At 39.8% G+C, this 132,943-nt stretch overlaps 3 protein-coding genes and 2 long non-coding RNA genes across 5 annotated transcripts; 2 read left to right on the forward strand and 3 right to left on the reverse strand.

Moving 5' to 3' along the window:
• Positions 1-8,627: 8,627 nt before the first annotated feature.
• LOC124881021 lies at positions 8,628-10,035 on the reverse strand. The gene is made up of 4 exons (XM_047386505.1): positions 9,711-10,035; positions 9,366-9,594; positions 9,082-9,262; positions 8,628-8,798 (listed from the first exon to the last, which is right to left on the reverse strand). The coding sequence occupies exons 1-4, from the start codon at positions 9,913-9,915 to the stop codon at positions 8,628-8,630; spliced, it is 786 nt and encodes a 261-aa protein (XP_047242461.1). The 5' UTR covers positions 9,916-10,035.
• Positions 10,036-22,209: 12,174 nt separating this feature from the next.
• On the forward strand, positions 22,210-30,205 carry LOC124880653. The gene is made up of 3 exons (XR_007041413.1): positions 22,210-22,443; positions 24,075-24,077; positions 30,196-30,205. It is a non-coding gene; the product is annotated as an uncharacterized LOC124880653 (long non-coding RNA).
• Positions 30,206-40,442: 10,237 nt separating this feature from the next.
• On the reverse strand, positions 40,443-76,677 carry LOC124881022 (gastrula zinc finger protein XlCGF57.1-like; the record flags this gene model as incomplete). Its single annotated transcript, XM_047386507.1, has 4 exons — positions 40,443-40,469; positions 42,850-43,010; positions 43,946-44,134; positions 75,492-76,677. Coding segments are annotated over 4 exons (1,563 nt in total), but the record flags the coding sequence as incomplete, so codon positions are not given.
• Positions 76,678-87,311: 10,634 nt separating this feature from the next.
• LOC124880649 lies at positions 87,312-111,288 on the forward strand. The gene is made up of 3 exons (XR_007041409.1): positions 87,312-87,517; positions 110,776-111,001; positions 111,074-111,288. It is a non-coding gene; the product is annotated as an uncharacterized LOC124880649 (long non-coding RNA).
• Positions 111,289-113,890: 2,602 nt separating this feature from the next.
• Positions 113,891-115,131, reverse strand: LOC124880628 (gastrula zinc finger protein XlCGF57.1-like; the record flags this gene model as incomplete). The annotated part of the gene is made up of 1 exon (XM_047385907.1): positions 113,891-115,131. A coding segment is annotated over one exon (792 nt), but the record flags the coding sequence as incomplete, so codon positions are not given.
• Positions 115,132-132,943: the final 17,812 nt, after the last annotated feature.

Below are 132,943 nucleotides of genomic sequence, written 5' to 3' on the forward strand. Positions count from 1 at the left end.
TGGTATCACTGTGCTCAATTGGCCTGCTAACTCTCCTGACCTGAACCCCATAGAGAATCTGTGGGATATTGTGAAGAGAACGTTGAGAGACTCAAGACCCAACACTCTGGATGAGCTAAAGGCCGCTATCGAAGCATCCTGGGCCTCCATAAGACCTCAGCAGTGCCACAGGCTGATTGCCTCCATGCCACGCTGCATTGAAGCAGTCATTTCTGCAAAAGGATTCCTGACCAAGTATTGAGTGCATAACTGTACATGATTATTTGAAGGTTGACGTTTTTTGTATTAAAAACACTTTTCTTTTATTGGTCGGATGAAATATGCTAATTTTGTGAGATAGGAATTTTGGGTTTTCATGAGCTGTATGCCAAAATCATCCGTATTAAGACAATAAAAGACCTGAAATATTTCAGTTAGTGTGCAATGAATCTAAAATATATGAATGTTACATTTTCATCATGACATTATGGAAAATAATGAACTTTATCACAATATGCTAATATTTTGAGAAGGACCTGTACATACCGCTTCATACACTAAATTCTATTATACAACTAACACTGTTTTAAAACATAAAATATAGCCTGATATCCTCTGTGTTCTGAATCTTTTGCAATAAATCAACAATGTCTAATTTCATTTTCATATTACTAAGATTGCTAACCAACTTATTCCTCTGGACCTGATATTTCCTACAATGTAAAATAATATGTTCTATTGTCTTATCTTCCTCGCACTCACATTTCCCTGTTTGATCTTTTCCTTTTATAAAAAGGTTCTATTCTAAGACGTGATATAATTGTCTCTTCTCTCCTGTTTCATTCTGTTTTTCTTATTTCTCTCTTTGAGCGGCTGGTGTTGAAGCACCTGAAAGACATCACAGGCCCTCTGCTGGACCCCCTGCAATTTGCTTACCGAGCAAACAGGTCGGCAGATGATGCTGTTAACTTAGGTCTACACTTCATCCTGCAACACCTCAACCACCCAGGGACGTGTGCCAGGATCCTGTTTGTAGACTTCAGCTCGGCCTTCAACACCATCATACCAGACATCCTCCACCAGAAGCTCACACAGCTCAACATCCCAGCCTCCAACTGTCAGTGGATCAACAGCTTCCTGACGGACTGACAGCAGCAGGTGAGACTGGGGAGCATCTTCTCCTGATCCAGATCAATAAGTACTGGTGCCCCCCAGGGGTGTGTTCTATCCCCACTCCTCTTCTCTCTGTACACAAATGACTGCACCTCATCGGACTCGTCCGTGAAACTCCTTAAGTTTGCAGATGACACCACTGTCATTGGACTGATCCAGGACGGTGATGAGTCTGCTACAGACAGCAGGTGGATCGGCTGGTACACTGGTGCGGTCAGAACTACCTTGAACTGAACCCACTCAAGACTGTGGAAATGGTGGTGGACTTTCGGAGAACACCACCCCTATACACCCCCCTCACCATCCTCAACAACACTGTATCGGCCGTGGACCACTTCGGGTTCTTAGGAACCACCATCTCTGAGGACCTGAGATGGTCTTCACACATAGACACTGTTCGAAAGAAGGCCCAGCAGAGACTGTACTTCCTGAGGCAACTCAAGAAGTTCAACCTTCCACAGGAGCTGCTGGTCATCTTCTACACTGCCATCATTCACCATCTCAATGTGGTTTGGCTCATCCACAAAACAGGACAGGTCCAGACTGCAACGAATAATCAGGACTGCAGAGAGAATAATTAGAGCTGACCTTCCCTCCATCCAGGACTTATACAGGTCTAGGGTCAAGAAAAGAGCTGCCAAAATCTCTGCAGACCCCACACACCCTGCACATAAACTGTTTAGAGCTTTACCTTCAGGCCGCCGCTACAGAGCACTGTTTAATAAAACCAGCCGCCACAGAGACAGTTTCTTCCCCCAGGCTGTTTCTCTGATGAACATTCAATAGAGTACAGAACAACAGCATACAGATGCTGCAAATGCACCTTTTTTATTAGATATGTGTATATTGTACATTGTAAATATGTATATTCTGTAATGCAAAAACAGAACAAAAGAGCAAAGTGTACCGGAGTCAAATTCCTTGTTTGTATGTACGAACGTGGCAATAAAGCTGATTCTGATTTCATTCCCCATAACCCCGTGACATGCTGGAAGCCATATTAAATAATCTATAAGCCCCATCATAATGATTCTATAAAGTGTTTGTTGTATTTCAATTAATATATCTGGTCAACTATCTGATTGACTATGTTGCAAACTGGTCAATGATGAACTAGACTCTGAGCAAATGATTGATTTTAATAGTCTAACCTCTTCAACCCACTGAACTGCTAGAAGTAATCTAAATGAATTTCATCAGCTTTAGAATTTATTATCCATCCAAAGCTTTTAATTTTTTCCTTTTCCCAACTTGTTGTAAGCACTTTTAATGTTGGATGGTCATTCCTTTGTCCTTGTAAATTTGCCCAATAATTCAATGATAACTGGTCCCTTCTAAATTTAAGAAGCATTTCTCCCATTTCAACTTGTAATGCTGCTATTGAAGTTGTTTTAAAAGCACCTGTACATATTCTTAAAGCTTGATATTCAATATAATTTAGCTTTTGGAGATTTGGATCTGCTGCTGAATTATAAACTATGCACCCATAATCCAAGACTGACCTAATTAATCCAGTATAAATGGCTTTCAATGCCTTTCTATCAGCTCCCCCACTCGGCTACAACACCTCATTATATTTAACACCTTCCTACATTTATCTAATATTTTCTTAATGTGTACACCCCATGTCATTCTTTCATCAACCCACAACCCAAGAAACTTAAATTGTTTAACTCTTTCCAACGCCTGATCATATAATTTCAACTTGATTTTTTCATCAACTCTTTTCCGTGTAAAAAACATTATTTCAGTTTTTTCCACAGAAAACTTAAAATCCCATTTATATGACCATTTTTCTACAACTGAAATTTCCCCCTGCAGCTTCTGTACAATACATTTTAAATTCCTTCCCCTTTTCCACATTGCTCCATCATCAGCAAAAATGAAAATCCCATTCCACCCCTACTTCCTCAAACACATTAATTATAACAGAAGAAAATAACGGGCTTACTATGCTTCCCTGTGGTGTCCCATTTTCTATATTCAATCTCTCAGAATACTCCTTTCCTATCCTCACTTGTATTTGTCTTCCTTCTAAAAAATTCTCAAGCCATCTAAACATACGACCATTTATACCCATTCTCCTAATTTTCATTAATAACCCTTCCCTCCACACCATATCATATGCTCTTTCAATATCAAAAAATACCACCTCAACACTCTCTTTATTCACTATTCACTTGAGCCTTTCTAATCTTGTTATGGGAAAATACTTTTAATGCTCTGACCCTCTGTGTTTGGTTACTTAAGAGCAGATGGGCTCTAAATTCATTATCAGGAATTTTATGGTTAACAGTCCCTGAAGTGTTGTATCCCAAGGGATGGTAGATGGGTGCCCTCATAAATAACTTTGTTACCTCTGACCCGGGGAGGGCATAGGGGCTATATTTCCAAACTCTTTTTAAGTTGAGGTAACACCCATCATACTGGTATAAATACTGTCTGTAAATTCTGTTCGGGGCTCTGCTTCACTGACTAAGCTCAGTGACAGGGTCTTCAAATGCTGAATGCCTTTCAATAAACTTATAAAGACAAAGTCCGGTCCTTCTCTTGTTAATGAGTTGACGTCTCTCCCACTTTGATAAGAAAAATCCACAACAATTTTGGCATCACCAACAGGATCTAACGTGCCAGAGGAATCCGCAGGAGGGGATAAGGACGCTTGGCCAGCCTGAAGACTAAGTTGTCCTCAGTCCACCTCCATTTAACAGAGGGGAGTCCTGGTGCCTGCCTGCGGCTTCTGGCCGATCGGATCCGGACCATAGATCTGCAAATATATCTGGTTGAGAAGTTGCTGTGTATGATATAATATATATATATTTTTTATTACACATTAACCATGTCGAGGTAGGAAAACTTTACTGGCTGTCCGTTAACTCTTACATTACTCCTCACTTCTCATCGACTCTTTTTATTTGGCACCCCAAAGGACAATCCTCAGTCAGAGATCAGTTGTACGTTTCCACAACTTTATTAAAACCAATCTGAATTCAGAGAGGAGACACCACACTTACACGGGTACCTGGAAACGTCTGTGTGTTGTCTCCTTTGGAGGTGCGCCACAATACCTTTATATACCCCTCACTGCTATGCAGTACTCATACACCATCATTCTGTCTGTGGATGTCTCCTCGCAACAATATAACAGTTCCTTATGTCCAAATAAGGAGTGTTTCTGGTTATTCTCTTCTAGCTTGTCCTCCCCTATCTTTTTCACCCCCATCTGGTAATCCCTTGTCATCCACCATTTTATGACCTTGGACTTTCTATGCTTCACTCCCTAAGCTTGACTCCCCTATATCTGCACACAGGTTACACACATAGATAGTTTATATTCTACATTGCACACATAGATAGTTTATATTCTACAATCCCCCTTTTGAACTCTTATAAAAGAGTTCACAATCTAAAACGTCCTTCTAAGAATAAGTACAAATAAGTAAAAATATTACTGTACCACCTGTAACACAAGAAAATCATTAAGAAAACATGCATCCATCTTATCATGCGTCCATGAATTCACACTCCGAGTCCTCATCCTGGTTAAGGTCAATTTGCAACAGTGGCATTGTTATCTTTGGATCCCTCTGCTCAATTGCAGAGGTGATGAGTCACACCATCAGAGAACGAATGCATAGTACACAACAACATCCACAGGTCACCATTATCGCTACAAATACTGCAACAGAAATCATCATAGACATTATCAAACCCTTCCAGTGTCCAAACATGCCTGTCATCCACACAAAGTTAAATCATAACCTGAAAAAGATACAGAAACATCAAAATGTAATATAAAATGATGTCAAACGGTGTCTTCTGGGGTGGGAGGGAAGCTCCACCACTCCCAGTGAGAGAGAAACTCAATCACTTCCACCTCTTCTTCTGCTGTTCTTCTTCTGTCTTCAGCTCTCAGGGCAGACTGACCCTGAGCTAATTTCTCTCACCCGGGGATTATTCTGCCCCTTCTTGGGTGAGAGAAGTGAGATTATCTTTTCCTGTGTTTTCGCTCAGATCTTCCTGAACCTGAGAAAGGGATCGTTGAGGTGGTTCTGCTCCTGCACACTGGCTCCAGTGATACCAAGTATCACCTTTGCCCTTCAGCCTGACTGCATGGGTTGTCCTCTCTGTGACCTGAAATGGACCGGTCCACCTTGGCTCTGACCACTTTCTTTTGATGACTTTCAGGAGGACCCACTCGGCTTCCGATGTGGTGGTTCCGACCCTGGTCTCTGGTTCTGCTGGGATCTGTTTGGAGAAAGCTGTAACAAGACTGTGGAGAGATCTGTAATAATCACGATGAGACATAGATTGTTCACACTCAGTGAGAAACGGTAACCTTGTTTGGGGGCCTGGAAATGGCCTACCTGTTTGCAGCTCGCGGAGTCCAACCATGTTTCTGATTTATAGAACTCCGTATAGACATCAGAGCTAATGGTAAGGCAGTAACCCAATTCATTTTGGTCTGTGCACAGATTTTAGCCAATTTGGTTTTAAGGGTTTGATTCATTCTTTCAACCTTCCCCTGTGACTGTGGATGGTACACAGAGCCAAATGAGTGTTTCAGTCCCAGAAATGTTTCCACTTCCTTGAGTTCTTCATTTTTGAAATGTATTCTGTTGTCAGACCTTATTTTAGCTGGGAAACCATGTCTAGGGATATAATGATTTACCACCGATTTACTGTCTTCCTTTTTTGTAGGCCATGCCTCCGGCCATCCAGTAAATGCATCCATACACACCAACAGATATCTGAACCCATTTACTCTCTCAGTCATGTCTGTATAATCCATGACAACCTCTTTTCCTGCTATTGGGTCTACTGGGAACTTTCCAGGTGCTGGCTTCAAGGTTGGTCTAACATTGAACTGCCTGCACATCTCACATGAATTAATCCAATGCACTGCCATTGGTTTAAAAAAAAAGGGTGCCACCAGTGTTCAAGATTTTTCAACATTTGAATTGTTCCCACATGTCCTACTCCGTGTGCTTCTTCTAGGGCTACTTTAGTAAGACCTGGTGGCAAGATGGGACGTCCGTCTGGGCTTCTCCAGACACCACTTTGGTCCTCTGACCCCCCTCGGGCCTTCCAAACTGATTTTTCCTTAGGACCGGCCCCCTTTTGTAATTTCATTATTTCTTCCAGGGTGGGTTCTGGTGTCCACCCTGCTTCTGAACACAGCATTATGTGCTTGGGCTGATATCCTGCACCCTGTTTAGCAGCCTGGTCAGCTGCCTGATTACCTTGTGCTACTCTGATGTTACTGCTGTCATGTCCTTCTGCATCATGCCTAAAACAACAACCATCTGTGAACAGTTGTCTCACCTGAGGTCCCTCAAGGGGGTTGGCTTCTAAATCTCGTCTTATCTTTTCTGTCCTGCTAACCAGCTCTTCACATTGATGTGGTTCCTCCTGTGTTATTCCATCCGCCATGTTGATTCCCTCGTGAGTGTAGGTTATGTTGGTGCCTCCAAGATTTTGCTGAGCCTGTGTTGTCTCAGAGCTGTCATGGTGAAACTTTGAGAGTTCACATATGCCACCACACTGTGAGTTGTTAAAACATTCAGAGGGTGTCCCATCCATACCTGTCAAGTTTTGGATTTGAAAATAAGGGAAATGTTCTGGGGCCCGCTGCTAGCCATCCCACTAACCCGACCAAGCTCCAGTATCCCTTGCATTTTAGCACAGGTGTACAAGATATCTAAAATTACCACTTGTCAACCACTAACAGACTACAATAAGCCTACCTTTGTTGACACTGAAATGTTGTGGACATTTCTATGTTATAACAGAGCCTAAATGAAACACAAAAGGGGTTCAAGCACATTTATTTATTTAACACATTTTCAGTTTATATGTACATTGCTTGTCTTTAGGTTAAACATTTACATTTTGTTTTCATTACACATTTTATTTTAATTTCTCATGTTCACTCAGGTGGCTCTCTGGCATTCACTAAAGACTTATACAGATTTGGCCTGGGCCAGAGTGGTTGATTTTACATGACAGTAAAGCACAAACCGTGCTGTTGTCTAATGACATCCTATTCTCTGTAACAATCTTTCTTACCATACTGAACACTCTTTCATAACTGGCATTGCTGTGGGAAATGCATAGTAAAGCCTTCATTAATCTTGGCAGCTCACTGAACCTCACATCCTTCCCTACCAGACCCCAGAATCTGTCAGTTTTGTCTTCTTGTGGGAGGTCCTTGCTATCTGTCACCTGGTAGTCAATGAGTTCCTCTCTCAGCCTATCCTCACTCAAGCTCAACTGAGGGAAAAGGGCCCCTAGCCTTGCCACTGTAATGTAAAACAAGTGTTTGACTGAACATTGCAGATCTAAACCATGCAATATTTATTTATTCATTTAATCAATGAGGAACTGACTCTAACATCTACCTGTCCCTGGAGTAATGTCAAGGTGAGCAGCAGGGTTCAGCACTTTCATGTCCTTCAGGAGTGGATGGTCAAGAGGAAAGGAGGAGAACATCTTCTGAAGCACTGCTTCATAGAATCTTCTCACAGATCTACTACAGCATAAGAGTAAAAACAACATAAGAGTAAACAAAAAACACTACAGCCTATAATCTCATACTGTGAAAAGATGATATAATTATATAACTGCTGGGTAATATACTCACTGAAAGATTTTCTTCTCCGCTGACACAGGGAGCTCTTTCCTTGCCATGAATGCCTTTGTTTCTGCTCCTATAAAGAGCTCTTCATCAGCCAACTGATGTCCTTCTCCATACTCCACCTCCTTGAGAGGTACACCCACGTTGGCCCTGGCTGGTGTGGAGATATATAATGTGTGTGCATTATTATTATTATGTTCATAACCAGTGTGGGAAATAAAATGTATAATCTGTGTTTGTGGCCTGCAGAATTGTTGTTGCACAAACTTGGCCTTGAGTGTGGTGAAGCAGAAAAATACTGAAGAGCTGTAGGGGTGGGAGAAGGATGTGAGAAGATTAACAGGCCAAGTACTCCCTTCTCATATCAGCAGAAAAGCAGAGTGCAGGTGCAGGATAATAGCTTTCTTAATATGGTAAGCCGGAACAGTTTGTACGTAACTATATGTGTGAAAAAACTGTAAAACAGGGCGCTGCCCATTTTTATGTGTGTTTTAATAAAAGCAATGACCCCAGCGAGAAGCTCCGAAGTCGTCTCAGTGTGTGTTGTGATCACATGACAGAGAGCTTCCCCTGGGCCAGGTACTTGAGTAACATACAGCTGTCTCCGTGTGATTTATTCTAATGTCTTGTGAATTCTTTCAGCTTACGGTGAATAAACGAACACGCAGAAGACCCCTTAGGGGGGTGCTTCAACACTGGTATGAGGAACCCCAGGATCCTCTTGATCAGCCTGCACATCTCCTCTTCAAGTCTGTGAATCTGCACGCCCTCTGACTGAAGAAAATATAATTGGTCACACTGTAATAAAAAGGCTACAATAAGTACAACCATATTTAATTCATCCAATATGATTGACACCCACTTGGAAGACAATATTAAATTCAGATAAAGGCTTAAGGGCAACACTCAGGAACATGAAGTAAGCCTTCACGATTGGATCACGCAGATGGCTTGCTAGATCGCGCACTTTGGCACCCCTCTCCACCTCCTCATGACTGTTAAAGTAGGCCTACAGTACATATGGACACAGGATGGCAATTCATGGTTAAAATGGAAATCTAGCATAGTTAACTGTGTATATAACTGCTGGAGTTACCATCCTTACCTGTAGTGCATCCCACTGGTTCAACACTCTCTGGATGCAGGTTAGCACACACAGCCATCTGGTGCTGCAGTACCTGAGGAGCTTCAGGTGGTCTGAATCAGTGAAATCTACAAACCCTTTGTACAGTTCACATCGTTTTGCACTGAAAGATAAAAAAATGTTAATAAGTGATGTCTTCCACCAGTACCTGGGCTGCTCTGATGCCACAGCCAGTGGCCAGTTGTGCTAGGTGGCAGATGCAGCCAAGGTCCTGGACGTGGGGCTGGCTCTGTTTCAATCTGCTGATAACAGAGTTGTATCTGCCTTTCATGACACTCGCATTATCAGAGTTAAAGGCTATCAGGTTCTCCCATGGGATGCCTCTTTTTCTATTGATAACAGAAAAAAATGCCATAAAACGTATTAGATAAAACGTATGGTTATAATTACATGCAAACTATTACACACGTCAACACAGTGCAGTTCCCTTACCTTAGTGCTTCACTCAGTTTTTCATACAGATTTTCTGCATTTCCCACGTTGCATACAGGCATCTCCATGAATCTTGTAACGACCTGCAGAGTGGCCTCATCGTAGAGTATAGTTAGGATGACGAATTCTTTATTTGCTTTTCTGTTGTTCGATTCGTCGCACATCACAGAAAATGGCTGAGATCGGCATGTTTTGGCCAACTTGTCATCTAGCTCTGCTGCTATGGCACCTGTTGAGAGAGCCCAGTAATTAAAATTAGCTAACTCACCCTACAATATGCATACGGGACATTGTTAAATAGGCATATGCATAAACAATACTCACACTTAATTTGACTCAGCTTACCTTTGATGAGTTGGGTAGCCTTGGTTTTGCCCGCTGAGAATTTTCGTGCGATAGCAGAGTCCGGGAACATTTCAGCTACACACTTATTGAAGTCATCACAGAAGTTGAAAGCAACATTGTTTTTGGCACACAGCATTGCCATTTTAACCTCCGCATTTATGACCTGGTCTGCCTCGGTGGTATTTCTAGTCACAAATGTTGACATCGCCTGGGCATGTTTCTGTGCCTCTAGCCAGTGCTTGTGCTTGGTCGATATTTCATGCTGACTGATGTCGTTCCTTCCCCTGTGGGAGACACTAAAATCGCAGTTACAAATCTTACAGAACTCCTGATCATATCATTTCAACTTGATTTTTTCATCAAATCTTTTCCGTGTAAAAAACATTATTTTAGTTTTTTCCACAGAAAACTTAAAACCCCATTTATATGACCATTTTTCTACAACTGAAATTGCCCCCTGCAGCTTCTTTACAATAAATTTTAAATCCTTACCCTTTTCCACATTGCTCCATCATCAGCAGTGAAAATCCCATTCCACCCCCTACTTCTTTAAACACATCATTAATTATAACAGAAAATAATAACGGGCTTACTATGCTTCCCTGTGGTGTCCCATTTTCTATATTCAATCTCTCAGAATACTTCTTCCCTATCCTCACTTGTATTTGTCTTCCTTCTATAAAATTTTCAAGCCATCTAAACATACAACCATTTATACCCATTCTTCTAATTTTCATTAATAACCCTTCCCTTCACATCATATCATATGCTCTTTCAATATTAAAAAATACCGCCTCAACACTCTCTTTATTCACTTGAGCATTTCTAATCTTGTTATGGGAAAATTATTTTAATTCTCTGACCTTCTTTTTACCTCTCTCACCTCTGACCTCTGTCTTTGGTTACTTAAGAGCAGATGGGCTCTAAATTCATTATCAGGGGTTTTATGGTTAACACTCCCTGAAGTGTTGTATCTCAAGGGATGGTAGATGGGTGCCCTCATAAATAACTTTGTTACCTCTGACCCGGGGAGGGTCTAAGGGCTATATTTCCAAACTCTTTTTAAGTTGAGGTAACACCCACATATTGGTATAAATACTGTCTGTAAATTCTGTTCGGGGCTCTGCTTCACTGACTGAGCTCAGTGACAGGGTCTTCAAATGCTGAATGCCTTTGAATAAACTTATAAAGACAAAGTCCGGTCTTCCTCTTGTTAATGAGTTGACGTCTCTCCCACTTTGATAAGAAAAATCCACAACAATTTTGGCGTCACGAACAGGATCTAATGTGCCAGAGGAATCCGCAGGAGGGGATAAGGACGCCTGGCCAGCCAGGAGACTAAGTTGTCCTCAGTCCACTTCTATTTAACAGAGGGGAGTCCTGGTGCCTGCCTGCGGCTTCTGGCCGATCGGATCCGGACCATAAATCTGCAAATATATGTGGGTGAAAAGTTGCTCTGTATGATATAATATATATATTTTTTTATTACACATTAACCATCATCTCCTAAGTAATTGATTAGGTTCTGGAGTTGGGAGAAGGAGGACATCGGCTGAGGGCCAGGTTACCCTGTAAGGAATACAGGGAGGTTCTTATTGGTAACAATAAGATAAAGCAAAACAAAGGGTTTTGCAGGTGTTTTTTTTTTTGCAAATTTCTACACCTTATAAAGGAGAAAAGCCAGACGGCAGACGTGCCGCTGAACAGGTAAAAAACATGTTTCCGGAACCTCAAAGGCATCAGCGGTGGGTCCTTCTCCAGACTCTGCGATTTATAAAATAATGAAAGGAAAAGGTGGAGATGATTGTGTTAAATGTGCTTTAATTTGGGAAGATAAGTTTGGTTTTCCACAGGGTGGAAGTTTGAGTGTAAATCAGTTAAATAAAGTAAAACAGTTGATAGATGGAGATTGGGAGAAAAATAAAAATAAGAACAAGATTAAAAAGGACAGAGTGCATCAATTAAGGGGTTAAAGAGTTAAAACTTTCCTGCAGGAAATTTCGTTTGTCTTAAATACAGCAATCAGTCAAAAAAGAAGGTAAAAGTGAAAAGGGACATTAGAGATGCGTAAAGAAAAATGTTTTAGAAAGGAGTATAGTGCATGTTGTGGAAGGAAGTAACAGGCAGGTGGACAACTGACTGACTGACTGATAATATTTCTGTGTGCAAAATCTGAACCTATACTAAACGTTTTCTTCTGTCTCTCTCTCTCACACACGCACACACACACACACATATATATGGGATATGAGTGCATCATCCTTGTTTTTGAGTCTAGATTTAGAAACCTGCCCTTCCCATGGTTACTCCACCAGAGACGCTTCTTCATCATGGCCTGAAAGAGAGAGGGTCTGCCTGCCTGCTGCAAATGACAGTGTGAGTTTCCACCAGAATGAAACTCAGAAGAAGTCTGGCCCCAAACCCACTGAAATGGACAACGATCCATGCTGTTTGCCAGAGCCAGAAGAGCGATACACTGGATTTATATTGAAAGCACATCTTATGCAGGCAGAAGAGAAACAGGCCGGAGCAAAGTTCTTTCTCCCTCCTGGAGAAGATAAAGTGGACAAGGAAGGAGTGAATGTCCCACCAACACACCTGGGAAGGTCCTGGGTTTTTTTGAACTGATAGAGGACTGTGTGCCATGACAGTCTGACTCTGTAGCGATTTAGAAACTGATGGAGGTAACGTACAAACACACACACACATTTTCATAAATCTTTTCCTATTTTCTGCAGCGCAGAACGCTTATTAACCGCTGCTCATGTGACATGCTTGCTTGACGTTGACAGATATAGCGGGTTAAAATATGATTTTAGGGTTAGAAAAGTATCTTCAAGAAGGTGATAACGTAGCTCATTTGATACTTTCCAGTTAATTCTTTTAGAGAAACAAGTTCTCTTTCGTCATGGGATATTCAGGGTCAATTATTCTAGTTATTAAAAGTTATTAAAAAGCAGAGGAAGTTACAACATCTCCAACACTCAGCAGTAACCATGTGTTTCTATGTTATTCTCAGGACAGATCTCATGAAGGAGCATTTTTAAAACCCAGCGTAGGCGTAACATCTGATGGGCTTCTCCTTCAGGCATTATTTTCTGTTGTCAGAGTTTGTATCCCATAAATCTAATGGGTAGAGACCTCATTAAAACAGGCTTAGTTCTACTGCAGATGGTCTTCATACAGTCTCTGACACAGTACTTACAGCGGGGTGCAGTTTTTGTCCACAAGTGCTAACTTACGCTTATGGAAAGTACAAATTCATTGTTTTTCACAGCAGCTGCTGGGAAGAGGTTATATTAGTGTTTTTTCTTCCCTCTTCTGATGTTGATTTTCACTGTACCTTATATCAGGTCCTGACAAAAAGAATGAAAGGCTTGATTCTGCAGGTTCTTTTTGTTTTCCTGTGGGGAAGGAAAGGAAACCTAATCAGTTCTTTGTTGCATAAGAATTATTTAAACACTTGTTGTTTTCTAAGATATCACCAGCTAAAACTTTTAAAACTTTTGAGAGTAATTGGTTTTGTTAAACACATTTTCCTTGGCAAAACAAACCTTTAATGAGAAAAATTTGATTATTTTTGAAGGTAAGTAAGAATCTGATTGGACAGTGGTACCACACAAAAATTAAACTAATCTCATGTTTCCTAAAAGACTCTGCATGAAAAGGCCTTCAGAACCGTGGAGTTATTTTCCACCACAGTACCAAATTTTTTAAACATGGTTTTTCTTTATTTTAAAACAGATCTGTGTTTTTGTTTTGTTCTTGGTTTTTTTAGCATAATGTTTGTCTGAAGCTTCTTATGAACTGGGTTAGGAGCAAATATGATCTGAGGTAAATTAGGAGCTGTGAACTAATAATTTTAAATCTGATTATTGTTCAAGCAGAAATAATACACTAACAGGTCTGGGGATATTTAGCCAATCCTTCAATCTCTGCAGACAGCTAACATCGTTGTTCAATGCAGCAGTCTTCAACCTGTGGTTCCTGGACTCCTGAAGCCCGTGAGCCATAGATTTTGGGTCCATAAAATTATAATACTTAATCAAAGGTAGACCGATTACCTATTAAAACAGATCTAAGCCAATGATGAGTTCCAGTCATTTTGGTGGCTTTGAAATGCAATAATACTCAAAATTTCTACTCTGGGGAACACAGATTGGGGCTGAAGAGTTTTGTTTTGTAGCCAAGGCTAGGATTCTTTATAATGGAATAAAGACTAGTAAAATCCTTTATTTTAGGAAAATAAAATAAATGAAGGTCCTCTCAACACTAAAGAGGATGGTCGGCTCAAACTCCAGTCTCCTTGTTTGATTTCTTAGGTTTTAAAGATTAAAAGAAAACGTAGGAGTACAAAGGTACACAAGGTGATTTCAGATTACTAAGAAATAAAATATTGGAACATTAATCAGCATTTAGATAAATTAAAGAGGGGTTCTAGTAATAATTTTCTCCCCAACTGTCAAAATTTAAATAGCCAAATTACAGAAAATGATGTTTGTTCTCCTTTTGAAACACTATGTGGGAACAAAGTTCAGTTTGGAGTCAAGCTTCTTAGCTTAATTTCTGGTTAAGTTTAGCACTGTATAAAAATGTCAATGACAACTTAAAATACTTCTTTGCATTTAACCTGAGCAGAGAAATTCTGGAATACAGCTGGGGTCAAATTGAGCCAAACAAAAAGAGAATTATAACAATAACTCTCAGGATTGTAGTTATTATTATTACAGAGTTACAGTACAAAGAATTGGCAAAGGGTTTCACCATCAGTAAATTTGGATTTCATGTTTCTAAATAGTTTGAGATCTCTTTGGACTATGTGCACTCATTTTAAAGGGATCCTGAAGATTGTCATAACAAAATTGGTCAATTATAGCATTAAAAGATATGGCTGAGAAAACCTATTTTGAAAAGATATTGTTAAAAATTTATTTGAATTCTTGAAGCTTCAAATTTGGCCATTTGTCTGTCTTTGATGTTTTGTGTTTGTTTTGTTGGAATAAATGTTTGTTTATATGTTGCATGAAACAATAATCCATGTTTAGAATAATGTTTCTAAATCCCAGATTGATTAAAACTTTGAGTTTTCAGGAGAGTTAAGAAGCAGCTTGTTTCTGAGGTAGGTGCATGTTAACAGCTTTGCAGTTCAAGGTTCACTAAGATGGGTTGGAATGAAGAAACTGTGGGTCCGCCCATAGGCTGCCAATCAGAGGTTAGTTCTGCCCGACTCCACCCACCTACCAGGTTGGTTCATGCCTTTGCTGTCATGGTAACGCTCAGCAGAATCAGAATCAGAATCAGAAAAGCTTTATTGCCAAGTACGTTTTTGGACATACAAGGAATTTGTTTTGGCGTAGTCGGTGCAATACAGTACAAATTAAACAGTATAAACATATCTACAATATAATATAAATATATGTGCACAGTTTTAAGTGAGTGAGAGTAAATATAGAGCAGTATAAGATGCAAGAGCAATACAACAGTGCAGGTGATCATTGTGCAAGTAAAGCAGTGCAAGTAAAGCAGGAGTCCAAGCTGAGCGTTAATGTAACACCTCCCTTCCTGAGTTTTAACACTGTTTAAGAGACAATAGAATCAAAAGGCTTGTAGTGATTGTTGCCTTAAAAACATGTTTTTTTTGTATAATAATTAAGGATGAAGCATGACTTTTAGATTTATGTGTTTTACTATTAAAAGGTTAATGAAATAGTTTAAACTACTTTGAAGAATTAGTTTTGCATGCAGAATTATTGGTGATTTATTGGATTGAAAGTTTTCCCTGGTGCCATTAAGCTAGCTGACAGTTCAAGATATGCCAAAAGTAAGGAATATATTTTTGATAAAGAATCTGAGTTTTCATACTTGGTGGGAATTATTTATTAGATTCAATTTGTAGAGTATATGCATCAAAATTATATTAGATGTCCATTAATCTAATACTTATCTTCATACAAGACAAATCAGGATGATATGTGACTTATTTCTAAGTGAGACATTGATGAACTGAATAACAACTAAAGTTTGCGTTTTGTTGTTAATGGAACTGAATTGTAGTTAAAAAACATCTGGATTTTATTTATGCTGCTTTTGGTAATTTCATAGTGACACAGTTATGTCAGAATTCATTTCTGTGGTTTTATGTAATGTGATCCTGGTTACTAGAAGTTTTTTTTAACTTTTTGCTGGATTGTCGCATGGGCTGGACCCTGCGCCAGAAGAGGGGAATGTCAGAATAAAGAATAAAGTAACATGGAATTACAAAAGTTTTAGCACTCATGGGAAAAAGGGTAGCTCATACCTCCAGTGAGGACTTGGTGACAATGCGAGAGAGACGTTGTACTTTGTTTATATAAATGGTGCATAGCTCCCTAAGACCACATTCTGAAAACCTCTCTGAAAGTATGCTGTTGATTCTTTTGTGAAATTTTAGATCTCCACCGATTAGACCATTTTTGACATTTTCTTTGGGTATTCTGAATTTTGAAACCTCACACCCCCCAATGATCTTGCTACATTGAGTTGTATGACATTGAAACAAGAATTACTGTGTAAATGACTTTAGTTTTTCTTGTGACTTCTTGGTACATTTTAAACATCAAATTTAGCATCTTTGATTTGTTCTTTAATTTTAGGTATTTATGCATGTTTGTGGGTTTATTTTTATCATTCAAAAGAATCACCAGGTTTACTGATACCAAAACACCAAAGTCTAATGTGGAAAAACATTAGACTTTTGGTAAAAAGTTTGTAAATATATTTGGGTGGTAAAATTATAAAAGAAATAAAAGGACTAGGAAAAAATACAACAAGAAATTCACATGTATTAAATAAACAAAGGAAAAATATATATGACTTGAAAATAGGTGTTTTAGATCAAAAAGAAATAGTGGTTTGAAATAGAAATATATATATTCATATCTGATTAAATGATCAATTATTGAATAAATCTTTTCTTTTTATTATTTTGTTGCATTTAATGGTGCACTAATTTATATTTCTAGCTACTTTTTGGCTCAGTAATTATTTTATTGAGTGATTTATTTCTGTATTTATTCACAATTATGGTGGAACTGGTCTTCCACAGTTTTGTACATATTCAAAACACTGTGGATAAATGCAAGAGAGTTTTGAATCTCATGATATGTTTAGTTAGACGTGAAAGTGGAGCAGATGAAACTGCTTTGAAGGCTTTATACACAGCATTAATCCACTTGGTGGATTATGGTTATGTGTTGTATTAGTAAGCAGCAAGCACATCTCTTGTTGAGAGTGTATTCAAGCACAGGCTTTAAGAGAGGCTTTTAAGGTTAATCACAGGATAAAAATCAGGAGGAAACAATTATTGTTGAATTACTGGGTTGGTTTTATGGGGTCATGGTCAAGAGCATCTAACACAAGAAACATTGCAACCTTGTTGGGAAAGGGAGAAGAGAGAGAAAGGAAGCTTTGGTTGGAAAGTGCAACAAAAAGCAACAAAGCTTAAATTAGATCAAATTAAGTTTAGTCCAACAGTGTCGTTACCAGCAATCCCTCCCTGGATACTTCCTGATGTCAAACTAGATTTTACATGTGTCATAATCCTGGTGTGTAAGTGTGTGTTTATGTATGTTTGAGTGTTGTTTCTAATAGAGGACCTCTGATGGAGGCTGATGGAGGCATGGCTGGTCTGCAGCAGTTAGCACACCTGTCCATATTTCCGTCATTTGCCTGCTGGGGACGAGCTGCAGGACCACCATACTTTGCCTGATGATCAACCCATGTGGGAGAGCCAAGCCTCCTTCGTTACATTCTAGTGTTTCCTCTAATCTCCAGGAAAACAGATCTAATTGTTACTAAACCTCTGCTCAGCTTTCAGGTTTCAGTCACCACTGGGGTCCACACCAACACAAGAACCATCCTTCAAACCTCTTCATGACAGAAATCCTTCAGAACCTAATCCTTGCCATGGTCGCCCGCTGCAGCTCCATCCTCTCCAGCATTCATCTGCCTGCCTTATCAAGCAGATAAGATTAAGTAAAACAGAACTTAAATTTGTTCTTCGCAATGCTCTCCATCAGCACAGCATGTCCACGGTCAATAAAAAGAATTGTAAACAACTTAACACCATTTCTCCACTAGCCAAGCATACTTCAGGCACAGGAAGAGACAAAACTAGCTGGTTAGGAGGACCAGCTCTGTCCTGGGCTGCCCACTTGACTTTGTGGAGGTGGTGGGTGAGAGGAGGATGTTAGCCAAGGTCACATCCATCATGGACATAACTTCTGACCCACTGCACCAGACGGTAGAGGAGCTGAGCAGCTCCTTCAGTGGCCGACTGAGACACCCTCAGTGAAGGAAGGAGCTCCTTCATCCCCACCGCTGTTCGACTGTCCAATTCTACCATATAATAACTAATCACAGTCAATAACTACCACAAATCACCTCCACCATTAACTCTACATAAGTTATTGTTATTTTATTTCATTCTTTTATTACTACTTGTTTTTACACATTAACCTTGTTTCTAATTTGATTGCAAATTTTTTCATAACTATCTGCACCCCACCTGTGTGTTGCTAAGAGCTGCTGTAACAAGTTCATTTCTCCATTAAAGTCAAACTTATCTTACCTCATTTTATCTTATATATATATTTTTTCGTTGTCCGATGAGCTAACCCCTCCCTCCTACTTCTCTATGTCTAAAGGAATTGCTCAATCCAGCTCTCCATCTAACGGGTCCGGACTTCCCTAAACCTGAAAGATCTTACTAAGCAGGTTTACTGAAAGTTCTGTTTAAGCTGGTGTCGGGAAATGACTCGCCTAGCCTCTGACAGCCTTCATACAAAAGTCTCGCCCTTCTTCAACTGGAGGTCTGGACGACTGAGTAGCCTATCGCAGTCATCCACTCCTCAACAGTCACTTTTGTTCACGGCTGCTCATTCCCTAATTTACAACTGGCTCTTGGTATGTGGGCTAGGTTAATTTTAGTGGCTCAGCACGAGCCCCAAGGGCGCTGTTTTAACAAACTTGACTAAGGCAACATATAAAAACCTCCTAAAATATCTTAGAACCAGGCAACAAGACTTTTTACCACCAATGAAAAACCAACAATACGGTGACTTAAATAATTGAATGTCCACAATTTAACTAGAATTTTATATGCTTTCTTTAATTAGTAACGTTTTAGCAGAAGTCAGTAACAGCTTAAATTTGGCAACACAAAATAATTTCAATAATAGAAATGAATCAATCAACTCAACCTGTCTTTCCCTGATGCTGAAACTAGTGAGTTTGGAGAGGCTTTGAAGACGGAGGCTCATCCATGCACCTGATGGAGATGTTTCTTCTGATAACGAGTGGTTTCTTGAAGGGAATACAACTTAATCTTCAGTTTTCTTCCTTTAAGTGGCAGGCACTGATGCTACAGACTTTGATGGTTAAACAGGATCTTTGTTGTTATATGTCTCTGAAGACAGTAGTTTCCAGAGGCTGAAGAGTTGAAGGAAACCCAGAGACATAAATGAGGTTGATTCAGGACTTCCAGAAATCTGAAACTTAGAGCAATCAGCTGTTCACCGATCAAGTTCACTTCTGTTGTCTGGATAAAAAGGCTTTAGATGAAATCAGATTCTTAATCTTGAGGCACAGTCCTTTCTGGGTCCACGGGTTGATCCTCTATTTAATGCAGTCGATCAGTGGGGCTGTGTCTCTGTTCCTTTTCCATCCAAGCTTATTTTCTCCGTCCGATCTTGTTCGCTGGTCTTCTGTGAGGAAACAACCCCGTTTCTTATCATTGTTTTAATAGCGCTTGATGCCTTCACCGGTCAGGCCCTTATTAGGCTTCTTAGTTATTGCGCAACCTATTCAGCTCAGCTTCTTGATTATTGCTGAATACTTTAGTCATGGTCATTGTGACCTACTGATTCTGCTTCTCAGCCTTGGAGATGCCAATAATAGCCACACTGGTCTGTAGTCGCATCATCCCGTCACTGTCAGCATGCAGCATTCTCCCTCCCCCCCCCCCTTTTTTTTTGCTGACAGGACACCTGTAACCTGTAACTCTATGAGTTACATTAACGCTCAGCTTGGACTCCTGCTTTACTTGCACAATGATCACCTGCACTGTTGTATTGCTCTCGCATCCTATACTGCTCTACATTTACTCTAACTCACTTAAAACTGTGCACATATATTAATATTATATTGTAGATGTTAATACTGTTTAATTTGTATTGTATTGCACTGACTACGCCAAAACAAATTCCTTGTATGTCCAAAAACGTACTTGGCAATAAAGCTTTTCTGATTCTGATGCAGCTGGCTCTCGTCACTCCTAGTCATCCTACAGTTCTCTCCCTAATCTGCTCAGTTTTAAACTTTACACTGTATTACACATTTCATTCTTCAGCTTCCAGCATTTACTTTAAACACAGTTGCAAAACCATCACTTCATTCTCTTTATTCATGCTTTAATGTTATATTTCTTTCATATATAGCTGATTGAGAATGTCAAACATTAATGTTTTTCCTCTAATTCTCAGTTCTTAACCACATTTCACTCATACATCTTTTAACTTGTTAATCAAAGACTACTAATTTTATTCAATACATGTGAAAGAATATAAAATCATCATACATTTCTTTGGATATACTTGTTTATATTTTTTGCAAAAGATAAGACAGATAACATGTGTCAGATAATATGTGGCTCCACACAGGCCTCTCCAGTCTCTCAGCTCCAGAATATGAGAACAAGCTTGTTTCACTTCTCACTGCTTCAATTGTGTGTTTTAATAATTATTGCATGGATTACACAAAAGGATATTTATTGTAATTTGTATGGATTTAACTGTAACAGTTAATGAATGTTGCCTGGATTATATTATATATATTTATATATATAAAAAACTTTTTAAGCAACAAATTGGAATTGAGCATCCAGACCTGTGATGTGAACGCAGCCTAAAAGAGCCAGAAAGAGCTAAACTAATAAAAACAGAATAATCTATAATTCAAAAGGAAAAAGCCTAACACTAACCTAAGAGAATAAACCAAAATACAAAGAGAACAGAACACATGAAAGAAGTAGAAATATCAATGAACTGTATGGCAAGACCGTAACCAAAAACAATAAAATATCCAGGAAAGAACTAAAAAATCAACTTTTCTCCCCTAGTTCTGACCTTCTTGCTGAGCTGTTCAACAGATCAAGGTTGGTCAAATTCACATTAAAATAAATTCTAATATTTAAAGATTCAATTCAATTCAATTTTATTTATATAGCGCCAATTCACAACACATGTTGTCTCAAGGCTCTTCACAACAGTCAGGTTCATACATTCCAATTAATCGTAACCACTGAACAGTTCAGTCAGATTCAGTTATTTATTCAAATTGGATAAAAAGTATTTCTGTCTAAGGAAACCCAGCAGATTGCATCCAGTCAGTGACTTGCAGCATTCACTCCTCCTGGATGAGCATGTAGAGACAGTGGACAGTCACTGGCGTTGACTTTGCAGCAATCCCTCATACTGAGCATGCATGTAGCGACAGTGGAGAGGAAAAACTCCCTTTTAACAGGAAGAAACCTCCAGCAGAACCAGAACCAGGCACAGTGTGAGCGGCCATCTGCCACGACCGACTGGGGGTTTGAGAGAACAGAGCAGAGACACAAAAAGAACACAGAAGCACTGATCCAGGAGTACTTTCTATGGGAAGGAAAAGTAAATGTTAATGGATGTAGCTCCTTTAGTCGTTTCACCTAGAAAGAAAGAACAGATAAACTCTGAGCCAGTTTTCAAGGTTAGAGTCTGAAAGAGAGCACATAGAGTTAGTTACAGTAGAAGCTCAGTCAATCGCCATGTCTAGGAGAGAGAAAGGGTTAAACACTAAAAGACAGGGCTATGTGGATCATCTGTAGAAGGTGAGCATTAAGTTGTTGCCAGCAGAAGCTCGGACGATTCCCCTCTCCAGAAAGGTGTCACAGGTAGACACAGAGTCAGGCCAGGTGTAGCTTCTAGGAAGAGAACAGAGAGAACAAAGTTAAAAGCTGAAATAACAGCAAATATCCAAAGATAACCTTTGGATTCAAGCTTATGTCTGAGAATTTAATGAAAAATACTGATTTGGATAATTAATGAACATGATGTGTTTCAGTTTTATTATTAACAACTGAAATCATGATTAATTCCAGTCCTCCCAGCTGGTCTGACTGTGAGTCCCAGCAGATCTCAGTTCTTTAAAGGAGACTCTGTGTCTCTGAGCTGTGAGGAGAAACACAACCAGACGACCGTCTGAGTGTAAAGATGTATGGGGAGAACCAGATGGTCTGACCTGTAAGATGACCTACATGGAAACAAGGGACACTGGTACTGTACTGGTGTGAGCCCAGAGAGGGAGCAGCCAGCAGCAGCATCCAGCTCACTGTCTCTGGTAAGATCAGACTGTGGAGTTAGTGTTGATGAAGCTGTGTGGAAATGGATGAAATGCTGTAGTTTGTCTCTGTGTTGAGGTGGATCAGTGATTCTGCAGAGTCCTGTCCTCCCTGTGATGGAGGGAGATGACGTCACTCTGAGCTGTCAAACAAATACTTCCTCCAACCTCCCAGCTGCTTTCATTAAAGATGGCTCCCTCATCAGGACTGAGCCTGCAGGTCACATGACCCTCCACCATGTGACCAGCTCTGATGAAGGTCTCTACAAGTGTAACATCAGTGGTCATGGAGAGTCTCCATCCAGCTGGATCTCTGTCTCAGGTCAGGAGGATTAAATCGTTTAACTGGTTTCAAGAGAAAATGTTTGGTAATTATTTAATATCTTTATTTCAGAGAAGCTATCAATCTCTTCTAGTACTGGAACCACGTCTAGTACTACAACCTCTTCTAATACTACAATCACTCCTCCACCTCCCTTCCAGTCTCTTTCCTGTGTGTTCCCGTCTCTCACATGTGTGATTGTTGTGGTTTTACTGGTGATACTGGTTCTACTGGTGAGACGACATGTTCAGAGAAAATCTGAAGGTGGGACAAACCTCCTTACTTAAAGTTTATACTAAACTTGTTTCAAAAGAATTACAGTAACTTTTGATTATGTTGTTTTATTTTAGGTAATCAACAAGTCGGATGGGAAAATATTAATTACACTGACATCAACATTTCACATCATCGATGACAGAAAAACAAATCAAATGAAGGTCAAATTGTTTTCTGTGTCCTTGGTTTTGTTTTGTGGGATTTTCCATCTTTAATGAATGACTTAGATGGATGACAGGAAACCAGTACTTTTACTGAGGTCCTGTTGGGTAGAAGCTAAAATATCATCTGTAGAACTAAAATTAAATACGTTTTACCACTCCGCCACCTTTAGCTGAAATTAACTGTTTTACAAACAGACATTTTAAGGATAGTTTTACATTTTAAGAGCTTTTTGAAAAGTAACATACCAGCTATCCATGTCACATAGAAATAACACATCATGGCTACGACTCTAAATGTTTCATTTTATCACTGGAATGATTGTTACAAAAAGACATCGGTTCCACCCTCAACCAGAGTATTTTCTGTGGATCAAACCTGTGATGGTTTAACTTTTACACACAATGGACCTTTATTACTAGAAGTCACAACATGCTAACACATGAGCAGAGGTTTTTAATTAGCGCCACTTGGTTTAAAAAAATCTCATGAAGATGGTTGGTCCTCTTTAATAATTTAATCTAAGTTACCATGACAACAATGTTATTAATAAATGAACTTATTAAACTATTTTTATCTGAACATGATATATTAATTCATGCACAGTCAGCCTTTAGACATGGCCAAAGCACAATAACCATGACAACTGTCCTAAATAACATTATTATTGCTCTGAACATGAAATCATGTGCTGCATTTTCTGTAGATGAATCTAAAGCATCGGATTCTGTAGATCATAGCCTTCTCTAAGAAGGTCTTCAACAGATGGACATTAGTACCTCTGTACTGAACTGGCTTTCCAACTAACTTAGAGAACCCAGTTAGAGTTTCTAGATAAAAACAACCCTGCAGCTTTGGAGATACATGGTTGGTTCTTTATCTAAATAGTGATGAGATAGATCTAGGTCCAACTATGGTTCATTATTATGCAGATGATGGTAGTTATACAGCGACATCATCCTTACAAGTAGCAATAGACTACATTCAGTCTGCATCTGACCTTTCTCAAAGTTCTTTGGCCAAACTAAAAGTGGTAATTAATACTATAGTATTATATTGGTAGGTTCATGTAAAGAATTAGGAAAAACTGCTTCCCAAACAGTTCCTGCTTATGAATGGAATGACCTGCAGAACGTACATCATTACCTTCACCTAGTCATTTTAAACAACTTTTAAAGACAGGTTTGAAGAAGAGAGTCACGGATTTAATTAACTTGTTAATTAAACTCAAGACGTCCTTGCTGCAGTGTTAACTGTCTCAGTGCAGCCTCGTCTTGTGTTTTCCAGTCTATGTAGATGTGAATGAAATGTCTGCTTCCTTGGCTAAAAGAAGAGAAATTGTGTCTCAATAGAAAATTCTGTTCAGGACAAATATGTTCTAAAGTGCTGCAAACAACCACACTTGAAGAACAAGATTAATCCAATGCTTCTGTATCGGGACAGAGGGAAGTCAGGATGAGGAAACATCAGTGATGTATTCAGGTTTAAACTTGTCCTAATGAGATGGACACCTTATGAAAAGTTCCACTTTTGTCTCATCAGTTCATTAAATATTTTCCTTGGGGGCCCAACAAGATGTTAGACGGGTCTTTGTGTTTTTGGTCAGTAGTGGTTCTGGCTGTGGAACTCTCCCCTGAAGGCCATTTTTATAATTACTTCTGAACCACAAAAACTGAACTTAACTGAGGCAAGTACTTTTTTTAAAATGAGGATCTAGGTTATTTTGTGGCCTTCTGGATGACTTGTTGTTGCTCTAGCAGAGTAGATTTGGTAGGTCAGCCTCTACTGGGAAGGTTCTCCACTGTTCCATGTTTTCTCCATTTGTGGATAATGGATCTTTCTGTGGTCCTCTGGAGTCCCAGGCCCTCAGACATGGCTCTCTAACCCTTTCTAGACTGATAGATGTCAGAGACTCTGTTTCTCATCTGTTCTTGAATTTCTTTAGATCAGGGATCATTATTTGTGTTATGACAGCTGTCCTATGACTGTCCCCTCTTTGAACCGCCACCTTAATGTGGTGGAGGGGTTTAAGTGCTCGAATGATCCTCGAGGCTACGTTGTCTGGGGCTTAAATGCCCCTGGTAGGGTCTCCCATGGCAAACAGGCTCTAGGTGGCGGGTCAGACAAAGAGCGGTTCAAGAACCCCTCATGACTACCCTAACCCTGACTACAAAATCGAGGCACGTGACGTTGCCCGGTACGTTGCCCAAGCGCATAGTGAGGGTCTGCTGGGGACGTCTGGCAGACCCCTTGGCTAGGGATGTATTCAACTCTCACCTCCGGGAGAGCTTTGACCAGATTCTGAGGGATGTTGGAGACATAGAGTCCGAGTGGACCATGTTCACCATTGTCGATGCTGCCGCCCGTAGCTGCAGCCGTAAGGTCTGCGGTGCCTGTCGCGGCAGCAATCCCCGAACCTGGTGGTGGACACCGGCAGTAAGGGACGCTGTCAAGCTGAAGGAGTCCTATCGGCTGTGGTTGGCTTGTGGGACTCCTGAGGTGGCTGACGGGTACCGTGGGACCAAGCGTGCCACGGCCGGGTGGTGGCAGAGGCAAAAACTCGGACCTGGGAGGAGTTCGGTGAGGCCATGGAGAAGGACTACCGGTTGGCCCCGAAGCGATTCTGGCAAACCGTCCGGCGCCTCAGAAGGGGGAAGCAGTGCTTCGCCAACACTGTTTATAGTGGGGGCGGGAGACTGCTGACCTCGACTGGGGACATTATCGGGCAGTGGAAGGAGTACTTCGAGGATCTCCTCAATCCTGCCATCACGCATTCCCTGGTGGAAACAGAGGCTGGGGACTCAGGGTTGGACTCTTTCATCACCCAGGCTGAAGTCACCGAGGTTGTTAAAAAGCTCGGTGGCAGGGCTTCGGGGTTGGATGAGATCCGCCCTGAGTACCTCAAGTCTTTGGATGTTGTGGGGCTGTCATGGTTGACACGCCTCTTCAACATTGCGTGGCGAACGGGGACGGTGCCTTTGGATTGGCAGACTGGGGTGGTGGTCCCCCTACATAAGAAGGGGGATCGGAGGGTGTGTTCCAACTACAGGGGGATCACACTCCTCAGCCTCCCTGGTAAGGCCTACGCCAGGGTATTGGAGAGGAGAGTACGGCCGATTGTCGAACCCCGGCTTCAGGAGGAGCAGTGTGGTTTTTGTCCCGGCCGTGGAACACCGGACCAGCTCTATACCCTCTACAGGGTACTCGAGGGTTCATGGGACTTTGCCCAACCGGTCCACATATGTTTTGTGGACCTGGAGAAAGCATTCGACTGTGTCCCTCATGATGCCCTGTGGGGGGTGCTCCAGGAGTATGGAATTGGGGGCCCGTTACTAGGGGCCATCTGGTCTCTGTACAAGAGGAGCAGGAGTTTGGTTCGCCTTGCCGGCACTAAGTCGGACCTGTTCCCGGTGCATGTTGGACTCCGGCAGGGCTGCCCTTTGTCACCGGTCCTGTTCATAACTTTTATGGACAGGATTTCTAGGCGCAGCCAAGGGCCGGAGGGGGTCTGGTTTGGGGACTGGAGGATTTCGTCTCTTCTTTTTGTGGATGACGTGGTGCTGCTGGCCCCCTCTAGCCAAGACCTACAGCATGCACTGGGGTGGTACGCAGCCGAGTGTGAAGCGGCTGGGATGAAGATCAGCTCCTCCAAGTCCGAGGCCATGGTTCTCGACCGGAAAAGGGTGGCTTATCCACTTCAGGTTGGATGGGAGTTTCTGTCTCAAGTGGAGGAGTTTAAGTATCTCAGGGTCTTGTTCACGAGTGAGGGAAGAATGGAGCGGGAGATCGACAGATGGATCGGTGCAGCTGCCACAGTAATGGGGGCGCTGTGCCGGCCCATTGTGGTGAAGAGAGAGCTGAGCCGAAAAACGAAGCTCTCGATTTACCGGTCGGTCTACGTTCCTACCCTCACCTATGGCCATGGGTCATGACCGAAAGAACGAGATCCCGGATACAAGCGGCTGAAATGAGCTTCCTCCGTAGGGTGGCCGGGCACTCCCTTAGAGATAGGGTGAGGAGCTCGGCCATCCGGGAGGGGCTCGGAGTAGAGCCGCTGCTCCTCCACATCGAGAGGAGCCAGTCGAGTTGGCGCCACTGATGCAATCTGCTGGGTTTCCTTAGATGGAAAACTTTTTAACCAACTAGAATAATAAACTGAGTTTGACTGCATTGTTTGATAACTAGGATCAATTAAAATATATTTATTTAACTTGGAACATGTATGATTGATTGAATTGACTTTGTGCTTTAAAATAACATGTTGTGAAGTGGTGCTATATAATTAAACTGAATTATATATTAGTGTCAAAGGTCAGATCTGATGTGTTTGTATGCGCTACAGCTCTGATGTTCTCCTCTGGTGATCTGCTAATTTGTCCAAATGGCATCAAGAAAATCTAATCAAATGAATCATAACTAAAGATGATTATAAACTATAAATATTTGTAAAAACGTCTCTCTGATCATCGCTGAATCTGACCCAACCCACACAGCAGGCAGCTGGTTCTTTCTGATCAGATCAAGACTAAATGAAACATGAAAGATGTTTCTTCTTCTTTCTTGTTTCTTTATGTTTTTACTCACTGTTCCATTTAAAAAGAGTCCAAAATGAAAGTTATTAAAGCAAAGCCACGATCAGTTCACCAGATGGGACAGCAGCGGGCCTGGACAGGCAGTGAGGTCATCAGTCACGTGATCTCTGGTTGGAGGGAAGAAGCTTCATCTGAAGCTGGCTCTCCTGCTAACAGGAAGCCTCATGTGTCGCGTTAGCAGCGATGCTAAGTTGGTGTAAAACGTGTCAGAAACAACAAGACTGAAGAAGACAAACTGAGCTATAAACATGTGATGAGCAGAAGAAGACTGAAGCAGAGCTGCTGAACTTTTCTTCTTCTGATGTTTGTTCCAACCACAGAGGAACCTGTGGTGAAGGCTGCTAGACGTGTGAAGCTGCAGAGGAAGAGACGTCTCGTTTTCTCTTGGTGTTTAGTTGGTGGAAGGTCACCCAGTCACATTAATGTTTCAAGCTAAACACATACAAATCTGCATAATTATTCAGATTTATTAATGATGCATAATTAATGTCACCCTATCATCTCCACATCTGGTCTGACTGAGTCCCAGTAGGTCTGATGTTTCTAGGAGACTCCGCTGAAAGCTGGATGTAGAAAGGTCAAAGGTCAGTGAGATCCCAGGTATGACCCTGCGTTCCCAAATAAACAGGACAACAAATATCTGAGCAGAACCACCAGAACCAAACTTGCTCTAAGCTTCCAACTAAACTGTTGAGATGTTTCTACAGGTTGATTTTAGATTATTTAAATCACTAAAACTAAAGAAAATCTGTTTTGTTGATTTTTATTTCTTGTAGAAATCATCAAAATGTTGAAAAACATGAAATAAAGGTTTTCAAACCCTTCAGACACAGATTCACTTCCTTCAGTTTGACTCATTTGTACATAGACTGATGATGCTGCTGCTGCTGATGTTGAGTCTCAACTCAGCTGTTCAGAGATTTAAACACTGTGGGATAAAACAGCAGGTAAAGAAATTATTCAGGTAACTAAAAACAGCCTCCATGGCTGAACAGAAACAGGAGGGGGCAGCACCCAAAAACAACATGAAGAAAACAGGATGACAACATAGCTCCGTGAGGTCAGCTGAACTGAGTAGTGAAGAGACGGTACCAGAACCTCTCAGCAACAACAATGGAGACTAAAGAAACTGAGACTAAAGACATCTGAACCAACTGGACCTCTCATCATCAATGATTTCTCAGTTTAATGAACTCAGCAGAGCTTCCAAAGGTTCTGAGCCCAACTCCAACATCTAGCTGCTGAGTGATGGTGGTCTGGACTCTGTAGAGGACAGTCAAGGTTTCAGAGATGCTGCAGAAAGCCAGAACACCTGCTCTGCGGTCCAGATACACTCCTATTCTGGAGGAAACAGGACCCGATACAGGGATTCTGATCTGATAAGACTTGGTACCATCTTCTGGGTCAAAGGTGAGTTGCCAAGAGTTGTTGCACTCAAACAAACTGTCATATTTATTTCCTGTTCTGCTCATTTTCTTGTATGAGATGGATCAGATGGTGACCCAGTCCACTCCACCTCCCAGTACCAAGGTCCAGTAAGAGCCTCTTTGATCAGAACCTGAAGATAATAGCTACCATATGTCTGGATGAGGCTGTTCTTGTTCTACCATTGTTGATCTTCTGCTTCCTTTGGACCAGAACAAAAGTCTCTGAGCTGTGTTTGGATCCAGACTGATCCAGCTCTGGTCATTGGTTCTGTATGCACCCCAGCATTCATCAGTGAGATGTCTGTCCATGTGTTTCCCAGGATGTGTTTCAGGTTGTCTCTGAGTCTGGAAGCTCAGAGCAAATCATCTCCATGACGATTTACTTACCTGAAGAAATTAATCCAGAAAATCTAGAAAAGACTTTTGGCTGATCTCAGATTCTGTAAACAAGTAGATTCTGTAAACAAGTAAGTTGTAACTGTTAATATCCCTCTTTACAGAACATAAAGTTATTGAATTAATTATTAAATTTCCAGACAATAAATATTCCTCCAACTCTCCATCACACAGGAAAATGAACTCTCTTTATAACATTATGAGGAGGTCACTGCAGGAACTACAACCCTTATTAAAGTTTTCTCAAATGAAGCTAAAATTGATCATTTGGCCAAAATTGGAAACTTTTTAACTCTGAATCTGGTAAATTTCTGGGAATATTTAGCTGTAACAAAACCAAAGCTAGTAGAGCAGTTGAAACCAAAGTCATATCAAGGATATCTGAGCTTCTCAATCTGATCCTCGTACTCGTCTTCATCCGCTTTATCCAGGACCGGGTCGCAGGGGCAGCAGACTCAGTAGAGACACCCAGACGTCACTCTCCCTAGACACCTCCTCCAGCTCCTCCAGGGGGAGCCCAAGGCGTTCCCAGGCCAGCCGAGAGACATAGTCCCTCCAGCGTGTCCCAGAGGTGGGAGGTGAATACATCCCTGGCCGAGGGCTCTGCCAGACGTTCCTAGCAGACCCTCAATATGTGCTTAGGCCTGCCAATTCTTTCTGGCTTTCTCCTCTTCCAGCGGATCCAACTCACCTCCAGGTGGTGATCAGTGGACAGCTCAGCCCCTCTCTTCACCCGAGTGTCCAAAACATGCAGCCGAAGGTCTGACGACACGACAATAAGGTCGATCATCAACCTCCTGCCTAGGGTGTCCTGGTGCCAAGTGCAGTGATGGACACCCTTATGCTTGAACATGGTGTTCATTATGGACAATCCGTGACTAGCACAGAAGTCCAATAAGAAAACACCACTCGGATTCAGATTAGGGAGGCCATTCTTCCTGATCACGCCTCTCCAGGTGTCAGTCGTTTCCCATGTGTGCGTTGAAGTCCCCCAGCAGAATAGATCTTTCCAAACTAAAGATTGGAAAGATCCTACCAGAACTTTTACTGATAGTGTTTCCTGGATCTTCTGTCACAGAAACATCTCAGCTTAATTTTAAAGTTCAGAGACCAAGTTGATTTGGAAAATACCCACAAATACCAGCTTTGTTGTTCTGGTTTCCAGCGCAGGAATCAGTCGTGAACATGCACAAAGTGGGCCTTTACCCGACAAGTACACAATATATTCAACCAATGAGAATATTATTGAAAAGTTTATTTCAGTGATTCAGTTCACCAAGTGAATCTCATTAAATAGATTAATTTCTCACAGACTGATGTTTTCAAGTCTTTATTTCTGTTAATTATGATGATTTTCTGCTTCCTGTCAATGAAAACAAGACATTAAAGATCAGAATATAACATCGGACCACTAAAAACATTTTAGTACAGGAATGTGGTTTAATGAAAAGTACTAATAATAATAATCTTTGTCATTGCAATTGTACATTTCAACGAACTTTGTCCTCTGCATTTTAACCCATCCCGAGGGAGCAGTGAGCTGCCGTTGCGTGGAGCCCAGGGAGCATTCAGGGGGTAAGGGTCATGCTCAGGGGCCCAGAAGGGCAGCATGTGGGATTCTAACCAGGGTCCTTGTGGCCTCTCTGGAATACAAACGCCCAGCTCTCTATCCACTAGGCACCACTCCCCTAAAAAAGTATGTTTAATACCTGCTTAAAGGTTATTTTTACAAGTTACTTTTAATCTGACAAACCAGCCTCATCAGAACATATATTCTAATTTATTTAACATGAATGTATGTATTACAATATAAATCTGCCTCCAGGTGGCGCTGATGAAAACAGTTGAACAAAGTGAGTTCTGTCCTTGTTTTGATTGCAGCTGAGCAATTCAATTCAATTCAGTTTTATTTATATAGCGCCAATTCACGACACATGTCGTCTCAAGGCAATTCACAAAGTCAGGTTCATACATTCCAATTAGTCCTAACCATTGAACAGTACATTCAGATTCAGTTATTTATTCAAATTGGATCAAACGTTTTTCTATCTAAGGAAACCCAGCAGATTGCATCCAGTCAGTGACTTGCAGCATTCACTCCTCCTGGATGAGCATGTAGAGACAGTGGACAGTCACTGGCGTTGACCTTGCAGCAATCCCTCAAACTGAGCATGCATGTAGCGACAGTGGAGAGGAAAAACTCCCTTTTAACAGGAAGAAACCTCTAGCAGAACCAGAACCAGGCTCAGTGTGAGCGGCCATCTGCCACGACCGACTGGGGGTTTGAGAGAACAGAGCAGAGACACAAAGAGAACAAAGAAGCACTGATCCAGAAGTGCTTTCTATGGGAAGGAAAAGTAAATGTTAATGGATGTAGCTCCTTTAGTCGTTTCACCTAGAAAGAAAGAACAGATAAACTCTGAGCCAGTTTTCAAGGTTAGAGTCTGAAAGAGAGCACATAGAGTTAGTCACAGTAAAAGCTCAGTCAGTATCTATGTCTAGGAGAGAGAAAGGGTTAAACACTAAAAGACAGGGCTATGTGGATCATCGGTAGAGGGTGAGCATGAAGTTGTTGCCAGCAGAATGTAGCAAAGAGGGTGAAAGTGGTCATTATGTCCTCATTATGTCCTCCAGCAGCCTAAGCCTATAGCAGCATAACTACACAGATAGTTTCAGTTCAGATTATTTAGTAAAACAGCGCTTATTTACAACAATGTCGTCTCAAGGAACCTCACAAAGGATCCCTCTGATGGTCATTGTTCTACTAAAAACCACAAGGATTGGGATACCTCTCTCTGTCAGACTGATTATAACCATTGGAAAAGAGAGGGGGTCATACAGGTAGCAGAAATGGAGGGTGTGTTTGCACCTCAACCATAACTGAGCCGGTTTAGGCTAAACCTGACTGTCCTCCAGCAGCCTAAGCCTATAGCAGCATAACTACAGAGATAGCTCAGGATAACCTAAGCCACTCTAACTATAAGCTTTATCAAAAAGGAAAGTTTTAAGTCTAGCCTTAAAAGTAGACAGGGTGTCTGCCTCACGGACTAAAACTGGGAGCTGGTTCCACAGGAGAGGAGCCTGATGACTAAAGGATCTGCCTCCCATTCTACTTCTAGAGACTCTAGGAACCACCAGTAAACCTGCAGTCTGAGAACAAAGTGCTCTAGGAACATATGGACCAATCAGATCTCTGATGTATGATGGAGCTAGATCATTAAGGGCTTTATATGTGAGGAGGAGAAGTTTAAATTCTATTCTGGATTTAACAGGGAGCCAATGAAGGGAAGCTAAAATAGGAGAAATATGATCTCTCTTTTTAATTTTCATCAGAACTCTTGCTGCAGCATTTTGAATCAGCTGAAGGCTTTTAACTGCATTTTGTGGACATCCTGATAGTAACGAATTACAATAGTCCAGCCTTGTAGTCCAGTTTTATATTTCGAATTGCCGCCCTTTGCTGCAATGACTGAATTATTAACCTTTGGCCGTCTCTCAATGAACCTTTGGTAAGTTATTAAGAGAGCAAAGCAGTGATCACAGGAAAAATCATTGATGATGAAAACAAAATTATAGCTTTTATAGAAGCTGTAAATGTAAAATAAACTTGATTTATGGCTAAATCTTTTTCCACATATATCACAACAGAAAGGGTTCTGTCCAGTGTGGATTCTCATGTGTCTCGTTAAATGTCCTTTTAGGCTAAATCTTTGTCCACATAGATCACAACAGAAAGGTTTCTGTCCAGAGTGGATTCTCATGTGTGTATTTAAATGTCCTTTTCGGTTAAATCTTTTTCCACATAGATCACAACAGAAAGGTTTCTGTCCAGAGTGGATTCTCATGTGTGTATTTAAATGTCCTTTTCGGTTAAATCTTTTTCCACATAGATCACAACAGAAAGGTTTCTGTCCAGAGTGGATTCTCATGTGTTTGTTTAAACTTGATTTATGGCTAAATCTTTGTCCACATAGATAACAACAGAAAGGTTTCTGTCCAGTGTGGTTTCTCATGTGTTTGTTTAAACTTCCTTTTTCAGTAAATCTTTGTCCACATAGATCACAACAGAAAGGTTTCTGTCCAGTGTGGATTCTCATGTGTGTGTTTAAACTTCCTTTTTGGCTAAATCTTTTTCCACATAGATCACAACAGAAAGGTTTCTTTCCAGTGTGGATTCTCATGTGTGTGTTTAAATGTCCTTTTCGGTTAAATCTTTTTCCACATAGATCACAACGGAAAGGTTTCTGTTCAGTGTGGATTCTCATGTGTTTGTTTAAAGTGCCTTTCTTAATAAAGGTTTTACCACAGTCTTCACAGCTAAACTTCACTCCTGTCTGGACTTTCCTTGGCGATTCCACATTTTTCTTCTCTGTGAAACAGTTCTTCCTATCCAGTGAGCTTAAAGATCCTATTTCTGAATTTATCACGTCTTTCTGAAGAAAGCCACGGTGAACAAATTGTTCAGCAAACTCAGGGAAGCTAAAAGGTTTGTTAATGTTTCCATCATCGGCCTTTTCATCCTTCTCAGTGTCTTCAGTTTCTGAGGAAATGGAACCATCTCCATGATCTTGTATTCTGATGATTTCTTCTCCTCCATCGATGTCTTCTTGAAAGGCTAGGATTCTTTATAACGGAATAAAGACTAGTAAAATCCTTTATTTTAGGAAAAGAAAATGAATAAAGTTACTCTCAACACTAAAGAGGATGATCGGCTCAAACTCCAGTCTCCTTGTTTGATTTCTTAGGGTTTAAAGATTAAAAGAATACCTAGGAGTACAAAGGTACACAAGGTAACTTCAGATTACTAAGAAATAAAATATTGGAACATTAATCAGCATTTAGATAAATTAAAGAGGGGTTCTAGTAATAATTTTCTCCCCAACTGTCAAAATTTAAATAACCAAATTAAAGAAAATGATGTTTGTTTTGAAACACTATGTGGGAACAAAGTCCAGTTTGGAGTCAAGCTTCTTAGCTTAATTTTTGGTTAAGTTTAACACTGTATAAAAATGTCAATGCCGACTTAAAATACTTCTTTGCATTTAACCTGAGCAGAGAAATTCTGGAATACAGCTGTTATCAAATTGAGAAACAAAAAGAGAATTATAACAATAACCCTCAGGATTGTAGTTATTATTATTACAGAGTTACAGTACAAAGAATTGGCAAAAGGTTTCAGCATCAGTAAATTTGGATTCATGTTAGAGAAAACTGTTGCTGTGCTTCTAAATAGTTTGAGATCTCTTTGGATTATGTCCACTCATTTTAAAAGGATCCTGAAGATTGTCATAATGAAATTGATCAATTACAGCATTAAAAGATATGGCTGAGAAAACATATTCTGACAAGAGATTGTTAAAAATGTCTTTGAATTCTTGAAGCTTCAAATTTGGCCATTTGTCTGTCTTTGATGTTTTGTGTTTGTTTTGTTGGAATAAATGTTTGTTTATATGTTGCATGAAACAATAATCCATGTTTAGAATAATGTTTCTAAATCCCAGATTGATTAAAACCTTGAGTTTTCAGGAGAATTAAGAAGCAGCTTGTTTCTGAGGTAGGTGCATGTTAACAGTTTTGCAGTTCAAGGTTCACTAAGATGGGTTGTGTTGAGAATTAAAGTCATGTACTTTCATGCTATTAGTTCATTTCGCATGTATAACCATAAAACTGAGACATAACATGTATTGTGAGCCTGAGAGGGAGCAGTCAGAGGTCACAGCAGGTGTCAGGTTGGAGAAAGGGTTAATCCCAGGTCAGGATGTTCAGGATGTTCTCAGCAGCTGCAACAGTAAATGCTGGCTGTATGGGCAGTAAAGCAATAAATGCTGACTTTTGGGCATGGTATAGATAACAAACTAACCACAAGCGGGGCTTGACTGATTTACAGCTCCAGACTGCATAATGGGGAGGCTCAGTCAGTAAGCTTTGAAGTGGAGGGTATAAGATGTTCTGGCATCTGTGATGAGGCAGACCACTCGGTTAAAGACAGCCTTGCTTTGCTGACACCCGAGCTCTCCCTAAGGGCCCTTAGGTAATCTTTATTTGTTTCATTCTTTTTGTATATTAATATGCATTGGGAATTATTGGACTTATCATTTACCAAATTAAACTTGTGTTAATCTTAATTTCCTGCTCTTCGTCTGTTCTTTCTCACGACATCCAGACTGGGTGAGGTTGAGGTGTATTTTGATGCATGGTGGAATTATTGTACCTCTACAACTGGAATGAAGAAACTGTGGGTCCCGCCCATAGGCTGCCCATCAGAGGTTAGTTCTGCCTGACTCCACCCACCTACCAGGTTGGTTCATGCCTTTGTTGTCATGGTAACGCTCAGCACCTCCCTTCCTGAGTTTTAACACTGTTTAAGAGACAATAGAATCAAAAGGCTTGTAGTGATTGTTACCTTAAAAACATGTTTTTTGTATAATAATTAAGGATGTAGCATGACTTTTAGATTTATGTGTTTTACTATTAAAAGGTTAATGAAATAGTTAAAACTTTTTTAAATAATTAGTTTTGCATGCAGAATCATTGGTGATTTATTAGATTGAAAGTTTTCCCTGGTGCCATTAAGCTAGCTGACAGTTCAAGATATGCCAAAAGTAAGGAATATATTTTTGATAAAGAATCTGAGTCATGACTTCATATTATGTGGGAATTATTTATTAGATTAAATTTGTAGAGTTTATACATCGAAATTATATTAGATGTCCATTAATCTAATACTCATCTTCATACAAGACAAATCAGGATGATATGTGATTTATTTCTAAGTGAAATATTGATGAATTGCACAACAACTGAAGTTTGCGTTTTGTTGTTACTGGAACTGAATGGCAGTTGGAAACATCTGGATTTTATTTATGTTGCTTTTGGTAATTTCATAGTAACACATAGTTATGTCAGAATTCATTTCTGTGGTTTTATGTAATGTGATCCTGGTTCCTAGAAGTTTTTTTTTACTTTTTGCTGGATTGTCGCATGGGTTGGACCCTGCGCCAGAAGAGGGGAATGTCAGAATAAAGAATAAAGTAACATGGAATTACAAAAGTTTTAGCACTCATGGAAAAAGGGTATCTCATACCTCCAGTGAGGACTTGGTGACAATGCGAAAGAGATGTTGTACTTTGTTTATATACAGTAAATGGTGCACAGCTCCCTAAGACCACATTCTGAAAACCTGTCTGAATGTATGGTGTTGATTCTTTTGTGAAATTTTACATCTCCACCAATTAGACCATTTTTGAAATTTTCTTTGGGTATTCTGAAACTATGGAAATAATGACCTGTAATCAGGCCTTCCTCAAACATCATATGTCACATTTTTTATATTCAGAATATTTAGCTGATGGTCACTGCTAGTATACTAGGTGGAGTCAGAAGATTAATTCTCTTTGGTTTTGCTGGATGTTTTGATGAAGTTCATGTAGTTAAGCACTTAGGCTTGAGAATGGGACTTTGAAATAAAAATTAGCCAAGCATTGTGAAGGCTCTGCTTATTGTTTTCACTTACGATTGAGACTTTTGAAGTGCTGTTTGACAGGTCTCCTATTTTGGGCATGGGGATATTTCTAAGATCTCAGCCATCCACATCTTTGTGTGAAGAGAGGATGTTGTTTTACTGTAAAAACCTGTCCACTGTGCTTTCTCAAGTTTCACCGACTGTGAAGGCTGCATGGCTGGAAACAGCCACGTCCAAACTCCACTTCTTGGTTCCAGGAGAACACAGTTGAAGTCCAGATGCTGGAAGGGCCCATATCAGATCCTACACTGTTGTCAAGGTAGCAGAGCATGTTACCTGTGTCTCTGCTACACTGCAAGGTGTTCATGGGAACACCACCTGAGCAGCTTCCTAGTTCTGAACCTCCTACCTAGAGGAGCTTCCTACGACTGCCCACCTGTACCAGACTGGTAACAGGGCAGCTTGAAGCGCAGAAGCCACTCAGGAGAGGCAGCAGGATTTTTGTGTTTTGTTTATGATTTGTTTTCTTTGAAAAAAAACAAAACTGTTTGATTTCAGTACCAGAAGAAAGGACATTCCACATCAAGGTCACGATGCAGCTATATGGAAGATGGTCTGTTCTGATGCTAATGATTGGTTTTGCAAGTATTTTATTACTCTTGTATTCATTTGGGAAAAGGTACGGCAAAGACAATGTGTGGCTAAACTGAGGAATTGTGCTAATAATACTCATCAGCGGATTCGAAGAGAGATTCATCACTTTTCTGACTACTATGATCATGCTGATAATGTCTGGTGGCAACGGATGCATCAAACTGTGAGGAAGATAAGAAATGACAGTTGCTATGTTTGTTGTTTGATTCCACGTGTTATTAATGATCAACCAGTTTTAGTACCTGTTCTTATTAATACTACTTTCTTTCCAGATAGGCAACATAACCAGCTGGTGGAGGTTTTTTTCCTTGGGTGAGGAATTATATTGTAAGTGTTGTGGAATTTTCTTATCAAAGTGGAGAGAAGTTGACTCACAAGAAGAGAAAAATCCGGACTTTGTCTTGATAAGTTTTATTCAAAGGCATTCAGCGTTTGAATGACTCTGTCACCAAGCAAGTCAGTTGAACAGAGCCCCGAACGCTATTTTCACACAGTATTTATACCAGAACAAGACAGTGTTATCTCAACTGCAAAGAGTCTATGTTTTATGACCCAAACCCTTCTTGAGTTCAAAGGTGACAAGGTTATCTAGGAACAGACCTAACTGCCCTTCCTGACATTGTCCTAAAAGATGGGTCTGAAACATTAAACTTCTGATAATGGCTTTTACAGCTTCTTCCTCTAACACAGATGTTCTGAGGAGTAAGATAAAAAAGGTCATACACTGTGAAATGCTTAGTGCAAGAATTTCCATCACACTCCCCCCTTGTGATTACAAGACAATCATATAAAAAATTCTAGCAAACCAACACCCAGAAAAATAATCAAAAGAAAAGAAAAAAAGAAAAAAGAAAAATATATTAGTCAAACGCCGTATAGTCATGGCCCTCACGAAGAGCTAAGGTTCGCAAATCACCAGGAAAACAAACTGAAAGAGCAAGAATAACAACACCACAAAAGAAAAAAAACTATCAAAACTCCATGTATACTAAAATGCTGAACATCAGTAATAGCTCCCCAAACACTTTAGAGTTAGCACATCATTAAAGCATCTTAAGCAACATAAAATCCATCGGTATCCATACCATCCGACACCTCAAATGCAGAAACATCACAATCATGACAAACAGAAATTAAGTTCACATCCTTATCAACAGGCAACATGGAAAAATGTATCAGTCTCATCACCATTCCCCTAACTATTGGAATAATACGACATGAAAGAAACATCAAAATCAAAAAGAAACATAAAAGAATCACTCCAATCTTTACTAACCAAGATGTCCATCCACCAGCAAAGAACCAAGACCAAGGATTCCAAGAGGAACTCATATTCTCCTTCCGTTGGGTCGTCAGCAAGTCCTCAAACTTATCATGTTACTTGTCATGTTCTTAGACACATCAGGAATAAAAGTGCAACATTGTTCCCCAATTAAATGACAAACACCACCCCTCTCAGCTAACAGATAATCCAAGGCCATTCTATTTTGCAAACTCATAGTTCTTATAGCCTGCTGCTCCGTAGTTAGAACAGTGAAACCTTCCTCAGATAAAGCAGTAAGATTTTCTAACTCAACTGACAACTCATTAATCCTATGGGCAGCGTTAGCAGCACCATAACTAGGAATAAGTGTACCCAAAATCCCTTTCCAATGTGGGATCCTAGCTCTCTTTTGCCGTTTGAGCATTGTCTTCCTCTCTAATAATGGGCTGATTGAATCATAAGTCGTGACTGTAGGTAGTAAGTGAGCTAGATAACATACTCCAGACCAATTAGCTGGCAGATACAGATATGATCATTTTCCACACATCCAAACCATGTTCTTAGGACACGAAAACCCATCTCTACTAGGAAAAGTAACAAGAACCCTGGTTAATTTACCTGCCTGGCCATACAATTTACTTCCATTCGGTAAGGCTGTAAGATTAAGAGTTAACACAAAAGGATCTGGAGCCAAAGATTCTGAAATAGTATAAGGATCAGTTCTGACAGGACAAGGTCTAGATGTATTAATGTGGGTCAAGGCACATGAAACTGGTATAATAGTTTTACAACCCTCCGTCTTTCCAAGGAAATAAGGTGTGCTTTCCTCCTGAGCAATACAAATATCTGGATCTTTAATCGGATTTCTATTACCCCGAAATCTATAAAGAGTTCCTGTAGACGCACACGTTAAATTAGTTTCACTAGAAAATTTACTAACATTTCTGCTTTTCCGTACAGTATAATTCCTCACCCAAGGAAAAATGACCTCCACCAACCGGTTATCTGGAAAGAAAGTAGCTAGAGTATAAGCAGTATCAATAGGAACTGGTACCAAAAATGGTTGATCATTAATAGCATGTGGAATCAAACAACAAACATAGCAACTATCATTTTTTATCTTCCTCACGGTTTGATGCATCAGTTGCCACCAGACATTATCAGCATGATCATAGTAGTCAGAAAAGTGATGAATCTCTTCTTCGAATCAGCTGATGAGTATTATTAGCACAATTCCTCAAATTAGCCTTACATTGTCTTTGCTGTACCTTTTCCCAAATGAACACAAGAGTTATAAAAATACTTGCAATACCAATCATTAGCATCAGAACAGACCATCTTCCATTTAACTGCATCGTGACCTTGAAGTGGAATGTCCTTTCTTCTGGTACAGAAAATCAAACAGTTTTTTCTCAAAGAAAACAAATTATAAACAACTTTAAAAAAAACAAAAATCCTGCTGCCTCTCCTGAGTGGCTTCTGTGCTTCAAGCTGCCCTGTTACCACACTGGTACAGGTGGGCGGTCGTTGGAAGCTCCTCTAGGTAGGAGGTTCAGAACCAGGATGCTGCTCGGGTGGTGTTCCAGTGAACACCTTGCAGTGCGTAAAATGGACCCAGGTGTCACGTTCCTGGACTTTTACGGCAATGTGAGTCACCAGCAGAATTTGAAACGGACCTCTCCACCGCTTGTCTCTCCAGTGACGTCTCCTGGTATCTCTAATCAGCACCTACTGTCCTGGCTGGAACTGGTGCAGGCGTTTGTCAGCTACTGGGGTAAGGCAGCTTTCACCGTCTGATGGGAGAGAGAGAGAGAATGTGACAGAACGTTACAATATTCCAACATGGAATGTTCAAAATGAGCAGTTGTTAGTGTACTTAGGTTAGTACTCGATCTTCCCCCTGTATTTGCAGGTCTCCCAAAAAGGATTTCAAAAGGACTCAAATTAGCTCTGGATCTATTCCTCATCCGCATATACATAAGAACCAGAGGGAGAGCTTTTGGCCAGGACAAACCTGTTTCTTCACAGCATTTAGCCAACTTATTTTTTATTGTTCCATTTTCTCGTTCTACTGCTCCACCTGATTGTGGGTGGTAAGCACAAGGTGTCTTCAACTGGAAACCAAGAAGCTTACTAATTTCTTGCAAAGCTTTGTTAACAAAATGTGTCCCGTTATCACTGGAAATCACCTCTGGGATTCCCCAGCGGGGAAGAATCTCTGTCAACAAAGACTTCGCTACAGCACTGCTGTCTGCGTGTTTCGTTGGAAACGCTTCAACATATTTAGAAAACATGTCCACGACCACCAAACAATATTTCTTCCCTTCGGCAGGTGTCAACTCAATGAAATCCATCATCAAATGCTGAAATGGGAACCACCATGGAGGTGGATGTGCCGCCTGTGATTGTGCAGGAACCCTCGAGGGGTTGTGAGAAGCACAGATCAAAACATCTTTTACAATAATTTTCAGCTACCACTGAAAACCCATTTGTATACCAATATTTTTTAACCATATCCAGCATTCCCCCTTTGGACACATGATCCAATCCATGCGTCCATTTAGCAAACCAGGGAAAAAAATTTTTAGGCAGGCATGGTCTACCATTAGAAACATGCCAGCCAGAACTGCTGTTAAAGATACACCCAGCTCTTCGCCATTTTTCTTTTTCCTGTGAAGTAGCAAAAGATTGCATTTCAGGAACAGTGACAGCTTGTGGATCAGTCAGAGAAAGAAAAGTTTCATCTGAGGAGAAAGGGCTCAAAGCTGCAGTTTTTGCTGCTGAGTCCGTGGCTGCATTACCCCTAGAAACAAAATCAGACTGTCCTGTGTGCGCAGCACACTTCACCACAGCCAAACGTGCGGGTAACATAATAGCATCCAAAAGATCAGACACTTGTTTAGCATTCAAGATAGGTTTTCCATCTGATTTCAAAAAGGAGCGATGTTTCCACAAGGCCCCGAAATCATGCACAACTCCGAAACAATATCTTGAGTCTGTGTAAATAGTCACAGTCTTTCCTTCTGCCAACTTGCAAGCTTCAGTCAAAGCAATTAATTCAGCTGTTTGAGCTGAATAATGCGCTGGCAAAGGACCTGAGCGCAAAACAGCTGAGTCAGAGCACACTGCAAACCCTACTTGGTGCAGACCCACTGCAGAACGGGAGGAAGACCCATCTACATACAAGATAAGATCAGGGTTAGTCAAAGGGGTGTCTTGCAAGTCAGGACGAGGGGTACAAACAACATTTAAGACAGCTGCGCAGTCATGACTTTCACCATCCTCCTCAGTAGGCAGTAGTGTGGCTGGGTTTAAAGTGTTACAACGTTTAATTGTAATGTTGGGCATGTCCAGTAATATTGAAGAATACCTCAGCCACCTTGCTGCTGATAGATGAGATGTCTTTTGTTCCAGGAGGATGATGGAAACAGAATGTGGAACAAAAACTGTCAATGGATTATATCCAACAATGTCACGTGATGCTAACACTGCTTTCTCAGCTGCAGCAATAGCTCGCAAACAACCAGGCAGCCCAGCTGCAACTGGATCAAGCTTACTGGAATAATAAGCCACAGGTCGCAATTTATCACCATGAGATTGCAACAACACAGATGACATGAAACCAGATTTTTCATCCACCATTTGAATAAATGGCTTGTCAGAGTTTGGTAAAGCCAATGCAGGCGCAGAAGACAGGGCTGTTTTTAAATCAATGAAAGCCAGTTCTGCCTCATCTGTCCATTCAATTTTGTCTGCAGCTGCCAAGCTCCTCCCATATATTAAACTGGCCAAAGGCGCTTCCAGCTCAGAGTAATTCAGAATGTGAGCTCTGTAATAACCTGTCATACCCAAAAATTACATCATTTGTTTCTTGGTGACAGGTTTTGGGATTTTCAGAACTGCTTCAATGCGCTGAGGAAATTTCTTCATCCATCACCATCATAGAAAACATAGGCATTCTTTTAAAAGCAGGGTTCTGTGTATGGAGATATGTGCCTGGTAAAACTACGGAGGCACCTTCGAAGTGTAATATGGCCTCTGTAAGCAACCTATGTGAATCAGTATTTTCATGCAACTGTGTGTGTGTTTGTGAAACCTCACGCTCCTTAAGAGACCCCTCCTCAATGCGAGTGACAGCCAGATCCAGGGTCCCGTCCTCCCCCCATCAGTTACCGGTGTCCGGCTGCTGCAGTTTCTCTGGACATTCATTCCTCCAGTGTCCCAACTTTCCACATTTATGGCAAGCATTGGAGCGGGACCACTGTGACCTTCCCCGACCTCTGCCCCGGCGTCCCCGGCCTTGTCCTCAAGGAAAAGAACCACGTTGATTTGTGCTGTAATACAGGGTCAGGGCAGCGTTATGCAAATCAGTCTCTCTTTTGTCCGCTTTTTTCTTCTTCCTGTCGTTGATGACATCATCGCTGTGTAAAGCATGTCTTTTCAGCTCCTCAAAATGCACCCCATGTCTCCAACCAACATAAAGAGTCTTAGTTTGTGCTGCGATCTCAGGGAGAAGTCCTTCCATAATATATCCACACAGCATCTTTTCCCAGGGGCCCAAAACAGTAAAGTCAGCGGAGCGTTCCAAACCTGAATGTTTATTGAACGCTTCTTCCATCCGGTAAAGAAAATCAGCGACAGTCTCATCAGGACGTTGTTTAACTTGTTGTAGCACGGCACAATCACTCCTCTGTGGAAATTTTGTGATCAAGTCAGTGCACAAATGTTCTATGGCATTATACCATGGCCCATTACGATGATTTAAATCACCATTTTCACCTCCAGTTGTCTCTCCAAGGCGCACTGCAGGATCTGGCAATCTCAGACCAACTAAATCTCCAGGTTTGATTTTTGCTGCCGGCGAATTTCTGTGCCGGTAGGTCTCATTTCATGGCATAAAGCTTTAAATTCCGTAGCAAACTTTCTTCCGTCTCCTACGGGATCTAGAAGTAACGCGGCGCTGGCTTGGATGTCTGCTGCAGTCCACGGTCGAAACACCAACTGAGGCTCATTTGTTCCGGCTACTTCCAACATAGGGCATTGATACTCTCCTTCCTCTTTTTTATCTTCTCCTCATTGTCTTCCACTCCGTAACCATGTAAACTCATGAAAGCTAACAGGAGAGGAGAGGAAAGGTATTTTCTGGTCCTTTGATGAACCCGGTCGCTGCTCATCTGTAGGCTGGTGCATAATCACACCTTACGCTCCGCTGGGGCCGCTGCTCGGTGAGGTCAGCCTGCACTGCAGGTGGATGTGTGAGTTGATTCACGGGCTGATACTGAAGCGGACTGGCGAGTTGTCCTGGCTGACTTGTGGGCGGATTTGCTGGTTGGCCCGCTGCTGGTTGGCCCGCTGTTGGTTGGCCCGCTGCTGGTTGGCCCGCTGCTGGTTGGCCTGCTGTTGGAGGAGAACGGGAGTCTAGATCGAGGTCTGCCATCTGGAGGGCCCGCAACTCCGTCTGTAAAGATGGATATAGACAGGAGGGTGAAGCATCACTAGGTCTATATGGAGGTGGAAACGTGGGGTCATCAACGGCACGACCAGCATTGTCATACCTGTTTCCCACGTCCCCGGACAAATCTTTTCCCCCTGCCATCTGTTTCAATTCGGATTTTCTTTCCCTACGCATAGCCTCTGTAATCCATTCATTCCAACATTTTACCCATTTTTCTCTCTGATCTAAATCTTGTTTTTTAATCCTTTTTTTATTTTTTATTTTCTCCCAATCACCATCCATCAACTGTTTTATTTTATTCAACTGGTTTACACTCAAACTTCCACCTTGTGGAAAACCAAACTTGTCCTCCCACATTAAAGCACATGTAACACAATCATCTCCACCTTTTTCTTTCATTATTTTATAAATCGCAGAGTCTGGAGAAGGAGACACACCTGATGCCTTTGAGGTTCCGGAACCCATTTTTTCCTTTTTACCCGTTCAGCGGCACGTCTGCCGACTGGCTTTTCTCCTTTATGAGGTGTAGAAAATTGCTAAAAACCACCCGCAAAACCCTGTGTTCTGCTTTTTGTTATCGTTTCCAATAACAACCTCTCTGTATACCTCTACAGGGTGACGTGGCACTCAGCTGATGTCCTCCCTCTCGCAACTCCAGAACCTAATTAATTAATTAGGAGATGATGGTTAATGTGTAATAAAAAAAATAATATACATTATATCATACAGAGCAACTTCTCACCCAGATATATTTGTAGACAATTAGTTCGGATCCAATCGGCCAGAAGCCGCAGGCGGGCACCCAGACTCCACCACCGTAATATGGAAGTGAACTGAGGACAACGTCTCAGGCTGGCCAGGCATCCGTGTCCCCCTCCTGCGGTCTCCTCTGGCACGTTAGATCCTGTTCGTGACGCTAAAATTGTTGTGGAATTTTCTTATCAAAATGGAAAGAAGTTGATTCACAAGAAGAGAAAAATCCGGACTTTGTCTTAATAAGTTTTATTCAAAGGCATTCAGCATTTGAATGACTCTGTCACCAAGCAAGTCAGTTGAACAGAGCCCCGAACGCTATTTTCACACAGTATTTATACCAGAACAAGACAGTGTTATCTCAACTGCAAAGAGTCTATGTTTTATGACCCAAACCCTTCTTGAGTTCAAAGGTGACAAGGTTATCTAGGAACAGACCTAACTGCCCTTCCTGACATTGTCCTAAAAGATGGGTCTGAACCATTAAACTTCTGATAATGGCTTTTACAGCTTCTTCCTCTAACACAGATGTTCTGAGGAGTAAGATAAAAAAGGTCATACACTGTGAAATGCTTACTGCAAGAATTTCCATCACATAAGGCAAAGCAGGAATGTTAGTAGATTTTCGAGTGAGACTAATTTAACATGTGCTACTACAGGAACTCTTTATAGATTTTTGGGGTAATAGGAATTAATCCAGATATTTGTATCGCACAGGAGGAAAACACACCTTATTTCCTTGGAGAGACAGATGGTTGCAAAACTATTATTTCTGTTTCATGTGCTTTAATCAACAGACATATTTTTGAGTCATGTCCTATCAGAACTGCTGCTTATACCATTTCAAGATCTTCAGTCCCAGATCCCTTTGTGTTAACTCTTAATCTTACAGCCGTACCGAATGGAAGTAAATTGAATGACACAGGCAGGTAAATTAACCAGGATTCTTGTTACTTTTCCTAGTAGAGATGGGTACTCATGTCCTAAGAACATTGTTTGGATGTGTGGAAATAGATCATATCTGTATCTACCTGCTAATTGGTCTGGAGTATGTTATCTACCTCATTTACTACCTACAGTCACAACTTATAATTCAATCAGCCCATTATTAGAGAGGAAGACAATGCTCAACCGGCAAAAGAGAGCTAGGATTCCAGATTGGAAAGGGATTTTGGGTACAATTATTCCTAGTTATGGTGCTGCTAACGCTGCCCATAGGATTAATGAGTTGTCAGTTGAGTTAGAAAATCTTACTGCTTTAACTAAGGAAGGTTTCATTGTTCTGACCAAGGAGCAGCAGGATATAAGAACTATGAGTTTGCAAAATAGAATGGCTTTGGATTATCTGTTAGCTGAGAGGGGTGGTGTTTGTCATTTAATTGGGGAACAATGTTGCAATTTTATTCCAGATGTGTCTAACAACATGATAAGTATCCATGATAAATTAGGAGAATTGCTGACAGCCCAACAGAAAGAAACTGTGGGCTCCTCTTGGAATTCTTGGTCCTGGTTTATTATTGGTGGTTGGACATCCTGGTTAATAAAGATTGGAGTAATTCTTTTATTTTACTTTTTGATTTTGATGTTTCCTTCATGTTGCATTATTCCAATGGTTAAAGGAATGGTAATGAGACTGATAAATGTTTCCATGTTAAAAGCTGATATGGATGTAGACTTAATTTCTGTTTGTAATGACTATGATGATTCTGCATTTGAGATAACAGATAGTATGGATAACGATGGATTTTATATTGCTTAAGATGCTATAATGATGTAATAACTCTAAACTGTTCGGGGAGTTAATACTGATGTTCAGCATTCTAGTAGTATAAATAGAGATTTGGAGATTTATTCTTTTAAAGTGTTGTTATCCTTATTATTTCAGTTTTGTTTTGCTAGTAATTTGAGAAAATTAGATCTTTCCATACCTAATTATAAAGTCGTACTAAACTACATCCTGTTAAATGGTAATAATATAATATTGATTTTAATATGATTATTAAAATAAAAAATAAACTATAAAACAATGAAAGACGCATTCATTCTGTGAAACAAAAATGGGATTTCAAACACCCTGCAGGCCCAAATTCCACCTGAAAAGACTCACTAATGAGAGAAACACAGAGATGGCATTTAGAGAAGTTTATTATCTGATTTTTGTTTTCTCTTGGCGCTCAGACCTCGGTGGAAACATGGATGCTGATAAAGACATGAGCTTGAATGAACATATTAGGGTTAGAATTAGAGAAGTCTTTCCCCCGGGATCCTGCTCCTGTTGGTGGAGTGGAGGCCTGAGGAGATCAGGGACTCGGAAGGAGCTTGAAGCCTGATAGTGGAGATTGGGTGGAGGAGGGTTGAAGCTCAGCTGAAGAGCAGCAGATTCTGCGTATGAAGGTCTTTTAAAGCCAAGCCTGAAGGGATGATTGGCTGAAGAGGAATGTGGATCAGGAGCTGATTGGTTGGAGCAGAGAACATGGTGGAGTAATTACAGGTCCTTCTCAAAATATTAGCATATTGTGATAAAGTTCATTATTTTCCATAATATAATGATGAAAATTTAACATTCATATATTTTAGATTCATTGGACACTAACTGAAATATTTCAGGTCTTTTATTGTCTTAATAAGGATGATTTTGGCATACAGCTCATGAAAACCCAAAATTCCTATCTCACAAAATTAGCATATTTCATCCGACCAATAAAAGAAAAGTGTTTTTAATACAAAAAACGTCAACCTTCAAATAATCATGTACAGTTATGCACTCAATACTTGGTCAGGAATCCTTTTGCAGAAATGACTGCTTCAATGCGGCGTGGCATGGAGGCAATCAGCCTGTGGCACTGCTGAGGTCTTATGGAGGCCCAGGATGCTTCGATAGCGGCCTTTAGCTCATCCAGAGTGTTGGGTCTTGAGTCTCTCAACGTTCTCTTCACAATATCCCACAGATTCTCTATGGGGTTCAGGTCAGGAGACTTGGCAGGCCAATTGAGCACAGTGATACCATGGTCAGTAAACCACTTACCAGTGGTTTTGGCACTGTGAGCAGGTGCCAGGTCGTGCTGAAAAATGAAATCTTCATCTCCATAAAGCTTTTCAGCAGATGGAAGCATGAAGTGCTCCAAAATCTCCTGATAGCTAGCTGCATTGACCCTGCCCTTGATAAAACACAGTGGACCAACACCAGCAGCTGACACGGCACCCCAGACCATCACTGACTGTGGGTACTTGACAGTGGACTTCTGGCATTTTGGCATTTCCTTCTCCCCAGTCTTCCTCCAGACTCTGGCACCTTGATTTCCGAATGACATGCAGAATTTGCTTTCATCCGAAAAAAGTACTTTGGACCACTGAGCAACAGTCCAGTGCTGCTTCTCTGTAGCCCAGGTCTGGGGAATGCGGCACCTGTAGACCATTTCCTGCACACGCCTGTACACGGTGGCTCTGGATGTTTCTACTCCAGACTCAGTCCACTGCTTCCGCAGGTCCCCCAAGGTCTGGAATCGGCCCTTCTCCACAATCTTCCTCAGGGTCCGGTCACCTCTTCTCGTTGTGCAGCGTTTTCTACCACACTTTTTCTTTCCCACAGACTTCCCACTGAGGTGCCTTGACACAGCACTCTGGGAACAGCCTATTCGTTCAGAAATGTTTTTCTGTGTCTTACCCTCTTGCTTGAGGGTGTCAATAGTGGCCTTCTGGACAGCAGTCAGGTCGGCAGTCTTACCCATGATTGGGGTTTTGAGTGATGAACCAGGCTGGGAGTTTTAAAGGCCTCAGGAATGTTTTGCAGGTGTTTAGAGTTAACTCGTTGATTCAGATGATTAGGTTCATAGCTCGTTTAGAGACCCTTTTAATAATATGCTAATTTTGTGAGATAGGAATTTTGGGTTTTCATGAGCTGTATGCCACAATCATCCGTATTAAGACAATAAAAGACCTAAAATATTTCAGTTAGTGTGCAATGAATCTAAAATATATGAATGTTAAATTTTCATCTTGACATTATGGAAAATAATGAACTTTATCACAATATGCTAATATTTTGAGAAGGACCTGTAGATGTAGCCAGAAGTGGAGGTGAGTCTTCCAAGTTGAATTTCTGTCAAAATTCCATTTAAACAGTTTATCTGCAAAAGAAAAACATGATTGAAGTCAAATTCTTCAATTAAAGAAGTTTGAGGGCATATTTATTACTCTTCATTACTAAGAGCTCTACAGTAAAACAGAAAGTCATCGTAAAACATCTATCTTGTTTGGATAATAATTATAACTTTATGGATGAAACATTTCCCAGGATAATCACTTTGTTTATGCAAAATCACTCCGGTCATCGTCCATAATAAGACCATAAATTATGTCTATCAGATTGAATTATGTCTATCAGATTAAATTATGTCTATCAGATTAAATTATGTCTCTATCAGATTAAATTATGTCTATCAGATTAAATTATGTCTCTATCATTTGAAGAGATGAAGCTTTGGAGAATAACCAATCAGAGAGATCAGCCCACAGAACCTCAACGTATGCAATGAAAACATGGATGCTCGGTTGTTTCAACAACATAGACAATATTTTAGATTTTAAACCAAATCATTTGTGAATAAAGTTGCTGGATGGATAAAAGTTTTAAAGTGGATCTTGTTAGAGTTGTCCTTCTAAACACCTGCGTGTCTGTGTAGTCACGAACACTTCTGTTCTTCTCTCTCCTGCACCGTTCTTTTATTGAACACACACATACTACAGGAAATATACATTTTACATTTGTTGTGCAGCGCCTTCTCAGTTTCTCACACATTCTTTTGCTGAAGATCAGTTCTGACGCATCTTCTATTGATGAAACTGACACGCACTCTCACCCTTTAGTGCCTGTCTTTTCAAGTTCACAAATAATACATGTTGTTCTGCACAGTTAACTTTCTAAGTGCTACAGGTTCAGACTAATTCCACACTGTTATGAACATAAGCACACATTACACTTTTTTGTATATAACATTTCCCCCTTTTGAAGTCTGTTAAGACTTCACTAAAAGAATACAAAAAGTAAACGTCTATACCAGAAGCCTAAACACAGCGGACTCGAATTAAATTCTCAACACCCCTTCAGGTTCCTCGTCGTCATCAGGGATAGCCAACAAAGGCATCATATGAGGGGGTGATAGGTATTATTTAGTCAACTCAGAGGTAAGGAAACGACACAGTCAGTTATACTTGCGGCAAGGGTAGGTCACACTCTGCAGTGCAAAACTACAAAGTGTTGGCACCCCTCTCTCTTTATTTATACATGCTTGGTCACACACAGTTCAACAAACATTCAGGGTGGGGGTGTGTGTGTGTATGTGTGTGGGGTCAGAAAGGTTAGGGTTCATTTGTCTTGATTATAAACAAACAGAGGAAGTGGGAAGTGGGCACCTGGTGTATAGCCCCCAGATGCTGCTAGTAAAATAATAAAATAATAAAAGAATAAAAGCATAACTCATTCTTGTGACCATCTCCCTTCCTGTAACATGCAAGGAGGGAAAAGCACTTAGATGAGTGATAAACAATACAAAAAGTCATAAAAACCCTAACATTAGTAAACTGCTTACAATTGGTTAAATATTTCAAATGTTCTACACCTAGTTTTGCTATATAGTCTGCCTAGCAACTGAAAATTGTTTTTAATTGTCCCTTCGCTTACTTGTTGTCCTAACTATGTGAATGCTTTACTTTTCAAATGTACTCGACACATGGATTGTATTGTAGGAATGACTCACCGGTATCCCTATGGCCACCTCCAGTTTCAATAAGATAAATCCTGAGGCAACATTACGGTTGTTTCTGGACCTTACCTTCCCCTATGTAACAAAGCATTTGATAACATTTGTATGTCTTCCATTGGAACAAGGTGGGTAGAATGGGAAAGATTAGCAGCTTCTGAAAAAAAAGAAAAGAGAAAACTTAAAGCAATACAGTTAGTTATTTGTTAGTCAGATTATAAATGCAACTCATGCAATCAAACCCTGGGCTTGTTTGTTGTGACTTAATAGTGATCATAATCATCTGCTTTTTGGGTCCAGTGTCCATCTTGTCCATCTCTTCTCGTGTGATGTTACATCCTGTGGATCCTGTCTTAAACAGAGAAAGAGCCCTGCTACCAGGTTTAAGCTCAGGCTTATCAGTCCTGTCCACACGTCACAGAAAGCCATGCTAAATTGGGCACAGGTCAGTTGTTTTCTTCGCCGGTTTGAGATGTTGGACCATATGGGTCCAACCCCTTTGTATCCGGTCATTCCCCTGTTACCCCGTCGGTTGGTTTGGCTCCTGTAACAGTGATATTAGCTTACAGTGGCTCTTGTGGATCCAGGATGGTCTCTCTGCGATTTTCAGAGCTGTCGGTGTGGTCAGGAGAACACGGTATGGCCCTCTCCAGCAGGGGGTGCTCCAGTCCTTTCTGTGAAGTGTCTTAATCAGGACCAGATCCCCAGGCCTCAGGTTGTTCTGTGAAATCGGAGCAGAATTTACTGGCAGACTACTGGACAACTGTACTTCTTTTGTTTGTAGCATTTTATTAATCCATTCAGCTAATGATGTTTCCTGCTGTGCTTTTCCTATGTCATCCATTTCTGATGGCAATGGAAAAGGTCTGCCATGTACTATTTCAAATGGAGTGAGACCAGTTTGATTTGGAGTTATTCTCATCCATAATTTAACCAGAGATAGACATTCAGGCCATGGCCTCCCTGTTTCTTCCATTGTTTTCCTTAATCTATTTTGTATTGTTCCATTTGTTCATTCAACCAGCCCAGCAGATTGTGGGTGGTAAGAACAATGGTTTTTTAACTGAAACCTTAATGCTTTAGAGCACAGTTCTATTACATTATTTACAAAATGAGTCCCATTATCTGATCTTATGATTTGTGGGATACCATATGTAGGGAAGTAATGTGTCACTAAACTCTTTGCCACTGTGAGCGCATCACAGTGTTTTGCAGGGTACATCTCAACCCACTTCGAAAATGCATCTATAACCACTAAACAATATTTCTTTCCCCCTGACCATGATAACTGTTAGGTATTATTTAGTCAACTCAGAGGTAAGAACGATACAGTCATAGTTACTTGCAGCAAGGGTAGCCCACTTTGCAGTGCAACTACAAAGTTTTTGACACCCTATCTCTTTATTTATATGCACAGTTCAACAGACAGTCCAGAGACATGTGTGTGAGACATGTGTGTGAGACAGAAAGGAGGCTGGTTCACACAGAGATAACAATGATCTCACACACACAGGGAGGAAGGCATAGTGCAGGTGCCTTGCAACACAAAGTTTTTACATGAGTGATAACAAGTTTTTGCACCCATCCAACAGTCCCTCCTTTTATCACAAGTAAAAACATTTAATATAAAAACGAGTAAGAAAAATACTTTGTATGAGCGAAAACCCACGGACGGTAAACAGATTATATTTTGTGGGAAATACTCATACGGCCCCGCCGCCCTCGGCGACCATTAAAAGTTAAATGTTGATTAATACTTGAAATCATAAAAATAAAAGAATGATACTTGAAATCATAAAAATAAAAGAATAATACTTGAAATCATAAAAATAAAAGAATAATACTTGAAATCATAAAAATAAAAGAATGATACTTGAAATCATAAAAATAAAAGAATAATACTTGAAATCATAAAAATAAAAGAATAATACTTGAAATCATAAAAATAAAAGAATAATACTTGAAATCATAAAAATAAAAGAATGATACTTGAAATCATAAAAATAAAAGAATAATACTTGAAATCATAAAAATAAAAGAATGATACTTGAAATCATAAAAATAAAAGAATAATACTTGAAATCATAAAAATAAAAGAATGATACTTGAAATCATAAAAATAAAAGAATAATACTTGAAATCATAAAAATAAAAGAATAATACTTAATGAAAACAGTAAAACATAATAAAGGAATTTAAAAAATCTGCCCTGTTTATGTCATCATTGTACTTTTTCTCATTTCACTTAAGCAACAACTTCTTTCGATTTTCTGCTGTAAGGTCATTTTATGAAATACAATGTATGAGTACACTCAGGCTTTTGATGTGATTTATTTACAACATGTCATCATAATCGTCCCCTTCATTTTCGTGCATTTCTACCTGGTTCAGTGTTGCATATGCTACAGTGACTGACTGAGTTACTATTCTTTGTACCATGCATTTGCAACATGGGATAATACATATTGACAGGAGACACAGAAGGCCCATGCATGCTATTACTGCAACTAGGAGAACCTTAAACAGATTTATCCATCCCCCTGTGAGCATCCAATCTAACCAAGAAGAGTTAGAATCTGGGTGGTCATGTGCCATGACATTTTGCAGATTCTGTAGGTTGTTTAATGCCCCCGTTATGTTTGCAGAGTGTATATTATCTGGGATATATGTGCAACAGGTGTTATTCAATAGAACACAAACGCCCCCTGTTGATGCTGTTAGAATATCCAAAGCCATGCGGTTCTGAATTATTATGGCTCGCATAGCGCTCATTTCTGTGTTTTGACCCTCTTCTACTATTATGGAGTTATTTAGAAACAATCCAAATCGATAACTTAAAGTTTCTACGTGCAGCATCAATTTGCCCACACCTAACCAGGGTAAGAGAGATAATAATGTTTTATCATCTTTAGACCAAAGTTTAAATTCATCTGGGACATTTGTTCCCCAAATGGGGTCATGTGGTTTAACATCTATTTCCCTTTTTGATCTCCTATGTGGTATAACTATAGTCTGCTTACTAAGTACCACAGTGTGATCTGATGTGAAAACTGGGGCACATACACCATACCAACTGGTATGCCACCCCTTCTATCCAGTATGTGCCGTTTCCGGGATTATTCCTGTAAGTGTAGAAGTAGTTACATTTCGTAGTATTCCCTACAAAATGAGTATGATTCCCTGTAATATTTTGTCTTATGCAGTGTCGATGGTTTCCGGGGTCTGTTACATATGCTTTGAATGGTTCTGATTTCCCTGTAATGTTGAAAGGTTGCCATTGTTCTCTGTCGCAAGTGCAGTTTTCTGGGTCACAACTGTAATTTAATCTCTGGTTACTGAAAGATTGGTCTGGCATAAGAAAGAACTTTTTATTTGTATATCCTATCAGGCCCATTGATATGGCGCAACTTGTCTCGGTGAGGTTCATAGCTTTGACATATATGGTGGGGCCTTGGGAATGCACGGGCATTATAGAAATAACATAACAATCAGTTTTATTTTGAGTTTTAGCTGTGTCATACACATAACGATACCAGTAATTTTGCAGAAATGGGTGTGTGTCATGTCCTTCCGTCAGTGATCTGAGATGGGTCCCGTCTGATGTCCATCTCTTCTGGTTCGGTATCACCTCCTGTGGATCCTGCTTTAGATAGAGAAAGAGTCCTGCTACCAGAATTAAGCTCAGGCTTATCAGTCCTGTCCACATGTTACAGAGAGCCATTTTATAATTGGGCGCAGATCAGCTGTTTTCTTCACCGGTTTGAGACGCTGGGCCATCTTTGAACCCGGACTTCCTCTGCTACCCCGTCGGTTGATCTGGCTCCTGTAACGGCAAAACTGGCTTACAGTGGCTTTTATGGATCCAGGAAGGCCTCTCTGCTATTTTCAGAGCTGTGGGCGTTGTTAGGAGTATTTGAAACGGCCCTTTCCACCAAGGAGTGCTCCAATCCTTCCGGTGGAGTGTCTTAATCAGGACCAGGTCTCCAGGCCTCATTCTGTGGGATAGGAGCAGAGATTATCGGCAGACCACTGGACATTTGTTCTTCTTTTGTCTGCAACATTTTATTCATCCACTCAGCTAATGAAGTTTCCTGTTGTGCTTTCTCTATTTCATTCATGTCAGAGGGCAGAGAAAACGGTCTGCTATGTACTATTTCTTTGAGAATACAAATTCACATCAGCAACTTGGTGTCACGTGATCTCAGGCTCAGAACACAGTGGGTGGAGCCATACAATGATGTACAGTAGGTGGCAAATGGAGTAAGACCAGTTTGATTTGGAGTTATTCTCATCCATAATTAACCAGGGATAGGCATTCGGGCCATGGCCTCCCTGTTTCTTCCATTGTTTTCCTTAATCTTTAACTGAAACCCTAATGCTTTAGAACTTAGTTCTATTAATTTATTTACAAAATGAGTTCCATTATCTGACCTTATAATCTGTGGGATACCATATGTGGGGAAGAAATGTGTCACTAGGTTCATCTATTACAACTAGGCAATATTTCTTCCCCCGTGTTTGCAACAAATTATGCATGATCTGCAAAAATTCTTTGCATAGTCAGAAAAATTTATAGTGTAGCATTAATGCTTTACCAGATGTGACATATTCCCCCCTTGACACGTGGGTCTTCCCAATGTGTCACTGTAGTTGCTGTGTTGTATAAATTTTTTGGGAGGATTGGTTTATCTTCTATCTGATAGATGTCATCTTTTTTCTGTGCTCCTCTCTTTAGTCAGGCCTTTATTTCTGTCTTGGGTGCTGACTGTTGGGCGTCTTTCAGCACATCTGTGTCTATAAATAGCAGATCTGATATTTTCTCTTTAATAGGTTGAAATGAGTTAGTTCTGTCCCTGATGATGTTTTAAAACCTCTATTTTGCCAAATCTTAGCATGGTGATGTACTGATCCGAAAACGTATTGGCTGTCTGTGTATATAGTAAGTATTTGTCCCTCATGTAATTCACATGCTCTTACTACAGCATATAATTCTGCTGTTTGGGCTGAGCATGTATTGGGTAGAGATTTAGCTTCTATTATCCTATCGATGGTTGTTACTGCATAACCAACTCTATTCTTTCCATATTCATCTTTAGATGCTGAGCCATCTACAAACACAACACATGAATCTGGTATAAGGGTTTGAGAAATGTCTTGTCTGGGTTTGGTGTCTTCTTCAACTTTTGCTTTATAAGAATGTGGTTTTCCATCTTCTGCAGTAGGTATTAGAGTACTTGGATTTAAAGGGCACATCTTTTTAGAGTTATGTTTGGCTGTGATAATAATAGCGATGTCAGTGTGATATGCCTTGCATGTAGCGTCAGGTGCTTCTCTTAATATTCCTGACTTCAACATATCTTGTATTACTGGCTTAGTACCTTCTTCAGCTTCTGGCTTTAAGGGGTATTGACGGACTAATGGCCTTTTTTCAGATATTAGTTTAACCTTGTATGGTGGGAACCCCTTTATAAACCCTACATCAGTTGATGATTGGGACCATAGTTCAGGTGGGACAGCAGCTAGGGCAGGATGCATGTTGCTCTCTTTGCTCTCAGCTAAGCCCTGTATTTGTCCCTCTGCCTCATCTAAATGTATCCTTGGATGGACTTTGACTATCCACGCCAGAGTGAGCTTCCAGATTCCTGTATTAGGATCCACTTTCGACAGTGTCAGTGCTGTTCCTGCAGAGGTTTAAAGCCTCTGTTTTTCCAAATTCTTATTATTCTTTTTTATCATATTTTATAAAGTAAGTCCTTATTACATTTAAAAATGAGATCAATATTTTTGGTAGTTGCTATTATTATAAATAATGCTTGGTTTAGTTCTTATTAAAAATAAAAAATAAAAACTCACTCACTGATGAACACAAAAAATGAAGGGCATATTATATCTTATAATCTTAGTTTGTCTTACCCAGTTTTATAGATACAACATACAGTTTCAGTCAGCTTTGTATTTAGTTCAAGTAACTAAAGTTTGTTTCAATTAACTCAAGTTTTCTCTATTTCAGTCCAATCCAGTAATTCTGTTAAGGTTCATTTCATCTTATGTTAAGTTTGAGTCTAATCTGATCATTTTGAACCTGACTGGAAAACGTCTAAACATCTGTTAAAATCTTTTTGTTTTATCATAGAGAACTGACCTAATATTATTATGGTATGTTGAGGACTCTAATTTTTACATAACATGAAACAGACATTTATTTCACAAAAACAGAAAGTCAAATACAGACATTTGGCCACATGAAAGTTTAAATAACCTGTTTGTAAAAGAATTATGAAAAATTGAAGACAGATCTATGAACTTTCTTATGGTTATCAGTATTTTCAATACAGGTAGAACCTTTGCCATCTTTATATGATTTTTCGAAAAAGATTCTGGAAACCTTATTAAGATATAAGTTTGGCAAAGATCATCAGAACATCAGACCTTTATTAGCGCTTTTAAAGTCCCTCAAAGATGCATTACAATGAAATCAGTCATTCCCATTCACACACATTCACACACTACTTACTTATTTCTCTGTCGGAGTAATTTTATTTGCAAAAATTTGAACATAATTTGACTTCTATTATTCTTAAAATGTACATTGTTTCCTCATAACCCCTTTTGTTTCCACAAGGTCTGTTTTGAACGCTTCAATTCTTTTTTATTCACCAAGAATCAATAAGGTGGTCTTAGTGGGTCCACCTTAAAGGTGTTGTCTGTTGGGTGTCATGTTATCATTGTCAGGTCAGTGAGGTTCATAAGTCAGTCAGAACCTTGGTCATTTGGTCTGTGCACATAATGTTTCATAGATCCAGCCTATGATTAGTCAGCAAAACTTCCACCTATAGGAGAAAAATTGATTGTTAATGAATGAGCTGCATTTCCTAGGAACACTGTCTTCCTCCTGGATGAGCATCACCTGTTGAAAAACTTTCATCATTGTTTGTTTCACATATTCAATCAGATCTTTATATTATACCAGTAGGTGAAGTTGTTAGTATCTCATGTAGACTGACATATACTGTTGCATTTGGAGAGGATCTCAGATTAAATAAACTTAGTTAGAGCTTCAATCCAGGTTCATTTTGTGTCTGCAGACTTTAGCCAATTTTTTATTTTATTTATTTTTTTACATAAAGAGCAAGATTCAAAACATTTTCAAAAGGCAGATTGTGGCAGAATGTAGACAAAACTGCTTATTGATTGACAAAATAACATTCAAGCACACAATCACACAATCACCATATTAAAAGGCTCTACTTCTAGAGAATCACTAAACTTCTGGGGTCCGGTTTTGGCCCGCGGACCTTGAGTTTGACACATGCAGGGTAGAGTTACAATTTTTTTTTCAGACCTTTCAGCAGAGACAGGCTTCTGCTGTTTGCAGAAGTTTTATCTTTGTTTTCAGGCAGCTGCATCTCTTTGTCAAGGTCGTTTCACAGAGCTGAAATTTAACTTCTCTCAAAGAGGAAAAATCAAGAATGCACACAATCTGAGCCAAATATGGAATTATTTCCCTGTAAAATGAATCTTTTGCATTTTATCATGATATTGTTGGTAGTATAACACCATAGAATGATTTTTAAAGCACCTGTTTCTCACTAATGCTTGCCTACAAAATCTTTTACTCTCAGATTACTTCTTTAACAACTCTAGTCATTGTTCACTGGGTTGTCCAGTTGGATAGTTTCCATGTTGTCCACATTGTCACCTCCTCTTTTAACTTCTTTTACCACGTCCTCTAAAACCACCTCTTAGTCTTTATAATTTGGGACTACCTTGGTATTCTAACCTGGGATGGGTGGCAGTCCGCCCCCCTTTATTTGTTTTCAGTTAAGCTGAAAGTTTTTTCCTGTGCTTTTCTTAAGGCCTCAGTATTATGGCTATGTCAGTTAAAAGCTGCTCTTATTGTTGTTTTTTTAATTCATCTTTTTGTTTTAATCTGTTTATCAACTGTGTGCACTCAGGGACTGAAAAGTCCCCTTTGAAATTATAATCTGGCAAGGTTTTTTATTGTCTCTTGAATCTTTTGAATGCATAATCTCCAGTTTAAGATCCCCGTGTAGTTTTAGGATTTCAGTGATAATTAAGTTACCTGAAAATCCGTATTTTTATGCCATCGTGTACATATTTCTGTTAAATCAGGGCTTTTTCTCTGTCACTTCCCCATTGTTCTTTGTTATTTTTCTCTTTTTAGTTTTCATTATTGCTAATTTTAGATCCCCTTGTAATTTTAAGACATCCTTTGTATCTAATTTGCCCAAAAACCCATGTTTTTTATTTTTTATTCCATCTATGACAGATCATACCTGCTCCTTTTACATAGTTCTCCATAAACTTTACCTCCCCTTCTAAGTCAATTAGTTTACTTTGTTTCTTCTCCATTATGTTTTATGTTAGTTTAATTATAGTATAAATGTCCCAGATAAAAGGTCACTGGCATGAGACTTATGGAGAGGACATTAACACGCCCTTCTACTGCGACTAATTCGCAGCGGTGTTAATTTTCTGGAATTAAATCCGACCTGAATCTCCAAAGTCACCAGTACGTAGTTTTAATCTGGGCAAAAGAAAACACAGGACCAGCAGAATCCTGCTATGATTCTATTAAAATGCTTAGTCCTCCATACACACACAACACAGTCACACAGTTAGTTTCAGGTACCTTGTAATTTTTTCTAAGTTAACTTAGTGTTATTTTATTAGCTCAATTTACTCCGTTCTTTTTACTTTTATAGCGCTTATTCTATTCCCTCGCAGGGGAATAACCCTTAGTCGTTTTATTTGGCCCCCTTCTTGGCGGGGCCCTACCTTAATTTGTCACTATTCCTTTCACGGTGGAATAAAACCATCCTAATGCAGCGTCCTTACCGGCGACGCACTACCAACGACTTTTAAGTACTTTTCTTCTTTTATTTATACAGCGCTTACTCTATTCCCTCGCAGGGGAATAATCCTCAGTCATTTTCTTTAATCCCCTTCACGGCGGGATTGTACCAAATCTGTCACTATTCCTTTCACGGTGGAATAAAACCATCCTAATGCAGCGTCCTTACCGGCGACGCACTACCAACGACTTTTAAGTACTTTTCTTCTTTTATTTATACAGCGCTTACTCTATTCCCTCGCAGGGGAATAATCCTCAGTCATTTTCTTTAATCCCCTTCACGGCGGGATTGTACCAAATCTGTCACTATTCCTTTCACGGTGGAATAAAACCATCCGAATGCAGCGTCCTTACCGGCGACGCACTACCAACGACTGTTAAGTACTTTTCCTATGAACTGTTTTTTAAAACTGTCTCACCTCGGAGTTGACTTCTTGGTGACTCTCTGGACCCTGTGAGAGTCACCCCGTACCGAGGAAGGCCATAACCCACTGGCCAGGTGTGAATTCACACACACCGGGACTTTCAGCCACTCCGGCTAATGGAGGCTGTGCAGCGGTGCTTCGCTCGACGTCAGGCTTCTCTCACGGATCCCAGAGTCACTGTTAAAGCAAAGAAAAATAAGGTTATTGAATTAATCCGGCTTCGAAGGACCAATAAATGTTAGGTATTATTTAGTCAACTCAGAGGTAAGAACAATACAGTCATAGTTACTTGCAGCAAGGGTAGCCCACTTTGCAGTGAAACTACAAAGTTTTTGACACCCTATCTCTTTATTTATATACACAATTCAACAGACAGTCCAGAGACATGTGTGTGAGACATGTGTGTGAGACAGAAAGGAGGCTGGTTCACACAGAGATAACAATGATCTCACACACACAGGGAGGAAGGCATAGTGCAGGTGCCTTGCAACACAAAGTTTTTACATGAGTGATAACAAGTTTTTGCACCCATCCAACAGTAACTCTATGAAATCCATGTGTATCGTGTGAAAGGGATGAATTGCTGCTGGGAACTGGCCTCTTTTGGGTCTCATGTTCCCCTGTGGATTATGTTTGCAGCAGATAATACATGATCTACAAAGGTTTTTTGCATAGTCAGAAAAATATATGGTATGGAAATGTAGATTTACTAAGTGTATCATTCCCCCTCTCGACACATGGGTGTGTCGCATGGGCCGCCGTCTTGTATAAATTCTTTGGTAATATTGGCTTATTTCCCAAATGATAAATGTCATCTTTCTTTATGTCCCCTCTATTCAGCCAAGATTTAACTTCTGCAGCTGGTGCAGATTGTTGTGAATCTTTCAGCACATCTGTATCTATAAATAAGAGATCTGACATTTTCAAAGTGAGGGGAAGTCTCGAAGCTATTTTAGCAGAAATGTCAGCGAAGGTGTTCCCCTTCGTTTCCAAGGTTCCATCAGATTGATGTGCTTTACATTTACAAAGTGCTATCTTTGCAGGTAGCTGGATAGCTAACAGCAGTCGTTTTAACAGATTAAAATGTGTCAATTCTGTTCCAGTTGATGTTTGAACCCTCTATTCTCCCATATTTTGGCAAAATGGTGAACAGAACCGAATACATATTGGCTGTCTGTATAGATGGTTAGGATTTTTCCTTCATATAATTCACAGGCTCTGATAACAGCATACAGCTCTGCAGTCTCTGCTGAGCATGTATGGGGCAGGGCCTGTGATTCTATAATTTTAGTTTCAGTGGTTACTGCATAACCAATTCTGTTTTTTCCATATTCATCTTTTGATGCTGATCCATCTACAAAGATTATTTGTGAGTTTTCCAGAGGAGTCTGAGAGATATCTTGCCTGGGTTTTGTGTCTTCCTCAACCTTTGTTTTGCAAGAATGTGGTTTTCCATCTTCAGCTGTTGGAATTAGCGTGCTAGGGTTCAGTGAACCACATCTTTGCAGAGTTATATTTGGTTGTGAGAGTAACAATGAGGTCAACGTAATATGCCTTGCATGAGTCAAGAAAGGAAGTGAAGTTTGTAGCAATATAAGTGGCACTGAATGAGGAACTTTCAGTGTGAGCGGGTGGCACAACACAATTTCAGCTGTCTGCTTCACAGCTTCTGCTGCTGCGATGCAGCTCTGCAAACAATTTGGAAATCCAGATGCCACAGAGCCAGTTTTTTAGAATAAAATGCTAAAGGTCTGTTTTTGGAGCCAAATGGTTGGGTTAATACAGCTTTCATATAACCCTTACATGCATCTACACAAAGTGTGAAAGGCTGGCTATAATCCGGCAGAGCTAAGGTGACTGTTGTTTAAAGCAGATTTTTTAGCTCTGTGAATGCTACTTCTTCCTTAGTCCATATGATTTTGTCTTTTAATATCATGTCTTTGCCATAGATCATAGATTGCAAGGGTTGTACAATGGCTGCATAGTCTGGTAGCCATTCTCTGCAAAAATTACAGTCCCAGAAAGGACATCATTTGTTGTTTAGTTTGTGGTTTTGGGGCTTCCCGTATAGCTGTTTTTCTACTACTTAGGAGGGAGCGGCCATGTTGTGATAGCATATGTCCCAAATAAATCACTTTCTCCTTGCAAAACTGCTGTTTATCCCTAGAGGCTTTGTGCCCCGTCTGGTAGAGATGTTTCAAAACTGTTATAGTAGCTTCCTCACAGTGTTGTTGAGTGTCTGAAGCTATGAGAATATCATCTACATACAACAGGACTTGACTATGTTCAGGCACCTCACAGGTGCTCATAGAGTATCTTAAGGCTTGTGTATATACATGTGGGCTTTCACTGAAGCCTTGTGGTAGTCTGGTGTAAGTGTATTTTTTCCCTTTAAACTGAAAACCAAATAAATGCTGTGACTCTTCATGCAGTGGTACTGTAAAGAAAGCATTGCTAAGATCTACCACTGATAAATATTTTTTATCTGGAGTCAATGAATGCAGTAATGTATGTGGATTCGGGACGTCTGGAATCGCATGTCACACTATTTTATTTATCGGTCTAAGATCCTGGACCATCCTCCACTTTCCTGTGCTGACTTTCTGCACTGGAAAGATAGATGTGTTGCATGTAGCATCAGGTGCTTCCCTTAATATTCCTGACTTCAGCATGTCCTGTATTACTGGGTTAATACCCTCTTCAGCTTCTGGCTTCAAGGCGTACTGGTGAACTACTGGTCGTTCTTCAGATATTAATTTAACCTTATATGGTGGAAACCCCTTTATAAGTCCTACATCAGTCGATGATTGGGACCACAGTTCAGGTGGGACAGCAGCTAAAGCAGGGTGCCTGTTGCTCTCTTTGCTTTCAGCTAGGCCCTGTATCTGTCACTTTGCCTCATCCAAATGTGTCTTTGGATGGACTTTGACTATCCACCCTAGAGTGAGTTTCCAGATTCCTGTGTTAGGATTTACTTTCCAGTCAGAGCTTGTTAATGCCTCATATCTCCCTCTTTCAGCACGCTGTATAAAGTTTTCTAATTCTTCCCACTGACCCCCCACAGGTTTAGTTAATGAGAGATGAGGTGTACTGCCTTTAAACTGTTGGAGCTGTCTTCCTGACAGTATGATTGAGGTGGAGGATTTCCCTGTTTTGGGGTCAACATACAGGTGCTGTATGGTAACAGTCTGATTATTTTCTCTATGAAAAACAGTATCATACTGATGATCTGGCCCTGCAGTATTTTTATATCTCATGGTTACATGGAGCTCAGTATCTAGCATGTACTGTGCCTCTTGGGAGGTTTGTTTTTCTCTGATTCTCCTCAGCAGTTCTCAAGCTGTTGGTGTGGGGCCTAGATCGAGGGACCAGTAATAATGCGGCTGTGATAGTTCATTTAGGACTAGGGCATCTTCTTCTACTACAGCTTTCATACCTGTTTCTGTTGATACTATATTTACAGGTCCTTCTCAAAATATTAGCATATTGTGATAAAGTTCATTATTTTCCATAATGTCATGATGAAAATTTAACATTCATATATTTTAGATTCATTGCACATTAACTGAAATATTTCAGGTCTTTTATTGTTTTAATACGGATGATTGTGGCATACAGCTCATGAAAACCCAAAATTCCTATCTCACAAAATTAGCATATTTCATCCGACCAATAAAAGAAAAGTGTTTTTTATACAAAAAACTTCAACCTTCAAATAATCATGTACAGTTATGCACTCAATACTTGGTCGGGAATCCTTTTGCAGAAATGACTGCTTCAATGCGGCGTGGCATGGTGGCAATCAGCCTGTGGCACTGCTGAGGTCTTTTGGAGGCCCAGGATGCTTCGATAGCGGCCTTTAGCTCATCCAGAGTGTTGGGTCTTGAGTCTCTCAACGTTCTCTTCACAATATCCCACAGATTCTCTATGGGGTTCAGGTCAGGAGAGTTGGCAGGCCAATTGAGCACAGTGATACCATGGTCAGTAAACCATTTACCAGTGGTTTTGGCACTGTGAGCAGGTGCCAGGTCGTGCTGAAAAATGAAATCTTCATCTCCATAAAGCTTTTCAGCAGATGGAAGCATGAAGTGCTCCAAAATCTCCTGATAGCTAGCTGCATTGACCCTGCCCTTGATAAAACACAGTGGACCAACACCAGCAGCTGACACGGCACCCCAGACCATCACTGACTGTGGGTACTTGACAGTGGACTTCTGGCATTTTGGCATTTCCTTCTCCCCAGTCTTCCTCCAGACTCTGGCACCTTGATTTCTGAATGACATGCAGAATTTGCTTTCATCCGAAAAAAGTACTTTGGACCACTGAGCAACAGTCCAGTGCTGCTTCTCTGTAGCCCAGGTCAGGCGCTTCTGCCGCTGTTTCTGGTTCAAAAGTGGCTTGACCTGGGGAATGCGGCACCTGTAGCCCATTTCCTGCACACACCTGTGCACGGTGGCTCTGGATGTTTCTACTCCAGACTCAGTCCACTGCTTCCGCAGGTCCCCCAAGGTCTGGAATCGGCCCTTCTCCACAATCTTCCTCAGGGTCCGGTCACCTCTTCTCGTTGTGCAGCGTTTTCTGCCACACTTTTTCCTTCCCACAGACTTCCCACTGAGGTGCCTTGATACAGCACTCTGGGAACAGCCTATTCGTTCAGAAATTTCTTTCTGTTTCTTACCCTCTTGCTTGATGGTGTCAATAGTGGCCTTCTGGACAGCAGTCAGGTCGGCAGTCTTACCCATGATTGGGGTTTTGAGTGATGAACCAGGCTGGGAGTTTTAAAGGCCTCAGGAATCTTTTGCAGGTGTTTAGAGTTAACTCGTTGATTCAGATGATTAGGTTCATAGCTCGTTTAGAGACCCTTTTAATGATATGCTAATTTTGTGAGATAGGAATTTTGGGTTTTCATGAGCTGTATGCCACAATCATCCGTATTAAGACAATAAAAGACCTGAAATATTTCAGTTAGTGTGCAATGAATCTAAAATATATGAATGTTAAATTTTCATCATGACATTATGGAAAATAATGAACTTTATCACAATATGCTAATATTTTGAGAAGGACCTGTATATGCAACTTTTGCATAAGATCTCTTCCCAACAGGTTTACTGGGCATTTTTGACTTATCAGAACGGGAGCCTGACAAGTAAGTTTTGTCTCAGGTTCTGTTATTGTTACTGGTGCACTTAGGTAATGTACCTCTGATGTGGCAGCTGCTGATCTAACATGCACTGCGGTGTTAGAATATTTTACTCCGGGTGGAGGTTTAGTTAGCACAGTTCTACATGCCCCTGTATCACACAAACAGCTATATGCTTTGCCATTTATTATGATGTTTTTATATGGCAAATCTTGCGTCCTACTTAGTGCTATAAGTTCTAATGCTGCTTGTATATCAACCTCCTCCATTTCATTACTGTTTTTCTCTGCTAGTGGGGGAGGAGGTGGGGGCTGTGGCTGTAATTGTCAATTCTGGGTAGAGTTGGGGTTATACACCCGCTTTTCATTACATTTTCTTGCAAAATGTCCTGGCTCATTGCAGATCCAACAGTTGTCATCTCTTGCGCCAGGGTTTTGTAAAATTGTCCTACATTCTCTAGCATAATGCCCTATTTTTCCACACCTCAGACACACATTGCTCTGTGTGTAACTGTGTCGTGGCCCCCCTCCTCCTCCTCCTCTGTGACCTCTAAATCCCCTCCGTCCTCTTTGCCCGCTTGCCCCTGAGCGATGCAAAGCTATTAAACTGTCTTGCATTCCAAGCAAGGATAATGCAGGATATGCAGGTCATATCCTGCATTATCCTGCTACGCTGTAGAACGCATGAGTTCAAGAACAACAGGTGTTTAGCAGCTGGTACAGAGAAGCGAGCAAAGAGATCTTTGACTTTAAGAAAGAAGCTATTCGTTATTGTAAAAATGACGTTGAAATTCTTTCTCAAGGATGCTTAAAATTCAGAGACGAGTTCTTTAAGGAGACAAGTGTGGATCCGTTTAAAAGTATCACAATAGCATCAGCCTGCATGAAGGTTTTTATAACCAATTTCCTTCCTCCTCAAACCTTAGCTATTCCATCACCTCTGGACTACAGACGTAGCAGTAAAACATTCTCCAGCGCGTCCATTCAATGGCTCGGCTGGATTGCAGACAGCAGAGCCATATTTATTGAGCATGCATTAAATAGGGGTGAAAAGAAAATCGGTCCATATTCTGTGGATGGGTATGCAGAGATTAACGGTGTCAAAGTTGCGTTTGAATTTTACGGCTGTTTTTTCCACGGCTGTAAAAAGTGTTACATGCCTCATGACAAGTGTCCGTTGAGAGGGGTCGCATTTGAACAGTTTTACGCAGCCACTGTTGAGAGAAGCAAGGTGTTACAAACTGTGTACGGCCTGCATCTCGAGGTCATCTGGGAGCATGAGTGGACTGAAATGAAAAAAACCCACCCGGGGGTGATCAGCTTTCTTGAGAAAGTTAATGCACCCGAACCGCTATCCCCCCGAGATGCTCTGTATGGTGGACGCACCTGTCCTATGAAGTTGAGGTACACAGCGGAACCGGATGAAACTGTACACTATGTGGATTACACATCTCTGTACCCTTATGTAAATGCCAACTGCGTTTTTCCCCTCGGTCACCCCACCATCATATGCAAAGATTTTGATGACCCCAGCAGCTACTTCGGAATAATCAAAGCTGTGGTCTACCCACCATGTGGCCTGTTGTTCCCCGTTTTACCTTACAGAACTTCCCGAGGTAAACTTGTGTTCACTCTCTGCCGCACATGCTCTGAAATATATAACCAGTCAGGTCCCTGCAGGCATAATGATGAGGACAGAGCTCTGACAGGTGTGTGGGTGAGTGTAGAGTTTTGTAAAGCGTTACAGTGTGGTTATCGCCTTGCTAAAATCACAGAAGTGTGACCAGTGACACATTCTTTGAAGGTTTCATTCATTGCTTTTTAAAGGGTAAGCAGGAGGCTTCAGGCTACCCGTCTGAAGTAGTGGATCAGGAGAGCAGGTCAAAGTATATAAGCGACTACAAACTTCACCAGGGTATCCAATTAGACCCTGAGAAAATCGAGGTGAATCTTGCCAAAAGGCAGGTTGCAAAACTGTGTTTAAACAGTTTTTGGGGGAAATTTGCGCAAAGAAGTGATCTGTCTCAGACCACAGTCATCACTAACCCTGAAGACTTTTTCAGCTTCATGTTCTCGAGTAAATACAGGGTTAACAATTTTCATTTTTTCAACCCTGAAATGTGTGTAGTGCAGTGGAACTACAGCAAACGTGTCATCTCTCCACCAAGCAAGGTAAACAATGTGTTTATTGCAGCATTCACCACCGCTTAGGCACGTTTAAAACTTCTCAGCAGCATGGAGAAGTTACAGGACAGATTGATTTATATTGACCCAGACAGTTTGATTTATGTGACAAAAAGTGGTGAAACTCTTTTGGAGCTTGGAAATTATCTGGGTGATCTTACTGACGAGTTAGATGGTGACACTGTTTTGGAGTTTGCATCAACAGGACCCAAGAGTTATGCATATCAAACCGAAAACCGTAAAAAAAGTAGTGATACGTGCTAAAGGTATCACTCAGACGCATGAATGCAGCGAGAGGGTCAATTTTGACAGCATCAAAGGGCTGGTCGAGGGCTACTTACAGGGGTCAACTGATGGTGTAATTGAAATTCCTCAGCACATGAACAGGAGGGATAAAAAGAGATTCCTCTTAAGAAATGCAGCATTTCTTAAGAGGTTTCGGTTGGTCTATGATAAGAGTCGTCTTTTTTCTGACAGGACAACTCTGCCTTTCGGTTATTAGAGTTGAAGAAGAAGAAGAAATAAAATAAAAAGTCACATGGATTTACAGGAGATTGATTTTGATCCTAGATTTAGAGCACCTTTCTCATATATGATAGTTGGACCCAGCGGCTGCGGGAAAACATTTTTTGTAAAAAGTGTTTTGCAGAACTGTAATCATGTCATGGATGTTGTTCCAGAAAATATTGTGTGGATTTACACATCTTTTCAACCCATGTATGCTGAATTGCAGAAGATGAATAAAAATATTAAATTTGTGGAAGGATTGCCTCATTCTTTTGAAGATGAAAACCTGTTTCCTCCTGATCAGAATCATCTGATTATTCTAGACGATGTTATCGCTCAAGCCTCAGATGATGAAAACGTGATGAAGGTCTTTACCCAATTTCGTCACCATCGTAATATGAGCATCATGATGTTGACTCAGAATGTTTTTCATCAGGGAAAGTACAGTCGCACCATCAGCCTGAACGCTAATTACAGGTCCTTCTCAAAAAATTAGCATATTGTGATAAAGTTCATTATTTTCTATAATGTAATGATGAAAATTTAACATTCATATATTTTAGATTCATTGCACACTAACTGAAATATTTCAGGTCTTTTATTGTCTTAATAAGGATGATTGTGGCATACAGCTCATGAAAACCCAAAATTCCTATCTCACAAAATTAGCATATTTCATCCGACCAATAAAAGAAAAGTGTTTTTAATACAAAAAACTTCAACCTTCAAATAATCATGTACAGTTATGCACTCAATACTTGGTCGGGAATCCTTTTGCAGAAATGACTGCTTCAATGCGGCGTGGCATGGAGGCAATCAGCCTGTGGCACTGCTGAGGTCTTATGGAGGCCCAGGATGCTTCGATAGCGGCCTTTAGCTCATCCAGAGTGTTGGGTCTTGAGTCTCTCAACGTTCTCTTCACAATATCCCACAGATTCTCTATGGGGTTCAGGTCAGGAGAGTTGGCAGGCCAATTGAGCACAGTGATACCATGGTCAGTAAACCATTTACCAGTGGTTTTGGCACTGTGAGCAGGTGCCAGGTCGTGCTGAAAAACGAAATCTTCATCTCCATAAAGCTTTTCAGCAGATGGAAGCATGAAGTGCTCCAAAATCTCCTGATAGCTAGCTGCATTGACCCTGCCCTTGATAAAACACAGTGGACCAACACCAGCAGCTGACACGGCACCCCAGACCATCACTGACCGTGGGTACTTGACACTGGACTTCTGGCATTTTGGCATTTCCTTCTCCCCAGTCTTCCTCCAGACTCTGGCACCTTGATTTCCGAATGACATGCAGAATTTGCTTTCATCCGAAAAAAGTACTTTGGACCACTGAGCAACAGTCCAGTGCTGCTTCTCTGTAGCCCAGGTCTGGGGAATGCGGCACCTGTAGCCCATTTCCTGCACACGCCTGTGCACGGTGGCTGTGGATGTTTCTACTCCAGACTCAGTCCACTGCTTCCGCAGGTCCCCCAAGGTCTAGAATCGGCCCTTCTCCACAATCTTCCTCAAGGTCCGGTCACCTCTTCTCGTTGTGCAGCGTTTTCTGCCACAACTTTTCCTTCCCACAGACTTCCCACTGAGGTGCCTTGATACAGCACTCTGGGAACAGCCTATTTGTTCAGAAATTTCTTTCTGTTTCTCACCCTCTTGCTTGAGGGTGTCAATAGTGGCCTTCTGGACAGCAGTCAGGTCGGCAGTCTTACCCATGATTGAGGTTTTGAGTGATAAACCAGGCTGTGAGTTTTAAAGGCCTCAGGAATCTTTTGCAGGTGTTTAGAGTTAACTCGTTGATTCAGATGATTAGGTTCATAGCTCGTTTAGAGACCCTTTTAATGATATGCTAATTTTGTGAGATAGGAATTTTGGGTTTTCATGAGCTGTATGCCAAAATCATCCGTATTAAGACAATAAAAGACCTGAAATATTTCAGTTAGTGTGCAATGAATCTAAAATATATGAATGTAAAATTTTCATCATGACATTATGGAAAATAATGAACTTTATCACAATATGCTAATTTTTTGAGAAGGACCTGTATATGGTGTTGTTTAAAAACCCGAGAGATAAGCTGCAGCTGAATATACTGGCCCGTCAAATGTTTCCATCTCAAAAGGGTCTCTTCTTGGAGAGTTTTGACGATGCGACGAGAGAAGCTCATGGTTATTTAATCATCAATTTTACGCCTACCTGCCCAGAACATTTCAGACTGAGAACGGGGATACTTCCTCAGCAGTGGCCTGCTGTGTATGTGCCCAGAACAAAGTAAGTCATCATGTCTGCACGTATAAAAAGGAATTTACCATTATTCAGAGCATTGTACCAGGCTACTCCGCAGAAGCGCAAAGATATTCTCGCACACTGCTCTTTCTTCAGGCGCTGTGTGAGATTGCTCTGAATATTTTAAAAGGTAACATTAAACTATCGCCCTCTCAACACAGATAATTGAAGAAACAAAGAAAAATCATCAGATTGTTGGGTGATAAAAGAACTGGAATAAAAACTAAACAGCTGGCTCTCAAAAGGCAACGAGGTGGTTTTATTCTCCCCATCTTAACGGCTCTTGCTCCCTTGATCGGTGATCTAGAGGGTGGTATAATCAGGAGATAATGTCTCTCAGAACATCGCAGAAGATGCTTCTCATTTCCCCTCATCAATTCAAGCGTCTGACCCAATCAGAAACATCCATCAGACAGACAGCGGAGGAGAATTTGGATGCTGAAATGAGAGCATGAGCCCGGTTTGACTTCTTATGAAAAAATCAAGAAATACGATGTGCTTTTGCAGAGGTATCTGACTCTACTCAAGCAAGGTGTGAAAGAACAACAGCGGATGAGTTTGACGCTGCAGCGTGAAACATCGAACGAGGCTCCTGAGCATGGGCGGTCCCAAGAAAAACAAGGCCCGGGGCAGTACGAGGCCCCTAAAGATCAGGTTGTTACGGATGTACTGAAAAGCCTACCGAAGCATAACCGTAAAAATGCCGAGTACATTTTGATGAAATTATCTGAAAGAAGTGAGAGTTGGACGTCGCGAGGTGAATTTGTATTTAAAGGAAATGTTGTAAACGGGTCCCACATGATTGACTTGTTGAAAAGTCTCATCCTTCCATTTAAAAAATCTGGAGCATGGCTACCCCAAGGGTGGCCAGACTTTCTACATACCTTGTCAGAGGTAAACATCCCCATATCTTCAGTCATTAACCCTTATGCTCGTGATGAATATAGGCGGTTCAAAACAGAGGGTACATCGATTGAAAATGGGGGTACACCACCCAGCGTTAAGCAGAGAAGAAGAAGAAGGCAGATAACTCTTTCTCCCCATTGGTCGAGATCCGAGCTGGAAGATCCAAAAAATGCTGATGGGAGATCAAAAAGGTCTCTTCGTAAGACGACACTACCACCCCGATGGATTACATTTTCACCATAAACCGTTATAAGAAAATGAAACATGTAGCCTATTTCTTTTATTCAATAAAATATTTATTGATTATATTTTCAAGTCTAGCTTCGTTCTCTACTTCACACACTAACATATGATGTCATTACACAAATATTAAATCATAAGAAAAAACAATGAAAAAAAAAAGACAATTTAAATTCCATAACAATCCAGAAACATCTCCAAAGAGCATGTTCCGTGAGTATAAAATGTACAACTTTGATTAATGACACATTTCTGATATTTTTTCACAAAGTTAGATACCATTAAATCATTCTTAATCACATCTCCGGTGTATTTTGACAACACTTGCTGCAGTGATAATCCGCACGCTCTATGACATAGATAAAAAATGCAATGGTGACCGCACACAGTGGACAGATTGTTTTGAAGCTGATTATTATGATACAATATTTTTGAGGATCTGTCTTCTAAAAATGTTACGATGCTTGTCGGGTAGAAATCAAAATCTGGAGAGAATCCATAAGAGTCAAAAAAGCTGGATTGACCATTTTCATCCAAAGTTAGAGCTAACCAGTGTTCTCCAGGCATGTGTGAAGGATGTGTGTTCACAATAAAGTAGGCCGGCCCTGGGAATTTGTCAGCTAGCAGCGGCAGCTGGTCGCACGGCCACACACCACAAAACAAATCTCCCAGCAGATGACGCATCAGGCTCTCAATTTCATGATTATTCATGCCTGATTAGATTAATAATAATCCACCAGCACACGCCTCTTTGAATCAATCTCTAAAATAGAGTCATAACAAGCGTAGATGATCAGCGTGGTGGTATGAGGCAACGGGTTTCTGAAACGCATTTCCAGTCTTAAATTCCCACTGGAAACTGGAGATAGAGCATCTGTGTCCTCGCCCGGGTTAAGATTAAATGTGAATAGAGAGTATCCTTGATTAAATTCCTGACGTGTTATACTCAGTGGAAGATCTTTTAGATGTCGTCCTGTAGCCGTAAACAAGTTGTAATACTCTCTCACTGAATTACCTTGGTTAAAATTGGGCTGGAAAGCTTTAGCTGGAATTTGTCTGCCATCCTTACACAAAGCTAAATATTCCATATCAAAATGATTAAAGTCAAACGGATTGAGATTGCGTGTTCCTGTAAAAGCGTCATGATCCAGTAATGCAATCAACACATACTTGGGAAAGACGCCTAAGAAAAGATTATCTTGGTTGCATACCCTTGAATTTTCAGGGATGGAATATGTTTTTACATTCACACTTGAAAGTGGATACAGAGCATTTGCCTTCATTAAAGCTGTAGTGTGACCCAGTTGTACAGCTGGAGAGACGGTAACTTTTTTGATGAAAAGAGAGGCTCCTAATATCCTGAGTTTGTAAGTAGAGTCTCTTGCTGCCATGAGACAAAAGGCATCGTTGGCTCTTGTAAGTTTAATTTTGAGGTCAACATAGTTTAAATGAAGTCTCTCACAGAAAAATATGTCTGCATGCAGGGGGCCTAGGAGATGTACCTCCCTGGAATTTGCCGTAAAGCCTGTTCTGCTGTTAAGACCTTGGTTAGGGCCGTTAGTTGTAACAATAGAGTTCAGAGCACCTGCAGTGTCTTTATAAAAAAGACCAGAGCTAAACTGGGTTTTTAAAGAATCCTCAGAAAAGTTTAACAATGTCTCAATCATGGCTCTATATGGATGTGTAGCGCCGGATTGTGAAATCAATCGATCTCCGAGAGTGACATCACACTGACTGAAGATGGTGTTTAACGGGTAGTTGATGAGCCCTACAGGTGCATCATCTGGCAGGTTTGTTCCATTCTCGTTAGTAATTTTCACTCTGAGATGCAACAGCGTATTGTTGAGATCCAGATACTTTTCTCCGTCCCCCGGAATGAAAAACTCAATCGGGCCTCCATCGGTGATTGCTGATAAAGGCTGGATCTCGGTGTAAATTTTATCTTCAATCGATAGCTGCGTCATCGGGGCAGAAAATAAGTCCAACTCTGCCAGCGTGCACTCTGATGATTTGTTATGTAAAAGAGCCATTATTTAAATATATCAAAACTTGCGGATGACTTCCTTTATCTTTGTTTGTCAGCTCCAACTGATCTCCTTTTTCGCGTTTGTCGTTTTTTAACCGTCCTTAAACGATCACCAGGGGGTCTTGTTCTGGGTCTTTTGGATAAAACCATAATTCCTGAACCTTCTTGACCGTCGGTGTGTGCAGAACCACTCATTTTACTCACGGCTCTACCGATGACATCCGAAGCGATATTTGATGCAGCCGTTTTAAGATGGGGTTTTGCAATTGCAAATCCTTTTTTAACCAGAGGGGATACAAAGCGGAATAATTTTGAAAATAATGATCCAATTCCACGTCCGTACATGACCGGGGCCCCATAAAACCCTGGCAGATTACCGCCTGATTGACTTACATAGTAATTTACAAAGCGATTTGGATCACGTCTCAGACTTAGCTGTGCCATGTTCTCTCTTGCCTGCTTGATGCAGTGTTGAAGGACCAGGGTAATATGAATGATAATCAATCAGTCTTAGAGGTTATATATATCTCTGTTTATACAAATAAAATTTATCTCAGGCTACGTTGTGATATCACCGGTCTGAAGTGTAGTCTTATGACGGTCTTTTCGTAGACGAAATTTACAGGAACGTTTTCGTCCGATTTTTATTTCTATATGGATATTTTCAATATGTCTTCTGGAAACTGGAAGGTAGTGGGCGGGGTTAAACGTCAGAGTAACCATATCACTGAAGTCGCCTTGTACTTTGACGGTCCGCAGTAAAGGTGCAAAAGTGTCGCCTACTATTTGAGGACTGACCACGTCGCTGTAGCAGTATAGGTGATAGAAACCGGCCTTTATATCCGCCGGAAAAGAAGCCAGTTTTGGTTCAGATACATGAATCCATTCCCCTGGTTTCACACCCAGCATATAAGCTAGAGTGTTGAAGAAGCGTATTTCATACGGACCGATTGCTTGAAATGCAAATCTCTTTTGAACTTTAATGCGGATACCCGAGTTCATTTTTTTGAAAAACAGTTCCATCTCAGCATTCAATTCACGGGATGAATGCTGGTAGACGGTCACTGGGGTTTCGCACAGAACTGACATACCTCTTGGCCGACAAGAGGTCTGATTTTCAACCGTGGTTGTTGAAGTTGATGTCGGATCCTCATCATCGGTAGAGTATGTCATGACGGGAATTCCGATAGGTATCTCAGATGAGGAAGTAGATGATATAGATGATGCAGTTGCTTGTTCATCATCATCTTGGCACTCGTTGCGTTTCTCCTCCGCTTGACGATTAACTCTCTAAACTCTAGCCATTGCTGAACGGGTGTTCTTTTTCCAATGAATGCTGCATATAAAGAGCAGAGTTTTATCTCGGTATTTAAAGTAAACACTAAAGCACGCCCCATTGTTTTCATTGGGTTATTCAAGGTTTAACGAGGCTTACAAACACACCCCCTCTATTTTTTATTGGTGCTGATGCCATACAGTTTCTGATAATACCATATTTGTCTTGTTCTATTTATAACATACACACCCGTGTTTTAATTGGATAGCAGGCGTGTTAATGCAGGAGTTGTAGCCATATATCTGAGGCTGACCAAAATTGTGCAAATTGTCCATTGGCCTTGCACTTCACATCACAAATTTTACAGTGACCGTAATCTGTTTGAGCCTTCAAACCTTAGCCATTTTCCTCTCTAGTGTGGATTCTCATGTGTTTGTTTAAACTTCCTTTTTGGCTAAATCTTTGTCCACATAGATCACAACAGAAAGGTTTCTGTCCAGTGTGGATTCTCATGTGTTTGTTTAAACTTCCTTTTTGGCTAAATCTTTGTCCACATAGATCACAACAGAAAGGTTTCTGACCAGTGTGGATTCTCATGTGTTTGTTTAAACCTCCTTCTTCAGTAAATCTGTGTCCACATAGATCACAACAGAAAGGTTTCTGTCCAGAGTGGATTCTCATGTGTTTGTTTAAACTTCCTTTTTGGCTAAATCTTTGTCCACATAGATCACAACAGAAAGGTTTCTGTCCATTGTGGATTCTCATGTGTTTGTTTAAACCTCCTTTTTCAGTAAATCTCTTTCCACATAGATCACAACAGAAAGGTTTCTGTCCAGAGTGGATTCTCATGTGTGTGTTTAAACTTCCTTTTTCAGTAAATCTGTGTCCACATAGATCACAACAGAAAGGTTTCTGTCCAGTGTGGATTCTCACATGTCTGTTTAAACCTCCTTTTTCAGTAAATCTGTGTCCACATAGATCACAACAGAAAGGTTTCTGTCCAGAGTGGATGCTCATGTGTGTGTTTAAACCTCCTTTTCGGCTAAATATTTGTCCACATAGATCACAACAGAAAGGTTTCTGTCCAGTGTGGATTCTCATGTGTGTGTTTAAACCTCCTTTTTCAGTAAATCTTTGTCCACATAGATCACAACAGAAAGGTTTCTGTCCAGTGTGGATTCTCATGTGTGTGTTTAAACCTCCCTTTTCAGTAAATCTTTGTCCACATAGATCACAACAGAAAGGTTTCTGACCAGTGTGGATTCTCATGTGTGTGTTTAAACTTGATTTATGGCTAAATCTTTTTCCACATAGATCACAACAGAAAGGTTTCTGTCCAGTGTGGATTCTCATGTGTCTGTTTAAACTTCCTTTTTCAGTAAATCTGTGTCCACATAGATCACAACAGAAAGGTTTCTGACCAGTGTGGATTCTCATGTGTGTGTTTAAACTTGATTTATGGCTAAATCTTTTTCCACATAGATCGCAACAGAAAGGTTTCTGTCCAGTGTGGATTCTCATGTGTCTGTTTAAAGGTCCTTTTAGGCTAAATCTTTTTCCACATAGATCACAACAGAAAGGTTTCTGTCCAGTGTGGATGCTCATGTGTCTGTTTAAATGTCCTGTTTGGTTAAATCTTTGTCCACATAGATCACAACAGAAAGGTTTCTGCCCAGAGTGGATTCTCATGTGTGTGTTTAAATGTCCTTTTAGGCTAAATCTTTTTCCACAAAGATCACAACAGAAAGGTTTCTGTCCAGTGTGGATTCTAATGTGTGTGTTTAAATGTCCTTTTTGGTTAAATCTTTGTCCACATAGATCACAACAGAAGGGTTTCTGTCCAGTGTGGATTCTCATGTGTGTGTTTAAAGGTCCTTTTCCAATAAAGGTTTTACCACAGTCTTCACAGCTAAACTTCACTCCTTTCTGGACTTTCTTTGGCGATTCCACGTTTTTCTTCTCTGTGAAACAGTTCTTCCTATCCAGCGAGCTTAAAGATCCTATTTCTGAATTTATTATGTCTTTATGAAGAAAGCCACGGTGAACAAATTGTTCAGCAAACTCAGGGAAGCTAAAAGGTTTGTTAATGTCGGCCTTTTCATCCTTCTCAGTGTCTTCAGTTTCTGAGGAAATGGAACCATCTCCATGATCTTGTATCCTGATGGATTCTTGTCCTCCATCGATGTCTTCTGGAAGCGCTCTGCCTTTAATTTGGTCTTGATAAAGCTGTGAGAGCAGAGGGGACTGTTCATCATCCTCACTCTTTATGGGAGTAGCAGTGACTGGAAACCTGATGGCATCAATCTCCTCCTTCCCATTGAGCTGCTCTCCCCCCCGACTGGTGTAGACCTCCTCCTGTTCCTTCTTTATGTGGTGGGGCTTTGGGTCATGTAGGCCAGCACAAGGTCTGTGCTTTACAGGAGCTGCTTCTTTAACCATCAGCATCTGCTTAACATCTGCAGGAAACACTGAAACACAACATGCATATTAGAAAGTTTTTTAACTTCAGGCTGGACTGAGTGACTTTTTAAGAAAGATATATTTAGGTACTTTGGTTTCATTAAATTCTTTGATTTAATCACTATTTATTCTTATCCTTTTATTTTGCATTGTTGCTTCTTATGTCTGTTGATTTATGTCATGATCTGTTCACTTATTCTCAACAACCATATACTGAAACCATTTTAGTCTTTTTTGTCTCCATCTCGCTTGTCTACGATTGTTTACAGTGTGCCGCATAATTAATCTTTTTAACTAGTTTCTATGTGGAATAATCAGGTTTTAAAGCAGGTATAATAAGCAATGAACATGTCAACCTTTTCTCAGTTTAAATATAAATTTTAAAAACAATGACATAGAATTCACACCAGATGTTGGCAACTATCAAATACTCCTCATATAAGAAGAAATTAAAGCCAATTATTCCACAAAGAAAGTTAAGGGTAAAAACTTGGAATGACACAGAGAATAAGGATTTAACCCATGAAGAAATGGATGTCTGAAGGTGTATAAAAAGCCAAACAACCATATTAAATCTGTCAGCATTTAGAAAGCATCTTTTATACGATCAAATCAATATCATCTGGTTTAAAATTTATTGATACCCTATAAGAAGGTTTCTTATTAATTAAGTATTGCACAGAGGGATACAACTGGCAAAAGCAAAGAGACCTTCACAAAAAAGGTCTTCCTATTGCAAAACATACTAATGGCAAACATTACAGCTGCATTTCTAAGCTTCTGACTGTTCCAGTGAGCGCTGCTGCAACCATAATCCGGAAGTGGAAAGGACAATTTCACCGTAGACCAGTCAAAGTCAGGTGGCCCTAGAAAGACGTCTGGTCTTCTGGTTTAAGGTAGCTGTAATTAAACCTTTACTTAAGAAACCTTCGCTTGGTCGAGATGACTTGAAAAATTACAGACCTATATCCAATCTTCCATTCTTATCTAAAATTCTTGAGAAAATAGTTTCTAATCAAATGTGTGATCATTTATACAGCAATGACCTGTTTGAAGAGTTTCAGTCAGGTTTCAGAGCTCATCATAGCACTGAAACAGCTCTGCTGAAACTCACTAATGATATTCTAATGGCCTCAGATAATGGACTTGTGTCTATTCTGGTTTTGTTAGATCTCAGTGCTGCATTTGATCCAGTCGACCATAATATTCTCTTAAAAAGGCTGGAATATGCTGTAGGGATCAGGGGAACAGCGCTAGGCTGGTTTAAATCTTATCTGTCTGACAGATTCCAGTTTGTTCATGTAAATGATAAATCATCTTTAAACTCCAGGGTTAATTGTAGAGTACCACAGGGTTCAGTACTTGGGCCAATTCTCTTTACTGTATATATGCTTCCAATAGGTCAAATTATCAGGCAACATAGGATACATTTCCCTGTTATGCTGATGATACTCAGCTTTACTTATCCATAAATCCTGATGAGCCCAACCAGTTAGATAGACTACAAGCATGTCTTGAAGTCATAAAAACTTGGGATGATTTTAAATTTTCTGCTTCTAAATCTAGACAAGATGGATGTTGTCGTCTTTGTACCCGAATCTTTAAAAAAGAAACTACTTAGTCAATCACTTAACTTGGATGGCATTAAATTGGCCTTCGGTAATAAAGTAAAAAACCTTGGTGTTATTTTCGACTAGGACATGTCATTTAAATCCCATATTAAAACAGGTTTCTAGGACTTCCTTCTTTCATTGCCAAAATTTGAAATACCCTACTCGTGAGTGACGCTGAAAAAGTAGTCCATGCATTTGTTGCTTCAAGGCTGGAGTATTGTAAACCTTCAGCTGATTCAAAACGCTGCAGCAAGAGTTCTGATGAAAATTAAAAAGAGAGATCATATTTCTCCTATTTTAGCTTCCCTTCATTGGCTCCCTGTTAAATCCAGAGTAGAATTTAAAATTCTCCTCCTCACATATAAAGCCCTTAATGATCTAGCTCCATCATACATCAGAGATCTGATTGGTCCATATGTTCCTAATAGAGCACTTTGTTCTCAGACTGCAGGTTTACTGGTGGTTCCTAGAGTCTCTAGAAGTAGAATGGGAGGCAGATCCTTTAGTTATCAGGCTCCTCTCCTGTGGAACCAGCTCCCGGTTTTGGTCCGTGAGGCAGACACCCTGTCTACTTTTAAGGCTAGGCTTAAAACTTTCCTTTTTGATAAAGCTTATAGTTAGAGTGGCTTAGGTTATCCTGAGCTATCTCTGTAGTTATGCTGCTATAGGCTTAGGCTGCTGGAGGACATAATGACCACTTTCACTCTGTGCTACATTCTCACACTACTCTCCAAATTAGCATTATCTGTTAATTCAGCTTTTAACTTTATATTCTCTCTCTTTTCTCTTCCTAGAAGCGACACCTAGCCTGACATTGTATCTACCCGTGACACCTTCCTGGAGGGGGGCATCGACCAACCTTCTGTTGCCAACAACTTCATGTTTACCTTCTACCGATGATACACTTGGCCCTGTCTTTCAGTGTTTAAAAGGGAGTTTTTCCTCTCCACTGTCGCCTCATGCATGCTCAGTATGAGGGATTGCTGCAAAGTCAACGCCAGTGACTGTTGTAATGGAAAATTCTTTTAAAGTGCTCTGATATTCCCTTCACCTCTCTCCTCTGACCTCTGTGTTTTATTAGTGTTCTGTTATTTAGAGCAGATGGACTCTAAATTCAAATGCTGGAGAGTTTTATGGTTAACACTTCCTGAAGTGTATATTTCAAGGGAAGGTAGATGGGTGCCCTCATAAATAACTTTGTTAACTCTGACCCTGGGAGGGTCTAGGGGCCATATTTCTAAAACTCTTTGAAGTTGAGATAACACCCTCATTTTTGGTATAAATACTGTTTGTGATTTCTGTTCGTGGCTCTGTTTCACTGACTAACCTCAGTGTCAGGGTCTTCAAACGCTGAATGCCTTTGAATAAAACTTATAAGACAAAGTCCGGATTTTCTCTTGTTATGAGTCAACTTCTACCCACTTTGATAAGAAAATTCCACAACAATTTTGGCGTCACGAACAGGATCTAACGTGCCAGAGGAGACCGCAGGAGGGGGACACGGACGCCTGGCCAGCCTGAGAGTTGTTCTCAGTCCACTTCCATGTTACAGAGGGGAGTCCTCATGTCCGCCTGCGGCTTCTGGCTGATTAGATCCGAACAATTTGTCGTCAAATATATCTGGGTGAGAAGTTGCTCTGTATGATATAATGTATATTATTATTTTTATTACACATTAACCATCATCTCCTAACTAATTAATTAGGTTCCAGAGTTGCGAGAGGGAGGACATCAGCTGAGGGCCCGGTCACCCTGCAAAGGAATGGCAGGGAGGTTCTTATTGGTAACAATAAGATAAAGCAAAACACAGGGTTTTGCGGGTGGTTTTTAGCAATTTTCTACACCTCATAAAGGAGAAAAGCCAGTGGGCAGACGTGCCCCTGAACAGGTAAAAAAAAAAAAATGGTTCCGGAACCTTGAGGCATCAGGGGTGTCTCCTTCTTCAGACTCTGATTTATAAAATAATGAAAGGAAAAAGTGGGGATGATTGTGTTAAATGTGCTTTAATTTGGAAGATAAGTTTGGTTTTTCACAGCGAGTGTAAATAAGTTAAATAGTTTAAAAAGTTTCAAGTAAAACAGTTGATGGAAAAATAAATAAAAAAACATAAGAAGAATATTAAAAAGCACAGAGTGCATCAATTAAGGGGTTAAAGAGTTAAAACTTTCCTGAAGGAAGTTTTGTTTGTCTTAAATATTGCGATCAGTCGGTAAAGAAGGTAAAAGTGAAAAGGGACATTAGAGATGCAAAAAGAAAGTTGTTTTAGAAAGGAGTATAGTTCATGTTGTGGAAGGAAGTGACAGGCAGGTGGACAACTGACTGACTGACTGATAATATGTATTTGTACAAAATCTGAACCTATACTAAACTTTTCTTTTGCCTCTCTCACACACAAATACACACATATATGGGATTTGAGTTCAACATCTGCGTTTTTGAGTCTGGATTTTAGAAACCTGCCCTTCCCATGGCTACTCCGCCAGAGACGCTTCTCCAGCACGGCCTGAAAGAGAGAGATCTGCCTTCCTGCATGTTGAAAATCGCAGTGTGACTTTCTACAAGAAAAAAAAAAAACGAAACTCAGAAGAAATCTGGACCCTCTGAGATGGACAAAGATCCATGCTGTTTGCAAGAGCCAGAAGAGCGATACACTGGATTTATATTGAAAGCATCTTGTGCGGGCAGAAGAGAAACCGGAGCAAAGTTTCTTCTTTCTCCCTCCTGGAGAAGTTAAAGTGGACAAAGAATGATTGAATGTCTCACCAACAGACCAGGGAAGGGCCTGGTTGTTTTTTGGACTGATAGAGGACTGTGTGCCATGACAGTTTGACTCTGGAGCGATTTAGAAACTGATGGGGGTAACGTACAAACACACACACATTTGCATAAATCTTTTCCTATTTTCTGCAATGAAGAACGCTTATTAACCGCTGCTCATGTGACGCTTGCTTGACGTTGACAGATATAGCGGGTTAAAATATTATTTTAGGGTTAGAAAAGTATCTTTAAAAGGGTGATAACTTAGTACATTTGATACTTTCCGGTTAATTCTTTCAGAGAAGCAAGTTCTCTTTCGTCGTGGAATATTCAGGGTCAATTATTCTAGTTATTAAAAGTTATTAAAAGCAGAGGAAGTTACAACATCTCCAAAACTCAGCAGTAACCATGTGTTTCTATGTTATTCTCAGGACAGATCTCATGAAGGAGCATTTTTAAAACCCAGCGCATGTGTAAAACCTGATGGGTTTCTCCTTCAGATATTATTTTCTGTTGTCAGAATTTGTATCCCATAAATCTAATGGGTAGAGACCTCATTAAAACAGGCTTAGTTCTACTGCAGATGGTCTTCATACAGTCTCTGACACAGTACTTACAGTTTGGTGCAGTTTTTGTCCGCAAGTGTTAACTGACGCTTATGGAAAGTACAAATTCATTGTTTTTCACAGCAGCTGCTGGGAAGAGGTTATATTAGGTTTTTTTCTTCCCTCTTCTGATTCATGCAGCGTGTTGATTTACACTGTACCTTATATCAGGTCCTGACAAAAACTATGAAAGGTTTGGTTCTGCAGGTTCTTTTTTCTCCCTTTGGAGAAGGAAAGGACACCTGATCAGTTCTGTGTTGCATAGAAATATTAAAACACTTGTTGTTTTCTAAGATATCACCAGCTAAAAACTTTTAAAACTTTTGAGAGTAATTGGTTTTGTTAAACACATTTTCCTTGGTAAAACAAACCTTTAAAATGAGTATGAAAAAATTGGGTTATTTAGAACGAATCTGATTGGACAGTGGTACCACACAAAAATTAAACTAATCTCATGTTTCCTAAAAGACTCTGCATGAAAAGGCCTTCAGAACCGTGGAGTTATTTTCCACCACAGTATCAAGTTTTTAAGGATGCTTTTTCTTTATTTTAAAACAGATCTGTATTTTTTGTTTTTGGCTTTTTAGCATAATGTTTGTCTGAAGCTTCTTATGAACTGGGTTAGGAGCAAATATGATCTGAGGTAAATTAGGAGCTGTGAACTAATAATTTTAAATCTGATTATGGTCCAAGCAGAAACAAAATATTTAGCCAATCCTTCAATCTCTGCCGAAAGTTAACACCATTGTTCAATGCAGTAGTACTCAACTTGTGGTTCCTGGACTCCTGAAGCCTGTAAGCCATAGATTTTGGGTCCATGAAATTATAATACTTAATTAAAGGTAGACCGATTACCTATTAAAATAGATCTAAGTCAATGATGAGTTCCAGTCATTTTGGTGACTTTGAAATGCAATAATACTCAAAATTTCTACTCTGGGGAACACAGATTGGGGTTGAAGAGTTTAGTTTTGGAACCAAGGTTGGGATTTTTATAACAGAATCAAGACAAGTAAAATCCTTTATTTTAGGAAAAGAAAAGAAATAAAGGCCCTCTTAACAGCAAGAGGATGGTCGGCTCAAACTCCAGTCTCCTTGTTTGATTTCTTAGGGTTTAAAGATTAAAAGAATACATATGAGTACAAAGATACACAAGGTGATTTCAGATTCCTAAGAGATAAAATATTGGAACATTTATCACCATTTGGATTATTAAAGAGGGGTTCTAGTAATAAGTTCTCCCCAACTCTCAAAATTTAAATAGCCAAATTAAAGAAAATGATGTTTGTTCTTTTTGAAACACTATGTGGGAAAAAGTCCAGTTTGGAGACAAGCTTCTTATCTTAATTTCTGATTAAGTCAAACACTGCAGTTTTGTTTAGTTTGGGTATAACATGAAAATGTCAACGCTGACTTTTCTAATTTCCCCTCGGGGATCAATAAAGTATCTTTGAATTTGAATTGAATTAAATAAAAAATACTTCTTTGCATTTAACTTGAAATTCTGCAATGCAGCTGCGATCAAATTGAGCCAAACAAAAAGAGAACTATAACAATAACTCTCAGGATTGTAGCTATTATTACAGAGTTACAGTACAAAGAATTGGCAAAAGGTTTCAGCATCAGTAAATTTGGATTCATGTTAGAGAAAACTGTTGCTGTGCTTCTAAATACTTTGAGATTTTTTGGACTATGTGCACTCATTTTTTAAAAAAACAATCCTGAAGATTGTCATAACAACATTGATCAATTATAGCATTAAAAGATATGGTTGAGAAAACATATTCTGAAAAGAGATTGTTAAAAATTTCTTTGAGTTCTTGAAGCTTCAAATTTGGCCATTTGTCTGTCTTTGATGTTTTGTCTTTGTTTTGTTGGAATAAATGTTTGTTTATATGTTGCATGACAATAATTCATGTTTAGAATAATGTTTCTAAATCCCAGATTGATTAAAACTTTGAGTTTTCAGGAGAGTTAAGAAGCAGCATGTTTCTGAGGTAGGTGCATGTTAACAGTTTTGCAGTTTAAGTTACACTAATGTGGGATGGGATGAAGAAACTGTGGTTCCGCCCATAGGCTGTCAATCAGAGGTTAGTTCTGCCTGACTCCGCCCACCTACCAGGTTGGTTCATGCCTTTGTTGTCATGGTAACGCTCAGCACCTCCCTTCCTGAGTTTTAACACTATTTAAGAGACAATAGAATCAAAATGCTTGCAGTGATTGTTGCCTTAAAAACATGTTTTTTTATATAATAATTAAGGATGTAGCATGACTTTTAGATTTAAAAAAAAAAAAGTTGCAAACTTTTACTTTTCTCTGTTCTAGGAAAGAAGCTTCACTGATCCAGAGACCCAGACCAATGATCCACCCAGTACCACCATGAAGGAGGCAAAGAAATCACTGGGCAGTTTCTTCAAGACAGCACCACTTCCTGCCTCATCTTTTGTGCAACTTTCACAAGCTGTAGAAGCTGAGTTTAACAGTTACTTGCTGTCCCCTCCCATAGACAGTGAGGGAGACCCCTTGGTATGGCGGAAACTCCACCAAATTACTTTCCCACAGCTGAGAAAGCTAGCAAGAAAGTATCTCTGCATACCTGCAAGTAGTTCACCTTCAGAGAGACTTTTTGGTACATCAGGAAATATAATAACATCTCAGCACACATGTATAAAACCTTGCAAAGTGAACATGTTTGGTTTTTCTTTTTACCAAGAACCTGCCCTAATAAAACATTCACTCAGGATGAGAGACAGAGAAACAATAAATAAAACTATAATTTAGTTCACCACACACTTAAGACTTTAAAAAGAGTTTATTGAGTTTACCTACATTGTTGCTCATACCGTTGTTGACCAGTACCTTACCCTTCTCCTAGTTTGACTGAGCAAAGTCCTGCCTCCAGTAATACAACAGCCTTATAACCACTTAGGGAGTAGAGAAAATGTAGAACAACTGCAATGGGACGATTTGCAGTTGAATTTAAGTTTTGTTAACTTTTATTTAAAGTTCTTCAACGTATTTTAAGTTTTTATTTATTAATCTAAAAAAACCTGACATTAAGTGGTGTTTTTCTGTATTTAGAACATCAGAAAATGTTTATGGGGACGATGTTTTGAAGTCATTAAGAAACTATATCATGCAGTCTGTTGTTTCAATGCTAATACAGCCGCTATGTCTAGTTGCATTTTCTTGTAAGGATAACCTTTATTAATATGACTCATAGCTGTTTCTCACACTTATACTATAATAATATAAAGCTTAAGTTCTAATGTTTCCCTTTTATTAGAGTCGGATAAGGAAGCTCATTAACACATTACAAGGAAAAATGGCCTAAGGTTTTTAAATAAAACTGACGTGTTGGAATGGAAATTATGTATTTAATTGTTATATTTCTATGAACCCAGAGCAGAAAGATAAACACTGAACCCAGAAAGTATTCAGAGCGCATCACATTTTGTTATGTTACAGCCTCATTCAAAATTGTAATGTATTTCCTCAAATTTCTACAAACAAATACGGAGCACCACAGGGGACGGTACTCTCACCATTCCTTTTTACTCTGTACACCTCAGACTTTCAGTACAAGACAGACTCTTGTCATCTGCAGAAATACTCAGATGATTCTGCAGTCGTGGGGTGGATCAGAGATGGACAAGAAGCTGAGTACAGGAAGGTGGTGGACCACTTTGTGGCATGGTGTGGAAACAATCATCTCATCTTGAATGTGACTAAAACAAAGGTAATGATTGTAGATTTTCAGAGAATAAGGAATAAGTCAAACACTATTTCCATCACGGGAGAAGAAGTGGAGGTGGTGGAGGAGTGTAAATACCTCGGTGTTCACCTGGACAACAGACTGGAGTGGAGATGCAACTGTGAAGCCATCTACAAGAAGGGACAGAGCAGACTGTACTTCTTGAGGAAGCTTAGGTCCTTTGGTGTTTGCAGCAAGATGCTGCAGATCTTCTATAAGTCTGTTGTGGAGAGTGTGATCTCTGACCTGAACAAATTCAACAAGCTAAGAAAGAAGGCTGGCTCTGTTGTGGGGACTCCTCTGGAACCTCTGGAGATCATTGTGGAAAGAAGGATTCTTCATAAAATGAAGAACATTATGGAGAACCCTGAGCATCCTCTTCATGAGACTGTCCTACAACAACAGAGTGTCTTCAGTCAGAGGCTTCATCAGATCTGCTGTAAGACGGACCTACAGGAGATCCTTCCTGCCCACAACCATCAGCATCTACAGTATTAACAGATCCAGTGTGATGTATGATAGATGGCTCCAGGTCCAGTGCCTCAACACAAACAGCACAGAAAATGACAAAGAAAGGATGGAAATGTCCATCATGTAAGTGAGGTGCAAAGTGTGAAGTTTGTCCAATAATGTTAGAAATAAATAATGTTGGAAATAAAACTGTAGATCTGTTAAATTGCTTTAAGACTGTGTCTCATCTGTCATGTTTAGTAGAATGATTTAACATTAGTTTTGTGAAAGTTTGTTACCTCACAAAAAATAGAAGATGCAATTAAATCAGATAAAAAGAAATGTGTCTCATTTATTCAGTCTAATAGAATTATTTAACAGTAGTTCTGTACCACTGGGTCACATGACCTAAAAACTATTGGAAAAAAAAAACATGATTTGTGATGAAAGAAATGTATAAAAAATATAAAAATGCTTAAAATGGAATAAAAATAAGTGTGACTCATTGATCTAATCTAGTAGCATGATTTACTATTGTTTTTGTTTCAATTGGTCCCAAGACAAGGAATTTATTTATTTTTATTTTCCACGATTGTTTGGTTCGGAAACTTATTGACGGTCCCTAAGTGAACCACCGCGGGTCAGAAGAGGGAGCAACAGAGAGCAGCTAGCCGAAATCTGAGTGCCTGAATCGGATCAACCGTCAGCTAGATGCCGCTAACTCCGCGGAGCTTGAATATCCAATGTCCAACTTTAAACTAACTTCACCGCGGTATATCATGCAGCCCTATTAATTAGTTTCTAAACAAACTTGTATCGGTGTCGAAGGACAACAAACCACTCAAAATGGCGGACGTGGGTCGTTCCCACCGAGTGACGAAGCGTTTACCGTTTTAAGTCTATGGTGAACATTTGGTCTTTAAGAAGCTAATCCATTAGTCACCTAAAATGTTCCTAAACTGTAACTGACATGAAAACATACAAACCTAATCTGTGCAGCAGAACTTTAGGGTTGAAATCAGCCTCCAGGATGTTGAGACGCTGCTGATCTTCTTTGTCCTCTTTAGCTGTTTGGGAAATCTCTCCCACTGCTGCACTCTGCCACCGTTTGAGCTGCTGTCTCCACATCTTTGTTGTTAGCTTCTCTTCAAAAGATCTTTTAACAGTTACTGAGTAGTTATAACTCGGCTTCGATCCAAACTCTAGAGATGGAACATTTGAAGCAAAGCTTCGAGGAGTTTACAGAGTAAAAAGGTTCAATGCTTGTAAATGCAGTAAACCACGTGACCGATGACAAACGATGCCTCTTCTTCTTCTTCTTATAATGGCGGTTGGCAAACAACTGAAGGAGGCATTACCGCCACCAACTGGTAAGGAGTGTGAACCACATGACATTTATACATACTTATACATACCCCTTCATACACTAAATCCTATTATACAACTAATACTGTTTAAAAAAATTGAATATAGCCTGATATCCTCTGTGTTCTGAATCTTTTGCAATAAATAAACAATGTCTAATTTCATTTTCATATTACTAAGATTCCTAACCAACTTCTTCCTCTGGACCTGATATTTCCTACAATGTAAAATAATATGTTCTATTGTCTTATCTTCCTCGCACTCACATTTCCCTGTTTGATCTTTTCCTTTTATAAATAAGGATCTATTCTAAGACGTGATATAATTGTCTCTTCTCTCCTGTTTCATTCTGTTTTTCTCATTTCTCCAATTCTCCTTTGTATTTTATAAAACCAGCATCCTTTCCTTTCTTCTTCCTATAACCTCTGCCACCTCTCTTCCATTTTTTGTTTTATTATACACTTTACTTCTTTTACACTAAACCTAACATTAATGTCAACCATTAACCTCCTGGCGCTCTTCTTAGTCATATTATCCGCCATTTCATTCCCCTTAACTCCGTTCCGTGCTGGAAGCCATATAAAATAAACTGTAAGCCCCATCATAATGATTCCATAAAGCGTTTGTTGTATTTCAATTAATATATCTGGTCAACTATCTGATTGACTATGTTGCAAACTGGCCAATGATGAACTAGAGTCTGAGCAAATGATTGATTTTAATAGTCTAACCTCTTCCACCCACTGAACTGCGAGAAGTAAAGCAAGCATTTCTCTTGTATAAACCGATACTCCATCACTTACCATTTTTCCTACTTTAATATTAAATTGTGGTACACAAAAAGCTATTCCTATCCTATTTGCAGTATTTTTTGATGTATCAGTATATATATGTACATAGTTATAATACCGGTTTATGTATTCTTGTACAATATATTTATTCATAATAAACTTATTTTTTTCTTCTTTTCTAATAATGAAAAATCTATTTTTGCATCAGGAAGTATCCAAGGTGGTATTGTAGGTAAAGGAACTCTGACCTATATCTAATTTATTTAAATTAATTTCATTAGCTTTAGAATTTATGATCCATCCAAAGCTTTTTATTTTTTCCTTTTCACAACCTGTTGTAAGCACTTTTAATGTTGGATGGTCAGTCCTTTGTCTTTGTAAATTTGCCCAATAATTCAAAGATAAGTGGTCCCTTCTAATTTAAGAGGCACTTCTCCCATTTCAAATTCAAATTCAAAGATACTTTATTGATCCCCGAGGGGAAATTAGAATTCCATTACAACCCATCCAAACATACATCATGACACAAGACAAGGGGGGACGGGTCACCGAGGCTTTGCTGCCCACTCACAGGTGCTGCCCTTGTTAGATGAGAAAAGAGGCCACATTAGGTAAGAAGAGGTAAAAAAAATCATATTTCACACTTTATTCTTAGCAGGATACAGTTTGAGATTGCAAAAAACCTCAGCACAAAGAAGCAACAAGTTGACAAAACAACATCATGCCGGGAACGGTGAAGGTGGTGTGAGGGGTGCATATGTTTATCTTGAACATGTATGTGTGTGCAAGTGATTGTGTGCAAGTAAGTCCATGAAGCACTGTCACAGAGGCCATTGTCCTTGATGATACGTTGGAATGTTCATCAACCGGCCACAAAGTTCTGAGCAGGTCCACAAGTGTCCTCAGGGAAGGGAGGGAGCAGAGGGAGCAGAGCGTCATGTTTACATAACTTCCAGGAGAAGTTGAAGATAGCCAGCCATCAAGGCCGTGCAGGGGAGCCAGATTCAGAAAAACAATAATTATTTGGGTTAGGCTGACTCTTAATTTTCCGTCAGCCTTGAGAGTCTTGCTGGTGCTTCTCAAAGGCGAATCCAAACAGCCAAATTCCTGGTCTTTCGCCAGATCCGAGCGAACAACTTTCTCCAAGATTTATCCCATATCACCCCTGAGTCCATGAATCGCAACCTGCCTGCGATCCTGTGTAAGGATCACATCCAGTCTGCGATTCAGCTCACGTAACATCTCAGTCTGAGTGCTGATTGCCCTGAAAATCCCATCACACATGCCAGGCAGCCTTACAATGGCCAGAACAGCTGCTGACATTCTCCGAATTTCTCGATATGCCAGGTAACCGCTGACTCCAAAAAGCAGAAATCCTGATATCAAACATCCAATTATATACACATCTTCCACATCCTCGACTGACATTATCGACAAACACACAATCCTCCACTTCCAGGAGTCCATTGTGTATCCAGAGAAAAATGTCCAGTCCGGACAAGTTGGGCTCTCCTTCACCCTGTCTTCTCCTCGAGAAAATTTGATCAATTGCATTGAGAGACCAGCTGACCAAATCCATAACTCAGAATTTGGAAGATATGCAAAAAGAGGCTCCAAAGACAAGACACAGAGCTGAAGCAGGGCAGATATGGGAGGGGGTGGGAGACAGAGAAAAAGCATCCTCCTCCACCGAGAGCAGAAAGAAAGACTTGTAATGCTGCTATTGAAGATGTTTTAAAAGCACCTGTACATATTCTTAAAGCTTGATATTGAATATAATTTAGCTTTTGGAAATTTGGATCTGCTGCTGAATTATAAACTGTCAGTCAGTCATTTTCTACCGCTTATTCCATAGTGGGTCACGGGGGAGCTGGTGCCTATCTCCAACAGTCTATGGGCGAGAGGCGGGCTACACCCTGGACAAGTCGCCAGTCCATCGCAGGTCAACACGCAAACAACCATGCACACACTCATTCATACACCTAAGGGCAATTTAGAGAGACCAATTAACCTAACAGGCATGTCTTTGGACTGTGGGAGGAAGCCGGAGTACCCGGTGAGAACCCACGCATGCACGGGGAGAACATGCAAACTCTTGTATTTGGTGCATAATTCATGAATATGTTGGTAGAAATGATTTATGGTGTTTTTTAAATGGAATAGTGGGATATAAATGATTATAAATATGTGTCTAATGCTCTTTAAACAACAGTTACCAACCAAACCTTGTAGTAAACAGGGAATGATGGTTGAAGGAGCCACAGCATCTGCAATCGACCATAATGCAGCTTTAGGAATGGTGATAATAGTGAGTTTAAACATATTTTGATATGTTAGTTAACTGTATTTATGACTGAGGGCTTTGTATGATAAAAGTCACCACACCTGTCAACTAAATGCTAAACTAACCAAACACCTCCGTCTAACCAGTCCTTATTAAACCACTATCGTTATTTTACTGGGATAAAACAATTATTCCATGTTGGTGAATTATGTGGAGCGAAACTATAATTGAACAGAATTTTCCAATAAAACAACAGTTGCTGGTGAAACTGAAAGTAGCATTTTGTAGTACATCATAGTACATTGTTCTGTAACAACTGTTAGATTCTTGCTAAGAATCTGGTTATATGAGCCCTTTTTAATACGTTGTGGTCTCTGCAAGGCCATGCTGTGATGTTCGCTCCAAGCTGGAGTCCAACCTGAGAACAGGTTATTTTTATCTTCCTGCTGGTCAAGACCCTGAAATAATTGATCAGTGTCAACATGACCAGATGTAGATCATTGTTGAACCACTGCTTCTCTTGGTGGGACCTGGTAGGTCTCACAGACATGCTGACTTTGCCACCATGGTCTTATGTTGATGTATATGATGCTAAGAATATACAGAACCTCGTCAAAAACCTGTTAAAAATCTGACTGAGACAGTTGCAGCTGCTGAGATGCTCTAACAACTTTTAAAAAGATCCGTTTCAGTTTTCGTTTCCTCAGAATAACAGAATAACAGGACAGGAAAGAAGAAAAACATTTGATTTTCAGTTCCAGGAAGAAAAACATGTCTATTAATCCAGTCAACAACGCTGTAATATCAATGCTGCCCCAGTAGGAGGCGATGATGTTGACATTTACAGCAACAACCTTCAGAAGACCATCATGGTTAAAGCAGCATTAAACTAAACATTGGAAAGATCCTACCAGAACTTTTCCTGACAGTGTTTCCTGGACCTTCTGTCACAGAAACATCTCAGCTTAATTTTAAAGTTCAGAGAGCAAGTTGATTTAGAAAATACCCACAAATACCAGCTTTGTTGTTCTGGTTTCCAGCACAGGAATCAGTCGTGAACATGCACAAAGTGGGCCTTTACCCGACAAGTACACAATATATTCAACCAATGAGAATATTATTGAAAAGTTTATTTCAGTGATTCAGTTCACCAAGTGAATCTCATTAAATAGATTAATTTCTCACAGACTGATGTTTTAAAGCCTTTATTTCTGTTAATTATGATGATTTTCTGCTTCCTGTCAATGAAAACAAGACATTTAAGATCAGAATATTACATCGGACCACTAAAAACATTTTAGTACAGGAACGTGGTTTAATGAAAAGTACTAATAATAATAATCTTTGTCATTGCAATTGTACATTTCAACGAACTTTGTCCTGTGCATTTTAACTCAACAGGGAGCCCATTGTGTGGAGCCCTGGGAGCATTCAGGGGGTAAGGGTCATGCTCAGGGGCCCAGAGGGGCAGCATGTGGGATTCTAACCAGGGTCCTTGTGGCCTCTCTGGAATACAAACACCCAGCTCTCTATCCACTAGGCACCACTCCCCTAAAAAAGTATATTTAATACCTGCTTAAAGGTTATTTTTACAAGTTACTTTTAATCTGACAAATGAGCCTCATCAGAACATATATTCTAATTTATTTAACATGACTGTGTGTATTACAATATAAATCTGCCTCCAGGTGGCGCTGATGAAATCAGTTGAACAAAGTGAGTTCTGTCCTTGTTTTGATTGCAGCTGAGCTGTTCTGTCAGTTAAAGGATTTCAGGGTTTGCTGAGACCTGGAAACAGACTTGGAGCAGATGTTTCTCCTCTCAGACTCCTCAGTCTGAGGTAGAACCTGTCTGGTCTCTTTCACATCTTCTGCTCCATGAAGCTTTCAGGTCCATCATTAGCAGCTCAGTACATTCACACAGAATTTCATCCAACGTTCTCTCCTCTGTTTTTAGACTGTAAATACTTTAATCCTTTATTTATTGAATTGAAATCATCAGAAAGATCAGACTCCAGATCATGAGTTTGATTTATTTGTATTCCAGTTCCGTCTTTTTGAGAAAACCAAAGTTCTTCCATTTATATCAACGAGCTAAATGAACTCCATGGGAATGTTTAGGTTTAGTTGGACTTGGTAACTTAAAAGATTAAGACATTAAGCTTCATTATCTGGACTCTGATCTTGAACAGAACCTAAACTGGTCATGACAAACCTTTGGCCATTTATCCTTGTAATGTGTGTCGATGAGCATTCTTATCCTATTCTAACAAAAGGGAAACATTAGAACTTATGCTTTATATCACTATGGTATAAATGGGAAAAACAGCTATGAGTCATATTAATAAAGGTTATTCCTAACATTCTGATAGCAGTAGCAGTGTGCTGCTTTTGGCTCCTTCAGGACAGAAGTTTTATTATTACATTAACAGTTTTAATTGTTTTTGACGTTTTTGTCTTGTTTCTGCGGCTAGATAATTATTATACTACAAAAATGCCTGTAAGGGTCAAAGTGGAGCGCTCTTTGACCTGGAGGAGGGCGGGATGCGAAGTGCCTCACTAGCATTTAAAGAGACATCATCAAAACAAGTTGCTCTCAGCACCTCAGAACACGTAAAAGAGGAGCCTGCGGAGCTACAAGAACAAGGAGTTCAGACCAAAGCATTGAGGTTCCACTTTATATAGACCACAACTGGATAATTTAAGGTGAAAGAAAGAATTTAAAAGCATGATATGTGCCCTTTAAGGAGCTTAGTTTAGAATATGAATATTTTTACATGTCAGCTGCCAGTGGGTTTAATTTAAACTAAAAATTACAGGAAATTCAAAATTTTCCACTGCAAACTGATGTGAAAATAAAAGTTTTTATTTTCTTTAAAAAATTCAATATTTTACATCACAGAAAAAACTTCAACATTCCTCTGATTTATATAAATTCATACGATTTGTTCTTATTTATGTTGAGGCCATCCATTTTGGTTGCACATTTTGACATGCGCAGCTCAACAGACGTCGCAGCTCTGACGTCACCGGAAGTATAAACCAGCTGAGATGCAGAGTTTCGGGGCCATTTTCCACATGTCTAACAGGACAGCGTATAGGGGGCGCATACCTGGAGAAACAAGCTCGCAGGCGAACTTTTGCTCCACAAGGCCATTCCCGGAAGAGCTTGAAAGCTGGAAATCTGTCTGATAAGAGAAGATCAGAGGATTTATTTGCCAATCGAAGACCACGCCACACTCGGCGCAGGTAAAAACCCTACAGAGGTTCTATGTCCAAGGAGATGAGTTTCCTCCTTGTGTATGCAGTCGACTAAAAGGTTTGTCATCTTTTCCCCTCCTGGACGGACGAGAAATTACCGTTTTGTTTTTTTTCCTCTTTAATTCGATCACAGACGCGTGATCCCCTCCCCTCCTTTTCTTCAGACCTGATCCCTCAACCAGTGGAGATAAGAAATCAACTTCAAAGTAATTTCGTTATTTTTATATTAAACCGGATAGGTGCATTTAGAGGTCTGGGCAGGATGAGGCACTTAAGGTGATGTAGGATCACCAGTAGCTAATCTAAGATATTAACTTGTTGCAATACTGATTGAAGTGTTTTATGCTGAGCTGTATTTTGATTTGCTGCGGAATCGTGGTTAATGTTTGTCCGGCTGATCCCAAATCAGCCAGGAGTTAGAAGTTGGACTTTTAAAAGTTTTTCATTCAAGGCAACTGCGATCTGGGCCTCGTCCGACCACTCTTTGTTCCAGTTTTATTACTGGAGATGTTCCACTGGGTTCCCGCCTCAAGAGTTTTATGACCCTTTGTCAAGATTTGGGGCGATCACCTGGTTGTGGCTAACGGGGCGTGGCGATCGAGACATCAACACGACAGGAGGATTTCTTTCCATTTAACCCAAATTACACATTTTGTCCATAAACTGCTGGTTTGATCTTCATAGACACTAAATGCATATATATATATTTCTTTTATTATGATTGTTAGGTAGTCATTTTTATTCCCTTTGTGTAGAACGGTGCTTGTTAGTTAGGTGAAGGTTTTGGACCAGAATAATGGTATATCAGGATTATTTGGCTTCAATAAATCTTCATATATATAATTAAGAGAAGTGTTTGTGTTTATTTCGTGCAAGAGTGATTAATCTGTCAAAACAAGGTCGAAGTTCCACCTTCGGTGAAGCGGTTGAATAAACAGTGACAGTTGGTGGTTTGGTTAATAATTTGTAATTATTAAAGAGCTTTGAGCCCATAATCACAACACCAGAGGACATCTTTGATTTCTATTCGTAAGTGATGATTTTTGGTTAGGAAATTAATATTTTTCTAATTATTATTTTAAATTATGATTCTTGATGAATATTAATTAATCAATAATCATATTCCTTATATGTATAAACATTAGACATAAATATAATGCCATAAAATACAAATCATTAAATTAATGTAACATTGTGTTGAACAACAAAACTTGCATCCCTGAAAATGTTCTCGTTTTCCCAGCAGGAGAGAAAAAATAAAGAATCTACCTGAAATGAGATGAGAGCCTTCATTTAAACTAAACACATCTGACAGAAAGCATTTACTGTTGCTGGGAACACAAAGTGAAGAACCATCCAGCCAATATGTATATTTAGGGCCCCATATGGGTAGGAAATGTGCTGAAGGATGGAAACCCAATGTGGGATTTCTATGAGTTATATAAGGGTCTTAATAATGATAGCCTAGGAAGGTGTAATGCAGGATAACTTTGGGTAAAAGGTGGGACCCATATGGGCCCTAAATGAGTTGCTGTTTTTCATATGATTGTCCTGAAATCATTTGAGACCAACAAACAGCTCCCAACTCTGAAGTTTGTTATATTTAGTCAACCTAATTGGGCCCCATACTATAAACTCATTGTGAGTCCAGGGCCGTGTAGAACCCATCCAGCCTAATCCAACGCTTTTGGGCCCCACATTCACATGCTGGCTGGAAACAAGCTTCATACAACCAGGTAAACGTTCCTCATCATGGAGGACTCTGGGAAATGTTTTCTGGTGTGTCTCATTAGTCTAGTGTTGTCACACATTATAGCATTGGTTCTGAGTGTTTGGGTCACCTGGAAGTTATTCATTTTTGGGGGTTTGTTCACCGATTTGATCGACTGTAATTTGTTGATAGTCCCTAAGCGAACCACTTCGTTCAGCAGCAAGTACACGGAGTCTCGCTACCTGCCCTCTCTGCAGAGCAGACGGCATCCCTGCCAGCAGTTGAGAAAATGTCTGCCAAATATCAAACTTAAAACTAACATCTAATTTGAAATTAACTTCACTGAAGGAATAAAAGCAGACATTTGGAGGGAAGAAGAAAGACTATCCAATCAAAACAGTTTGAGGGTCTGACCCCGCCCAACATCCAACTCCTCCCCATCCCTGATTGGATGAACTTATCTTGAATCTGTTGGCTGTGGAGACAGCTTTAGTCTTATTTATTTTAGTTTTAGAAACTAAACAATTTTTTTCACATAAATAAGTTAAATAACTATCAGTGTTTAATTGAACATTTTGTTGATTAACAATATCTATAACCGGTTCCTTTAAATGAACTAAAACAGAAACAGCTGAAAATAGATCTATTTACTTGTGCGGAGTAATCTACAGCCGCACGTCACGAGAGAGCGAGCTGATCAGGAGTAGCTGAGATCTGATGAGTAGCTGCAACACCGCAGTCTGGTTAAAGTTACAGAGTTCGAGTTAAGAGAATATCACCTATGCATGTTAGTGGATGTTACAAGTGCGTCACTGACAACATACCACAATCATAAACCTTGACATCCACTACCTGTATGCCCCAGTTCTTCAATAAATCTGCCTTCAGTTATTGCAAACTGCATCCTGACTCCAGAAGTGTTCCTATCGACACCCCAAGAAGACACCAATACAGCAGAACCTTACCTTGTGGTAAAAATAACCTCTGCTTACATGAAGTTAAGAGTCTGCTGAAAATGATGTTGAACTCAGTGTTTTGGTAAAAGTGCTTCAGAAATGCAAGTTAATGAAACTTAGTAAAAAACAAAAACAAAAGTAGTCTCAGTTCCGAGGTCAAAAGGTTACCCAGCCACTTCACATTGACCTAATTGGACTAACGTGACTGATTCTGGGGATGCAGATGTTGGAATTATGAATCTGAGAATATTATTTAATATTTAACATTAATATTTTATCAAATAATATTATGGTCTGTTAAGGGTTGTCCTGCGAATACCAGCTCAGTAAGGCGATGGTATTAGGACAAAATAGAAAGATGTGAGACGAGCTCTGACATTATTGAACAGCATAGACTCTGCACATATATGGAGTGAATTCACACAATTTATTAAAATACAAGAATGTATTAACAAAAATAAGTCAACTCAAAGTCAAACATATTTCAATCAACAAACTCTTTACTATGCTAAAACAATCCAACTAAACTACCAAGCAGAATGAAAGAATAATGAAGACTAATGGACTATGTACAATATAAACAAGTTGTTTAAAGATGATTAGAAATAATGACCAAAAAGAGTGATGCAACATTACCATGCAATGTTTATGTTTGAGAACCAAGGATTATCTTGAAGAATCTGGAAATGAAGTTAAGTTAGTCTTGGAACCAACTTAGGAAATAATCAGCAACATTTAGACAACCCTTCACAATGCAAGATCAGATAAAATATTATTTTAATAAAATAATGTTTAAATAATGATCTGCTGAATAAAACCAACCTTCTGGATGACTAATTATCAACAGTGTCTCATTAGCTGTTTTTATTTATTAAAATAATATTTAAAGAAATATTATTAAGGGAGTATTTTGGAAAAGAGCCAAATCTTTCTGGAAAAATTGGGCTTAATGGTGTTTACTTAATTATCAAATCTGGTAAATGATGTTTAGGAACTATTATTCACTAGCTTGAAAACTAACAAACTTTCTGTTAAATATTCTTTAGTAGCAGCACGTGTTCTTACCGGTTAGCAGTTAAACTAACAAAGAAGCGGTAATTTAGCACCAGAAACAAACACATACCTTTAAAATACCAGGGTTAATAAAAGGGTTAAAATGCATAAGTGTGGACGGCGCGTTATGATCAATGTTCTGTTTAAAATCACCCTTTAAATAAAGTTTGTCTTAACTTTAAAAACATACAAAGAACAAAACCTGAGCACGTGTGCTGCAGATATTCTGCTAGCACCAAGATAGCTGAGTTCAACATAAACAAAACCAAACTTCATAAAATGAAAAACGTTTAGATTATTTCAGTCTAAATGTCTCTCTATTACTCTCTGCCCAAAACACTTAACCTCATGAACTGTGGTGAGGAATGTTGTCCAAGCAACAATGAAGTTTGAAGAAAGTATCCACAGTGAACAAAGGGTTAGCTTCCTGCTAACCTCCAGCTGTGTATGAAAAACGGCTCGTTGTGTCCGCCAACCACACTGCACGTTAACACGGTGATGCGGTCTCTGCTGTCTTCCTTCCAGACTGGGAGACCGCTCTGCTCGGCTTCATAGAGACCGCGTCTCTGTAGGGAACTTCTCTGGGACAGTTTGCTTCTGCAGGTCTCAGAGAGAAAGAAAGCAACTCTTACACCTTAATTTCCCCGTTCATGAATAATAATACCGGATACACAAACAGTATTTCATTCGTATTTATCTTTGCATATGATCGATGATCGTATGACAAACTTGGATACAGTTGAAGACTTTATGTCTGTTTGCCAGCAAAGAGACATCAGTGCGCTTTGTTCCCCTCCTATCCCAATGAAAACCAGCTTGGAAGAGGTAGGCTTGTTGGAGAGGGCCTGCTCTTATTCAGACAGAGGCATCATGGGAAGTCTGCTGTTACCCCCCTTCCGAGTTGCTGGAAGTCAGTTAAATGCAATTATTTTGAAAGTTCCAGAAAAGTGTGTACCGGAGTTTATTGTTGAAATCCATGGCTGGGTCCCAACACAGAGTAGACTTGACCACAAGACCTGAGATCTGGAAGGTTAATACAACAGCAATAGATCTTTAAAGCTGTAGTAGGTAACTTTTTTAATGTTTTTTACATGTTAATTAAAACTGGCTCTGTGTCCTGGAGGAATGTCTTGGCAGTGTCAATCTCACTCGTGTTCACTGCTCGCATCCCGTCCTCTCCATCGTTTCATAGTTCCTGCTCAAATTGAAGGTGAGCTGCAGCTCTGGTAATGGTGGGAGCCGTGCTAACAGCTGCAGCACACCAACAATCTGGAGTTGGGACGTGGGAGCGATGTATTTCTGTAAATAGCAGTAGGACCATTGGGAAGAGCCAGAGGAGCTTGATTTTTACAGATCATCTGTCTCATGTTCTACTGTCTGGACATAGACCCATTTTCAACATATTTGTAAAAAAAATAATAACAAAAAATATACCTCCTGCAGCTTTAATGTATTTTGGTGCTAAGGCATTTAGCTAAGTCATTTAGCTGTCTGATGGACTTTTTAGTCAGACCTGTGAAGACACTGTTGCAGTAATCCATTCCACTAACGAAGAACACATGGATGAGTTCTTCAAGTAGGTCATTAGTGAAACACAGGAGCAGCAGCCTCCAAGCCAAAGAGCATCAAACCTCCTGACCCTGCACAACCGACAACTCCATCCACACAGGGCACACCTGGAACCCACACAAACTCCAGTAGCAAGTTACCCCGGAATCCAGCAGGAGAACAGGCAGGCACTAGACTGCCAAGGCTCCTGGAACTCAGAGGACACACATCCCAGGTGAGCAAACCTCAGGGAGGTTAAGAGAGGGGGGAAATATCAGCTAATAAATGAAATGATTTAGATGATTTCAGGCTGCTGGAACATTTAACAAACTGAATTAAATGTTTCTGCTGGAAAGGAACATTAAACAGTGAATAATGCAGTCATGATGAAGAGGAACCGAGCAGATCAGCACCAGGAGACACTGAAACCTGATGTTTGACTCAACATGAGGTCGGATCATAACGTGTGACCTGCTGCTGAGAACCACTGATGGTTTATGGTGCTGCACATTGTTCTGGACGGATTCTGCAGAGGGAAGAAGCATCTATCAGGCTGCTCTGGTCAGTGGTGATGAAGATGAAATGAAGACACGTTTGAAGGTTTAAACACAAAGAAAACATCTAAAAGTCTGAAGCTGTCAGAAGCTCCTGACCTTCATTAAGTTGAACCTGAAACTCTGCAGCTCAGCTTGATTCAGGTTTAGAGAAGAATGTAGTAATGGGTCTCCACTGTTCAGGTCCAGCTTAGAACAGGTTCTAGAACAAATCTGTAACAGGTTGGTTTGGTTCTGCTGGAAGACACAAACTGTTGATACCAGTGTTTGGGTTCCTCTCAGCTGGTTGGTGATGGAGATGATGAGGTTGGTCCTCATGAGGAGGAAATAGACGACTAACCACTGAGATGTTTCTCATCAGCATCAAGTTCTTTAGGAAGGTTTGTCTCCTCTGGTTCTACAGATCTTCCATCATCCAGCAGGTCAACGTGGACTCACGGGTCAGCTGCTCCGTTCTGAGACAATAAAGTCATGTGAGGTCCAGCTGGTTCTTCAGGAGGCTGGTCTGGTTTAAAACATGAAGTTTTTTCATACGCCACAAAAACAGCAACAGCAGCAATAATAATTATACCAACTGACAGACCGACCACCAGTTCAACAGATCCATCTTTGTTGCCTCCATCCGGGTCACCTGCAGAACAGAACTAAGTGTTAGTATAATCTGTCAGGTAGGAGATGTCTGAAGAACATCATCTCCTGCTCTCAGACCAGCTGCTTTCTACAGAGTCTCATCATCAACATCTTGAGGAAACATCTGACCAGTGGGGCGCTTTAGAAAACTGGTGACGGGAAAACTCTGAGTTTGGGAAAATTCTGGATTTCATGTTTAAAAAAGGAGAGAAGAGTCCTAGTCCTATTATATCACCATGGTAACAACATCTGTGTACATAACCAACTTGCTGACAGCTTTCCACCGGGTTTCTGCTGGCCCACCTGAAGTGCTGTCCCACATGGATTAATATTCCTAAAGGAGTCCAGGAACCACAGGTTGAAGACTGCTGCATTGAACAATGATGTTAGCTTTCTGCAGAGATTGAAGGATTGGCTAAATATCTCCAGACCTATTAGTGTATTATTTCTGCTTGGACAATAATCAGATTTAAAAATCACTAGTGCACAGCTCCTAATTTACCTCAGATAATATTTGCTCCTAACCCAGTTCATAAGAAGCTTCAGACATCATTATGCTAAAAAACCAAGAACAAACAAAAACACAGATCTGTTTTAAAATAAAGAAAAAGCATGCTTAAAAAATTTGGTACTGTGGTGGGAAATAATTCTACAGTTCTGAAGGCCTTTTCTATGCAGAGTCTTTTAGGGAACATGAGATTAATTTAATTTTCTGTGGTACCACTGTCCAATCAGATTCTTTCTTACCTTCAAAAATAACCCAATTTTTCCCATTCTCATTTTAAATGTTTGTTTTGCCAAGGAAAATGTGTTTAACAAAACCGATTACTCTCAAAAGTTTTAAAAGTTTTAGATGGTGATATCTTAGAAAACAACAAGTGTTTCAATATTTCTGTGCAGCACAGAACTGATTAGGTTTCTCTTTCCTTCTCCAAAGGGAGAAAAAAGAACCTGCAGAACCAAGCCTTTCATAGTTTTTGTCAGGACCTGATATGAGGTACAGTATAAATCAACACGCTGCATGAATCAGAAGAGGGAAGAAAAAAACCTAATATAACCTCTTCCCAGCAGCTGCTGTGAAAAACAATGAATTTGTACTTTCCATAAGCGTCAGTTAACACTTGCAGACAAAAACTGCACCAAACTGTAAGTACTGTGTCAGAGACTGTATGAAGACCATCTGCAGTAGAACTAAGCCTGTTTTAATGAGGTCTCTACCCATTAGATTTATGGGATACAAATTCTGACAACAGAAAATAATATCTGAAGGAGAAACCCATCAGGTTTTACACATGCGCTGGGTTTTAAAAATGCTCCTTCATGAGATCTGTCCTGAGAATAACATAGAAACACATGGTTACTGCTGAGTTTTGGAGATGTTGTAACTTCCTCTGCTTTTAATAACTTTTAATAACTAGAATAATTGACCCTGAATATTCCACGACGAAAGAGAACTTGCTTCTCTGAAAGAATTAACCGGAAAGTATCAAATGTACTAAGTTATCACCCTTTTAAAGATACTTTTCTAACCCTAAAATAACATTTTAACCCGCTATATCTGTCAACGTCAAGCAAGCGTCACATGAGCAGCGGTTAATAAGCGTTCTTCATTGCAGAAAATAGGAAAAGATTTATGCAAATGTGTGTGTGTTTGTACGTTACCCCCATCAGTTTCTAAATCGCTCCAGAGTCAAACTGTCATGGCACACAGTCCTCCATCAGTCCAAAAACAACCAGGCCCTTTCCAGGTGTGTTGGTGAGACATTCACTCCTTCCTTGTCTACTTTAACTTCTCCAGGAGGTAGAAAGAACTTTGCTCCGGCCTGTTTCTCTTCTGCCCGCATAAGATGTGCTTTCAATATAAATCCAGTGTATCGCTCTTCTGGCTCTTGCAAACAGCATGGATCGTTATCCATCTCAGTGGGTTTGGGACCAGACTTCTTCTGAGTTTCGTTCTGGTGGAAACTCACACTGTCATTTGCAGCAGGCAGGCAGGCAGGCAGACCCTCTCTCTTTCAGGCCGGGCTGAAGAAGTGTCTCTGGTGGAGTAACCATGGAAGGGCAGGTTTCTAATGTCCAGACTCAAAAACCAGATGTTGCACTCAAATCCCATGTGTGTGTGTGTGTGTGTGTGTGTGTGTGTGTGTGTGTGTGTGTGTGTGTGTGGGTGAGAGAGAGGCAGAAGAAAAAGTTTAGTATAGGTTCAGATTTTGCACAGAGAAATATTATCAGTCAGTCAATCAGTTGTCCACCTGCCTGTCACTTCCTTCCACAACATGCACTATACTCCTTTCTAAAACAACTTTCTTTTCCCATCTCTAATGTCCCTTTTCACTTTTACCTTATTTTCTGACTGATTACATTATTTAAGACAAACAGAACTTCCTGCAGGAAAGTTTTAACTCTTCTTAATTGATGCACTCTGTCCTTTTTAATCTTGTTCTTATTTTTATTTTTCTCCCAATCTCCATCTATCAACTGTTTTATTTTATTTAACTGATTTACACTCAAACTTCCACCCTGTGGAAAACCAAACTTATCTTCTCAAATTAAAGCACATTTAACACAATACTCTCCACCTTTTTCTTTCATTATTTTATAAATCGCAGTCTGGAGAAAGACGCAACTCTGATGCCTTTGAGGTTCCGGAAACATGTTTTTTACCTGTTCAGCGGCACGTCTGCCGTCTGGCTTTTCTCCTTTATAAGGTGTAGAAATTTGCAAAAAACCACATCATACAGAGCAACTTCTCACCCAGATATAATTGCAGATCTATGGTCCAGATCCGATCGGCCAGAAACTGCAGGCAGGCACCACGACTCCCCTCTGTTAAATGGAGGTGGACTGAGGACAACTTAGTCTTCAGGCTGGCCAAGCGTCCTTATCCCCTCCTGCGGATTCCTCTGGCACGTTAGATCCGGTTGGAGACGCCAAAATTGTTGTGGATTTTTCTTATCAAAGTGGGATAGACATTAACTCATTAACAAGAGAAAGACCGGACTTTGTCTTTATAAGTTTATTCAAAGGCATTCAGCGTTTGAAGACTCTGTCACTGAGCTTAGTCAGTGAAGCAGAGCCCCGAACAGAATTTATAGACAGTATTTATACCAATATGTGGGTGTTACCTCAACTTAAAAAGAGTTTGGAAATATAGCCCCTAGACCCTCCCTGGGTCAGAAGTAACAAAGTTATTTATGAGGGCACCCATCTACCATCCCTTGAGATACAACACTTCAGGGAGTGTTAACCATAAAACTCCTGATAATTAATTTAGAGCCCATCTGCTCTTAAGTAACCAAACACAGAGGTCAGAGGTGAGAGAGGTAAAAAGAAGGTCAGAGCATTAAAATAATTTTCCCATAACAAGATTAGAAAGGCTCAAGTGAATAAAGAGAGTGTTGAGGTGGTATATTTTCATATTGAAAGAGCATATGATATGATGTGGAGGGAAGGGTTATTAATGAAAATTAGAAGAATGGGTATAAATGGTTGTATGTTTAGATGGCTTGAGAATTTTTTAGAAGGAAGACAAATACAAGTGAGGATAGGGAAGGAGTATTCTGAGAGATTGAATATAGAAAATGGGACACCACAGGGAAGCATAGTAAGCCCGTTATTATTTTCTGTTATAATTAATGATGTGTTTAAGGAAGTAGGGGGTGGAATGGGATTTTCACTGCTGATGATGGAGCAATGTGGAAAAAGGTAAGAATTTAAAATTTATTGTAAAGAAGCTGCAGGGGGGCAATTTCAGTTGTAGAAAAATTGTCATATAAATGGGATTTTAAGTTTTCTGTGGAAAAAACTAAAATAATGTTTTTTACACAGAAAAGAGTTGATGCAAAAATCAAGTTGAAATTATATGATCAGGAGTTGGAAAGAGTTAAACAATTTAAGTTTCTTGGGTTGTGGGTTGATGAAAGAATGACATGGGGTGTACACATTAAGAAAATATTAGATAAATGTAGGAAGGTCAGTCAGTCATTTTCTACCACTTATTCCATAGTGGGTTGCGGGGGAGCTGGTGCCTATCTCCAGCAGTCTATGGGCGAGAGGCAGGGTACACCCTGGACAGATCGCCAGTCCATCGCAGGGCAACACACAAACAACCATGCACACACTCATTCATACACCTAAGGTCAATTTAGAGTGACCAATTAACCTAACAGGCATGTCTTTGGACTGTGGGAGGAAGCCGGAGTACCCGGTGAGAACCCACGCATGCACAGGGAGAACATGCAAACTCCATGCAGAAAGACCCCAGGCTGGGAACTGAACCCAGGACCTTCTTGCTGCAAGGCAACAGTGCTACCAACTGCGCCACCGTGACATGGGGTGTACACATTAAGAAAATATTAGATAAATGTAGGAAGGTGTTAAATATAATGAGGTGTTGTAGCCGACTGGGGGAGCTGATAGAAAGGCATTGGAAGCCATTTATACTGGATTAATTAGGTCAGTCTTGGATTATGGGAGCATAGTTTATAATTCAACAGCAGATCCAAATCTCCAAAAGCTAAATTATATTCAATATTAAGCTTTAAGAATAGGTGCAGGTGCTTTTAAAACATCTTCAATAGCAGCATTACAAGTTGAAATGGGAGAAATGCCTCTTAAATTTAGAAGGGACCAGTTATCCTTGAATTATTGGGCAAATTTACAAGGACAAAGGAATGACCATCCAACATTAAAAGTGCTTACAACAGGTTGGGAAAAGGAAAAAATAAAAAGCTTTGGATGGATCATAAATTCTAAAGCTAATGAAATTCATTTAGATAAATTAGATATAGGTCAGAGTTCCTTTACCTACAATACCACCTTGGATACTTCCTGATGCAAAAATAGATTTTTCATTATTAGAAAAGAAGAACAAAAATAAGTTTATTATGAATAAATATATTGTACAAGAATACATAAACCGGTATTATAACTATGTACATATATATATACTGATACATTAAAAAATACTACAAATAGGATAGGAATAGCTTTTTTGTACCACAATTTAATATTAAAGTAGGAAAAAGGGTAAATGATGGAGTATCGGTTTATACAGGAGAAATGCTTGCTTTACTTCTAGCAGTTCAGTGGGTGGAAGAGGTTAGACTATTAAAATCAATCATTTGCTCAGACTCTAGTTCATCATTGACCAGTTTGCAACATAGTCAATCAGATAGTTGACCAGATATATTAATTGAAATACAACAAACACTTTATAGAATCATTATGATGGGGCTTACAGTTTATTTTATATGGGTTCCAGCATGTCACGGAGTTAAGGGGAATGAAATGGCGGATAATATGGCTAAGAAGAGCGCCAATAGAATAATGGTTGACATTAATGTTAGGTTTAGTGTAAAAAAAAGTAAAGTGTATAATAAAACAAAAAATGGAAGAGAGGTGGCAGAGGTTATAGGAAGAAGAAAGGAAAGGATGCTGGTTTTATAAAATACAAAGGAGAATTGGAGAAATGAGAAAAACAGAAAGAAACAGGAGAGAAGAGACAATTATATCACGTCTTAGAATAGAACCTTATTTATAAAAGGAAACGATCAAACAGGGAAATGTGAGTGCGAGGAAGATGAGACAATAGAACATATTATTTTACATTGTAGGAAATATCAGGTCCAGAGGAATAAGTTGGTTAGGAATCTTAGTAATATGAAAATGAAATTAGACATTGTTCATTTATTGCAAAAGATTCAGAACACAGAGGATATCAGGCTATATTTAATTTTTTTAAACAGTGTTAGTTGTATAATAGGATTTAGTGTATTGTTGGACCACTTGTTTGCTGAGTATTGGATTATCTGCCCGTTGTTGGACGTCACTGTGCCCCTCCAATGGCATCGGCCATTTTGTACCCAGGACAGCCCGCTCCTACATATCCCATCGAGCATTGCGACTGATATGACTGGGCGTCCCCAGTCTGACGTCACAGGATGCTATATAGGAGGCGCTCATGTTTGAAAAGCTGCCTTCCGCTGGAAACGACCTGGTGATTGAAGAGCACCACTTTAAGAGAAGAACTCTGTGATGAGTTTCATTCATTCTCTCTCGTTGGACAACGAACTATTCATAACTGAAGTCTGTGGCCGCAGGTTTCACTTTTGCCGATCGAAGACGTGAGTTAACACGTAACTGGAGACACGGAGCTTCGGAGAGACGAACCGCTACCGTGTTTCATTTTCAAGTCGACTTTGATGGTCAGATCATATTTTTCCTTTTTGTCAAGAAGACCGAAGGACAAAGACTGACCGTTCCCCTGAAGTTAATTGTGGATGCACAATTAACTCAACCCCACGTTTCCTCGCTCGAATTCCCTTGCTCAGGAAGAAGACGACACAAGTAAAACCCATTTCTTTTTTTATTTCTTTATTAGAAGGCCTGGGCAGGGTCAGAGGTTGTAGAAGCGATCAGAATCGCTGGTTAGGATCTCATGTGTTCTGAATAATATGTGCATGTAACCTTGCTTGTTGAAACTTTGATGTGTTATGTAATATCGGGATCCGCCGTGTTCCTAGAGCTGTTTGTGTTTACTATCTGAACGCGGGTGCGTTGCAAAACTGGACTGTTAAAACGACCTCATGGTAAAATTCTCCATTTTACCTTTGTCTTCGATCTCACTGTGCTAGCTTGCCGCCAAAAGTTATCAATCCTTTGTGTTCAGGAGTAAAGGGGGAAGTTTTATGATCAGAAGATCATAAAAGACACTCTAAGCTGCGCTCCAACCCCCCACCAGTCATCACCACACCCCCCTTTCATATCCTCTCCTTTCCTCTGTTGTGCCATAAACTGCTGGTTGACTCAATACATACCCACTACCGTTTGTTGATTTTGCTTATTTAGATGTGTTTACCCCTGTGTGTGTAGAATTTTGCATGTTGAGTAGGTGACAGTTAATAAATATTCACATAGATAAAGAGAGAGCGTTTGGTGTTTCATTGTGTGCAAAAAGTGATGTGTCAGTCAAAATAAGGTTCAAGTTCCACACGTTTCGGCAGAAACGGTCGATTAAACAGTGACATCTCCGGCAATAGTTATTAATTATTACGGAGTATTCAACGGTTGTAATTGTCAGAGGCGTTGAGCCACAATTACAACACCAGAAACCTCTCTGGTCTCGATTCGTAAAGGAGGATTTATGGTTAAGAAATTGATTTTGTCAGATTATGATTTGTAATTATAATTATTGATCAAGATTATTCAATCAATAATCATACTCCCAACATATGGCGTCCCTGGGTGGGCCTTAAAAAGACAGACATCAAATCACTGTTGCACAGAATGAACAGTTGTGATCTCCGTTAACTAGACGTTGATTGGGAGACTTGAGTTTCGCACAGAACGTTTGTGAATTAGGGGATTTCGATTAGGTTGTGCTCAGTTCTACTGCAAAGGATAACATTAGCTTTCAGAGGTGTTTGTTGTGGATGCAAGGTGAAAGTTGGGTTAACTTGTGGAAAAGTTAAAGTTAATTTCCAGTCGCCAGCCTGCTGCTGCAGCTGTAAAAACCAGCGCTGATAAGCAGCAGACCTGCCCCCAGTGTCCACTGAGCGTAATTACAGTTGTGACCAACATTCTCCCAGTCAGTTAGAGAACAACACCTACATCTGGTGGCCATTTAATACATTACAGATTGCAGCTGGATTTCCCAAACCGCAGACCTGCACTCAGTACCATCTGGTGGTCACTAGTGCAAATTGCATTTCCTACGTTGATATTTTTTTTTTTTAAATCACTCAATTCATTAACACAGGCAGATTATTCCACCACCTATGCTAAGCTTGTGGTGTCGTATTCAAAATGCTTGAGGCTGTAACTGCTGCCAAATGTGGATCAACAAAGTGTTTAGCAAAGGGTGTGAATACTTATGGAAATGTGATTTCTATATTTAATAAATTTGAAACAATCTCAAACCAACTTCTTCCAGATTGTCATAATGATGAAAGAGATTAAATTGATATAATTTAGAATAAGGCTGTAACATAACTAAATGTGGAAAAAGTGCAGCGCTGTGAATACTTTGTGGATGCACTGTATGTCATTTATTTTAGTGACAAGTACACCTTCTAAAAGAGAAGTATTATTAAAACTCTTCACTAATGGATTACTGGTTTATATGGCAGATGTGTTGATTTCCAGTCATGTTTAACTCAGTGCTGATGTGTGAGAGTTCTACTTCTTACTTTGATACAATATCACAATAAACAAACATATACAGGTCCTTCTCAAAATATTAGCATATTGTGATAAAGTTAATTATTTTCCATAATGTAATGATGAAAATTTTACATTCATATATTTTAGATTCATTGCACACTAACTGAAATATTTCAGGTCTTTTATTGTCTTAATACGGATGATTTTGGCATACAGCTCATGAAAACCCAAAATTCCTATCTCACAAAATTAGCATATTATTAAAAGGGTCTCTAAATGAGCTATGGACCTGATCATCTGAATCAACGAGTTAACTCTAAACACCTGCAAAAGATTCCTGAGGCCTTTAAAACACCCAGCCTGGTTCATCACTCAAAACCCCAATCATGGGTAAGACTGCCGACCTGACTGCTGTCCAGAAGGCCACTATTGACACCCTCAAGCAAGAGGGTAAGACACAGAAAGAAATTTCTGAACGAATAGGCTGTTCCCAGAGTGCTGTATCAAGGCACCTCAGTGGGAAGTCTGTGGGAAGGAAAAAGTGTGGCAGAAAACGCTGCACAACGAGAAGAGCTGACCGGACCCTGAGGAAGATTGTGGAGAAGGGCCGATTCCAGACCTTGGGGGACCTGCGGAAGCAGTGGACTGAGTCTGGAGTAGAAACATCCAGAGAACACCGTGCACAGGCGTGTGCAGGAAATGGGCTACAGGTGCCGCATTCCCCAGGTCAAGCCACTTTTGAACCAGAAACAGCGGCAGAAGCGCCTGACCTGGGCTACAGAGAAGCAGCACTGGACTGTTGCTCAGTGGTCCAAAGTACTTTTTTTGGATGAAAGCAAATTCTGCATATCATTCGAAAATCAAGGTGCCAGAGTCTGGAGGAAGACTGGGGACAAGGAAATGCCAAAATGCCAGAAGTCCAGTGTCAAGTACCCACAGTCAGTGATGGTCTGGGGTGCCGTGTCAGCTGCTGGTATTGGTCCACTGTGTTTTATCAAGGGCAGGGTCAATGCAGCTAGCTATCATTCAAGATATCTGGAATGTTCATTTTAGATAGGAAGAATGTTATTTTAGATATCTAAAATACATATTCAGTCAAGCTAATAAATGTCAAAATTGTAGAAATTGTAAAGATTTATAGGTATCTGAAACTTGATTCTTACAAGTACAATTTCATTTTCTGAGATTCTGAAATTAAGTTTATGCTAGCAAAAATGTAATTGAGGACATCTATAATTACAGTTCTGACTAGTATGAATGTAATTTTGACTAGGAATAATCCTATTTTAGTGATCCACAAATGGAACAACAGAGATGTGTGCGCTTTGAAGAAATGTTAAAATGGCCTGCCATATTAATGCCATCCAGGTTAAGTGATTGATTAATAAAGCGTGAGCACGGATTTCTATCGGCTTTGGGGTTTTTTTGTACCTGTTGACACTTGTAAAAGACAACAGCTGGAGCATCAGTTAAATGTGGATGAGGTGCCCCTAGAGGTGGATGATTTTATTTATTTCACTAAAAACTACTGTATTTTCACTTGAAGGCAAAAAAGAACACTTAATGAAATAGGACAATTGTCTTTAGTTAGAGAAGTGATTGGTAAATCAGAAATTATTATAACTATGATTATACATAAATTCAACACGGGCAAGCCTAGAACTCAGTGTGGAGTCATGCACAGACCCAGACATTGCTGATAATGTGGGCTGCATCATACATGATCTTCACAGATGCTATGTCAACTACATTTATATTAAAAAAGTATTTAATACAGAATAGAATAGAAAATCCTTTATTGTCCCACAATGGGAGAAATGTGGGTGTGTCAGAAACAAAGCAAAAGGCAATGAAACGTCCAGGTTCACGCATCACTAAAACCATAAAAAAAGTTACCAGAATAGACGCTAGTCAATTAAAAAAGGGGGAAGACAGAACGATAAAACAATGTGCTATGTTGAACAAAAGAATGTAGTGAAGTAATAAAACTAAGAAATAAAGCATTTAAAATGTTAAAAAAGTAAACCAATTCATCAGAATCTAATTGAGAACAAAAGAAAGCAAGCAAAGTGTTGAGAATTGGGAGTGTTATTCCTGTGCTTGTCCACAAGAGGTCCTCCTTGAGCCACTGCTGCCTCTTCTACAGGTGTTCCCTGATCTATGGCTGATTGTGCATACCTGGGAGGAGTATTTAGGAGCCTGCCAACAGTCCTTTGCTGCCTGAGTGTTTTTGTCCATGTGGTAATCACCAAGCCAGTGAAACTTTGCCTGTCTGACCTGAGCCTGTGCTAACCTTGTTTGTTTTTCTGCCAGTACCTGTGAGGTGTGGGCGGTTTCCTCTCTACCTGGACTCGGACATCCAGCACCTCTTACTACAGTTTGTGAACTTTGGATTATTCACCACTAGACTCCCAAGCTCCTCCATCTGTGTGGACTCAGACCTGCTGTGGACTGTTCTTGTTGGACAAGCATTCTGGATTGCCTGACTCCCAAGCCCTGTGGAATGATTCCCCCGGTGTATTTCTGCCCTGTGATCAAAGTAAACTAAACTCTTTGGACCTTGTGGATTTACTTCCTTGTGGCCAGAACTAATCAGTACTTTTCTCTTCAGAGTACCCGTGAAGTCTGGAGAACCTGCCGACCATTACATACTACTTTTCCGGTGGAACTGTAAGCATTGTTTGTAAATAAACCTTTGAACCTTTTCTGGTCTCCTGTGTGAGTTTGAATGTGGGTCAAACAAATTCCTAAAATGATGACACAAAGGTAAGAAAGATCACGAAGAATGCAAAAAGAGAATATTGGAGAAACCTTTGTAATACCGTAGAGAGAAAAACAAAAATTGACCAAATTTGGAAAACAAAAGAATGAATGGTATTAGAAAAGAATATGGATATCCTATATTAAAAATAGATAATACAACTATAACGGAAGTTAAAATGCTGAAATATTAGCTAAAACATTTAGTAAAATTCATAGTTCAAGTAATATTAGTGAAGAAGGAAAGAAAGGTAGGGAAATCACAAAGGTGAAATTTAAAGACTTAATGTGAAATAACGTAGATACAAATTTAATAAATGAGCCATTTACAAAAGGAGAGTTGAAATTTGTAACCAGGAAAAAAAAACATACATCACCTGGAAAAGATCTAATTTATTATACAATGATAGAACATCTCAATGACAAAGCAAAAGACAAAATATTAGAATTATACAATAAAGTCTGGGAGAGGGAGAGCTGCCACAGAGCTGGAAGGAAGCCATAATTATTCCAATAAACCAGGAAAAGATGAAAACCAGAAAATTATAGACAGATAGCATTAACATCAAATATTTGTAAAATAATGGAAAGATTGATTAGCAATTAATATATTTAAATGTTAATGGGTATATATATTGATATCAAAAGGGTTTTTGAAAAGGAAAAAGCACAAATGATTCGGCATTATGCTTAGAAAATGAAATTAGGAGAACACAAATAAAGAAAATGTAGTAGCTTTATGTTTTGACATAGAAAAAGCATATGACATGATGTGGGTTGAAGGATTATTAAGTAAAATGAGTATTAATGGAAAAATGTTTAAATGGATCAAAACATGTTTTATCAAATAGAACAATACAAGTAAGAATTGGTCAAGAATTGTCATGTAAATATATAGTAAATAATGGTACTCCTCAAGGAAGTATAAGTCCGTTACTGTTTTCTATAATGATAAATGTATTTAAAAATATTGGTAAGTACATATAGAAAAAAATCATAGATAAATGCAAAAAAATATTAAACATTATGAGATGTATGGCTGGTATTGATTGGGGAGCAGATCGAACATCATTAAAAATAATTTATACAGGATTAATTAGATCAAATATTGATTATGGAAGTATAATTTATGGATCAGCAGCAAACACACATCTTATAAAATTAGACAATATACAACATCAAGCTTTAAGAATTTGTACAGAAGCAATCAGAACCAGTCCAATAGCGGAACTCCAGGTAGAGATGGGAGAGATGCCATTAGATCTACGAAGGAAACAGTTAGCAAAAAATTACTGGATAAACTTACAAAGAAAAAGAAACAAACTTAGTTTTGGTTGGATTATCAATAACATAGCAGAAGATTTTCAAATATATCATAAAGAAATAAGTTCAATGTTGCGTCTGCCAGTAGTACCACCGTGGCTATAGCCAGAGGTAGTGGTGGATATGGCATTGATGGAAAAGAAAAACGATCCAAATTGTACTTCAGATTCAAGTTTAATAAAAGTAAATATAAACAATTATTATCAATATGTTCAGATTTACACAGACACATCAAAAATAGATGAAAAAACAGGAGTAGCATTTATAATACCAGAATTTAAAATAAAAGTAGGAAAAAGAATCACAAATGGATTATCAATATATTCAGGAGAATTATTAACAATATTTTTAGCAGTGCAGTGGGTGGAGGATATAAAACCATTAAAAACAATAATTTGTTCAGACTCAAGTTCAGCATTATTAAGTTTAAAACATAATCAATCAGATGGTAGACCAGGCATTTTGTTGGAAATAAAACATACTTTATTTTGAATACAAAGGATGGGATTAATATTAGTGTTGTTATGGGTACCAGCACATGTAGGAGTTGTAGGGAATGAGATGGCGGACAGGATGGCAAAGAAGGCAACACAAAACCACATTAATATTAGTAGGTCAGAGGTGAGAAATATCATTCAACAGAGAATCAGGAAAGAGTGGCAGAAAAGGTGGGATGAAGAAAGGAAAGGAAGATGGTTTTACAGAATCAACAAGATAGTAGAAGAAGTAAGAACATGAAGAAGGAGCAGAAAAGAGGAAAGATGAATTACAAGATTAAGATTTGGACATACAGGACTTAATTCTACATTGTTTAAGATAAAGTAACATAATACAGGAAAATGTGATCATTGTGGAGAAGAGGAAACAATAGAACATGTAATATTGAAGTGTCAAATATGAACAAGAACAATTTTGAGGAGAGAATTTGTAGGTATTAAAGACCATTTTAATTTGATAGAAATTGTAAAATAACCTTAAATATGTTTTCAATTCAGTTTATTTATATATCGCCAATTCACAACACATGTCGTCTCAAGGCACTTCACAAAGTCAGGTTCATACATTCCAATTAATCCTAATCATTGAACAGTTCAGTCAGATTCAGTTATTTATTCAAATTGGATAAAAAGTTTTTCTGTCTAAGGAAACCCAGCAGATTACATCCAGTCAGTGACTTGCAGCATTCACTCCTCCTGGATGAACATGTAGAGACAGTGGACAGTCACTGGCGTTTTTATGTGTTCCTTCAAAGTTTTGTTGCCTTTAGTGAGAATCTACGATGTAAATAGTCATGAAAATAAAGAGACCAATTAAGTGAGAAAATGTATCTAAAACTTTTGACTGGTAGTGTGATATATATAAACTTTATTGAATATATCAAAACAACATCCAGCCGTTTGTATTGTAACATCTCAGATATTTCAAACATTTCTTCAACATGAAAACCATTAACTACGCAGTTTTAGTTTTCTTAATAAGGCACAAATTTAACACACAAATTGCATCCATTAGCAGGCGTGTTAACGGTGCTGAATGCAGGAGTTGTAGCCATATATCTGAGGCTGACCAAAATTGTGCAAATTGTCCCTTGCACTTCACATCACAAATTTTACAGCGACCGTAATCTGTTTGAGCCTTAAAACCTTAGCCATTTTCCTCTCTAGTGTGGATTCTCATGTGTGTGTTTAAACTTGATTTATGGCTAAATCTTTGTCCACATAAATCACAACAGAAAGGTTTCTGTCCAGTGTGGATTCTCATGTGTCTGTTTAAAGGTCCTTTTAGGCTAAATCTTCATCCACATAGATCACAACAAAAAGGTTTCTGTCCAGTGTGGATTCTCATGTGTGTGTTTAAACTTCCTTTTTGGCTAAATCTTTGTCCACATAGATCACAACAGAAAGGTTTCTGTCCAGTGTGGATTCTCATGTGTGCGTTTAAACTTCCTTTTTGGCTAAATCTTTGTCCACATAGATCACAACAGAAAGGTTTCTGTCCAGTATGGATTCTCATGTGTGTGTTTAAATGTCCTTTTAGGCTAAATCTTTGTCCACATAGATCACAACAGAAAGGTTTCTGTCCAGTGTGGATTCTCATGTGTTTGTTTAAACCTCCTATTTCAGTAAATCTTTGTCCACATAGATCACAACAGAAAGGATTCTGTCCAGTGTGGATTCTCAGGTGTTTGTTTAAACTTCCTTTTTCAGTAAATCTTCGTCCACATAGATCACAACAGAAAGGTTTCTGACCAGTGTGGATTCTCATGTGTGCATTTAAACTTCCTTTTTGGCTAAATCTTTGTCCACATAGATCACAACAAAAAGGTTTCTGACCAGTGTGGATTCTCATGTGTTTGTTTAAACTTCCTTTTTCAGTAAATCTTTGTCCACATAGATCACAACAGAAGGGTTTCTGTCCAGTGTGGATCCTCATGTGTGTGTTTAAATGTCCTTTTTGGCTAAATCTGTGTCCACAAAGATCACAACAGAAAGGTTTATGTCCAGTGTGGATTCTCATGTGTGCGTTTAAACTTCCTTTTTGGGTAAATCTTTTTCCACATAGATCACAACAGAAAGGTTTCTGTCCAGTGTGGATTCTCATGTGTCTGTTTAAATGTCCTTTTTGGCTAAATCTTTGTCCACATAGATCACAACAGAAGGGTTTCTGTCCAGTGTGGATGCTCATGTGTGTGTTTAAAGGTCCTTTTCCAATAAAGGTTTTACCACAGTCTTCACAGCTAAACTTCACTCCTGTCTGGACTTTCTTTGGCGATTCCACATTTTTCTTCTCTGTGAAACAGTTCTTCCTATCCAGCGAGCTTAAAGATCCTATTTCTGAATTTATCATGTCTTTCTGAAGAAAGCCACGGTGAACAAATTGTTCAGCAAACTCAGGGAAGCTAAAAGGTTTGTTAATGTTTCCATCATCGGCCTTTTCATCCTTCTCAGTGTCTTCAGTTTCTGAGGAAATGGAACCATCTCCATGATCTTGTATCCTGATGGATTCTTCTCCTCCATCGATGTCTTCTGGACGCGCTCTGCCTTTAATTTGGTCTTGATAAAGCTGTGAGAGCAGAGGGGACTGTTCATCATCCTCACTCTTTATGGGAGTAGCAATGACTGGAAACCTGATGGCATCAATCTCCTCCTTCCCATTGAGCTGCTCTCCCCCCAGACTGGTGTAGACCTCCTCCTGTTCCTTCTTTATTTGGTGGGGCTTTGGGTCATGTAGGCCAGCACAAGGTCTGTGCTTTACAGGAGCTGCTTCTTTAACCATCAGCATCTGCTTAACATCTGCAGGAAACACTGAAACACAACATGCATATTAGAAAGTTTTTTAACTTCAGGCTGGACTGAGTGACTTTTTAAGAAAGATATATTTAGGTACTTTGGTTTCATTAAATTCTTTGATTTAATCACTATTTATTCTTATCCTTTTATTTTGCATTGTTGCTTCTTATGTCTGTTGATTTATGTCATGATCTGTTCACTTATTCTCAACAACCATATACTGAAACCATTTTAGTCTTTTTTGTCTCCATCTCGCTCGTCTACGATTGTTTACAGTGTGCCGCATAATTATACTTTTTAACTAGTTTCTATGTGGAATAATCAGGTTTTAAAGCAGATATAATAAGCAATGAACATGTCAACTTTTTCTCAGTTTAAATATAAATTTTAAAAACAATGACATAGAATTCACACCAGATGTTGGCAACTATCAAATACTCCTCATATAAGAAGAAATTAAAGCCAATTATTCCACAAAGAAAGTTAAGGGTAAAAACTTGGAATGACACAGAGAATAAGGATTTAACCCATGAAGAAATGGATGTCTGAAGGTGTATAAAAAGCCAAACAACCATATTAAATCTGTCAGCATTTAGAAAGCATCTTTTATACGATCAAATCAATATCATCTGGTTTAATATTTATTGATACCCTATAAGAAGGTTTCTTATTAATTAAGTATTGCACAGAGGGGTAAAACTGGCAAAAGCAAAGAGACCTTCACAAAAAGGTCTTCCGATTGCAAAATATACTAATGGCAAAGATTACAGCTGCATTTCTAAGCTTCTGACTGTTCCAGTGAGCGCTGCTGCAACCACAATCCTGAAGTGGAAAGGACAATTTCACCGTAGACCAGTCAAAGTCAGGTGCCCCTAGAAAGACGTCAGGTCTTCTGGTTTAAGGTAGCTATAATTAAACCTTTACTTAAGAAAGATGACTTAATAAATTGCAGACCTATATCCAATCTTCCATTCTTATCTAAATTCTTGAGAAAATAGTTGCTAATCAAATGTGTGAACATTTATACAGCAATGACCTGTTTGAAGAGTTTCAGTCAGGTTTCAGAGCTCATCATAGCACTGAAACAGCTCTGCTGAAAGTCACTAATAATATTCTTATGGCCTCAGATAATGGACTTGTGTCTGTTCTGGTTCTGTTAGATCTCAGTGCTGCATTTGATCCAGTCGACCATAATATTCTCTTAGAAATATGGAATATGCTGTAGGGATCAGGGGAACAGCGCTAGGCTGGTTTAAATCTTATTTGTCTGACAGATTCCAGTTTGTTCATGTAAATGATAAATCATCTTTAAACTCCAGGGTTAATTGTGGAGTACCACAGGGTTCAGTACTTGGGCCAATTCTCTTTACTGTATATATGCTTCCAATAGGTCAAATTATCAGGCAGCATAGGATAAATTTTCACATTTACTCTGATGATACTCAGCTTTACTTATCCATAAATCCTGATGAGCCCAACCAGTTAGATAGACTACAAGCATGTCTTGAAGATATAAAAACTTGGATGACTTTGCATTTTCTGCTTCTAAATCTAGACAAGATGGATGTTGTCGTCTTTGGACCCGAATCTTTAAAAAACAAACTGCTTAGTCAATCACTTAACCTGGATGGCATTAAAATGGCCTCCGGTAATAAAGTAAAAAACCTTGGTGTTATTTTCGACCAGGACATGTCATTTAAATCCCATATTTAACAGGTTTCTAGGACTTCCTTCTTTCATTGCCAAAATTAGAAATACCCAACTCACGAGTGACGCTGAAAAATTAGTCCATGCATTTGTTACTTCAAGGCTGGAGTATTGTAAACCTTCAGTTAATCCAAAACATCAGGAATGACAGGATTAATTCAAATGTATGTACCTGACTTGAAATCTGTATGATTTGATTTAATTGACTTTGTAAAATGCCTTAAGATGACATGTGTTATGAATTGGCGCTATATAAATAAAACTGAATTCTGACAAAGGAGTCAAAAGAATAATCAAACAAGTTGTCCAAGAGTCAAGGAGCACTCACAGAAAGCCTAAGAAAGACCTGGAAAAAGCAGGTACAGTTTTTCCCCAATTTGTAATGTTTTCAACTGCAACGGTCTTCAGAATAAGTTCATAAACAGAGGAGGCAGAGAATAAGTCTACTAGAAGACATGAGGCAAGACGAGGAGGAACGAACAGGCAGGAAAAAGAGCATACATCGGAAACTGGGTCATACACAATAAGTTGATCATGAACGCTGCTGGAACAAGGCTGTGGCAAGGCAAAGAAATGTTCTGGCATCAGAGGAGAAACGGGTAGAAATACTGGCGAAACAGGTGAGTGAAATGATCAGACAGTTGTGCTAAGCTGAGCAACATGGCCGATTACAAATCATGACACTAAGTCCTACTACGGTTTTCTGAAAACATATCGTTGATTGTTTTAATTTGATAATGAAACCTTTGGATGTCAGATGTTTGATTTTAACCAAACATAAATAGCAACAACCTCTGTGAAACGATGCACTTCATTACCTGAGAAACGTTATGTTTAGGAGAAAAATAAAAGCCAATATTGCCTTTACGGTCTGGCTGCTGGCTCCCGTGGTTGCCATGGCAGAAATCTGTGCTATGTTCCTGTCTCCCAGACTCGTTGTTCCTTCCCTTGAATGTTACTCACTGCTTCATAATGCTGGTAGAAAAACCTGTTTCCAATGGAATGCTGTGAAAAGAGCATACTCCTAGAATATGAATAACACGTTGATCCTGGTTCATAACAAAGTCATTGAAATCTATGCGTCTGGAAAGGGTTACAAACGTTTCAAAAGGTTTGGGAATCCAGATAACCACCGTAAGAGCCATCTTCCATAAAAAGAGACAATGTGGAACAACAGGGAACCTTTCCAGGAGTAACCTGCGTACCAAAAATAGTCAAGTTTTTTTACTTTTCACTTTTCAGCAACAAGGCACTCAAAGCGTGTCCCTCGTGATGCCCTGTGGGGGGTGCTCCAGGAGTATGGAATCGGGGGCCCTTTACTAGGGGCCATCCGGTCCCTGTACGAGCGGAGCAGGAGTTTGGTCCGCATTGACGGCACTAAGTCAGACCTGTTCCCAGTGCATGTTGGACTCTGGCAGGGCTGCCCTTTTTCACCGGTCCTGTTCATAACTTTTATGGACAGGATTTCTAGACGCAGCCAAGGGCCGGAGGGGGTCTGGTTTGGGGACCAGTGGATTTCGTCTCTTCTTTTTGCAGATGACGTGGTCCTGCTGGCCCCCTTAGCCAAGACCTACAGCATGCGCTGTGGCGGTTCGCAGCCGAGTGTGAAGCGGCTGGGATGAGGATCAGCTCCTCCAAGTCCGAGGCCATGGTACTCGACCGGAAAAGGGAGGCTTGTCCTCTTCAGGTTGGAGGGGAGTTCCTGCCTCAAGTGGAGGAGTTTAAGTATCTCGGGGTCTTGTTCACGAGTGAGGGAAGAATGGAGCGGGAGATCAACAGACTGATCGGTGTGGCTGCCACAGTAATGGGGGCGCTGTGAAGAGAGAGCTGAGCCGAAAAGCAAAGCTCTCAATTTACTGGTCGGTCTACATTCCTACCCTCACTTATGGCCATGAACTTTGGGTCATGACCGAAAGAACGAGATTCCGGATACAAGCGGCTGAAATGAGCTTCCTCCGTAGGGTGGCCGGGCACTCCCTTAGAGATAGGGTGAGGAGCTCGGCCATCCGGGAGGGGCTCGGATGTAATCATGTACAGTTATGCACTCAATACTTGGTCGGGCCAATGCGGCGTGGCATGGAGGCAATCAGCCTGTGGCACTCCTGAGGTCTTATGGAGGCCCAGGATGCTTCGATAGCGGCCTTTAGCTCATCCAGAGTGTTGGGTCTTGAGTCTCTCAACGTTCTCTTCACAATATCCCACAGATTCTCTATGGGGTTCAGGTCAGGAGAGTTGGCAGGCCAATTGAGCACAGTGATACCATGGTCAGTAAACCATTTACCAGTGGTTTTGGCACTGTGAGCAGGTGCCAGGTCGTGCTGAAAAATGAAATCTTCATCTCCATAAAGCTTTTCAGCAGATGGAAGCATGAAGTGCTCCAAAATCTCCTGATAGCTAGCTGCATTGACCCTGCCCTTGATAAAACACAGTGGACCAACACCAGCAGCTGACACGGCACCCCAGACCATCACTGACTGTGGATACTTGACACTGGACTTCTGGCATTTCCTTCTCCCCAGTCTTCCTCCAGACTCTGGCACCTTGATTTCCGAATGACATGCAGAATTTGCTTTCATCCGAAAAAAGTACTTTGGACCACTGAGCAACAGTCCAGTGCTGCTTCTCTGTAGCCCAGGTCAGGTGCTTCTGCCGCTGTTTCTGGTTCAAAAGTGGCTTAACCTGGGGTATGCGGCACCTGTAGCCCATTTCCTGTGCACGGTGGCTCTGGATGTTTCTACTCCAGACTCAGTCCACTGCTTCCGCAGGTCCCCCAAGGTCTGGAATCGGCCCTTCTCCACAATCTTCCTCAGGGTCCGGTCACTTCTTCTCGCTGTGCAGAGTTTTCTGCCACACTTTTTCCTTCCCACAGACTTCCCACTGAGGTGCCTTGATACAGCACTCTGGGAACAGCCTATTCGTTCAGAAATTTCTTTCTGTGTCTTACCCTCTTGCTTGAGGGTGTCAATAGTGGCCTTCTGGACAGCAGTCAGGTCGGCAGTCTTACCCATGATTGGGGTTTTGAGTGATGAACCAGGCTGGGAGTTTTAAAGGCCTCAGGAATCTTTTGCAGGTGTTTAGAGTTAACTCGTTGATTCAGATGATTAGGTTCATAGCTCGTTTAGAGACCCTTTTAATGATATGCTAATTTTGTGAGATAGGAATTTTGGGTTTTCATGAGCTGTATGCCAAAATCATCCGTATTAAGACAATAAAAGACCTGAAATATTTCAGTTAGTGTGCAATGAATCTAAAATATATGAATGTTAAATTTTCATCATGACATTATGGAAAATAATAAACTTTATCACAATATGCTAATATTTTGAGAAGGACCTTTAGACTGAACAATAAGAAAGACCCAATAAGAAAGATGGAGATAAACCACCATGTACACAACCACACCTAAGGGCAATTTAACCCAGTCAGGGTAATAATTCTTAAATTCATAGGGCGGCTTCCCTAAAGATAGCAAAAACATGCTTAGACAAATAAAGCTTAGTAGCTTATGGACAGCTTTTTAAATGGTTGGCTCAAATATTTACGTTTATGATTTACATAAATTCTTCTTAAAGTAACACGCTTTGTCAATCACACGAAAGCTTGGAGTATTTGACCAATCAAATACTGTGTTTGGCTATTCCAATGGATCTCTTTACATTAGATGCCAGCCCCCTATGTAGACGCGAGTGGATAGCAAAGAACTAAGCAGTTTTAGTGAGAGTTTCAATGGCTGAGAGCAAGAAGAGTGAGGAAACTGTAACGAAGTAAAAAAAAAAACTGCACGTTTCTTTACAAACTGAGGTACTCTGCAAGGCATGCTGAATGCATGTAACAACTACGAGAGGAAACACGATGAATCTTCATTGTCACCTCCAATACAACCACAAAGACCTGTATGATGAGTTTCAAAAAGCAAGCGCTAGCAAAGTAAAAGTTGCAAACTTTACAAAACGTCAGAGTACAACAGTCCAGCTGACGTCCACGTATCACTACTTATGAGAAAACATCGATGCGACACAAAGACATAACTGAGGCCATTGCACGTTATTTGACTAAGGACATGATGCCCATGAATACAGTGAGCTGGGAAGGTTTCGTCAGTCTGATAAAAACATTGGACCGAAGATGCCACATCCCGTCACGGAATTACTTTTCCAATTTCGCCATTCCGCAAATGTACAAAATATGCCGGAACACAGTAAAATCCGAACTGAGCCAAGCTGAATACTACGCAAGTACTACAGACCTTTGGTCAAGTCGCACGACAGAACCATACATGAGTTTTACTGTGCACTTCCTCACCGAAGGCTTTGAACTAAAAACAGTGTCTAGAGCCTGTGTATTTTCCAGAGTTGCACACCAGTGAAAATATATCCCTTGGATTACGTGAGGTGTTGTCCAGCTGGGATCTTCAAGACCAACAAGTATTTATCACCTCGGACAATGGTGCCAACATTGTGAAAGCTAGAGAACTAAACAACTGGGTAATTTATTAATTCATATATATATATATATATATATATATACACACACACATATATACATACATACAAATTAAAACAAATGACATGATATATGTATATCATGATAATTAAAGTGTGTTTATTTCCCCTATATTATTTTCTCTGTTCTAGGAAAGAAGCTTCACTGATCCAGAGGCCCAGACCAATGATCCACCCAGTGCCACCATGAAGGAGGCAAAGAAATCATTGGGCAGTTTCTTCAAGACAGCACCACTTCCTGCCTCATCTTTTGTGTCAGGAAATATAACAACATGTCAGCACACATGCATAAAACCTTGCAAAGTGAACATGTTGGGTTTTTCTTTTTAACCAAGAACCTGCCCTAATAAAACATTCACTCAGGATGAGAGACAGAGAAACACCATAAATAAAACTATAATTTAGTTCACCACACACTTAAGACTTTAAAAAGAGTTTATTGAGTTTACTTACATTGTTGCTCATACCGTTGTTGACCAGTACCTTACCCTTCTCCTAGTTTGACTGAGCAAAGTCCTTCCTCCAGTAATACAACAGCCTTATAACCACTTAGGGAGTAGAGAAAATGTGGAACAACTGCAATGGGACGATTTGCAGTTGAATTTAAGTTTTGTTAACTTTTATTTAAAGTTCTTCAACGTATTTTAAGTTTTTATTTAGTTATTTCAAAAAAACTGATATTAAGTGGTGTTTTTCTGTATTTAGAACATCAGAAAATGTTTATGGGGACGATGTTTTGAAGTCATTAAGAAACTATATCATGCAGTCTGTTGTTTCAATGCTAATACAGCCGCTATGTCTAGTTGCATTTTCTTGTAAGGATAACCTTTATTAATATGACTCATAGCTGTTTCTCACACTTATACTATAATAATATAAAGCTTAAGTTCTAATGTTTCCCTTTTATTAGAGTCGGATAAGGAAGCTCATCAACACATTACAAGGAAAAATGGCCTAAGGTTTTTAAATAAAACTGACGTGTTGGAATGGAAATTATGTATTTAATTGTTATATTTCTATGAACCCAGAGCAGAAAGACAAACACTGAACCCAGAAAGTATTCAGAGCGCATCACATTTTGTTATATTACAGCCTCATTCAAAATTGTAATAATCTATTTCCTCAAATTTCTACAAACAAATACGGAGCTTGTGTAGAATTTTGGAGATAGAGATAAAGACAATTTGGAAAGAGGCTGTAACTTAACAAAATGTGAAGCGCTGTGAATACTTTCTGGATGTACTGTAAGTATTTGTTCATATATTACAAGTCATATCGTCTTCACACTATTAGGCACTGTTATCACACATCGCATGTTTCCCTAATTAAGTACAGCCCTATTAATTAGTTTCTAAACAAACTTCATTTATGTCAATCAACCTCATTTATGTCTCCGGGTTTCCTTCAACTCTTCAGCCTCTGGAAACTACTGTCTTCTGAGACATATAACAACAAAGATCCTGTTTAACCATCAAAGTCTGGAGCATCAGTGCCTGCCACTTAAAGGAAGAAAACTGAAGATTAAGTCATATTCCCTTCAAGAAACCACTTGTTGTTACCAGAAGAATTTTTCTCCATCAGGTGCATGGATGAGCCTCCGTCTTCAAAGCCTCTCCAAACTCACTAGTTTCAGCATCAGGGAAAGACAGGTTGAGTTGATTGATTCATTTCTATTATTGAAATTATTTTGTGTTGCTGAATTTAAGCTGTTACTGACCCCTGCAAAAGCATTACTAATTAAAGAAAGCATATAAAATTCTTGTTAAATCGTGGACATTCAATTATTTGAGTCACCGTATTGTTGGTTTTTCATTGGTGGTAAAAAGTATTGTTGCCTGGTTCTTAGATATTTTAGGAGGTTTTTATAAGTTGCCTTAGCCAAGTTTGTTAAAACAGCACCCTTGGGGCTCATGCTGAGCTACTAACGTTAACCTAGCCCATATACCAAGAGCCAGTTGTAAATTAGGGAATGAGCAGCTGTGAACAAAAGTGACTGTTGAAAGTGTGGATGACTGTGAGAGGCTACTCAGTCGTCCTGACCTCCAGTTGAAGAAGGGCGAGACTTTTGTATGAAGGCTGTCACAGGCTAGGCGAGTCATTTCCCGACACCAGCTTAAACAGAACTTTTAGTAAACCTGCTTAGTAAGATCTTTCAGGTTTAGGGAAGTCTGGACTCTGGCTGGGCCACTCCAGGACATTTACAGGGTGGTTCTGAGATCTTGGCTGTGGGCTTTGGGTCATTGTCCTGCTGAAAAATGAACCGTCGCTCCAGTCTGTGGTCAGAAATGCTCTGGAGAAGGTTTTCATCCAGGATGTCTCTGTACATTGCTGCATTCATCTTTCCCTCTATCCTGACTAGTCTGCCAGTTTCTGCTTTGAAAAACATCCCATAGAATGATGCTGCCACCACTATGCTTTACTGTAGGGATGGCATTGGCCTGGTGATAAGCGGTGCCTGGTCTCCTCCAAACGTGACGAATCTTTGTGTAATCAGACCAGAGAATTTTGTTTCTCATGGTCTGAGAGTCCTTCAGGTGCCTTTTTGGCAAACTCCAGACAGGCTGTCAATGTGCCTTTTATTATTATTAGTTCTGTTGCCCTGACATCTCACATCATGAAGGTCCTAGAGAGACTCCTGTTGGCCCACCTGAGTAAGCAAACAATGAACCATCAGGACCTCCTTCAGTTTGCTTATCGCTGTGGAGTTGAAGATGCCATCAAACACCTGCTTCAACAAACCCACTGTCATCTGGACAAAGCCAGCAACACTGTGAGGATCATGTTCTTTGATTTCTCCAGAACATTTAACACAATCCAACCTGATTTGCTTTGTCAGAAACTCCAGAAGACTCAGTTGGAGGCCTCAACAATCTCCTGGATCAAAGACTTCCTGACAAACAGACCACAGTTTGTGAGACTGAAGGGTTATGAGTCTAACCAGGTAGTCAGCAGCACAGGAGCACCACAGGGGACGGTACTCTCACCATTCCTTTTCACTCTGTAGACCTCAGACTTTCAGTACAAGACAGACTCCTGACATCTGCAGAAATACTCGGATGATTCTGCAGTTGTGGGGTGGATCAGAAATGGACAAGAAGATGACTACAGGAAGGTGGTGGACCTCTTTGTGGCATGGTGTGGAAACATGGTGTGGTGTGGAGATGCAACTGTGAAGCCATCTACAAGAAGGGACAGAGCAGACTGTACTTCTTGAGGAAGCTTAGGTCCTTTGGTGTTTGCAGCAAGATGCTGCATATCTTCTATAAGTCTGTTGTGGAGAGTCTGATCTCTTCTGCCATCATCTGCTGGGGTAGCAGCATCAGAACCAGGGACCTGAACAAGTTCAACAAGCTAAGAAAGAAGGCTGGCTCTGCTCTGGGGACTCCTCTGGAACCTCTGGAGATCATTGTGGAAAGAAGGATTCTTCATAAAATGAAGAACATCATGGAGAACCCTGAGCATCCTCTTCATGAGACTGTCCTACAACAACAGAGTGTCTTCAGTCAGAGGCTTCTTCAGATCTGCTGTAAGACGGAGCTCTACAGGAGATCCTTCCTGCCCACAACCATCAGCATCTACAATATTAACAGATCCAGTGTGATGACTGATAGATGGCTCCAGGTCCAGTGCCTCAACACAAACAGCACAGAAAATGACAAAGAAAGGATGGAAATGTCCATCATGTAAGTGAGGTGCAAAGTGTGAAGTTTGTCCAATAATGTTAGAAATAAATAATGTTGGAAATAAAACTGTAGATCTGTTAGATTGCTTTAAGACTGTGTCTCATCTGTCATGTTTAGTAGAATGATTTAACATTAGTTTTGTGAAAGTCATGTTACCTCACAAAAAATAGAAAATGCAATTAAATCAGATAAAAAGAAATGTGTCTCATTTATTCAGTCTAATAGAATTATTTAACAGTAGTTCTGTACCACTGGGTCACATGACCTAAAAACTATTGAAAAAAAAAACATGATTTGTGATGAAAGAAATGTATAAAAAATATAAAAATGCTTAAAATGGAATAAAAATGAGTGTGCCTCATTGATGTAATCTAGTAGCATGATTTACTATTGTTTTTGTTTCAATTGGTCCCAAGACAAGGAATTTATTTATTTTTATTTTCCACGATTGTTTGGTTCGGAAACTTATTGACGGTCCCTAAGTGAACCACCGCGGGTCAGAAGAGGGAGCAACAGAGAGCAGCTAGCCGAAATCTGAGTGCCTGAATCGGATCAACCGTCAGCTAGATGCCGCTAACTCCGCGGAGCTTGAATATCCAATGTCCAACTTTAAACTAACTTCACCGCGGTATATCATGCAGCCCTATTAATTAGTTTCTAAACAAACTTGTATCGGTGTCGAAGGACAACAAACCACTCAAAATGGCGGACGTGGGTCGTTCCCACCGAGTAACGAAGCGTTTACCGTTTTAAGTCTATGGTGAACATTTGGTCTTTAAGAAGCTAATCCATTAGTCACCTAAAATGTTCCTAAACTGTAACTGACATGAAAACATACAAACCTAATCTGTGCAGCAGAACTTTAGGGTTGAAATCAGCCTCCAGGATGTTGAGACGCTGCTGATCTTCTTTGTCCTCTTTAGCTGTTTGGGAAATCTCTCCCACTGCTGCACTCTGCCACCGTTTGAGCTGCTGTCTCCACATCTTTGTTGTTAGCTTCTCTTCAAAAGATCCTTTAACAGTTACTGAGTAGTTATAACTCGGCTTCGATCCAAACTCTAGAGATGGAACATTTGAAGCAAAGCTTCGAGGAGTTTACAGAGTAAAAAGGTTCAATGCTTGTAAATGCGGTAAACCACGTGACCGATGACAAACGATGCCTCTTCTTCTTCTTCTTCTTATAATGGCGGTTGGCAAACAACTGAAGGAGGCATTACCGCCACCAACTGGTAAGGAGTGTGAACCACATGACATCTATACATACTTATACATACCCCTTCATACACTAAATCCTATCATACAACTAACACTGTTTAAAAAAATTGAATATAGCCTGATATCCTCTGTGTTCTGAATCTATTGCAATAAATCAACAATGTCTAATTTTATTTTCATATTACTAAGATTCCTAACCAACTTCTTCCTCTGGACCTGATATTTCCTACAATTTAAAATAATATGTTCTATTGTCTCATCTTCCCCACACTCACATTTCCCTGTTTGATCTTTTCCTTTTATAAATAAGGTTCTATTCTAAGACGTGATATAATTGTCTCTTCTCTCCTGTTTCTTTCTGTTTTTCTCATTTCTCCAATTCTCCTTTGTATTTTATAAAACCAGCATCCTTTCCTTTCTTCTTCCTATAACCTCTGCCACCTCTCTTCCATTTTTTGTTTTATTATACCCTTTACTTCTTTTACACTAAACCTAACATTAATGTCAACCATTATCCTATTGGCACTCTTCTTAGCCATATTATCCACCATTTCATTCCCCTTTACCCCATTACCTTTTTTGCATCTTGTTCAACAGTTTCCTCTGGTGTGTCAAGGAAGAGCTTGTTGAGTACCCTCTTTCTCTTCTTGCTCATTGGTAGGTCATCTTGCAAGAGTTTCTGCTCAGCAATCTTAAGTGTAGACTTCTTTTCTGTTGAGGTGGAACAGTTTAGTATTCTTATTCACACAAATCCTAGCTGACATTCTTCAATTTAGGTCTTTAAAAATAGATGCTTAATTAATGTTTCACTGCCAATTAAAAATTAATATGAAGTGACACTATGTGACTAATGGCTGTTAGCTAGCCAGCTAAAAGTTCAAATGAAGCGGGACTTGTCCAATAATCACGTGAGGCCTGCTTCATTTGCTAGCTCAAATGCTAGCTAGCTAGCTAACGGTTGCTAAAAAAATAATAGCAAATAGCTAGCTAGCTGACAGCTGTTATTCATATCAGTCCAGCTTCATTTGAATTTTCTGCTAGCTACTTAACGTTATCTAGCTCTTGACTAGCTTGTGGAGAAGTTTTTTAAATCCGCGTTTGGTGACCGTGTTAATAGGCACCATGTCCTTGGCAATGTAGTACGTTATGGCAGTCCTTATCTCCCGGTGTCATGCAATAGTTGACAGAGCAGATCCTTGGTCCATCTGGAGAGCAGTCAAAAAAAAAAAAGAAATGCAGCTTTGGCGATCACATGATCGTTCAGCCCTACTAGCTAGCAGACGTTTACAGCAAATGTTAGTTAGCCAGTGATGCCAAAACCTCAGCGGGAAAATTGCTATCAACATTAATGTTGCATGACTAACAACAGTAAAAAAAATAAAAATCATAAAAAGCACTGTACTTGCCTGCCAAATGCAGTATGTGTGCAGGTTCAACCAGCCACCCATTCGTAGGCCTCCTGTCACCAATGCTGCGGCACTCAATAAGATACTCCTTTTTAGAGTTTTCAGGATCAAAGTCTACAATCCAATTTACGGGGATAATACTGAGAGCATCTTTATCCTTTCCCTTTGACCAGCTCACTAGTGCAAACTTCATGTTTTTTATTTTCTCCCCTCAGCGCTGAAGTGCACACAGTAATGGCATCATTCTGGCAGACACTACAAAACAACAACAAAGTTATGAGAATGTTGCTAAAAGCAACAACATCTAACAAATGTATGTCCATATATATATGTATATCTGACTATACATATATTGGAAACATTTGATTGTAAAATGGGTGCACCAGTTGATCACTCAACCTGTGACTTATGACAACACTATGCCCCAAGTGTTACAATGCTACACCTTTCTCTAAGGATATTTGTGATTTTAGAGTAAATTTTTCACCTTTCTTTGGGAGAACTAGTGATTAGACACTACTCTTAACCTTTAAGGGAATTTTGTTTACAATGCAAAGGGAAAAGAAAATTGCTACACCTCCTAAGTGTAATAATGGCAATTTGACTTTTGATTCACCCCCCTTTATGGCAGGGTGATTAGTTTAAATTTGGGATTTAATCTGGCAAAAATCCTGTTCTTTCACACTATAAAACAAATTATAAAGTTCCTGAATAGGTACATGCATCAAAATTAGGTCAGATATTGAGATTAACTGCAAAGTTAATTCGGTTTCAAATTGTGGTCTTCTACAAAACACAGCCTCTGGATACAGATGTGCAGCAACTGTCTGGACAGCGAGATTAACTGAAGTTAAACCAAGTTTCAAGTTATTGTTTGCACAGAAGAAACCAGACTGAGTCAACACATCTAAAATTTTGCTCATGTAGCAGAGTTGATTGTTCCTAGCACGGAGATATTGGAGTTATTAATTTTGACGAACGTCTAAAATTGTGAACTCCTGGAGTTGTCACGAGTTATAATGTTCTCTTAAATATAATCAGTGACATCTGATGTTAGAACTCCGATGTTTTGAGTCCTATTGTGACCAGTGACAGCTGGTTTTAAGCTAATCACTTTGTACCTCAATAATGTGCAGTTGTGGTTTTATTCATTCACATTTATGTACAGTGCAAGCTGTTCATAATAATGCCCACCCAGGGACGCCACTATATTGTAAATATGAATCTGAGAATATTACTTAATATTTAATATTAATATTTTAGTATTAATATTTTAATATTTTACCAAATAATATTCCGGTCAGTTAAGGATTGTCCTGTGAATACCAGCCCCATTAAGGCGATGGTATTAGGACAGAATAGAAAGGTGTGAGACGAGCTCTGGCATTATTGAACAGCATAAACTCTGCACACATATGGAATGAATTCACACAATTTCTTAAAATACAAGAATTTATTAACAAAAATAAGTCAACTCAAAGTCAAATATATTTCCATCAACAAACTCTTTACTATGCTAAAACAATCCAACTAAACTACCAAGCAGAACTAAAGAATAATGAAGACTAATGGGCTATGTACAATATAAACAAGTTGATTAAAGATGATTAGAAATCATGACCAAAAAGAGTGATGCAACATTACCATGCAATGTTTATGTTTGAGAACCAAGGATTATCTTGAAGAATCTGGAAGTGAAGTTAAGTTAGTTTTGGAACTAACTTAGAAAATAATCAGCAACATTTAGACAACCCTTCACAATGCAAGATCAGATTAAATATTATTTTAATAAAATAATGTTTTAAATAATGATCTGCTGAATTAAACCAACCTCCTGGATGACTAATTCTCAACAATGTCTTATTAACTGCCTTTATTTATTAAAATAATATTTGAAGAAATATTATTGAGTATTTTGGAAAAGAGCCAAATCTTTCTGGAGAAATGGGGCTTAATGGTGTTTACTTAGTTATCAACTCTAGCAAATGATGTTCAGGGACTATTATTCACTAGCTTGAAAACTAACAACCTTTCTGTTGACTAGCCTTAATGCTAGCACACGTGTTCTTACCGGCTGGCCGTTGGGCTAACAAAGAAGCTAGCTAAAGTGCTAAGCTAGAAGATAGCTTAGCACCAGAATCAACACATACCTTTAAAATACCAGGGTTAAAATGCATAAGCGCGGACGGCGTGTTATGAGCAATGTTCTGGTTAAAACCACCCTTTAAATAAAGTTTATCTTAGCTTTAAAACATACAAAGAACACGGAACCGGCGCGTGCCGTAGCTAGCCTACTAGCGCTAAAGATTGCCAAGTTCCACAAAACAAACTTCATAGAATGAAAACGTTCAGATTATTTCATCCTAACTGTTAATCTGTTAATCTGCCCAAACCCAACCTCTGACCATGGTGAGTAAACGTTATCCAAGGGCGATGAAGTTCGTATAAACGTCCACAGTCAACAAGCGGTTGGTTTTCAGCTAACCTCTGCGTTTGCTCTGCAATAGCGTTAGCTCCGGAGGGCTGGGCGGCTGTTCGTTACCGTAACACGGTGGTGCAAGCCGTAGTCCGTCCTTGCGGCTCGGCTTGTAGAAACAGCTTCTCCACCGGGATCTCTCCTCGATACAGTTTTGCTTCTGCGGGACCTCGAAGAGAAAATGTAAGCAACTCTTACACCTTAATTTCCCCGTTCATGAATGAAAATACCGGATACACAGACAGTATTTCATTCTACTTAAGTTTGCATATGATCGATGATCGTATGGCTTCCTTGGATCCAGTTGAATTTATGTCTTTTTGCCAGCAAAAGACATCAGCGCGCTTGCCTCTCCTATCCGGTTCCTATGGAAGGCCGCGTGGAAGAGAAAGACTTGTGGAAAGGTGGGGGCTTTTATTTGGGTAATGGCGCCACAGGAAGTCCGCAGTTACCCCCTTTCCTGGCTGTGCTGGAAGAAGGTTAATGCACTTTATTTTGAAAAGTTCCAGGAAAGTATGTACTGGAGCTTTAGTGTTGAAACCCATGGCTGTGGTCCCAACAACAGAGAGGTTCTAATACTTTTGTCAGTTCCTGTAGAGTATCAAGGAGCAAATCAAGCAAGGCACTAAAATTTCCATAACAGGACTGATCTCACATTATATTGTATTCTAAAGTCAATTGTGTATATATGTACGTTCAAAGAGGAATTTACCTTTTTTCCAATTTGTGATGCGCCATGGGAAAACCAGGAGCATGTCGGCAGAGCACAAATGGAGAAAATGAGGAAAAACCGTTGATTTCTGAGAAAAAAGTGCCTTTCGTTTTATTGCAAAATGTGCAAGTTGAAATTATGGAGTATCCATTCAGTTCTTCAAATGACAGTTTCGGAGGTTTTAAAATGATACATTTTATATTTAAACTCGACTTGTTTTCAGCCTAAAACTCAGCCAGATCGTATTTACATTCTGGGGAGGGGAAAAGCCTCAGCTCATTTCTGTAGCGGTTTTGTTTGGCTCCGCGCTGGGTTTTGTTCTGCTTGTCGACCAATGACCAGCGTGCTTCAAGAAAAATAATGTGTTTCCTCACGATGGACCAAGCTCAACGTGTTGCAAACGAACTGAATCACGGCTGTTACAACGCTTCGCTGTGGAAGAACATGTTCAGCAGTACCACCGCCAGACTCTTCAGATTCTGAATCAGAAGGAGATGAAGCGGAAGCATTACTTTGGAGAACATTCTTAGTTTGTAGTTGTCTTCAAGCGAAGACAAGGATGACGAAGAAAGCTTTGGACTGGCGGCTGAGGAGCTAGAACGTAAGATATCAGAAGCTATTGCTATCAACATTTGAGGAAAACAGAGACAGTGAAATGGAGAAGATACATAACTTTGACTGTAAATGTTATGGAAGAAGAAAGGAGAACTCTTCACTTGGGACACAGTCCTGTAGCCGGAAACTTTCTCCAGAGCTCAAGTAAAACATACGGATGGATTCTTTAGCAGCAGAAAGGGAGTGGCAGGACATGAGAATAATAATCTATAAACATCTTGAGGTTTTGCTTCAAGATGTTTATGTTTGGAAGCTGTGAAGTGTGCTGATGGAAACGTAGCAATAGATATGACAAGAGATCCACTGAACTTACATCGCAGGTGTGGCCCAGCGTTCAAACTCTCGACAGATGTCATTGAGTAATCTGCTTGCAGAGATTGCAAAACCGAAAGCACAGTTTAATAAAGCGTGAGCACGGATTTCTATCGGCTTTGGGTTTTTTTTGTACCTGTTGACACTTGTAAAAGACAACAGCTGGAGCATCAGTTAAATGTGGATGAGGTGCCCCTAGAGGTGGATGATTTTATTTATTTCACTAAAAACTACTGTATTTTCACTTGAAGGCAAAAAAGAACACTTAATGAAATAGGACAATTGTCTTTAGTTAGAGAAGTGATTGGTAAATCAGAAATTATTATAACTATGATTATACATAAATTCAACACGGGCAAGCCTAGAACTCAGTGTGGAGTCATGCACAGACCCAGACATTGTTGATAATGTGGGCTGCATCATACATGATCTTCACAGATGCTATGTCAACTACATTTATATTAAAAAAGTATTTAATAC

Source organism: Girardinichthys multiradiatus, chromosome 14, assembly GCF_021462225.1.
Source record: "Girardinichthys multiradiatus isolate DD_20200921_A chromosome 14, DD_fGirMul_XY1, whole genome shotgun sequence".
NCBI lineage: Eukaryota > Metazoa > Chordata > Actinopteri > Cyprinodontiformes > Goodeidae > Girardinichthys > Girardinichthys multiradiatus.

Excerpts from the sequence above, each read along its gene's own strand:
- LOC124881021 (XM_047386505.1), bottom strand. The coding sequence starts at position 9,915 with ATGTCAACATTTGTGACTAGAAATACCACCGAGGCAGACCAGGTCATA. Across the intron at positions 9,263-9,365 it reads AAACTGAGTGAAGCACTAAG|AAAAAGAGGCATCCCATGGG; the intron begins GTAAGGGAACTG and ends TGTTATCAATAG. Across the intron at positions 8,799-9,081 it reads GTGGCATCAGAGCAGCCCAG|GCCTACTTTAACAGTCATGA; the intron begins GTACTGGTGGAA and ends TATGTACTGTAG.